The 144,179-nt window shown below is 43.5% G+C and overlaps 1 protein-coding gene and 1 long non-coding RNA gene across 3 annotated transcripts; one reads left to right on the plus strand and one right to left on the minus strand.

Annotated features, from left to right (window-relative positions):
• Positions 1–5,909: 5,909 nt before the first annotated feature.
• On the minus strand, positions 5,910–72,896 carry LOC132532161 (uncharacterized). The gene is made up of 4 exons (XR_009544344.1): positions 72,356–72,896; positions 63,172–63,256; positions 49,953–50,098; positions 5,910–6,123 (listed from the first exon to the last, which is right to left on the minus strand). It is a non-coding gene; the product is annotated as an uncharacterized LOC132532161 (long non-coding RNA).
• Positions 72,652–94,621, plus strand: INO80C (INO80 complex subunit C). 2 transcript variants are annotated; one of them, XM_060170450.1, is made up of 6 exons: positions 72,772–72,896; positions 73,271–73,662; positions 87,346–87,456; positions 88,412–88,523; positions 89,275–89,342; positions 94,273–94,621. In XM_060170450.1, the coding sequence occupies exons 3-6, from the start codon at positions 87,355–87,357 to the stop codon at positions 94,402–94,404; spliced, it is 414 nt and encodes a 137-aa protein (XP_060026433.1). In that variant the 5' UTR covers positions 72,772–72,896; positions 73,271–73,662; positions 87,346–87,354; the 3' UTR covers positions 94,405–94,621. The 2 variants fall into 2 exon arrangements, with proteins under 2 accessions (XP_060026432.1, XP_060026433.1); XM_060170449.1 differs by lacking the exon at positions 73,271–73,662 and having other exon boundaries at positions 72,652–72,896.
• Positions 94,622–144,179: the final 49,558 nt, after the last annotated feature.

Here is a 144,179-nt window from a genome sequence, read left to right on the forward strand (position 1 = left end):
TACAGAAGTTGAAATTCTTTCTTTTCATTCTCTCTTTTTGGCTTCTCCTGCAACTTGATCACATTTACAATGAGCTTCTTGCTGGCTTGGTTTGTCTTCTTGAGACTACTGTTATACTTTCTTTTAGGATCATAGAACTCACATCCCCTAACCTAGGTATCTATGCCAGCAAAGAAAATAAAACCATGACCATTTTTGTCCTTTTCCTGTAGGTATACTCCTAGATCATTTAGACCACGAAGGCCAGATTCCTGCCATCACAGTGAGTAATGACATGATCTCCTTTTAAAGTTGATGAGAATAAATGAAATATGATTGGAAAAAAAGACCCAAGATGGTTTCACCAAAAAGTAAAGTGAGAGTACTACCTCCAAATGTCTTTATAATCTGTGTCACCAATTAAAAAAAAAAAAGACAATCAAGGAATATTTTAAAGAAATTGGTATTTAAAAGCATGGAAAAAGAGCTCACCTCTTTTATACTAAAATCTTGAGATACCTTAAATTCATGTTTCTCAATCTTTAGTATGATTCAGAATCCTCTAGAGATGCTTGTTAAAAATAGGATCCCACCTATTTTTAGGGTCCCAGGGTGGGACCCTATTCTCTGGGTCCCACCCTGGGAGTATCTTGGAGCAGGTAGAGCAGGCTCTATCCACTCCCAGCCCCAGACATCTTCCAGGAAATTTTTTGAGAATTTTTTGGATAGATCTCTATCTGGCAGTTTAAAACCTGAGGATCTGTATTGCAAAAGAACAGCTGAACGCTATTGCCAAACAGCTGCCACCCAGCCCACACCCTCAAAATGTGTTGTATGTTCTGAAGGCTTTGCAATGTTTATCTCTCTTTGCATATCTGTTAGTAACTCAGACAACTGACTGTTGTTGTCTGTTAGATAAGATAGGACATTAATAGTTTCCTCTGGGAGTTTTCTCAACCTCCCTTTCAGACAAATTGTTAGAAGACAAATCTTAAAGCAGAGGAAATTGAAGTCCTAACAATGGACATGTGTGTACACATACAGCCTAACACACACATAAATCACACTCTTACGTATACACATATGTGCCACAGACTTTATACTTTAGAGATGAAGGTTCATAATGAGACAGGAGTTTCAGAACTTCCTTCTAATATGTGGCTAATCAGAAAATCTTGTAGACATGAGAAAATGAAATAATTTGAAAGACAGCTGGAAAATGAGATAACATATTAGGATTTCAGGATACAGAGAAACTGTATGGTCATTAAATCCCAACCTTTCTGTGATGGTTTAATGTCCTCCCTAACACACTTACGAGTGGTCATCACCTCAGATTTGAATTTCTCAAAGTATGGAGAATTCAATGACTCCAGAGGTCACTCATTCCACTTTTCTTATAGGTCCCTTAGAAATTTCTTCCTTCCGTTGACAGGAAATCTGTGTCCTTTAGTTTCACTTTAACATCTACTTCGTCTGACATTGATACAGTTATACCACCTATTTTTGTGTTCTGGGTATTTTTTCTATCCTTTCATTTTTAACTTTCTGTGCCTTATGTTTAGGTATGTCTTTTGAAAATGGCATATAACTAGGTTTTAAAAGTCTCTGCAGTAAACATTGTCTTCAAGACTGAGTTTATTCTATTTAGAATTATATTTGAATCTATTCCTACTTTTATTTAATACTTTCCTATTTTTCTGGTTTTGTTTCTGGTGTCCTTTTTTGTCTTTTAAAAAAATTCATTCTGCTTTTCTCCTTTCACTTTATTTTTACCCATCTAGTAATTTGGAGATTGTATATAATATTTCTATTTCTTCTAGAAAGTCTAACAAGGTTTAGATTCACTAACTATGTTTCGATACTTTCACTGAAGTATCTCTCATTGAGAAAACTCTAGTCAAATCCTTTACCCAATTAAAAAAATGGGTTATTTCCCTTTTTATTATTTATTATAAGAGATTTTTATATACTCTAGATACAAGTCCCGTATAAGCTGTATGACTTATAAATATTTTCTTCCATTCTGTGGGTTGTCTTCTCACTTTCAGAATGGTGTCCACTGAAGCACATTTTTTTAAAAAGTTTTGCTGAAGTCCAATTTATCTGCTTTTTCTGTTGTCACATGTGCTTTACACATCATATCTAAGAAAACATTGCCTAATCCAAGGTCACAAAGACTTGCTCCTGTTTTCTTCTAAGAATTTTATATTTTCAACTTTTACATTTAGGTCTTAAATCCAAGAGTTAATTTTTTAATATGGCATAAGAGTCCAACTTCATTCTTTTGCCTTTGGATATCCAATTATCCCAGACCCATTTTCTGAAGAGATTATTCTTTCTCCTATTGGATTGTCTTGGTGCCTGTTATGAATTAAATATTTGTGTCTCCCCCAAATTCATATGTTGAAATCCTAACCTCCAATGTGATGATCAAGGGATGTCTTTCCAGTTATTTAGGTCTTCTTTAATTTCTTTTAGTAATATTTTGTAGTTCTTAGTGTCCAAGTCTTCTTTTGTTAAATTTATTTCTAAGTATTTTATTCTTTTTATTGTTATTGTAAATGTACTTTTTTCTTAAATTTATTTATGATTATTTATTGCTTATTTACAGAAATAGAGTTTTTGCATGGTGAAACTGTATCCTGAAATTTTGATGAATGCATTTATTAGTTTTAATATTTGTGTATGTGTATGTGTGAATGTCTCAGGATTTTCTATATGTAAGGTTATGTCATCTGTGAATAGAGAGAGTTTTACTTCTTCCTTTCCAATGTGGATGCCTTTTATTTCTTTTTCTTACTTAATTGCCCTGGCTAGAACCTCCAGTATAATGTTGAATAGCAGTGACTTGTTCCTGATTTTGGGGGAAAACATCATGTTTCACCATTGAAGATGTTGTTAGCTATGTAGTTTTCATAGATGGCCTTTAATAAATTGAGGACTTTCTCTTTTATCTCTAGTTTGTTTGATGGTTTCTCATGAAATGCTGTTAGATTTTGTCAAAAGCTTATCTACATCTCTTGAGATGATTGTGTGTTTTTTGTCCTTTATTCTATTAATACAGTGTTTTACGTTGATTGTTTTTCATATCTTAAGCCAAACTTGCAACACTATGAAAGATCCCAGTTGATCATGGTGTACAATCCTTTTTATATGCTGCTGAATTCAGTTTGCTAGTATTTTGATGAGGATATTTGAGTCTATATTCACAAGGGATTTTGGTCTGTAGTTTTCTTGTGATATCTTTGCTTTATGTTAGTATCAAGGTAATACTGTCCTTGTAGAATGAGTTGAGATGTGTGCCATCTCTTCTAATTTTTGGAAGAGTTTGTTAAGAATTGGTGTTAATTCTTCCTTAAAAGTTGGTAGAATTCACTAGCGAAGTCATGTGAGACTCGGTTTTTCTTTGTGGAAAGTTTTTGTTTGGTTGGTTTTCTTTTTTGTTTTTGTTTTACTGATAATTCCATCTCTTTACTTCTTATAGTTCTATTCAGATTTTCTTTTAGAATCAGTTTTGGTAGTTTGTGTCTTTCTAGTAATTTGTTCATTTTATTTAGTTTATCTACTTTGTTTCCTTTAATTGTTTGTTTTTTTTTTGTTTTTTTTTTTTTTTTTTTTTTTGCGTTTTTTTTTTGTGTTACGCGGGCCTCTCACTGTTGTGGCCTCTCCCGTTGCAGAGCACAGGCTCCGGACGCACAGGCCCAGCGGCCATGGCTCACGGGCCCAGCCGCTCCGCGGCATGTGGGATCTTCCCAGACCGGGGCACGAACCCACGTCCCCTGCATCGGCAGGCGGACTCTTAACCACAGCGCCACCAGGGAAGCCCTGTTTTTTAATTTTATTGTTTTACTGAATGCCTGGACTTAAGTGATGGAACATACAACATTATATTCCCTTATAGGCCTGTTTTTTCTTCTGAAAGGTTATAAGTGATATCTCCACTTTCATTCCTGATTTTAGCAATTTGAATCTTCTCTTTTCTCCTTGTTAGTCTAGCTCAAGTTTTGTCAATTTTTTGACATTTCATATCAATAAAACTTTTGGTTTTGTTGATTTTCTCTTTATTTATTTTCTCTTTAGTCTCTATGATTTTGTTCCTTCTGCTTGTTTTGGGTTAAGTTTGCTCTTCTTTTTCTAATTTCTTACGGTAGAAGATTAGGCTCTTGATATGGGATTTTTTCTTTTTTCTTTTCTTTTTTTAAATATAGGCATTTGCAGGTATAAATTTCCCTCTACCCCTGCTTGTGTTTCATTTTCATTCATCTCTAAATGTTTTCTAATTTCTCTTGTGATTTCTTCTTTGACCCTTTGGTTATTTAGGAGTATATTTTTTTAATTTTAACATATTTGTAAATATCCTACATTTCTTCTGGTACTGTTTCTAATTTCATTCCACTGTGTTTGGTTAATATATTTTGTGTGATTTCAATATTGATTTCTATTATTGGGGCTATATCCACTTTTTTATTGATCTTTTGCCTTGTTCTTGAAACTTTATTATATTTTTCATTTCTAGAACTTCTTTTTGGTCTTTTAAAATTATGCATGGTTATTTTTAATTGCTCTTTTTCTCTAGTCATATTTCACTCCTCTTTTTTATTTCTATGTACAAATTAAGCAAATTTAATTTATATTTAGTATCTGATAATTCCAATTAATACAAGCTTTTATAGATTGAGTCTGCTGTCTGCTAACTCTCACTCAGGTTGCCTTGTTTTCCTGCATATTCTGTAATACTTGACAGTGAGCTCCTGTTCTTTGGAACTTTGTGGAAATTCTTTAAGGTCTGACTTTAAGCTATATTCTCTCATAAAAGATTTGGCTTGCTTCTTTAGGGACCTGAGATTACTTTAACTTTTCAGACTAAGGTTTTTTAGAACCTTGTAGATAGTTGAATACAAGCCAAAACTCATATGGGGCCTGCTGAGGATTACACCTTACCAGGACAGACTTTTCTCCCTCTACCCAATGCCAAAGTCAAGATAAATTTCCTTGTTGTCTTTTTCATTAGGGTGAATTTCTTTGTAATTTATCATTACATCAATGCTATGTTCCTCGGGGTTCTCAACTTTATGCAGGATATCCTTTTAGATTCTATACTTGGGCAGGCCGTGGATTTTAGCTTCTGTTTTTCTATCCTGAAGGGCTACCTAGTGAAAGCTCAGGGTCACCAGGGTTGGGCTGATGGTCTCAAGGTGAAAGCCAACCTCAGGGTTATCTTTCCTCTCTGGATTTAAATTTCGTTTCATTTTTGGCTTGTGAGGCCTTTTTCCTGCAAGCTCAGTGATGCATTTTTAAATACACATATTTTAAAATTTTATTCAGCAGTTTTAGTTGTTTCTTTGGGAGGGCTATTTAAGGTATGTAGTTCATCATACTGCCCCATATTCCCCATTAAGCCTCAGAAGCACAGCAATTTCTACAATTCAGAGAAAAGAGCATATTAAAAAGTTGCTACTGGGCTTCCCTGGTGGTGCAGTGGTTAAGAATCTGCTTGCCAATGCAGGGGACATGGGTTGGAGCCCTGGTCCGGGAAGATCCCACATGCCGCGGAGCAACTAAGCCCGTGCACCACAACTACTGAGCCTGTGCTCTAGAGCCCGTGAGCCACAACTACTGAGCCTACATGCCACAACTCCTGAAGCCCGCGTGCCTAGAGCCCGAGCTCTGCAACAAGAGAAGCCACTGCAATGAGAAGCCTGTGCACCGCAAGGAGGAGTAGACTCGGCTCACCGCAACTAGAGAAAAGCCCGCACACAGCAACGAAGACCCAACACAGCCAAAAATAAATAAATAAATTTATTTAAAGAAAAAAGGGTTGCTACTTTTGGGAATTCCCCGGCGGTCCCGGGGTTAGGACTCTGTGCCTTCACTGCTGAGGGCGCAGGTTCAATCCCTGGTTGCAGAACTAAGATCCCACAAGCCACGCGGCGAAGCCAAAAAAAAAAGTTGCTACTTTTGCCTACCTTCTTGATGCATCTCAATCTGAAAAGACACTGCTTGAAGAGGAAGTGCTTGGGGCGTGACCATTACCACTGCTCACACTTAGCTTCTCCACTCTTGTGTCCACCCAATCTCCTTGACATCAAGGGCTCAGGTCAGAAAGACAATGTTCCCAAAGCTGAGAGCAGCAGGATGAACCTGTATGTGAAGATAAGCAACAGGAATAGAGTGGCAAGCTGAAGGTCAGGAGCAGGTAGATAGTCAGACAAATGTGAGTGAAGTGTGAACGTCAGAGTGAGGGACCAGGGCCATGGCTGTGTAGAGTTAGAACTCCACAGGTTAGCCTGCCAGTATTTGAGATTAGTTTCATGTCTCCTCCACTCCTTCTCCAAGCTGTGCCTCTATATCTTTCAAATCGTGGCATGAGAACTGCCACTTTGAACATTGCTAGCAGAGCCATGCCCCGCATGGCAGACGCTGTCACCCTGTTAACAGAGTCAGCCAGGACTGCTGCAGCTTTGTCCTGTTGACTCATTTTGAGCCGTCACCTAAAATACTTAATATTAATTCATATCTCCCCCATTTCTTATCTTATTGGATGGTTTTTTTTCAATCTGAATGCATGAACACACATTTATCACTTCACTTTGTCAGTTTCATTCTGCCATTCTAGCCAGCAAGAGCTTTTAGTCCTGATTCTGTCTTCATTAGTATTTACTGTCTTGTCTTCTGCCAATAGGATGAATACTTCACTATCTAGTTATCCGAATCACTGATAAAATATTTAGCTAGATCAAAGCTTCCTCTTGAAATTTCCTTCCAAGCTGATGTTGATGCATACTCAATACCCTCTGGGTATGATTGTTCGACTGGTTTTTCATCCACCTAGTTGTTCTTATACCCAGAACAAGTCTGCATGAATGCCATGTGTGTTCTTGTCAGTAGCCTTATTACAAGCACACATCTTGCTGACCTACCAGTATAACAACCATCTCAAAAGAGTGAAACTAAGACAAGTTCAACAAGACTAATTCTTGGTGCAACCATGTTCGAGCATAGCAATCTCTGCTGCCTTCTTAAGTGACTCACAACATCCTTTTATTGATCCACTGTAGAAAAATCACCCAATATTGTCATCAAACTCACCAGTTTGGGGTTTGTTTATGCCTTCTTTTTGAAGATTGAAAACATTTATATCCATTGAAATCAGTTAGCCTACCTACTTTAGCTCTTGTATACTATATTATGTAGGCAGCTGTAAGGAGGTCTAGAATAAGGAGCTTAAACAAAATCGAAGTTTACTTCTCTCTTACGTAAAACCTGGGTAGGCACCTCTGGTTGTTATGGCAGTGTCGTAATAATCAGGGGCTCTGCGTCCTTCTCTCCTGTTGCTCTGGCCTTCTTAACCAGCAGCTTCTATCTCACAGATGAGGATGGGCGTGCCTGTTCCTGCTCTCACTTCTTCATTTGAGCCAGTGGGAAGACAGAAAGGAAGAAAGGGGAGGGCATGCTCTTCCCGTGAACACCCCAGAAAGTTGACATCACTTTTGCTTTTATTTCACCGGTCATAACTTAATTGCATGGCCACATCTAGCTGAAAGGGAGCCTGGGAAATAATCATCTTCATTTTGGATAGCCAAGGACCTCCCTAGGTTTACCTAAGTCTTTCTCCCTAGGTTTACCTAAGTATTTTCTAGGAAGTCCTGCATCCTAGGAATCTCCTCAGTCCTGGGCAAAAAGAGAGGCTGGTCACCCTATATCGAACTAAAACTTGGAGATTCTAAAGAAAGAAGGGGGAAATGATTATTGGTGGACCACTAGGTCTCTACTCTCCAATTCATTTTATGGATCTGCTATTTCTTCCTATATGCAGGCTGCCATTCCTCCTTTTAGGTTGAAGATTTTCCCCCTGAAATAGAAAACTAAAGCAAGGTAAGAGTCTGCCTTGTCCTTACTATCCAGCAACACTGCATCTATGGTCCACTCTCCCTTCCCTTGCCTCTGAACATTTGCATAAGTCCCTTTTGCTGATCTTGGCATTAAAAAAAAATCACTCAGACAATTCACAAAAGAATATATTAAAATGGCCAAGAAGGTCATGAATAGATGCTTCACATCACTAGTAATCAGGAAAATGCAATCTAAACCCCCAATGAGACCCCCACTATACATCCACTAGAAAAACTAAACTTTAAAAAGCCTGATAATAGCAAGTAGTGGTGAGAATGGGGCACAACTGGCCCTCTCATACATCACCTTGGAAGGCAGTTTGGCCGCAACTTGACACACCTACAATGTGACCCAGCCATTCCACTTCTAGGTATTTGCCCAAGAAAAATGAAAGCTTATAATTCTTCAAAGGCTTGATCCTGAATGTTTACAGCCACTTTATTTGTAATAATTATAAGCCTGGTGAATGGATAAACAAATTCCATTATAGCCATACAATAAGATACTACTCATCCATACAAAGGAACAAACCACTGACTTATGAAACGACATGGATGAATCTCAAAATCACTACATTGAGTAAAAGAAGGCAGACTTAAAAAAAAAAGGGGTGTATGATCCCATTTATTGTAGGATCCCATTTGTATAAAATTCTAATAAATGCAAACTCACATAGTGATAGAAACAGATCAGAGGTCACCTAGGGACAGGAGTAGCAGGTGGGATGGATTACGAAGAAACATAGGAAAATTTTAGGGATGATGGAAATAAATGTTCAGTACCTTGACTGGGTGGTGCTTAATTTCACACTTAAATATGTGCAGGTTTTACCTGAGCAAAGTAGTTTTAAGAAAGTGAACTACTTTTGGCAAAAGTAAGGTATAGTGTTAGAAGTCGAGATAGCAGTTAGCCGTAGCCAAGGGTGCGGGATGGGGTGTGTGATGATTAGAAGAAGCCATAAGGAGGTTTCTGGAGATGCTGGCTGTGCTCTGTTTTTTTGATCTGGATGCTGGTTACATGGATGTGTTCAATTTGTGAAAATGAACGACTGATATAATTGTGATTGCTGTGCTTTAGGGTATATATGGGGTCATTCAATAATGTTTACTTAGAAAAAAATCAAGGCCCATCTCCTGTTGGACTTTAATCTTCCTGATTCCATTTTTACATATCTGTCTAACCGTGTAAAGTCATCTTTGGTTCTTCACCCTTCTTTCCCTCTTCTGTGTGTGTGTTTTCAAAAAAGACTGATCACATCTCAAATCCTTCAGAGAATTAACACAGCTTTCTTGCAGGTGTGTCCTTATTTACTGACTAGAACAATTTGGGGTTATATATACCTGGCTGAATTCGAAAAGCAACTTGTGATCATAGACTATAAGCTCCTTGAGAGCAGGTATTGGATTCCAATATCTAGAAAAATTCCTGGCAGATTACATGTGCTTGATAAATACATTGACTTAATGAAGGTTGCTGCACATATTCATGGTATGCTGCCTAATATATATTTCTTTGGAATAAAGAAAGCTCTTACATCATATTCTACTTTTGAATTTCAAAATACCAGTCTTAGTTAATTAAAACTGTGAATTTACCTTATTGGCCATTCTCTGCACATCAGGGAAACTGAGGTCATCATAATCATCTTGTTTCTCAACCACTTTCTTCATGAGAATCATTGGGAATCTCTTGCCCACTTATTGCTCACCATGTCATACTTGGTTTTTCTCCCCCTCCATCCTCACCCATATTTTGTATAAAAACCTCTCAGGTACTATTTGAACTTTTCTCACAAGTGCACGGGTTATTTTATCTATTTGTTGTTTAATGTTAAGATTTATTCTGCACAGTAGACTTCCGAATCATTTTTGTTTTCATCTTTGTACATCTCTTTATTTAAAAAAAAATGAATACACTTTACTTTAGAATCCTCCTGAGCATGTCAGCTAGTCTCTGAGCAAGCCTGTTCTTTCCTATCTTTGTGGGATCCACTTCCCCTCTAGTTAGAAATACCTGATTCTAGCCCTTTATGTGAAAGTCCAGAATGCCAAATGCCCTCATACCATCCGGTAGAAAACCATTCCTGCCCTCAATTTCTCTCCCAAAGTCCCACAGATGGCTTGCAAGAAGTAGCAACAATACCATGCATATTCCTTAGGCCTTCAGTCTCCTGCCTAATAATTTACAAATATTAAAAATTCTTTCTGGGGACTTCCCTGGCAGTCTAGTGGTTAAGAATCCGTGTCTCCACTGCAGGGTGCATAGGTTCGATCCCTGGTTGGGGAACTAGGATCCTGCATGCTGCATGGTGCGGCCAAAAAATAAAATAAAATAGACTAAACTAAACTAAAATAAAAATTCTTTCTGGTCTCTTTTAAGCTGGGCCACTTGTCTTTCTGTAAGTCAGCAGGGGTGGACATCTGTGAGTGGGTCTGAGATAATATTCACTCAACTCTATGCCATCTAGGAAGCCACCTTGGTCATGCCTGGATCCATATCTATCTATCTATCTACCTATCGGGTATCCTGTGTTTGTTTCCCAGGAGGTCTTTTAGATTCTCACTCAGTTGTGCTTTTCACATACTACCTTGGTTCTTCACTTTCTTTCTTCTCTGCTACCTTTTTGTTCTAGTAAACCATATTTTGACTCTAGTTTTTTTTTCCATTCACTTCCTCAGAACCTTACATTTCCTGGTTTCTTTTCTTTCTGGAGTGTATATTATTTCTTCCAATGATCTAGGAATTTTACCTCTTCTCTCAAGTGGCATCAGAATAATATTAAATTGCTCTTGTGTTAGGGAAAATATGAAGTTAGAAATGTGAGTATCCCTTTTAAGAAGGGGATCGACTTTTGATGAAGGGGAAATGAAGACGCAACCTCATGAACCTTTGTTTATTCAGGTGCAGTACAGAAAATCGGCTCTGCTCCAGAATTTTTCCAATGCTCATGAGTTATGCAGCTCACTTCAAAGCCAGCCCGAGTGGACTAAGAGAAAAAGTCCATGCAGATGGTGTTCTGCTGTACTCTGATTTTCCCCGTCATTCACTTTTTGCTTATTGTCACTCAAGGTCCAAGGAGATAAGAACGCTCTCAGATGTGTTACAGAGTCACCCTTTATCTTTTAAAATGAAACCCTAGCCCCCATGCATGCATGCGCTTCTAGGTCTGTTAATGCTATAGATAACTTCACAAAGCCATAAGTACAGCCGTGTAGAAGATAGTAGAGCGGCTGCCCGGCTCGAATCCTGAAGCTCTAGTGGCCGTGGCCCCTGTTGTACATACCAGAGTGAGAGAATGAGTCACACACAGGCAGAAGCCGAGATATGAATGCAGAGAGAATGAGTTGCTGTTGTCTCTGAGGCCTGCTCCAACCTGTCTCATCATGGATTATTTACTTTAGCCAAAACTTTCTTCATTTACCTTATAATATCTGGGTTTCTGCCACTAGTAACCAAAAGAGCCTTGGCCAGCACACGTGCCCCTCATACCAGTGGGATCCCAGTCACTGACAACCTTTGTCAGTAACTGAACTTCTGGGAAGCTGGGGTCAGATCTGGACCCTCCAGACCTGCAGACCTGAACCAGAAGCCCAAACGGAAGTGGGGAGAGGGAAGAGGGTGGTTCCACAAACAGTTCAGATGAGAAAGTAGTGGCTTGTTCTTCCACATTCTGGGCCAAGGTCAACCTGGTAAACCAAGTGTTGGGCTGCATCCTGCAGACCTGCAAGGACTGTACTTGCCCAGCTTCAAGATGGAAGAAAGAGCCCAGAGTCAGCAAAGGAGACATCAGTAGATTAATGGAAGGGGGAAGGAAGGTTCTGGAGAGACACCCCACCGTGTGTGGCAGAAGATGGGCAGAACATGGCAGCAGTCTTCGCTCCCAGGGGGGAAGGGGAGATTGCCAGTTACAGGGGAATTGACCTCAGGTTGGCTCATCAGTTACCAGAGAGACTAGCAGGGGGGCATGCCCCTCACCACCCCTCTGATAAGAACAATCACCAGCTGGGGCCTGGGGCAAGTATGCAGGAAGGTCAGTCAGGTGAGGAGGGTGTAGGTGAAGCAGGCACTGGTCGGGCAGGGGATGTACAGAGAGCAAGAGAACAGCCACCTTGAGTGGCCTGACCATACATCAAGTGATCAAAATCTACAAAAAGCAAAATGAGAAGTGTTCCCAAGCTGTCAGCAGACCCTCAGTCCTCTTTTCAAAGCCCACTGACTGTTCCCGTTTCTGGGGGAAGTACCCCACAGAGGTGTTGTTTGCTCCAGTCATGGGAGACTCACCTTCCCCTCTTCATCTCAATAAGAAACTTTTCTGGGTTTTCAGATACTAACTCATAATGTTGTATTAACAAGCAGGACCCTGTGGGACTCCAGGGCATGGAAGTCTTTCTGTCCCCTGTTTCTTGTGTGTAGGGGACAGACTCCAGCCTCCATGACCTTCCCTGAGTTCCAAAGGGCAGATTTGAAGAGTTGCTAATCAAGGGAGGAGCAGGCAAGAAACCACCTGAGGCCAGATTAAAGGAACCAGAGAAACTCATCAAGATTCAGGAGAGCCTGCACACACCCTAATCTTATCAGCAAGTCCACCCTTGAACTGTTCCTATAAGACTCCTCATGAAATCCTCCCAGGTTGGGGGCACACAATTTTGAGAGGCACGAGCCTGCTACGTCCGCCTTTGCCTGGCAAAGCAATAAAGCTATTCTTTTCTACTTCACCTAAAACTGTCTCCGAGACTTGATTCAGCACCCGTGCACAAAGGCCAAGCTTTCCGCATCAGTAGTACTATTATAATAGCCCTGTTGCATCGGTAAGAAAACTAAGGCATAACGGAAGCAGTAACATGCGCAGGTCATGCGGCAGCTGACTGGAGAGCTGGGATAGGAGCCCCGCAGCCTGGCTCCAGAGCTGGCGCGGCAGAGAGATTCAACACATCACCAAAAGCCCCTTAGGAGCTTGCTGTTGTCCCCTCTTGGTGGATTGCTCTTCAAGGCCCTAAGTGGCAGACCAGTCTCAGGCACTGAACTCCGCTCCCCCTAAAATCCCACTAAATTATAGTAAATAAATGAGGAATACGTTCACCCATGAGGACAGAGAACATTAAAGACAACAATGGATGAGAAATTTGAATCCATTTTTTAAAAAAGATGAACAGAAAGAGGAAGGAGAGAGAATTGATTTAAGGAAGTTCAGAGAGAGGCTGCTGAGAGGAGAGAGGGCTCGCCCAGAACCCAGCAGGCACCTCTTAGGTGGCCTCAAAACCAAGGGCGAGGGGATGGGGGAACTGCCTCCGGGCCAGAGGGACCACCAGGTTGATTCCCCTCTTAAATACCTCCATCCTACACCACCTCCCTCAAACGGGCAAGGGGAGGTTATTCTTTTGAGAAATTGAACCGCAAGGGTCTGCTTCATGTTCCTGCAGCTTGTGGATGAATGCTCTGCTCTTCCTATGTTGAAATTCTTTTCTTTTCTTTTTTTTATGTTGAGTAAATCCCCTCATTCAATGGATTCGAAGAAAATGTTCACTCACTGTGTTAAGTCCAGACATAAATACTTTATCCCTTGCCTGGACATTTTAAATACTTTTTAAAGCCTGGCCTTTTGGTGACTATGTTTCTTGCCAGCAGGAATTTGGATATAAAGGTTTAAAGATCAGATTTGATGTTATTACCACATCAACCTTTATATGATTTGGTTCATTATTCCCACCACAGTTACTTTTTTTTCAGCTTTGTCAAGATATAATTGACATACAACACTGCGTACGTTTAAGGCGTACAATATGATGACTTGATACACATATATATACATTATATATTACAAAATGCTTACCACAGGAAGGTTAGTTTACACACCCTTCACCTCACATAATTGCCATTTTCTTGTTGTTGTTACGGTGAGAACATTAAAGCTCTACTCTCACAGCAACTCTCAAGTGTATAATTCAATATTGTTAACTACAGTCACCAGGCTGTACCTTAGATCTCAGCAACATAGTCATCTTATAACTGAATGTCTGTACCCTTTGATCAACATCTCCCCATTTCCCCCACGGAATTCTGAATACATTTTGAACAAGGGGCTCTGCATTTTCATTTTGCACTGGGCCCCATAAATTACATGGTTGGTCCTGTGAACCTCTGAGGCCCACATGTAGGGGTGCAGGGTGCAGGGGTAGCTGGAGGTCACCCGCAGGCCTGGCAACAGGTGAAATCAAGTGAACAGCAAACACTGAACTGTAAGAACCGTCACCCTCTCCGCTGCCCTGGCTCCCCAACACAAGAAACCACACATTTAACACACCTCTTACCCTAATTTTTCTCCTAACTTTTCCCACCTTTTATTACCTTATTTGGGTTGAAGGAATTCCCAGCCCTCACCATTTACATCACCATGTTCTTTGATTCCAGTAATCCCTTGACTGCCCATTTTCCCCATTCCTTTCATCCATTTCTTGGTTGGGTTCATCAACACAGCTCATCCTTCATTGATGGAGTCTCTTCTGGGGAGTCTGAATGATCCAAAGAAAAGGCTTCTAGAATCTTCCAGAAACCTTTGAGAGTAACCCCCAGAAAACCCCCATCACTCTATAATAAAGCCCATGTTCTCTGAAGTTTTAGTTAGTTCTTAAATATAAGTAACCCCTTCAAGTCAAGATCACCAGATACTTAAAGAATTCCTACAAATAAATAAGAAAATGGCAGGCAAACAAATAGAATAATAGCCAAATATCTGAACAGGCAATTCACAAAAGAGATATCCAAATTGAAAAGGTGCTCAACACCCTTAGTTACCAGGAAAATGTAAATTAAAACCACAGTGAGAAACAACTATACACCCAGGAGAATGACCAACATTTAAAAGCCTGTCAATACCAAGTGCTGGTGAGAATGGGAATAACTGGAACTCTCATACGATGCTGGTGGGAGGGTGAATCGGTATTACTGCTTTACCAAATGGTGGGCAACATCTGCCAAAGCTAAAACATACATTTATCATAAGATGTAGCAATTCTACTGGATGTGTACCCAAGAGAGATAGGTGCCTATGTCCAGAAATAGACAGGCACAAGAATGGTCATAGCAGCTTTACTCATAATAACCCTAAACTGGAAAAAACACAGATGTCCATCCGTAAAAAAATGAATAAGTAACTGTTGACATTTTCAAACAATGGGATTCTGTACAGCAGTTAGAAAAAAAAGAATAAACTACTGGAATACTCAGAAACACGGATAAATCTCATAGAGCTAACATTTAGTGAAAGAAACTACATAAGAGTACTTGAGACACGGCTCCACTTATATCAAGATCAAGAATAGTCAAGGGAATTCCCTGGCGGTCCAGTAGTTAAGACTCTGTGCTTCCACTGCAGGGGGCACGGGTCAGGGAACTAAGGTCCCCCAAGCCATGTGTCACAGCCAAAAAATAAATAAATAAAATATTAAAAAAAGAATAGGCAAAATTGAATCTGAAGAAGAACATAAATATATATTTTATATATATACATATATATATAACTGAATCTCTTTGCTGTATACCTGAAACTAACACAACACTGTAAATCAAGAAATCTTCAATTAAAAAAAAAAGAATAGGCACAATTGGAGGGGGCAAAAAGGAGCTTTGAAGTGTTGGAAATATTTTATAGAGAGATCTGGAATGATGGTTATGTGGGTCTATACATATGTCAAAGTTCATCAATCTGTACACCTACGATTTGTGTACTTGTTGAATACAAGAAATACCTCAATAAAGAAGTAAAGAGAAAAAAATGATATTTACAAGAATTCTAATGGCATGGGGAAAAGACTTGGCATAATGCCAAACTGGGATGAAAATATGACATAGAGAATAAATGTTTAAATGAACAACTGGAAGAAAATACTGAAAGTTTAAGCATAGGTCTCTCTGAGGTTGGGATTAAATGTTTTCTTCAAGCTTTTCTGTGTCTTCAAAATTTTCTTCAGTGAACATGAAGAATTTATAATTGGGAAAAAATTATCTTAAAGAATTGAGGTGCCTTTTTTAAAATTTGCAAGCCAGAGATGAAAAGGAAAGGAAAGAAATAGCTGGCAAGACAGCGTTTATCCGAAATGCTTTAATATTGCTGTAACTGCCTGATTTTGAGGTTTTGAACATAATTTTAAAGTAGGTCATACATTCAATAACTTTGAATTAGTTAATTATCTCTTATTCTTTTACATCATAGGCAAAAATCAAAGGAATAAATGGATCAATAGTTAAGTAGTTAAATGTATTTGAGACTGAAAGGACTATATTGTACCTTTTTATTGCAGATATGTTCTTGTTTCATTTTGGCTATTAACGTGCACAGCTGAATTAAAGAGACCTTATTGGCTTTTAAACACTTCAGTGGAACTCCCATCTGTTAACTATGATAGCCTGTGTCTCCCCATCACCTTTGAGGGCACGGGCTCTGAGTACTCATTCATTTGAGGTTAAGCGGGCAATAATGATTGGAGAAAGCACCAAGTCTGGGGAATGCAGGCAATTGTCAGGCCCCGTTGGACCTTGCCTGGGGTGATGTACTCAGTCTTGTCTGACTGTCTTGCTACTAAAACCATGTTCACAATAAATCGCCTACGATGGAGCTTCGCAGAACTGCGGTGGCGGTAATCCAACCCTGTGCTGATCTGCCTTGCATTGTTTTCCTGCTAACTATGCCCTGACAGCAACAAACTCAGGCCCCCAGACTAGATGGAAAGGACCCCCGTCATTAAAACTACAGCAAGAAGACATTGCAGAAAGGGGAGAATTCAGGCAGCAGGGTCTTGCCGCCCAGCTGCCATCTTCTAACATCACTGATTCATTTGAAAAAAAGTTATTAGAGCCCCTCTATTTTCCAGGCACCGTGCAAGGTGGGGTTAGTTCAGTGTTATGGGCTGAATTGTGTCAACCGCCCCCCCATTCATATATCGAAGTTCTAACTCTCAGTGCCTCAGAATGTGACTGTGTTTAGAGTCAAAATTACTTTACAGAGATAATTAAGTTAAAAGAGGTCATTAGGGTGGGCCCCCACCCCATGTGACTGGTGTGCTTACAAGAAAAGGAAGATTTGGATACAGACATTAACACCAAGGGAAGATGATGTGAAGACACTGGGAGAAGATAACCATCGATGAACCAAGGAGAGGCCTGGAACAGATCTTCCCCTCATGGCCCTTAGAAGGAACCAAACCTGCTGACCCCTTGATGTTGGACTTTCAGCCTCCAGAACAGGGAGAAAATACATTTCTATTGTTTAAACTCCCAGTTTGTGGTCCTTTGTTACGGCACCTCTAGAGAAACTAGTACAGAAGGAGGAAGAGGCAAGGTCCTATCCTCTTGGAACTCACTTAAGAAAAATACAGAAAATAAAACCCTGGGAATTCCCTGGCGGTCCAGCGGTTAGGACTTGGCACTTTCACTGCCAAGGGCCCGGGTTCAATCCTTGGTCAGGGAACTAGGATCCTGCAAGCCATGTGGCTTGGCCAAAGAAAAGAAAGAAAGAAAGAAAACAAAACCCTTTCTATTATGGACATCTTCATCCTACACAAAAGTAGAGAGAATAGTATAATGGACCCCAAAGTACACATGGCCCGGCTTCAACAGTTATCAGCACATGGCCATTCTTCTTTCTTCTCTACTTCCCCATTCCCTCTGGATCTCCATCCATTATTTTAAAGCAAATCGCAATTATCATATCAGTTCATCTGTAAATATTTCCAAATGTTTGCCTAAGAGAGAAAAACTCTATTTTAAAAACAGAACAATACCATTATCATACCTTTAACATTAATTCATTAATATCATCTAATATTCAGTGTTCATATTTCTCTGATAGTCCACAAATAGTTTTTTCTTCTCAGTTGATATATTGAAACCAGGATCTAAACAAATTCTATCTACACAAATTGGTTGGTTGCTAGGTCTTTCTTTTTAACAAATTTATTTATCTGTTTATTTTTGGCTGCGTTGGGTCTTCGTTGCTGCGTGCAGGCTTTCTCTAGTTGCGGCGAGCAGGGGCTACTCTTCATGGCAGTGCGCCGTCTTCTTGCGGTGGCTTTTCTTGTTGCAGAGCACAGGCTCTAGGTGCACGGGCTTCAGTAGTTGTGGCACACAGGCTTACTTGCTCCAAGGCACGTGGGATCTTCCTGGACCAGGGATCGAACCCGGGTCCCCGGCGTTGGCAGGCAGCTTCTTAACCGCTGTGCCACCAGAGAAGTGCCGGTTGCTACCTCTTTTACGGCATTTTAAATTTCTAAATCTCTCCTCTCCTGCCCCCTTTTTTCTTGCTATTTACTTATTGTAGAAACCACATCACTTATCCTGTAGAATTTCCCAGGTTCTGGATTTGGCTGATGGCATCCCTGTGGCATTGTCTAACATGTTCTTCTGTTCCTAATCTCTTATAAACTGGTAGCTGGTTCTAGAGGCTTGATTAGATGCAGGTCGATTATTTGACAAGAATACTTCAAAGGAGGTACTGTGAATTTTCTATTATATCACATATAGTATAATGTCTGGTTATCTAGGTTTTTGGTGATATAAGTAATCAGTGGTTTAGATGGTATTATCTTGATCCATTATTCTAAAATTTTTATGACACTGTAGAGGAAAATATGTTTCTGCACAGTTGGGGATTTCTGAACAAATTTCACTGAAATTTGTTTCGTTACCTGACATCCAACTTCGAAGTCAATTTTTGACTGACCAGATAGTGAGGCCCAGGGCCTTGGAAACATCTCTGACTTGTAAAACTGAACACACTGGCTTACCTTTTCCCTCAGAGATTTATTTTCATACCAAAGGGTTAGGGTAAGGATCTCTTCCATCTGATTTCCAAGGACACTTTCAGAAGGTGATGGGAGGAAAGTGGTGTCTTTATCCTTCCCAAACAGAGGAAACCCATATTTTTCTGTATCTCACCTACAGAGTGAACCCACCAATGGTATACAGCATTTTCTCTCCTCTGGCTCTCACATGACCCTCTGTGTGTGTGTGGGTGGGGGAGTGCTGAGCATGAGGAAACAATGTTGCAATGTTCTCTGGCTGCTGAGCTTGCTGTGAGTATAAAAAGAAACCTGACTCTGAACTAAAAACCTCATATGTGGGCTTCCCTGGTGGCGCAGTGGTTAAGAATCTGCCTGACAATGCAGGGGACGCAGGTTTGATCCCTGGTCTGAGAACATCCCACATGCTGCAGAGCAACTAAGCCCATGTGCCACAACTACTGAGCCCGAATGCCACAACTGCTGAAGCCTGCGCACCTAGAGCCGGTGCTCTGCAGCAAGAGAAGCCACGGCAATGAGAAGCCTGCGCGCTGCAGCAGAGTAGCCCCCGCTCGCCACAACTAGAGAAAGCCTGTACGCAGCAACAAAAACCCAACACAACCAAAAATAAATAAATTAAATAAATAATTTTTTTTTAAAAAACCTCATATGTTACTCTCTCACTTTGTCCCAGCTTACCCTTCCCCCTCCCATGTCCTCAAGGATAGGGAGGGGGGGATGGAGATGCAAGAGGGAGGGGATATGGGGATATATGTATGCATATAGCTGATTCACTTTGTTATACAGCAGAAACTAACACAACATTGTAAAGCAATTATACTCCAATAAAGATGTTAAAAAATAATAAAAACAAATTAAAAAAAGCCTCATATGTACAACCAGGGAAAAATTAGTAAAGATGAATATTAAAAACCTAAGAGTTCCCACTGGCCTTTTACCTAGTGGCTTGTAGCAGCTGTTAGTAATCATTGCCTAGGTGCATTATTTCATCAAAGCTTGCAAAATGGTAATATTCTAATTGTACCATTTATTTTACATTTAATGTCTTGAATTATTTTATAAAGGAGAAATTTCTCTCCTTAACTATCTGGTTACCTTGAAATACATTTCATACAGGAAAAGCTGATTTTTTCCATTTATTTACCAATTTTTAGAATGAGTTAATGCCCTAGCATCCTCCAAAGGTGATCAATGGGGTTTGCAAAAAGTATGATTATAAGCATGTGGATTTTAATATTTTTATATATCACAATGTACTGCAGGCATTATTCTTTTTGAAGTGTAAATTGCCCATCTTTGGCCAGTGAAATCCTTTGAGCTGTCTACTGAGTCCTTTCACAGGACCCAGCAGCTCTTGTTTTCTGTTATGAAAGATCTTTTGGGTTCATCTTGTACATGTCACATCTCATATCTGAAATCAGCCATTTCTCCATGGAGACCTAGTTCCCTTTAATGAGAAATGGTCTTTAGAGACTCCAGTCCGAGTGTTAGAAATGTTCATTACTACTGAGTTGCTTATTGCTTTTACACTTTTTGGTGGACAGAACTGGGAAATATTTTTAAGAGTAAAATGATTTCATATTGATATTTCCAAATTTAAGATCACAGAAATTGTATTCAACTTCTTTGATTTTGTTTGTCTCTTTTTGTGTGTGTGTGCTAAAAATCTTTGTTCTTACCAACATTAACGTATTTACCTATTTGTTTTTATCTTACTATATGTACATAACAGTTTACAAATGACACTATCATTACTAAAAGTATGATTATTGAATACTGTGCAGTTTTGTGTGTGGGCATGCAATTCTTTGACGTTACAATCTACCTCACCAGGCAGATACAAACTACTGTGAGGTTTTTGGTATGTTTGTTTTTAAGGCTTGGGACAGTTTTATTTTTATTTTTTCCATTTAATTTGATTTTTATATTGGAGTATAGTTGATTTACAATGTTGTGTTAATTTCAGATGTACAGCAAAGTTATATGTATACAGGGGCTTCCCTGGTGGTGCAGTGGTTGAGAGTCCGCCTGCCGATGCAGGGGACACGGGTTCGTGCCCTGGTCGGGGAAGATCCCACATGCCGCGGAGCGGCTGGGTCTGTGAGCCATGGCCGCTGAGCCTGCGCGTGCGGAGCCTGTGCTCCACAACGGGAGAGGCCACAACAGTGAGAGGCCTGCGTACTGCACAAAAAAAAAAAAAAAAAAAAGTTATATGTATACATATATCCATTCTTTTTCAGATTCTTTTCCCATACAGGTTATTACAGAATATAGATTAGAGTTCCCTGTACTATACAGTAAGTCCTTGTTGATTATCTATGTTTTGAAATTACAGTATTACCTGTTAGATTATATGGTTAAACCATCAGTAAGATATATAGTTAGATTTACTTGTTCTATTTTGGTTTTTTAATTTTTATTGACTTTTTTCATTTTGTTTTATAGTTACACAAAACATTTATATTGTTCCAAATTCAAAAGCCATAAAACAAGATACATTCAGGCATATCTAGTTTCCATTCCTATCTCTCTATTTCCTCCCTCTCTTATAAGTAATAATTTTCAAGAGATTTTAATTTATCATTTTTTTTAAAGTTTAAGCAAAAATGAACATATATATATAACCTGTGAATATTATCTTATATGGCAAAAGGAACACTGCAAATGTGATTAAGTTAAGGATTTTGAGATGGGAAGAGGATTCTGAATTATCACCTGGGTGGGCCCTAAATATAATCACAAGTATCCTTATAACAAAGAGACAGAGAAATTTGATACACAGAAAAGAAGGTGATCTGCTGATGAAAGCAGAGATTGAAATGATGCACTTTGAAGATGGAGGAAGGGGTCACAAGGCAAGGAATACAGCAGCCACTAAAATCTGAAAAAGGCAAGGAAATGGATTTTCCCCTCAGAGCCTCCAGAAGGAACCGGCCCTGCCAGCACCTTGATTTTAGCCCCACAAGGCTCCTTTCAGAATTCTTGCCTCTAGACTCATAAGAGAATAAATGTATCTAGTTTTAAGCCACTAAATTTGTGGCAATTTACTACAGCAGTAATAGGAAACTCAATGTGTGTGCCTAGCAAATTACAAGCATGTGTATATGCATAGACATATATATCCTTACCATTTTTAAAGTAAATAATAAATTAAAATCTGTTGAAATTATTAGTTATTATCAAGGGAGAAAACAGGACATAGAGAGACAGGGATGGAAATTAGACTTGACTGAAGGTGTCTTGTCTTATGGTTTTGACTTTGGAACATGCACACACATACACAAACACTGTTTTGTTCACTTAACGATATATCCTGGTGATCACTCTAGAACATTTTATAAAGATCCTCCTCATTCCTTTTTATAGCTCCACAGTGTTTCACTGCATGGATGTACAATATTTTATTCATTCTAGTTCACTTGATAGAAAATTGGGCTGTTTTATTTATTACAAACAGAGCCATAGTTAATAGCTTTATGCATATGATATTTCATATTTTTGTCACTATATCTATGTGAAAGATTCTTAGAAGAGAGAGTGCTGTCTCAAAGGGTAATTGTGTATGTACTTTTGTTAGATATTCCAAACTCCCAACCCCTTGCATGGGGTTATACCTTTCTTTCCATTCCAGCCAGCAATGTATGAATGTGTAAGTTCTGTCATTGCCTCGTCAACAGAATATCTTTTCCATTATTTGGACTTTTTGACAGAAAGAAATCTGACAGGGAGAAAAGTTATCATGTTTTTAATTGGTAATTCTGTTATGTAAGACTGAACATCTTTTCAAATATTTAAAGACGTTAAGCACTGAAAAGCATTTTTCTTTCTGTGAATTGCCTTCATATCTCAGGCCAATCTTTTCTACAAGGTTATTGGTCTTTTTTCCCTTAATATTTTAGCGTGAACTTACCTTTGAGAGAGAAAATAAACAAATAAACAGAATAGATAAATCAGATAAATTTGACTCATGATAAATTCTAAGAAGGGAATGAATAGGCTGAGGTGACAGAGTGAGGGTGGGGCAGGCCCCTTTATCTGGAGATGTCAAGGGAAGCCCACCGGAAGAGGTGACTTTTAAGAGGAGATTAAGAGAAGCAGGTATGTGAAGAGTAGATGAGTCTGGAGGTGGACTTGTGAATGATCCAGGCAGGGAGAACATCATGTGCCAAAGTCCTGAATTAAGAAGAATTTTAAATGTGCAAGGAATAAACAGAAAACCAGATGGGTTAGCTTTAGGATAGCTCCACCCTTGGGAAAAGTAAATGGAAGGAGGATGAAGGGAGATTCTGAGGTTCTGGGATTTTTGATTTTGTGGGGCGGTGCTGGTTACATGTCTGTGTTTACTTTGTGAGAATTCATCAAGCTATACACTTATGGTATATGCTTGTTCTGTGTGTATGTTATAAATCGGTTAAAAAAAAGATTACCAGGGCTTCCCTGGTGGCGCAGTGGTTGAGAGTCCACCTGCCGATGCAGGGGACACGAGTTCGTGCCCCGGTCCGGGAAGATCCCACATGCCGCGGAGCGGCTAGGCCCGTGAGCCATGGCCGCTGGGCCTGAGAGTCCGGAGCCTGTGCAAGATTACCAAAGAAGAGGCTGAGAGGGACAGAAAGAGGACCCAGTGAAGCAAAAGCCCACTGAATGAAGGGAAGAGGGGAGAATGGAGATAGAAGCAGAGGGAAGGGCTCAGTAGATGCAGGGCTTTGGAAATCAGGGGAGGAGTTTAGTTTTCTTTTCAAGGGGGATGAAAGGTCATCGATAGGTTTCAAACAATAGAATGGCATGTGGATAGTAACACAGAACTGAAAAATAGGGACACCAATTCTACTTAAACATTCTGTTTTCAAACGGCAGCCTTTGGTCCCTTGCTGTGATCATGGCCCCCACAACCTCCCCCCTCATCTGGAGATATGACACCTGAATAAAATAGTGAGAAGGGATCCTTGAATGTTTCATGAAAATAAATTTCTCCACTGTTCAGGATGTGCAGCTTTACCTGTGCTGTGAGATCCCCTGACTGTAGGACAAATGACACTAAATCCTGGGTTGTGAGGCACTGGACCAGTGGCATGCTCCATACGGAAGGAGATGAGAAATGGTGTTAAAACTGCATCCCCATAATGAGAAAAGAGGGAAATTAATTTTGATAACATTTTAAAATGGGAAAATTTCTTTTTGAAAAGAAGACTTTCATCCTTCTATATTTAAATTTATATTCAGTAAAATTGACATGTGTGTGTAGAGTTCTGAGTTTTAACACATCTGTAGGTTCACGTAATTACCAAAATAACCAGGATATAAACAATTCATTACACCTGAAAACTTGCTCTGTTGCTCATTTGTAGCCAAACCATTTCCCTACCCCTCACTTCTTGCAACCACTTTTCTCTTCCTGTAGTTGACTTAATTCTAAAAAGGCCTCCATGACCTTCAGCCCCGGGGGTTATACCCTATATCATCTCCCTGATCTTGGGTGTGGACATGACCTGTGACTTACTTCTAGCCAGTAGAATATGGCCAAGATGACAGGATCTTGGTCACTTTCTTGGTTAGATTGTTATGTGGCAAAGGTCACTCCCATGATTACACTATGTTATATAAGAGTCTCTTAGCAGACTGGAGCAAGAGACACTCTTTGGCTGGCCTTAAAGAAGCAAACTATCATGCGTGACTGCCTGGGAAGGAGGGCCACGTGGCAGGAAACCCCAGGACCTGAGGATAGCCTCCAGCCAACAGCCAGTAAGAAGCCACTGCCCTCAGTCACAGAAGTGCAAAATGAATTCTGCCAACAACCTGAATGAGCCCGGAAGTGAATGCTTCCCTAGTTGAGCCTTCACATGAGAACACAGCCTGAAGATCCATTTATTTCAGCCTTGTGAGACCCTGAGTATAAGACCCAGCTAACCTGAGCTCTGACTCCTGACCCACAGAAACTGGGGTAATAATAATTATGCATTGTTTTAAGCCACTAAGTTTGTGGACACTTGTTAGGAAGCAATAGAAAACCAATTCATTTCCCTATAAGTGTTGCCTTTTCCCAATGACGTATAAATGAAATCATACGGTATGTAAATTTTTGAGACCAACTTTTTTCACTCAGCATAATACCTTTGTGATCATTCTTTTTATTGCTAAATGGCATTCTATTACATACAGACACCACTGTGTCTTTATCATTTACTTGTTGAGGATATTTGAGTTAGTTCTAATTTTTGGCAATTATGAATAGAGTTGATACACACATTAGTGTACTGGTGTTTGTGTGAACATAATTTTTTATTTATTTGGGGTAAATATGATTGCTTGATCATAAAGTAAGTGTATGTTTAACTTTATAAGAAACTTCCAAACTGTTTTCCAAACTGTTTCCAACTGTTTACCATTTTGCATTTCCACTAGCAAAGAATGAGAGTTCCAGGTAATCCTTATTACCACTAGCACTTGGTATTGTCTTTCTTTTTTAAAAAAGATGTCCAAATAAGTGTGCAGTGGTTTCTTATTGTAGTTTTAATTTGCATTTTCTTAATGGTTAGTGATGTTAAACATCTTTATATGTGCTTATTTTCCATCCTTACATCCTCTTTGGTAAAGTGTCTGTTCGAATCTTTTGTTCATTTTTTATTGGGTTGTTCAAGTCAAGTCTTTCACCATTGTTAATATATTGGCTATGGGTTTTTTTGTTTGTTTGCTTTTATAGATGCCTTTTATCAGTTTAAATAATTTGCCTTCTATTCTTACTTTGTTCAGCGTTTTTTTCATGAAAGGATATTGAGCTAGTTTCAAATAAATTTTCTGCATTAACTGATATAATTGTGTGTGGTCTTTCTTCTTCGGTCTGTTAATATGGCAGATTATGTTAATTGATTTTCAAATTTAAACCATTCTTGCAGTCTCGGAAACAACCCCACATAGTTGTGGCTAATTATTCTCTTTATTTATTACTGGAATCAATTTGCTAATATTTTGTTGAAGATAGTTATATCTATATTAATGATGAATGATGGTCTCTAATTGTCTTTTTTTCATTGGTTCAAGAATGAACCAAGGTGTACATATTCAACTTTATGGCACTGCTTTCTTAAATTTCCTCTTCACCATGATCTCTGTGACGTTTTCTGGCCCCCAGGGACCTCTTCTGGTCTTCTGATTGGAAAGCTGGAGTTTGAGATTCCCCACTCTATGGCATATTTCTGACTCTGTCTACCTCCAAAGCCAAGTAGTAGGAGGATAGATAGAGGTGAAAATCAATGCAAATTCTTCCTATGCTCTTTGAACCAGAGTCCCTTTGGTCAAAAAGACAAATTCCCTTCCCTCAGAGTTTTAGGTGCCTGTTCATTGTTCAGGTGCCACTGCTGTCACTACCACCATCATAGGGTTGCCTGGAGGGTTAGGTGTAGATGATGCAAATGACTAAAAATATGGGGGATTCCCCCCATTCTCTCTGAGCTTTTATGGGTCCCCTGTTCCTTCTCAAACAAGAAAGAGAGAGTTTTTCTTAGAGCTCTTTCTCGTCACCCCTAGTACACAATTCTGGGTTTCATTGCTTTTGATTACAGATAAAGGGACATCAGAGTAAGAAAAGATACAGGAAAACCACCCATGAATCTATCTTATTTGGAGTTTTGGTTTTCTTCTGCAATTCTCCTACTATGATTTTTTTTTCCTCCAAAGTCCTTGATAGCTCCTCCACATATTTTTTCTGTCATTTTTAGCTGCATTCAATGGAAGTAACAGAGCAAAGTGTGCTTATGTCATTTTAACCAAACCAGAATGGAAAATGGCTTTTGATACATAGTAATTTATTCACAGAGTGATTGAATCTGCTGTGATCCTTCCATTAATTGAAACACATCCATCTGGGGAATTCTTTCTTTAAGAGATTCTAATAACCTTCAGAATTCTTATTTGTGACAATATTTGCACCCTGGGAGATTTGTATATTCTGCTCCACCAAAGGAAAGTTTAGCCCATGTTCTTGTTCTTTAGAAGTGAGAGTGGGGTTTTCAAAATCTCCAAAAATTCCTGAAATTCAACATGAAACAAGGGCTGAACATATGAGGAGTCCTAGAGTATTCTAGATTCAGGATCTTCTCTGCATGGATCCTAAGCTATCTGGGTTGGAATTGGAAAGCCATAAGTGGGGTAAAGAAAGAGACCTAGGGGTGATCCCCAGAGGTAGGCTCTAGGCAGAAGTTCTTGGAAACAAAAGCCCTGTGAGGGGGAAAGGTGGGGGAAGGGATAGTTAGGGAGTTAGGGATTGACATGTACATACTGCTATATTTAAAATGGATAACCAACAAGGACCTACTGTATAGCACAGGGAATTCTGCTCAACCTAAATAGGAGAAGAATTTGAAAAAGAATAGATACATGTATATGTGTAACTGAATCACTTGGCTGTACACCTGAAACTATCACAACATTGTTAATCAACTATACTCCATTATAAAATAAAAGATTTTTTTTAAAAAAAGGTAAAAAAAGCATCCTGTGAGAGGACCCCAAACACCAAATCTTACCCCTTTGTCTTCTAAGGATATATTTATGCTGTATTTGAGACTGGAACCATGAACTAGGTATATGTTTCCAAATGTGCATGATACTCCCATGACCAAGTTCTAGAATCCACCAAAGTCAGCATCTTCTGGGTCTGTCAGTCTTGGGGCTATATGCAGTTCAACACTTAGACAAATCAAAAAGGCATCTTTCATTCCTTGAGCTGGACTGGGGATAGATTAAATTTATACAGTAGCTTCTCTCTCACACACATATACCAACTACCTTCTAGCAAACTATCAAATCATCATTTTTCCCACTCTCAGGTGAAATTTCAGACGGATCCGTAACTTTTTCCAGTCAGATTTAAGTATTAAAAAGTCTAGTCCAGGGACTTCCCTGGGGGCACAGTGGTTAAGAATCCGTCTACCAATGCAGGGGGCATGGGCTCCATCCTTGGTCCGGGAAGATCCCACATGCTGCGGAGCAACTAAGTCCATGCGCCACAACTACTGAGCCTGTGCTCTAGAGCCCACGCACCACCACTACTGAGCCCGCGCACCACAACTACTGAAGTCCATGTGCCTAGAGCCCGTGCTCCGCAACAAGAGAAGCCACCTCAATGAGAAGCTCATGCACTGCCACGAAGAGTAGCCCCTGCTCACCACAGCTAGAGAAATCCCACACGCAGTAATGAAGATCCAATGCAGCCAAAAAAAACTTTAAAGAAGTCTAGTCCAGTCTAATATCAAAATATGTTTATATCAATGGAAAAATCATGCAGACAGAAAATCAATAAGGAAACACTGGCCTTATATGAAACATTAAACCAGAAGGACTTGATAGATATATAAAGAATATTCCATCCAAAAGCAACAGAATACATATTCTTTTCAAATGCACATGAAGCATTCTCCAGCATAGATCATGTGCTAGGGCACAAAACAAGTCTCAATAAATTTAAGAAGACTGAAATCATATCAAGCATCTTTTCCAACCACAAGTATGAGGCTAAAAATCAGCTATAGGGAAAAAACTGCAAAGAACACAAACAATATGCTACTACACAACTAATGGGTCACTGAAGAAATCAAAGAAGGGAAACACAATAATCCAAAATCTACGGAATGCAGCAAAAGTAGTTCTAAAAGTGAAGTTTATAGTGATGCAAGCCTACCTCGGAAAAGAAGAAAACCCTCAAATATACAACCTAACCTTCCACCTAAAGAAACTAGAAAAAGTAGAATAAACAAAACTCAAAGTTAGTAGAGGGAATGAAATAATAAAGATCAGAGAATAAATAAATGAAATAGGACTGAAAAATGATAGAAAAGATCAATGAAACTAAGAGCTAGTTCTTTGTAAAAATAAACAAAATTGATAAACTGTTAGTCAGATTCATTAAGGAAAAAAAAAGGAGGAACCAAATAAATAAAATCAGAAATGAAAGGGAATTCCTTGGCAGTCCAGTGGTTAGGGGACTCGGCACTTTCACTACCGAGGGCCAGCATTCAACCCCTGGTCAGGGAGCTAAGATCCCACAAGCCCGTGGCATGGCCAAAAAAAATTAAGAAATGGAAAAGGAGAAATTATAACTGGCCACAGAAATACAAAGGATCATAGGAGATTACTGCAAACAATTATAAGCCAATAAAATAGACAACCTAGAATAAATTGATAAATCCCTAGAAATGTACAATCTCCCAAGACTGAATCAGGAAGAAACAGGAAATAGGAACAGACAAATTCAGTGAAACTGAATCAGTAATAATAATAATAAAACCTCCCAAACAAAACACCAGGACCAGACAGCTTCACAGGTGAGTTCTACCAAATATTTTAAAAAGAGTTAACTCCTATCCTTCTCAAACTATTCAAAAAACTTAAGAGGAAGGAATGCTTCTGAACTCATTCTATGAGACCAGCATCACCATGACATCAAAATCAGACAATATCATAGTCCAATACCCCAATGAACATAGATGCAAAAATCCCCAATGAAATACTAGCAAACCAAATTCAACAACACATTTAAAGGATCATACATGTGATCAAGTGAGATCTGTTCCAGGAATTCAAGGATGGTTCAATATTCGCAAACCAATCAACGTGCTACACTACATCAACAATTTGAAAAATAAAAATCTTATGAACATCTCAATGGATGCAAAAAAGCTTTTGACAAAATTCAACATCCATTTATGATAAAAATTCTCAGCAAACTGGGTATCGAAGGAGCATGCCTCAACACATGAAGAGCCATATATGACAAACCCATAGTTAACACCATACGCAACAATAAAAAGCTGAAAACATTTTCTGTAAAATCAGGAACATGGGGTGGGGAGAACCTTCAAGATAGCAGAGGAGTAAGACATGGAGATAACCTTCCTCCCCACAAATACATCAAAAATACATCTACATGTGGAACAACTCCTACAGAACACCTACTGAATGCTGGCAGAAGACCTCAGACTTCCCAAAAGGCAAGAAACTCCCCACGTACGTGGGTAGGGCAAAAGAGAAAAGAATAAACAGAGACAAAAGGATAGGGAAGGGACCTGCACCAGTGGGAGAGAGCTGTGAAGGAGGAAAGGTTTCCACACACTAGGGAGCCCCTTCGCAGGCGGAGACTGCGGGTGGCGGAGGGGGGAACATTTGGAGCCGCGGAGGAGAGCACAGCAACAGGGGTGCGGAGGGCAAAGGGGAGAGATTCCCGTACAGAGGATCAGTGACAACCAGCACTCACCACCCTGAGACACTTGTCTGCTCACCTGCTGGGGCGGGTGGGGACTGGGAGCTGAAGCTTGGCCTTCGGAGGTCAGACCCCAGGGAGAGGACTGGCGGCGTGAACACAGCCTGCAGGGGGTTAGTGCACCACAGCTAGCCGGGAGGGAGTCCAGGAAAAAGTCTGGACCTGCCGAAGAGGCAAGAGACCATTGTTTTGGGGTGAGCAACGAGAGAGGATTCCTTCCCAGTGTGCCCATAGAAGGCAGAGCACTTCCTAAGTAAGCTCCAGAGACGGGCGTGAGCTACAGCTATCAGCTCAGACCCCAGAGATGGGCATGAACTGTTAATGCTGTGGCTGCTGCCACCAAGAATCCTGTGTGCAAACACAGGTCACTATCCACACCCCCACCGGGAACCTGTACAGCCCGCCACTGCCAGGGTTCCGTGATCCAGGGACACCTTCCCCAGGAGAATACACTGTGTGCCTCAGGCTGTTGCAATATCACGCTGGCCTCCGCGGTGGCAGACTCGCCCTGCATTCCAATTATGACTGCCATACTCCTCCCTCCCCTCCAGCCTGAGTGAGCAAAAGAGCCCTAATCAGCCACTGCTTTAACCTCCTCCTGTCTGGGCGGAGAACAGATGCATAAGGGCGACCTATACACAGAGGAAGGGCCAAAACCAAAGCTGAACCACAGGATCTGTGTGAACAAAGAAGAGGAAGGGAAATTTCTCCGTGCAGCCTCAGGAACAGCAGATTAAATCCCCACAATCAACTTGATGAACACTGAATCTGTGGAACACCTGAACAGACAATGAATGTTCCCAAAATTGCGGTGGTGGATTTTGGGAGCAACTGTAGACTTGGGGATTTCTGTCTGTGACTGATTTGTTTCTTTTTTTTTTTAATTTTTGGATTTTATTTATTTTTTTATACAGCAGGTTCTTATTAGTCATCAATTTTATACACATCAGTGTATACATGCCAATCCCAATCGCCCAATTCATCACACCACCACCCCCAACCCCTGCGGCTTTCCCCCTTGGTGTCCATACGTTTGTTCTCTACATCTGTGTCTCAACTTCCGCCCTGCAAACTGGTACCATTTTTCTAGGTTCCACATACATGCATTAATATATGATACTTGTTTTTCTCTCTCTGACTTACTTCACTCTGTATGACAGTCTCTAGATCCATCCACGTCTCAACAAATGACCCAATTTCGTTCCTTTTTATGGCTGAGTAATATTCCATTGTATATATGTACCACATCTTCTTTATCCATTTGTCTGTTGATGGGCATTTAGGTTGCTTCTATGACTTGGTTATTGTAAATAGTGCTGCAATGAACATTGGGGGGTGTGTGTCTTTTTTTTTTTCTTTTTTAACATCTTTATTGGAGTATAATTGCTTTACAATGGTGTGTTAGTTTCTGCTTTATAACAAAGTGAATCAGTTTTACATATACATAAGTCCCCATATCTCTTCCCTCTTGCATCTCCCTCCCTCCCACCCTCCTTATCCTACCCCTCTAGGTGGTCACAAAGCACCGGACTGATCTCCCTGTGCTATGCAGCTGCTTCTCACTAGCTATTTTACGTTTGGTAGTGTATATATGTCCATGCCACTCTCTCACTTTGTCACAGCTTACCCTTCCCCCTCCACATATCCTCAAGTCCATTCTCTAGTAGGTCTGCGTCTTTTTTCCTGTCTTGCCCCTAGGTTCTTCATGATCTTTTTTTTTTCTTAGATTCCATATATATGTGTTAGCATACGGTATTTGTTTTTCTCTTTCTGACTTACTTCACTCTGTATGACAGACTCTAGGTCCATCCACCTCACTACAAATAACTCAGTTTCGTTTCTTTCTATGACTGAGTAATATTCCATTGTATATATGTGCCACATCTTCTTCATCCATTCATCTATTGATGGACACTTAGGTTGCTTCCATGTCCTGGCTATTGTAAATAGGGATGCAATGAACATTTTGATACATGACTCTTTTTGGATTATGGTTTTCTCTGGGTATATGCCAAGTAGTGGGCTTGCTGGATCATATGGTAATTCTACTTTTAGTTTTTTAAGGAACCTCCATACTGTTCTCCACATTGGCTGTACCAATTTACATTCCCACCAACAGGGCAAGAGGGTTCCCTTTTCTCCACACCCTCTCCAGCATTTGTTGTTTGTAGATTTTCTGATGATTTCCATCTTAATTGGTGTGAGGTGATACCTCATTGTAGTTTTGATTTGCATTTCTCTAATAATTAGTGATGTTGAGCAGCTTTTCATGTGCTTCTTGGCCATCTGCATGTCTTCTTCAGAGAAACGTTTATTTAGGTCTTCTGTGCATTTTTGGATTGGGTTGTTTGTTTTCTTAATATTGAGCTGCATGGGCTGTTTATATATTTTGGAGATTAATCCTTCGTCCGTTGATTCCTTTGCAAATATTTTCTACCATTCTGAGAGTTGTCTTTTCGTCTTGCTTATGGTTTCCTTTGCTGTGCAAAAGCTTTGAAGTTTCATTAGTTCCCATTTGTTTATTTTAGTTTTTATTTCCATTACTCTAGAAGGTGGATCAAAAAAGATCTTGCTGTGATTTATGTCAAAGAGTGTTCTTCCTATGTTTTCCTCTAAGAGTTTTATAGTGTCCGGACTTACATTTAGGTCTCGAACCCATTTTGAGTTTATTTTTGTGTATGGTGTTAGGGAGTGTTCTAATTTCATTCTTTTACATGTAGCTGTCCAGTTTCCCCAGCAACATTTATTGAAGAGACTGTCTTTTCTCCATTGTATACCCTTTCCTCCTTTGTCATAGATTAGTTGACCATAGGTGTGTGGGTTTGTCTCTGGGCTTTCTATCTTGTTCCATTGATCTACGTTTATGTTTTTGTGCCAGTACCATACTGTCTTGATTACTGTAGCTTTGTAGTACAGTCTGAAGTCAGGGAGTCTGATGCCTCCTGCTCCGTTTTTTTCCCTCAAGACTGCTTTGGTTATTCGGGGTCTTTTGTGTCTCCACACAACTTTTAAGATTTATTGTTCTAGTTCTGTACAAAATGCCATTGGTAATTTGATAGGGATTGCATTGAATCTGTAGATTGCTTTGGGTAATATAGTGATTTTCACAATATTGATTCTTCCAATCCAAGAACATGGTATATCTCTCCATCTGTTGGTATCATCTTTAATTTCTTTCATCAGTGTCTTATAGTTTTCTGCATACAGGTCTTTTGTCTCCCTAGGTAGGTTTATTCCTAGGTATTTTATTCTTTTTGTTGCAATGGTAAATGGGAGTATTTCCTTAAATTCTCTTTCAGATTTTTCATCATTAGTGTATAGGAATGCAAGGGATTTCTGTGCATTAATTTTGTATCCTACAACTTTACCAAATTCATTGATTAGCTCTAGTAGTGTTCTGGTGGCATCTTTAGGATTCTCTATGTATAGTATCATGTCATCTACAAACAGTGATAGTTTTACTTCTTCTTTTCCCACTTGGATTCCTTTTATTTCTTTTTCTTCTCTGATTGCCGTGGCTAGGACTTCCAAAACTATGTTGAATAATAGTGGTGAGAATGGACATCCTTGTCTTGTTCCTGATCTTAGAGGAAATGCTTTCAGTTTTTCACCATTGAGAATGATGTTTGCTGTCCGTTTTTCATATATGGCCTTTATTATGTTGAGGTAGGTTCCCTCTGTGCCCACTTTCTGGAGAGTTTTTATCATAAATGTGTGTTGAATTTTGTTAAAAGCTTTTTCTGCATTGAGATGATCATATGGCTTTAATTCTTCAGTTTGTTAATATGGTGTATCACATTGATTGATTTGCGTATATTGGAGAATTCTTGCATCCCTGGGATAAATCCCAGTTGATCATGGTGTATGATCCTTTTAATGTGTTGTTGGATTCTGTTTCCTAGTATTTTGTTGAGGATTTTTGCATCTATATTCATCGGTGATATTGGTCTGTAATTTCCTTTTTTTGTAGTATCTTTGTCTGTTTTTGGAATCAGGGTGATGGTGGCCTCATAGAATGAGTTCCTGAGGTGTTCCTGCTTCTGAAAATTTTTGGAAGAGTTTGAGAAGGATGGGTGTTAGCTCTTCTCGAAATGTTTGATAGAATTCACCTGTGAAGCCATCTGGTCCTGGACTTTTGTTTGTTGGAAGATTTTTAATCACAGTTTCAATTTCATTACTTATAATTCATCTGATCATATTTTCTATTTCTTCGTGGTTCAGTCCTGGAAGGTTATACCTTTGTAAGAATTTGTCCATTTCTTCCAGGTGGTCCATTTTATTGGCATAGAGTTGCTTGTAGTAGTCTCTTAGGATGCTTTGTATTTCTGCGGTGTCTGTTGTAACTTCTCCTTTTTCATTTCTAATTTTATTGATTTGAGTCCTCTCCATCTTTTTCTTGATGAGACTGGCTAATGGTTTATCAATTTTGTTTATCTTCTTAAAGAACCACCTTTTAGTTTTATTGATCCTTGCTATTGTTTTCTTTGTTTCTATTTCATTTGTTTCTGCTGTGATTTTTATGATATTTTTCCTTCTGCTAACTTTGGGTTTTGTATATTCTTCTTTCTCTACTTCCTTTAGGTGTAAGGTTAGATTGTTTACTTGAGATTTTTCTTGTTTCTTGAGGTAGGCTTGTATAGCTATAAGCTTCCCTCTTAGAACTGCTTTTGCTGCATTCCATAGGTTTTGGATTGTCGTGTTTTCATTGTCATTTGTCTCTAGGTATTTTTTGGATTTCCCGTTAGATTTCTTCAGTGATCTCTTGGTTATTTAGTAACGTATTGTTTAGCCTCCATGTCTTTGTGTTTTTTACATTTTTTTCCCCTGTAATTCATTTCTAATCACATAGCATTGTGGTTTGAAAAGATGCTTGATATGATTACAATTTTCTTAAATTTACTGAGGCTTGATTTGTGACCCAAGATGTGATCTATCCTGGAGAATGTTCCATGCGTACTTGAGAAGAAAGTATAATCTGCTGTTTTTGGATGGAATGTCCTATAAATATCAATTAAAGGTATCTGGTCTATTGTGTCATTTAAAGCTTCTGCTTCCTTATTTATTTTCATTTTGGATGATCTGTCCCTTGGTGTAAGTGAGGTGTTAAAGTCCCCCACTATTATTGTGTTACTGTCGATTTCCTCTTTTACAGCTCTTAGCAGTTGCCTTATGTATTGAGGTGCTTCTATGTTGGGTGCATATATATTTATAATTGTTATATCTTCTTCTTGGATTGATCCCCTGATCATTATGTAGTGTCCTTCCTTGTCTCTTGTAACATTCTTTATTTTAAAGTCTATTTTATCTGATATGAGTATTGCTACTCCAGCTTTCTTTTGGTTTCCACTTGCATGGAATATCTCTTTCCATCCCCTCATTTTCAGTCTGTATGTGTCCCTAAGTCTGAAGTGGGTCTCTTGTAGACAGCATATATGTGGGTCTTGCTGTATCCATTCAGCAAGCCTGTGTCTTTTGGTTGGAGCATTTAATCCATTCACGTTTAAGGTAATTATCGATACGTAAGTTCCTGTGACCACTTTCTTAATTGTTTTGGGTTTGTTTTTGTAGGTCCTTTTCTTCTCTTGTGTTTCCCACTTAGAGAAGTTCTTTTAGCATTTGCTGTAGAGCTGGTTTGGTGGTGAATTCTCTAACTTTTGATTGTCTGTAAAGCTTTTGATTTCTCCATCGAATCTGAATGAGATCCTTGCCGGGTAGAGTTATCTTGGTTGTAGGTTCTTCCCTTTCATTACTTTCAGTATATCATTCCACTCCCTTCTGGCTTGTAGAGCTTCTGCTGAGAAATCAGCTGTGAACGTTATGGGAGTTCTCTTGTATGTTATTTGTCATTTTTCCTTTGCTGCTTTCAATAATTTTTCTTTGTCTTTCATTTTTGCCAATTTGATTACTATGTGTCTCGGCATGTTTCTCCTTGGATTTATCCTGTATGGGACTCTGTGCTTCCTGGACTTGGGTGGCTATTTCCTTTCACATGTTAGGGAAGTTTTCGACTATAATCTCTTCAAATATTTTCTGAGGTCCTTTCTCTCTCTCTTCTCCTTCTGGGACCCCTATAATGCGAATGTTGTTGTGTTTAACATTGTTCCAGAGGTTTCTTAGGCTGTCTTCGTTTCTTTTCATTCTGTTTTCTTTATTCTGTTCCATGGCAGTGAATTCCACCATTCTGTCTTCCAAGTCACTTATCCGTTCTTTTGCCTCAGTTATTCTGCTATTGATTCCTTCTAGTGTAGTTTTCATTTCAGTTATTGTATTGTTCATCTCTGTTTGTTTGTTCTTTAATTCTCCTAGGTCTTTGTTAACCATTTCTTGCATCTTCTAGATCTTTGCCTCCATTCTTTTACTGAGGTCCTGGATCATCTTCACTATCATTATTCTGAATTCTTTTTCTGGAAGGTTGCCTATGTCCACTTCATTTAGTTGTTTTTCTGGGGTTTTATCTTGTTCCTTCATCTGATACATAGCCCTCTGCCTTTTCATCTTGTCTGTCTTTCTGTGAATGTGGTTTTTGTTCCACAGGCTGCAGGATTGTAGTTCTTCTTGCTTCTGCTGTCTGCCCTCTGGTGGATGAGGCTATCTAAGAGGCTTGTGCAAGTTTCCTGATGGAAGGGGCTGGTAGTAGGTAGGGCTGACTGTTGCTCTGGTGGGCAGAGCTCAGTAAAACTTTAATCTGCTTGACTGCTGATGGGTGGGGCTGGGTTCCCTTCCTGTTGGTTGTTTGGCCTGAGGCAACCGAACACTGGAGCCTACTTGGGCTCTTTTGTTGGACTAATTGCGGACTCTGGGAGGGCTCATGCCAAGGAGTACTTCCCAGAACTTCTGCTGCTGGTGTCCTTGTCCCCACGGTGAGCCACAGCCACCCCCGATTCTGAGGAGACCCTCCAACACTAGCAGGTAGGTCTGGTTCAGTCTCCCCTGGGGTCACTGCCCCTCCCCCTAGGTCCTGATGCACACACTACTTTGTGTGTGCCCTCCAAGAGTGGAGTCTCTGTTTCCCCCAGTCCTGTCAAAGTCCTGCAATCAATTCCCTCTAGTCTTCAAAGTTTGATTCTCTAGGAATTCCTCCTCCCATTGCCAGATCCCCAGGTTAGGAAGCCTGACATGGAGCTCAGAACCTTCACTCCAGTGGGTGGAGTTCTCTGGTATAATTATTCTCCAGTCTGTGAGTCACCCAGCCTGGAGTTATGGGACTTGATTTTAATGTGATTGCACCCATCCTACTGTCTCATTGTGGCTTCTCCTTTGTCTTTGGATGTGGGGTATCTTTTTTGGTGAGTTCCAGTGTCTTCCTGTCGATGATTGTCCAGCACCTGGTTGTGATTCCAGTGTTCTCACAAGAGTGAGTGAGAGCACGTCCTTCTACTCCGCCATCTGGGTTCAGGGCCCTGACCAATTTGTTTCTGATTTTTATGTTTATCTTAGTCTAGTTTTTAGTCCTTGTTAACATTGCTGGATTTGTTTATTGGTTTGGTTGCTCTCTTCTTTTCTTTTTATTTTATTATTATTAATATTTTTTTCTTCCTTTTCTTCAGAGCCTTGTGGCTGACAGGTTCTTGGTGCTCTGGCTGTGTGTCAGGCCTGAGCCACTGAGATGGGAGAGTCAAGTCCAGGATATTGGATCACCAGAGACCTCCTGGCCCCACGTAATATCAATCGGCGAGAACTCTCCAAGAGATTTCTGTCGCAACACTAAGACTGAGCTCCACGCAACGTCCAGCAAGCTCCATTGCTGGACACCCCATGTCAAACAACTAGCAAGACAGGAACACAACCCCATCCATTAGCAGAGAGGCTGCCTAAAATCATACTAAGTTCACAGACACCTCAATACCCACCGCCAGATGTGGCCCTTTCCAGCAGAAAGTCAAGATCCAGTCCCACCCACCAGAACACAGGCATCAGTCCCCTCCACCTGGAAGACTATACAAGCCACTGAACCAACCGCGCCCACTGAGGGCAGACACCAAAAAGAACAGGAACTAGAAACCTGCAGGCTGTGAAAAGGAGACCCCAAACACAGTAAGTTAAATAAAATGAGAAGACAGAGAAATATGCAACAGATGGAGGACCAAGATAAAAACCCACCAGACCAAACAAATGAAGAGGAAATAGGCAGTCTACCTGAAAAAGAATTCAGAATAATGATAGTAAAACTGATCCAAAATCTTGGAAATAGAATGGAGAAAATACAAGAAACATTTAACAAGGAGCTAAAGAATTAAAGAGCAAACAGACACTGATGAACAACACAATAAATGAAGTTAAAAATTCTCTAGAAGTAATCAATAGAAAAATAACTGAGGCAGAAGAATGGATAAGTGACCTGGAAGATAAAATAGTGGAAATAACTCCTGCAGAGCAGAATAAAGAAGAAAGAATGAAAAGAACTAAGGACAGTCTCAGAGACCTCTGGGACAACATTAAATGCACCAACATTCGAATTATAGGGGTCCCAGAAGAAGAAGAGAAAAAGAAAGGGCCTGATAAAATATTTGAAGAGATTATAGCTGAAAACTTCCCTAACATGGGAATGGAAAGAACCAGGAATCAAGTCCAAGAAGCACAGAGAATCCCATACAGGATAAATCAAGGAGAAACACGCCAAGACACATATTAATCAAACTATCAAAAATTAAATACAAAGAAAAAATATTAAAAGCAGCAAGGGAAAAGCAACAAATAGCATACAAAGGAATCCCATAAGGTTAACAGCTGATCTTTCAGCAGAAACTCTGCAAGCCAGAAGGGAGTGGCAGGACATATTTAAAGTGATGAAAGGGAAACACCTACAACCAAGATTACTCTCCCCAGCCAGGATCTCATTCAGATTTGACAGAGAAATTGAAACCTTTACAGAGAAGCAGAAGTTGAGAATTCAGCACCACCAAACCAGCTGTATACCAAATGCTAAAGGAACTTCTCTGAGCAGGAAACACAAAAGAAGGAAGAGACCCACAAAAACAAACCCAAAACAATTAAGAAAATAGTAATAAGGACATACATATCGATAATTACCTTAAATATAAATGGATTAAATGCTCCAACCAAAATACACAGACTGGCTGAATGGATATAAAAACAAGACCCATATATATGCTGTCTACAAGAGACCCACTTCAGACCTAGGGTCACACACAGACTGCAAATGAGGGGATAGAAAAATATATTCCATGCAAATGGACACCAAAAGAAGCTGGAGTAGCAATTCTCATATCAGAAAAAATAGACTTTAAAATAAAGACTATTACAAGAGACTAAGAAGAACACTACATAATGATCAAGGGATCAATCCAAGAAGAAGATGTAACAATTGTAAATATTTATGCACCCAACAAAGGAGCACCTCAATACATAAGGCAAGTGCTAACAGCCATAAAAGGGTAAACCAACAGTAACACGGTAATAGTAGGGGACTTTAACGCCCCACTTTCACCAATGGACAGATCATCCACAATGAAAATAAATAAGGAAACAGAAGCTTTAAATGACACATCAGACAAGATGGACTTAATTGATATTTATAGGACATTCCATCCAGAAACAACAGAATACACTGTGCTCATGGAACACTGTGCTCATGGAAGTGCTCATGGAACATTCTCCAGGATAGTTCATATCATGGGTCACAAAGCAAGCCTCGGTAAAGTTAAGACAATTGAAATTGTATCGAGTACTTTTTCTGACCACAATGCTATGAGGCTAGATATCAATTACAGGAACAATCTGTAAAAAATACAAACACATTAGAGGCTAAACAATACGCTACTAAATAACCAAGAGAGCACTGAAGAAATCAATGAGGAAATCAAAAAATACCTAGAAACAAAAGACAATGAAAACATGAAAATCCAAAAGCTATGGGATGCAGCAAAAGCAGTCCTAAGAGGGAAGTTTATAGCAATACAATCCTACATCAAGAAACAAGAAACATCTCAAATAAACAACCTAACCTTACACCTAAGACAATTAGAGATAGAAGAACAAAAAAACCCTCCAAAGTCAGCCAAAGGAAAGAAATCATAAAGATCAGATTGGAAATAAATGAAAAAGAAATGAAGGAAACAGTAGCAAAGATCAATAAAACTAAAAGCTGGTTCTTTGAGAAGATAAACAAAATTGATAAACCATTAGCCAGACTCAACAAGAAAAAAAGGGAGAAGACTCAAAGCACAGAATTAGAAATGAAAAAGGAGGAGTAACAACTGACCCTGTAGAAATACAAAGGATCATGAAAAGTTACTACAAGCAACTACATATCAATAAAATGGACATCCTTGAAGAAATGGACAAATTCTTAGAAAAGCACAAACTTCTGAGATTGAACCAGGAAGAAACAGAAAATATAAACAGACCAATCCCAAGCACTGATATTGAAACTGTGATTAAAAATCTTCCAACAAACAAAAGCCCAGGACCAGATGGCTTCACAGGCAAGTTTTATCAAACATTTAGAGAAGAGTTAACACCTATCCTTCTCAAACTCTTCCAAAATATAGCAGAGGGAGGAACACTCTCAAACTCATTGTATGAGACTACCATCACCCTGATACTAAAACCAGACAAAGATGTCACACAAAAAGGAAAATTACAGGCCAATATCACTTATAAACATAGATGCAAAAATCCTCAACAAAATACTAGCAAACAGAATCCAACAGCACATTAAAAGGATCATACACCAAGATCAAGTGGGGTTTATCCCAGGCATGCAAGGATTCTTCAATATGCGCAAATCAATCAATGTGATACACCATATTAACAAATTGAAGGATAAAAACCGTATGATAATCTCAATAGGTTCAGAAAAATCTTTTGACAAAATTCAACACACATTTATGATAAAAAAAAAAAACCTCTCCAGAAAGTAGGCATAGAGGGAACCTACCTCAACATAATAAAGGGCATATATGACAAACCCACAGCCAACATCTTTCTCAATGGTGAAAAACTGAAACCATTTCCTCTAAGATCAGGAACAAGACAAGGTTGCTCACTCTCAGCACTATTATTCAACATAATTTTGGAAGCAATCAGAGAAGAAAAGGAAATAAAAGGAATCCAAGTGGGAAAAGAAGAAGTAAAACTGTCACTGTTTGCAGATGATATGATACTATACATAGAGAATCCTAAAGATGCTACCAGAAAACTACTAGAGGTAATCAATGAATTTGGTAGAGTAGCAGGACACAAAGTTAATGCACAGAAATCTCTTGCATTCCTATACAATAATGATGAAAAATCTGAAAGAGAAATTAAGGAAACACTCCCATTTACCACTGCAACAAAAAGAATAAAATACCTAGGAATAAACCTACTTAAGTAGACAAAAGACTTGTATGCAGAAAACTACAAGACATTGATGAAAGGAATTAAAGACGATGCAAACAGATGGAGAGATATACCATGTTTTTGGATTGGAAGAATCAACATTGTGAAAATGACTATACTATCCGAAGCAATCTACAGATTCAATGCAAACCCTATCAAACTACCAATGGAACTTTTTACAGAACCAGAACAAAAAATTTCACAATTTCTATGGAAACACAAAAGATCCCAAATAGCCAAAGCAATCTTGAGAAAGAAAAATGGAGCTGGACGAATCAGGCTCCCTGACTTCAGACTATACTACAAAGCTACAATAATCAAGACAGTATGGCACTGGCACAAAAACAGAAATATAGATCAATGAAACAGGTTAGAAAGCCCAAAGATAAACCCATGCACATATGGTCACCTTATCTTTGATAAAGGAGGAAAGAATATAAAATGGAGAAAAGTCAGCTTGTTCAATAAGTGGTGCTGGGAAAACTGGACAGCTACATGTAAAAGAATGAAATCAGAACACTTCCTACCACCATACACAAAAATAAACTCAAAATGGATTCAAGACCTAAATATAAGGCCAGACACTACAAAACTCTTAGAGGAAATCATAGGCAGAACACTGTATGACATAAATCACAGCAAGATCCTTTTTGACCCACCTCCTAGAGAAACGGAAATAAAAACAAAAATAAACAAATGGGACCTAATGAAAGTTAAAAGTTTTGCACAGCAAAGGAAAACATAAAGAAGATGAAAAGAAAACCCCCAGAATGGGAGAAAATATTTGCAAACGAAGCAATGGACAAAGGACTAATCTCCAAAATATACAAGCAGCTCATGCAGCTCAATATCAAAAAAACAAACAACCCAATCCAAGAATGGGCAGAAGACCTTAATAGACATTTCTCCAAAGAAAATGTTCAGATATCCAACAAACACATTAAAGGATGCTCAACATCACTAACCATTAGAGAAATGCAAATCAAAACCAGAATGAGGTATCACCACACACTGGTCAGAGTGGCCAGCATCAAAAAATCTACAAACAATAAATGCTGGGGCTTCCCTGGTGGTGCAGTGGTTGAGAGTCCGCCTGCCAATGCAGGGGACACGAGTTCGTGCCCCGGTCTGGGAAGATCCCACATGCTGCGGAGCGGCTGAGCCCGTGAGCCATGGCCGCTGAGCCTGCGCGTCCGGAGCACAGGCTCCACAACGGGAGAGGCCACAACAGTGAGAGGCCTGTGTACCACAAAAATAAAATAAAATAAAATAAAATAAAAATAAATGCTGGAGAGGGTGTGGAGAAAAGGGAACCCTCTTGCCCTGTTGGTGGGAATGTAAATTGATACAGCCACTATGGAGAACAGTATGGAGGTTCCTTAAAAACTACAAATAGAACTACCATATGACCCAGCAACCCCACTACTGGGAATATACCCTGAGAAAACCATAATTCAAAAAGAGTCATGTACCAAAATGTTCATTGCAGCTCTATTTACAATAGCCAGGAGACAGAAGCAACCTAAGTGTCCATCATCAGATGAATGGATAAAAAAGAAGTGGCACTTATATACAATGGAATATTACTCAGCCATAAAAAGAAACAAAATTGAGTTATTTGTAGTGAGGTGGATGGACCTAGAGTCTGTCATACAGAGTGAAGTAAGTCAGAAGGAGAAAAAGAGATACCGTGTGCTAACACATATATATGGAATCCAAAAAAAAAAAATGGTTCTGAAGAACCTAGGGGCAGGACAGGAATAAAGACGCAGACATAGAGAATGGACTTGAGGACACAGGAAGGGGAAGGGTAAGTTGTGAAGGAGAGAGTACCACTGACATATATACTCTACCAAATGTAAAATAGACAACGAGTGGGAAGCAGTTGCATTACACAGGGAGATCAGCTCGGTGCTTTGTGACCACTTAGAGGGGTGGGATAGGGAGGATGGAAGGGAGACATAAGAGGTAGGGATATGGGGATATATGTATACATATAGTTGATTTACTTTGTTGTAAAGCAGAAACTAACACAGCATTTTAAAGCAATTATACTCCAATAAAGATGTTAAAAAAAAAATCAGGGGCATGATAAGGATGCCAACTCTTGCCACTTTTATTCAACACAATATTGGAAGTCCTAACCACAGCAATCAGACAAGAAAAAGAAATAAAGGAATCCAGATTGGAAAGGAAGAAGTAAAACTTTCAGTGTTTGTAGATGACATGATACTATGTATGGAAAAACTGAAAGTACCAAAAAACTATAAATTCAATAAAGTTGCAGGATACAATATTAATATACATAAATTTTTTGTGTCTCTATACATTAGCAATGAACACTATCAGAAGGACAAATTAAGAAAATCCCATTTACAATTATATCAAAAAGAATAAAATACCTAGGAATAAATATAACCAAGGAGGTAAAATATCTGTACTTGGAAAACTATAAGATGTTGATGAAAGAAGTTGAAGATGACAGAAATGGAAAGATATACCATGCTCATGGATAAGAAGAATTAATATTGTTAAAATGACCATACTACCCAAAGCAATCTACGGATTCAATGCAATCCCTATCAAAATACCACTGGCATTTTTTTCACAGAACTAGAACAAATAATTCTAAAACTGTATAGAAACACGAACGAGCCCAACTAGCTCAAATACATTGAGAAAGAAGAACAAAGATGGAGGTATGATGCTCCCTGATTTGAAATTATACTACAAAGCTACAGTCCTAAAAACAATATGGTACTGGCAAAAGCAGACACAGAGATCAATGCAACAGAATAGAGAGCCCAGAAATGAACCTACACTTACATGGGCAATTAATCTATGATGAAGGAGGCAAGAATAATTGATGGGGAAAGACAATCTCTTCAATAATTGGTGCTGGGAAAGCTGAACAGCTGCAGGCAAAAGAACCAAGTTGGACTACTTTCTCACTCTATATACAAAAAGAAACTCAAAATGGATTAAAGGCTAAATGTAAGACTTGAAACCATAAAACTCTTAGAAGAAAACAGGCAGAACACTCTTTAACATCGGTCTTAGCAATATCTTTTTGGATATGTCTCCTCAGGCAAGGGAAACAGAAACAAAAATACACCAGTGGGACTACATCAGACTAAAAGGCTTTTGCACAGGGAAGGAAACTATCAGCAAAATGAAAATGTTGCTTCCTGAATGGGAGAAGATATTTGCAAATGATATATCTGATAAGGAGCTATTATCCAAAATATACTGAGAACTCATACAGCCCAACATCAAAAAAAAATAACTCGATTAAAAAATGGGCAGAGGAGTCCAGACAGGAGTGGGTCAGAGGTACAGTCTGAGCCCGTCATGGAGCAGCTCAGGAAGGCGGTGATGGTGATGGAGTTTGGCCCTTTTGGGGAACACACTGTGAACACCAGCTGGATTGCAGTGCAGCAGAACAGAGGGATGGGATCCCCGGGACTCTGCAGATGGGAGCGTGTCTGAGGCCCTGCTCATTGCACCTGCTCCCTGGAGCCCCAGACAAAAAGGAAACAGCGTATTTCTGAAGACATGTGTGTCTGACTTTATGCGAGTTTCAGACAGGATTCTTCACGGGGCTGAGTGGACCCAAAGCCGTGTGTCTGAATTCCTGGGCCCCAGACACTATGATCTGCATGTAAATAAGAGAAAAATCAATTAAACAGTCTTTGGAAATCTCTCCGAGCTTTGGGACTTGGATGGTGGAAGATGGCAACTTTTTATCCTCCTGCTGGCAAGGAAATGCCCCTTATATTTCAGTCGCCCATCTCTCCAGACATCACCTCTAGAAGACTTTCAGTTTTCTTCCTCAACTTTATCAGACAAGAAGAGAGAATTCTCCACCATTCCCTAGCTAAAAAGATGCCAACCTTCCCAGATCCAATTGTTTCCCTTAAAAGAAACAACAAAAAACTGGAGTTGCACATACACACCCTGAGTGTGCACAGCAGTGTCAGTCCATGAAATTTTACACATGTGCACCTCCACAGCACCTGAGTCCAGATCAAGACCTAGAACATTCTCAGCCCCTTCTCTGTTCTTCCCCATTGCAGAAGCCCCTTGTGTCCTTTCCCAGCTACTCCCACCGCATCCCCCCACCCCCACTCCCAGGTGTAAACCTGCTGACTTTATGGCTGCCATAGGTGTGTTTTACCTGTTCTAGAACTTGGTGTCAATGGAATTGCACTTGGGTCCCGTGCCTTCTGTGCAGCAGAGCATCTGCAGGATCCGCCCATTGGGTGGCTAGGAGCTGCTGCTGGTGGTGCTTTTCAGTTACTCTGGATAAAACAGATTTGCCCATGGGAAAAAAAAAAAATGGGCAGAGGACCTGAATAAACATTTTCCCAGGGAAGACATACAGATGGCCAACAGGCACGTGAGAAGATGCTCAACATCACTAATAATTAGGGAAATGCAAACCAAAACTACAATGAGATATCACCTCACATCTATTGGAATGGACATCATCAAAAAGACCACAAATGACAACAGATGGTGAGATATGGAGAAAATGGGACCCTCATGCACTGTTGGTGGGAGGGTAAATTGGTGTAGCTACTATGGAAAACTGTATGAAGTTTCCCCCCAAAATTAAAAATAGAACTACCATATGATCCAGCAATTCCACTTTTGGGTATTTTTTCAAAGAAAACAAAAACACTAATTCTAAAAGATTCATGCACTCATATGCTCATTGCAGCACTAGCCAAGATATGGAAGCAACTTAAGTGTTCATTGATAAATGAATGGATAAAGAAGATTAGATAGATAGATAGATAGATAGATAGGAGATAGATATACAATAGAATATAACACAGCTTTTCAGCCCTAAAAAAGAATGAAATCTTGCCTTTTGTAGCAACATGGATGGACCTAAAGGGTCTTATGGTAAGTGAGGTAAGTCAGACAAAGAAAGAGAAAGACCATATGCCTTCACTTATATATGGAAGCTAAAAAACAAAAGAAATGAACAAACATAACAAAACAGAAATAGACTCATGGATACAGAGAACAAAAGGTGATTGCCAGAGGGGATGGGGGGTAGGGGGATGAAAAGAAAAGAAAAGAAAAGAAAAGAAAACCCCAAAATGGTAACTGTGTGAGGTAATGCTAATTAGCTTGATTGTGGTGATCACTTCACAATGTGTATTTACATGAAACCATCACGTTGTATCCCTTAAATGCATACAATTTTTGTCAATTATACCTCAGTAAAGCTGAGAAAAGAAAAAAAAAATGTATCCTTCACCTGGAGTAAGCTCCTCTCCTGGTTAAGACCATACTTGGCTAGGAAACATGCAGTGGCTGAGGGTAGGTTTGGAGACCAGTTTTTTCTTCCTTATCTCCCCATCTTGTTGCCCTCTATTGCCCCATCCTGCCTCTAGCTTCTCCGTGGTTGGCTCAAGGAGAGAGGAAGATAAGCGGAAGAGAAAAGTTCTTACTAGATCTGTGCTACTGTCACCTGGTTTGGTGCCTTCTGTGAGTGACTCATGTTCAGATGCTAATTTTCCCCCTCATAGATCTCTTCTGTGGGTTTGCCAGGATCCCTCTAACCACAGTTTTCTGTCCTGGACTATGCTTCTTCCAGCTGGCTACTTATGACTCCTTCCTGGCTCCTAAGTCCGCCCCACACAGACCCTCTGTTGTGTTATCTCACTCCTCCGGGAGGGCCTCTGGGCAGAGTCCTGTTCAAGACTATGCAGTTGACTCCCTCTCAGGGAGCTCATGGCTGACCCGTGGTGAGACCTGTGTTCCTTTGCTTCTAAAAGTGCAGTTGGCTTCTCTTCTTCCTCCACCCTCAGGAGAAGCTTAATTATAATGTCTCACCTTTAGATTTTTCTCAAACAGCAGCCCACCACCTTCGAGCAGACATGGGCCAAATTCTCTGCCCCACTCCCTGCTACCTCTGCCTGGGAAACAACTTCCAAAGAAGGGGCCCCCAGTAGTTTGACTTGATCTTCTCTTATATATCCTAGAAGGGGGTCTTGAGCTAGTGGTTGCTTTCGTAGGTATAGTCTCTTAGTATGTACAGCGCTGCTGATGTGGCCCCTGCTGCTGTGGATGCCAGGAAATGTCTCATTTACTGTCCTGTTATGCACTACATTTCAGAATACCTGCATGACATATTTTTCAAGTTGAAGGTTCAAGGCTTGGAACCAACCCCACACTCACGGGTCCTGCTGAACTAGCTCAGGTCAAGTCCCCATCTGTGTGTGCTCAACCTTCTTTTCTGGGCCCCAGTAGGGACCTGGCTTTCTCTCCCTACACTGTCCTGCTCCCAGCTCTTGGCTTGCCTAACACACATTCCAGCACATCTCCAGCAGGCCATGGAGAGGCGAGAGGACCCTGAAAGCAGCCAGTGCACGGTTCCTTTGCTGGGTCAGTTTCTACCTGATGATGCTACGATGTTGCTCCTGTAACAGCGTCTGATGAGACTTGGTGTCTTAGTGTCTCATTACTGCTTATATCCTGAACTTTGGAGTGTGGAGACCATGGCTTCTTGTTTGGTTACCAGCTGTGCAGCCCGATTGTTTGGTGACCGTGGTGTCTGCTTCTCGTGCTCAGCTTGAATCTTGATGCTGTGCCTCACAGAACTTCGCTCATGACAGTAACTGGAATACGGTAGTTACTCTTTCGCGAGTGTGTGCCAAGAACTACTTTAGGCCCTTTTACGTGCATTCGTCCATTTATTTCTCCCAATAACTTTGAAAGATACACTACTGAGATTCAGAGAGGGTAAGGAACCTGCCCAAGCACAGCTAGCTCATTAACAGCATTGAGGATAACACTCAATGCTGCCTAATTTCAGAGGGCATATTCTTTCCTTTGCACCAGATTTAGGATTTTTTGCTCAGGGCTTGGAGAGGATGCTGAGTTCTGGGTGTTTTGTGCCTATTTTCACAAGCTCTCACTGACACTTGTGGGCAGGGCAATTTCCTTGGGGCAGGTTTCTGGTTTGCTCCCACCTTCCCTGTGGGGCACCAACAGTCCCACCTGAGCCACTTCCCTACTCAGTATTCACAATTCAGCTCCTGTCAACGCCCCTGCATAAATACAAATGCAACTTGTCCACCCCTCACTAAGTAAGCCAGGTACGCTCCATGGAGAAAATTGTACTGATGTATTCGGAATTAACTAAGTTGATGACATTATATCTTAAATTATTCAAGATACATCAACATAGTTGAGATAAAAGAGATATGGCTGTTTAAAAACATTTAAAGATGTTGGAGAGCCTGGGGCTAGAGTTTCGCTCAAACACGGCAAGTGGGGAGGAGCAAGATGTAGAATGCAGATTTCTATGGAAAATGTAGGGGAGAAGTGACTTTGCTGAAAAGCCTTGGTAGCCACGGGTTGCCATGGTAACGCCGGAAAACCGGATCTGAATTAGGAGGAAATTCCTATAGGCTGGACTTTAGGAAAGGGAGAGGAGATCTTGTGTGCGAAGGGGGATGGGAGAGGAGGAGGAAAGGAAGGGCTGGGCTGAGAGGAGAGGGAGGGAGGGAAGTAGCTCAGGACAGAGAGCAGGAAAGGAAGGGAGGGGCTGGGGACCACATCCAGGTAGGGAGCCATCTCTCCAGGGTTTTCTCTTCTTCTTTTTACAAAATGTCTATAACTGAAAGTAGAAAAGACTGGTCCTGGCCTGGCAGGTGAGGTCGTTTCCTGCCTCTAGGACCCAGTGACTCCCTCACTCAGCCAGCCCTGTCTGCAGGCCTGTTGCTCAGCACTGGGACAGGAGCGCCGGAGCCTCCCAGAGCCTCCCCAAGTCACCTGCAGCCTGGAGCTGGGCTGGTGTCAGCTAAGCGCTGGCTGACAGTTCTGGAAGGCTCTCATTCAGAAGCTGCCTGGAGGGAACAGTTCAGGCTCTCTTATTTGTTTTGAGCTAAAGCTCAAAGATAAACCAAACTGGAAGTAAAGTGCTGTGTTAGAAGCACTTCCAATCCTCTAAGAGCAAAAACAGCAGAAGGCAATTTACCACCTATAAATAAGTGCCGGGCTGCAGGGACACTGAAGTTCTAGAGTGGGAGGAAAGGAAAGGAGTCCAGAGAGTCTCCCAACGGTGCTATTAACAGGCCAGGTCTAAAGTGGTGCAAGCTTTACGAAAGATAAAAACGAAAACACTGAAGTCAAGCCCTAGCTCTGCTATGTATTAGCTGTGTGACCTTGGATGAGTTACTTAACTTCTTAGTGCTTCGGTTTTCTCATCTGCAAAAAGACATCATAGTAGTTCCTATCTCACGGGGTTGCTGAGAGAATTGAAAAGAATAGAGTGTTTAATACTGTTAGCACTTAAATAATAAGCACTCAATACCCAGTAATCCATGATTGGGTGTGTGATTACTATAACCCATCCGAGGAGCCACGGTCAGGCCCTTGGCCATCAGGCAGGGTGTCACAGAACCTTTGGAGGACACCAGGCATCACTGCCTTTCATTCTTCCACCACGGTCTGAGGTCTTGATACTGAGAATGTGGCACCCAGGACTCAGCTGCACAGTTTCGTTACATCTGGAGTTAGATGATTATACCATTAAGGACAATTAATTTTTACTTGTTTTCTTAAGAAAAGTTCAGTTTGGTTAAGAAAATATAAACTTAAAGACTTGGGAAATTGTCTATAAATTTGTTCAGGAAAATGAGCCCTAGAACAGGAGCTCTCTAACTCACCTCTCTTCTTGTTGAACTTGAGCCAGATGGTCAGACGTGTTCTGACGCTTCAGACTAGAGCCCCTTGAGGACTTGGTGGGATCAGGCTTGTTCATTTCCTTAGTCCCCAGCCCACCACCAGGCACATGGTGGGTGTTCAGTAAACACTAGATAAATGGAAGGAATGATAAAATGTGAGAGCTCACCTCCAGAGGCTGCATCTCTCTTCCCAAAGGTAACCTCTTCCTGCTACTCCATCAGCTGAATCCAGCATGTGATGGCCAAGTTAGTGCATAGCTAAGTTGTCCTGTGAGAAAAGGGAATTTCATGATAGAAACTCCACAGAGTTAAGGTAGGCTAACATGAACTCTGATATCACCCAGTTGGCTCAGTCCAGGTTTTAAGCATGAAACAACTTTCCCAGGCACCGCCAGATCTCCATCCTCTCTGAAGGCTAGGCCTGGCCTCCTTCAAACTCCAGCTCTCAATATTCTTTTTTTTTTTTTTACTTTATTTATTTATTTTTTTTGGCTATGCCTTGCAGCTTGTGGGATCTTAGTTCCCCAATCAGGGATTGAACCTGGGCCCTCGGCAGTGAAAGCATGGAGTCCTAACCACTGGACTTCTAGGGAATTCCTCAACATTCTTTATTTAAGTTGTTATCATCAAAAACAAACATTTATTGAAGACTGACTGTCATGTGCAAGGCTGAATTCCAAGAATTCAGGCAAGGTGGGTCATGGCGCAGCACCTGATGGAGTTTATAATGTTGTATTTGTTAGCTTTTGCTGCATAACAAACCATCTCAAAATGTCCTGGCATGTAAAAACAAACATCTATTGTTTGTTCACAATTCCTTGGGTTGGCTTGAATGCTTTTCTGTCCAGGATGGCTTAACTGGGGTTGGATGATTTAGGACGGCCTCATTCACACATCTGGCAGGCTGCTTGGTCTAGATAGCTTGGCTTTGGTTGACCAGCTGGGAAGATCTATCTCTGCTCCTTGTGTTTTCTAATCCTTTGCTGGCTAGCCCAGGCTCCTCACACGGTGGCGAGGATTATCTAACGTTCCAATGGCAAGTCATGTTTACATTCAGACTCAGACTCAAAAGAGTGAAGACAAAGACTCTGCCTCTTGAAGGTAGAAGTGGCCAGGGCAAGTCATGCTGCAAAAGGACACACATCTAGGCAGGGGAGAAACTACTGTGGTTGTTTTGCAAACTATCTACCATAGGTCTTATTGGGACAACAAGGGTGATACATAAAAACATAAATAAGAATATAAAATAGCACAGGATACCTGCCAGGAAAACTGCACAGAGGAACACAGATCTGAGTTGGGAAGGAGAGATGGAACTGACATTGGATGGAGGTCGGGGGATATTCCAGCTGGAGGGAGTAGCATGGACGTGGAAATGCATTTGACATGTTCAGGGGGCAGTGAATGTATGGCTGTGGGCATAGCAGGAAGCTCACTTAGGGGAAAGGGAAAACTAAGGACACCGGCATAGTCAAGACAGGGTCTCAAATCTGGCCTGGGTCTCGATGTAAGGCATTTGGGCTTCATTCTTTAGGCAGCAGGGAGCAGTGCAGGGTTTTGGTCCAGGGCAAAATGATACTTTACTCTGAAAATAGTGTGCAGATGGAAAGGAAGTTCTCTGATTTTGTCTATGTCATCCTGCATAGATGCACATAGTGCCACGTGATCAAGCACAAGAGGGACTTATACGTGGTGGGTGGAGTAGTTCTTTGTTGTCAGGGTTTGCTTTGTTGTTGTCATTGTTTTTTACTCTATGTGTACCTGGGTTACCCACCATCAAAATGAAAACAATACTATACTTACCTTCTAGGGTTGTTTTAAGGGTGGAATTCTTGAATATATGTAAAGTGTTCAGCACAGTGCTTGGGTTTTGGTAATAACACAGAGTACAAAGATTTTAGAAAGGGAGTCACAATAAGCAGGAAAGAAGCTTGTGTGTATTGCGGCTACTCCCCTCAGAAGGTCCCAGAGACCCTCTGTCTGCATAGGGGAAACCCAGCCATCTGCCTCTCTGGATAAGCTTTCAGCTCTTTTCTGGGTGGAGGGGCAGGCTGGGGCAAGGGAGGGGAGAACTGGGGGAGCAGAAGTGACTGAGAACATGGGGTAGCGGGACACAAATAATCTCACAGAACACCAACATCAGAAAAGGCCACTCTGAGACCATGACAAAGTGAGACAACACAGGGCCACTTCGTACCTTTGTCCAAGCCAGGGCAAACCAAACTCACCGTGCCACCACAAACTTCCAAACAACACTCCCGTCAGCTGAAATGAGTGACTGCGGCGTCTTTACCAAGCATAGCTTTATCCCTGCTCTAGTTAGCCCTCCCCAGAGAGAAGGTATTTGTTGAGATAAACATAGAATTGTCTCACTTTCTGTCCTTACTTTTTGTGCAATCCATTGCTTTCTTGGATCCTTCCCAATCACCCCCAAAGCCCAAATTCTATAATAGGTTCTTGCTATTCTTACAGAGATGCTCCACAGTTCCCCACAGTGAATGTTCTCCCTCAGTGTGATGCTGGTTACCCACAGGTGTGTTCCTGGGGGCCGTTGGTTGAAGGGCACTGACATCCTGTTCATCGTTATGGGCACTTTCAATCCTAACTGCACTTTTTTTGGATAGACGGGGTGCATTAGTTACAGTTCTCCAGAGAAACAGAACCAATAGGAGATTATATATATATATGTGTGTGTGTGTGTGTGTGTGTAAAAATATAAATACATATAAAACAAAGGCTTTTTTAAGATTGATACATAGGTAGGTAGGTAGGTAGATAGACAGATAGTAGAAATTTATTATAAGGAATTAGCTCATGAGATTATGGAGGCTGAGTCCCACAGTCTGCAGTCAATAGCTGGAGACCCAGGAGAGCTGGTGGTGGAAGCTCTAGTCCCCAAGCAAGCAGTTTCCATACCCAAGAAGAGCCAACATTTCAGTTTGAGTCCAAAGGCGGGAGACCGATGTCCCAGCTCAAGGGAATCAGGCAGGGTGTGTTTTTTCCCTTAGTCTTGAGAGGGTCAGCCTTTTTGTTCTATTCAGGCCTTCGACTGATTGGACGATGCCCACCCAATCTGCTTCACTTAGCCTGCTGATTCCAATGTGAATCTCATCCAAAAACACCCTCACAGACACACTCAGAATAATGTTTGACCAAATATCTGGGCATCCCGTGGCCCAGTCAAGTTGACACATAAAATTAACCATCACAATGGGGCTTAATATTGGCTAAAAACCTAAAGAAAGGCCTGGGTGCAGCCAGCGTGCTGAAGTGTAGACCAGTGAACAAGTAGATGCTGAAACAGGAAGAACCCCGTGTGACCCCTGCAGCCATGTCCGTTGCCTTTGTCCCGGGGTGCTGTGTTCCTATTTTTGAAAGTTTGTCATAGAGGAAGTTTTGTGGAGGCACAGTGTGAGATGGAAAGTGTGTGCTGGTTTAGAGACTGTCTGCTTAGCCAAATAGTTGTAGGACCCTGGAGACAGAGGGCGTCTCTGAGGCCAGGACCCAGAGGTGCCTTTCTTAGGGGCCCTTGGCATGGTCCACACAATGGAGGGAGGCTAAACGAAGGCACCTGGGAAATATGGACAGGAAATGAGACATGACCCAGGAGGGTCAAGGCTGTCCAGCAGGTGGATGCCACGTTCAGGGCCGGCGTCATGAATGTGTGGCCTGTGCAGTAACACAGTAGGGTCGCTCCATGCTTGATTTAATGCTCTGTTCCTCTGGGTTAGAACCTGGCAACTGAGGACCTGCTACTTTCCTTTTTTGCAGTTAAAGTGTCTTAGTAAATTTAAAAGTAGAAATGTCAACCCCTCTGCCCCCTAAATCGTAACACCTTGTGTGTGGCCCTCATCTTTGCTAGAGGAAGATGGGGAGGCGTGTTAAGGGTGGGGTGGAGCCAGGAAGTGGTCGGTGGACACAGACGGTGGAGGAAGCCTAGCTCCGGGAAGTTCTAGAGGAGAAATGTGTGGGTTGCTCTGACTTGCTAGGAATTCCATCACAATTTTCCACCTCCCCTCCTTGTCTGCTTTATGCCCAGCACAAGGCTTCAGGATACAGGAAACAGCAGCATTCAAGCATATTAGTGGAGAATTTTAAAGTACCTGGATTTAAGCTAGTCAGTGTACCATTCCCTTGGTCAGTTTTAATAGAATATTTTTTCCATTTGGCTTCATTACCGCATTGTAACAGTATTGTTTTCTACTAGCTTGACTGCACATGAATCATAGATTTTGTTTTAGCACAGTTTTCATGTGAAACTGAATTCTGAGAGCCAACTAACCAACCTGCAAAGCTACTTTTGGAACACAACTTGTTTGTAAGCTGAGACTATGCATATTTAAAATTAGTTGAATACTGTATTGCAAAATCCCAAAGACAGTTACAAAGCAAGAATGCCCTAAATACATCCTTCGGAGAATTACAGAGGTAACCAGTCTCCATAAGGGCCTCAGTAATTGGCAATGGTGACAACAGGGGATATTTTGGGTTCAGGGTGGCTTCCTGCAGTTTTCAGAGTTCCTCCTTCATGTAAGGCCATGAAATTGTATTTGACTTCATGCTACTTGGTGAGGTCACTGGAACCAGCTTTTGGTGTCTATTTTGACAGTGGGGAAAACCGAGGTCCCTGAGAGAAAGATTCGCTGGCTGGTCCACAGGCCAAGGGCGTGCATGAGCTGAAGGAGCCATCAGATCCCCGCCCCTTAAGGATTTCAGGAAGCCAAGGGTGCCTCCTTGCTCGAGCAGCCCTCGCCCTGATCTCTGAGTATTTTTTGCTTTTGACCGGTGCATCTGGGCTAAGGTTTTTTTTTTGAGTAATCTCTACACATTTTTTGCTTCCTATATTTTCCCTCTTCCCAGCTTCTCGTCTGAGCTGGGGCTGGCCCTGTCCTCATTCCCTTTGGGAAGGATGCAGTGGGCAGGCGAGTACAGTAACCTCTAAGTCAGACTAGCTCTGTCTTCCAAAGATCTATGTTCTCAGGTCAGACCCAGATCGTCTAGAATAAATACAAAATGAGAAGGCTTTTCCCCAGGGTAGACAGTGTCTCCTGGGGCTGGAGGAAGTTGATCTATTTAGTAGCTGAACCTACTAGGACATAAACAGGAAATGGCTTTACTTTACCTTCTTTCTCTTTCTTTAAACATATTTAGTTGAATTTCCATTCCTGACATCTTGACATCTCAAGATTACTTTTACTTGGCGGGTGATAAACATCTAAGGCCACTTAATTTAAGATGCCAACCCCTCTCCCCCATCTAATCCTTAATCTCTCTGCTCAGGGCCGACATCCCAGCATCATAGGGAGAAAGGAGAGTGGGCCGTCTTCACTCTCCCTCCTCCACCTCTCAGTCACTGACAATTCTCCTCCTTCAATAGACTCTCCCATTTGAATGTCTGTCCTTCTCTTTCATCTGGACGTGGGGCTGAAGGTGTATGGCCAGTTTACCTCTCTAGGTGGTTCTAGGGGGATGCCCTTGAGGATGTGAATGTGTGGAAGGGAAGGCAGGACAGATGCACACACAGCACTCTGTGGAGGCCTGAAACTAGAGGGAGCTGTGCTGAAATGCTTGGCGTCCTCTGGAGATGAGGGTGTGCCCTAAATATATCCTTAGGAGAATTACAGAGGGAACTAGTCTGTGTAAGGCTTGAATCTTTCCTCCAGAGAAAAAGCTGGCAACTGGGGGCCACAAGGCAGACTTAGTTTTAGATAGAGATGTCTTGTTTAGCACGGTGCTGTGAACAACTTGAATGTCTTTCCAGTTTGTCCTCAACCCCGAGCTCTTTAGAGTTTGGCCCAGTGGGCCTGGCTCACGTCCACTCACAGCCTGGATCCTGGAGGCCTAGAGCAGGTGACCCCGCTTGGGAAACAGGACCACAGGCTGCCACGGCCCAGATGCCCACTCCCTGAGGCACCCCGGAACAGATGCTGCAAAGGAACCCAGGTCCTGAAGAGGCCATTTGGGGACAGAGGACAAGAACTGGTTCTCCCCCACTACACATGCCCTGCTGCTGTGTAACGTGGGACAAGGACATTTAACATGGATAGCTCATGTTCTCCACCAGCCAGGAAGCTCTGGGACCAGGAGCCAGCAACTAATTTATCCCTAAAAAAATCAAATGACTTTTCTTTGCAGACTTGAGTTAGTGAGAGAAAAAAATTAGAAGGTAACAATTTATCAGGTTATCTTATTCCTCATGCCATCCCTCACCCATCCTTTCAAACATCTAGTTTTTGTGGTCATCTTCACCATTAATCACAGTCATTGCTTTTAATGAATGGATTTGTTGATCCATTCGTTCTTTCATCCATTCATTAAAACCAGGCACCCACCACCTGCCTGTGATAAGGACTTAGGATAAAAACAAGCGAACCATCAAAAAATAAAAATAAAAAAGTCAGAAAGCATTCCTGCCCTGGATGAGTCAGTCCACAGCTAGAAAGAGGAGAAGGTATGATCCTCAGAAACGCGCTCGCCTCGGTCACAAGCAGACACATCCTAAATCGTGGCCATTCTGCTTCTTAATCTAAAAGTTACTTATTTAATAGCACCTCAGTGTGATGGGGATGAACTGGTCCAATGGCCACTATCCCCTACCCCCAACTTCCCATCAAAGGGAGGTGGTGGGTGGAAAGGATTGAACCAGAACTGGTGCCACTCTGCCTGGGCAACAGAGAGCCACTGTTAACGGTTGGTTGCGTAGTTTGTGAGAGTGTATATATATATATGTGTGTGTGTGTGTGTGTGTGATGTATGTGTACGTGTGTAAGATGGAATATGTGCACGTTCTGTGTACACGTGTGCATAAGTGTGCATGAACCTGTAAGTATTATGTGTATAGAGGTGTATATGTATTTTGTGCATGTATGCGTGTGTGTGTGTAAGATACGATGCCAAACCTTGGGATGAGGTGGGTCATGGAGCGTTAAATGCTTCTCAGTGCACAGAAATGCAACCTGGGGCGGGGCTGCAGGGTCGGGTGAGGGTTAGGAAGGGCTGGGGTTGGCCAAGACTGGAGCTGCCAATAGGAGCAACTTTTTCCCTCCCCCTGTAGGGTCAGCCCAGTGGCCTCTGAGAGCACGACTACTTCTCTCTGTGCAGCTCGTGTCTCTGATGCTCCGAGGCCCGGCTTGCAGCTCTCCTGGAGGCCTAGTGCTCTGCACTCCAGAGGGCGCTGTTGGGAACCTGGGGTGGGCACCCTGGCTGAGGGGGGCTGCCTGTTCCAGAGGCGACAGAGGTGCTCCTGTGCGTGGGGTCACGAACCCAGGGCAGGAAGTGGTCAGAGGGCAGGGCAGGCCTCGAAAGGCAGCCTCCTGATGCGGCTGCTGGAACCTCCAACTTCCCTCTTCCTTCACTGGGACAGCGAAGTAAATAACACTCACACAAAAACACGTGCCATAATGCGACGGGGGGGAAGGGGCTCTCCAAAATTCAGGGCTGTGAAACGCAGGGTGAAGTTAACAGAAAATAACCAGGGAATCGGGGTGGCCTGTGAAGCCACCTGACATGGGTTGACCTGGCTCAGGTCTGCAGGTGCAGTCCTGGGCTGGGGAGGGGCCAGGCAGGGGCTGGGGCTGGGGACAGGGTGGCCCGTGAGGGGCAGAGGGCTCAGCTCTGCACAGCGGCTCCTGTGGCATTGCCATGATGACAGTTGGGGGGTGATGGGGGGTGCCTGGAGGCACCCCAATGCCTCTGTGTAGGAGAGACAGCAAGATCCTACTTCCTGTTTGCTCCCTGAACTATAAAGTCACCCTGTGAGCAGTGAGAAAGAGGAACACTCATCTCTCCAGACACCATTTTCCCTCCATGAGACTCAACAGACGGGGCACTGTGCCTCTGAGAGGCCTATCACATCCTGGCAGGGAGCGAGTCGCCGGGTATCGTGGGGCAATCCTAGGCTCATAACTTGGTCACCTTGGCAGGTGAGGTAGCCCGTGGGAAGGCCCGCGTGAGTGATTAGTGGCATCTCCTGCATGTCCCCTTCCAAGTGAGGGGCTGTCTGCTGGCCTTGACAGCCTGCGGGGACACCATGGAACCGGGGAGCCCAAAGCATAGCAGGTCTGGGGGCAGGTGAAGGAGAAAGACCAGCAGCCCCATCACAGGACTGAGCTGAGGATGGATGGGACCCTGCACGTGACACGCTGGGTGCAGGGCCTGGCATGCGGGAGGTCCTCAGGACACACAACACCTGGGGACTTGCAGGTTAGGTTCTCAGGCTGAACCCCCATCTTCCCTAAATTTCACCAACTGGCTGAGCAGAGGGGAATGGAGTTGCTTATACTGGTGGCATAAAACCACAACCTGACTTCTCCCTACACAGAGAAGCAGGGAAGAGTTTAAGATTGCCATGGTTCCAAATCCCAGGGGTGATTTAAAACACGTTTCGAAACAACTTTTATGGTATTTACTCATTTCCCAGTAATTCTGCAATCAAAGCCATTAATCAGTCCCAACACAGGATTTGCAGTAATAGAACACTGAGTTTTATGGTCATTACAGGACGGTTGCATTAAAGAAATGCTGTATATGAGATGCAACTGCCTTGAGTGAAATCAAGGGGTTTCTCACCCAGGCTCCCATTTGAGTCAGTCGCTCTCCTTTGTTATGAGATGTCTAGGTGTCTGCACCCAAATGTGGTTTGACATTGTCAACGTGTCACTACCTCTGAATGAGGATTTCAAACACTTTTTGAAATCTATCAGCAGGAAATCAATGGCACAGAGTTAGGAAAACTCATGAAGGATTCAATAAAGGAAGAATTTAAAGAGGTGCGGTTGGGTGTCAGGAAACCAGAAGGGAGAGTGCAGCTCCGGGGGTTGCTACAGAAGGAGAAAGCTTCACAGAGAAGTCTTCCTTGAGAGGACCTGGGTCCTCCAGTTGAGAGCTGTGACCTTGCCCTGAGGGAGCTAGGGGAATAAATACCCTACGTCCCTCTCCGCCACCCATCTCCTGCTCTGGTTCCCAGGTGGCTAAACCCACCTGGGCAGCAGAGGGCTAGAGAGCCCTTGATCTGCCCTTGATCTGGGTCAGCCGCCCAGGGAAGAAAGCAGGAGGAAGGAGAGCAGAAGAGGGGCCTGGAAGATCATCTGTCAGAGGAAGGTGTGTTTTTCAATTTTAGATACACATATGTGGGATGTAACATATAAAGGGGTTAACACATAAAGAAAAACTAAAAAATAACCTGAGTGGCTGGTAAGCTGAAGAGTTGCAAAAGTGCAACATGGAACTTTAAAGGCTAAAGTGTTATTTTAACTCAAACTAAACTTCAATCTAATGGGAACAAAAATATAATCACATAAAATTCGCATGAACATAATGTCAGTTAATCAACACTGTGATCTGGTACCCACTGGGCCTGGGTGTGTGTGCGAGCTAAGTGGCTCTGACACTCAGGATCCAGGGGTCCAAGGCACCTGCTGTGTGTTACTCAGTCTTAGGCTGACAGCTGGTCTCCAGGGATTAGGTAGGAAGGGAATAACTACGCAGACACGTTGCTGTGCTGGATTTCTCTGAGGCAAGAAGTGAAGATGTGGTGCCTATCACAACACCCTCACTAGGGCTGGGCTCTGTGGCTAGGAAAGTTTCTGAGAGTCACTGTCATTCTTGACTCCTGATTGCCAAGACCTGCTGTGACCTAATGTCCAGCCAGCCCAAGTTATGACAACAATAAAAGAATGAGGAAGGCAACAAAGGCAAGAAAAGGGAAGAGTAAACAAATAGCCAGGAGCCCTGGGCCAAGGCAGAGCCATAAGCAGATACAAAGAGACACTTGAGACTATAGCCAGGGAGAAACAAGGGTCAGAAGAATGGGGAACTGGAAAACAGTGAGACAAGACAGCACATAGAGACTTCCTGGTTTTGGTAGTAGACGTGTTTATTTTAACAGTTGCTAATAGCTTGGGTTTGGACCTTCAGAATCAATGCTCACTGCCCTTGGAAATACTGACAAACTCTCCAATGATGGAAATGACTATCAACCTATTTATTTTTGAAATGAAGGCATATTTTATCAATGAGTTTGATTAACGAGTTCTACAGATTTTAAAAAATAGAATGTGATGAAGCAGATAAAAAGGCGGGTTTTTAGAAATTTACACTTGACTAATTAATTCTGCTTGGGGGTGGGAGTGGATAGTATTCACTTGAGGATATGTTTGAATTAGACCCCGGTGGATTTCCAGGCCAAGTGCACAACGCGAGGCCTGGGGCACCGAACAGCACATGGGTGTGGGGCTCAGGGAGTGAGTGGCAAGGCCAAGTTCAGAGGAGGCAGGACAGGGCCAGGGCTGGAAAGACAGGCCTCTTAAAATATGAGCATGAGACTTGCTCTTTCCACCTCATGGGAGAGTGTAATGAAATGTAGGCAGAAACGCTTCCGATATTGAGACACTAACTTGTCATCCATGCTTCTAGGGTTTTCATGAAGAGAAAAAACTCAGGCCCGCCATTTTGCCGATAGGAAAACCGAGTAATGTTTAGGAGATATGCAGAACTGACATAGAACATATGCAGTCATTTATGAGACAAAGTTGTATATGAAAAGATGTTCTGCCTCGTATTTGTTTCCTAGCAGAACCACTGCTGAATGAGCAGACATCGTGAAGTTAGAAATTCATATGCCATATGCTAGGATGACTAGCCCTAAATCAGTCAACCTTCCATCAGATGTTTGAGGCAATAGAAGACAAGTAACTTATAATCTAGTTACAGAGAAACATATAGAAGAATCAACAAGAAAATAACACAAGGCAGAATTTCACAAAGAGCTTAACTGGGTAGTTCTGGCTGTCAGGGTGACAGGAATTCAAAGACAGGCCCGGGTGGGGTGTTGGCAGATTCTCAGGGACGTCAAAAGAGATGCCAGCTAAGCCCGGAAGGATGGAAAGAATCTGAACAGTGCAAAAGAGGTCAGGGTCTGGAAGAGTTAGTACTAATTCTCAGAAGCCATTGGTTTCTGAAATGTTTGGGTCGAATGAGAAAGAAGCTCTTGGTGACTTCAGCCCCATAAAGTACCACTAGAGCATCATTCAGATGCCAGCTTCATTCCTCCTGGGAGTTGTCAGGGTTGATAAACAATAATGATGCCGTCTGTTGCTGGTGAGGATGCTGATGCCAACAATAGCCATTGGGATTTCCTGATGTTGACATTTTCTGGATTATGTTTTTTTTTAAATCACAACCAAAAAGTATCAAAACAGCCACAGATAACTCAACAAAACATTTATAGAATAAATAATACACAAAGTCTTCTAGAAAATTGAAGAGAAGGGAATACCTCTAAACCCAATCTATGAGGCCAGTGTTACCCTAATACCAAAACCAAACAAAGAAATGACAAGAAAAGAAACTATAGACAAATTATGAACACAGAGGCAAAAATTCTTAACAAAATTTTAGCAAATCAAATCCAACGATATACTAAAAGGATAACACATCCTAACCAAGTGGGATTTAACCCAGGAATTCAAGATTGGTTTAACGTTCAACAAGTACTCAATCTAATTCCTCATATCGACAGCTTAAAAAGAAAAACTATATGATGACCTCAGTAGATGCAGAACAAGCATTTAACAAAATCCTACTTCTGTTCCTGATTAAAAACTCTCAGCGAACTAGGAATGGAAGACCACTTCCTCAACTGATAAATGGCAGCTATGAAAACCCCACAGCTAACATCAAACCTAATGATCAAAGATGAACACTTTCCCCCTGTGATCAGAAAAAAGACAAGGGCGTCTGTTCTCATTCCTTCTGTTCAACATTGCACTGGAGATTCTGGCCAGTGCAATAAGCAAGAAAGAAGGATCAAAGCTTTGAGTGGCTCAGACCTGACACTGGAAGAGGGACCGGGTCCTCCAGGAATGCCTCTGATGTCCTCCAGCACCCGACCAGACATCTGGTAAGTTGTTGACTCAAACCAGCTTGGCCACTATGTAGCTGTGAGACCTTAAAACATCCCCTCCCTCCCCTCCCTCTGCCTTTGGATATTATTTCATTTTATTTTTAATTCTCTTAGAGCTTCAGGTTCCTAAGTGATGGGGTGGGCATAACAGCCACCCACTGCAGATTTGTTGTGAAGACTAAATGGAATAAGCATATGCATAAACTGCAAAGGGCCACTCCAGCATCTGGTTTTGCTACATTCATGCTGAGTAGCAACGGGAACTATGTGATCTGCTAAGAATGCAGGCTGGTAGGTGTGAGGGTTTGGGACTTGAGGAGCAAAGTGTAGAGTAGGAAGGGCTGGGGCTAGAGGTGTGGGCCCAGACAGGAGCGGGCTCTGGGGCAGCCAGCTGGAGCTGTGCCTCTTCTTCTCCTGGGAGGTGGGGGTGGGGTGGGGCATGGCGGCCAGTGGGAGGAAGGGATGGGGACTCCGGAGCCGTGGATCAGATCTGTTAGCAGGTCTCCTCCTTACTCCTCGGCTCCCTTTGCTGACCTTTAGAAGCTCCCTCCACCCCTAGAGACTCCTCCTAATTCAGAGGAAAGTGATCTGATGAAAATAACCCACAGTAGGACACCAAGGGTGATGATTCAACATTTGACCTCTTCTGGGAGCATCTGCTTTTTAAAAGAGCCCCAGGACGAAGGCAGTGCCTAAAGTGACTCACCAGGAGCGTGGAGAGGGCGAGGGCTGGGCTCCTGCCCATGATATATTTTAGGTCGTATTCTTCTGCACCGAGTCCCCTCCCCTCAGACTGAGTTGACTGCCTGCCTGCCCTGTAGCAGGAGCCAGGGGAGAAGACCTCAGGAGAGGATGAGGCAACTTAGCCAGAGGAAGCAGCATGAAGGGCAAAGGTCAGGATGCGGAGAGGAAGATGTGTCTGTTTCACCGTCCATAACTGGTCGGGTGAGGGGGACTCAGTGATACAAAGGCCAGCCGGGCTGCCCAGCCACAGGGGAGTGGCCAGGAGGGCCGGGGGCTAAGGAGGGTGACACTGGCGTGTTTACGGTATGTGTGCCTTTGTCAGTGCGCAGCTGCGCATCTGGGCAGGTGGGAGGAAGCAGATTTCCATCGCTCTTAGAATGAGCTCCCGATCAGGTCTTTGTGTGAAGGAGACAAACCTTTAATCGAGGAATCATGAACCATTGTGCTCCAGATCTGGGAACAAACACTTGCCCTGTTAGACAGCTGCTTCCAACAGTGGGGAGCTGCAGGGCCTTGATCTGTCCACCACTCAGCTCGGCCAGTCCTCCTGCATACCTTGCGTGGTTTTGAGAAGCTGTGTCACTTCTGAACGTGTGACAGTTGTGGCGTGGATCTAAGGTGTGGATCCTGGGAGCTTTAACTGTAGAAAACAATGAGGAATAAAAGAGTGTTTTAATCCTCTTTGGCTATGATCTTTTTTAAAAACTCCAGGAAGGATGACAACTGATAATTGCTTCAGCTCTTGTTATCATCAGTAACCATAGTTCTAGTGGTCCAATATCCAAACCCCTTCCTGAGCTTGGGGGCCCCTACCCTCTTCAGAAACTGAAAATGCCAGGTCCTCATTCTCCAAGTCTCTTGTGCAGCTCAGGCCTGAGTACAGCCACAGGCTCCATCCACCCAAAGACAGAGCTCAGACTTTGATGCAGTGGAGCGTCAAAGGCAGGAGGCTGACCGAGGTGACAGCAGCCACCTGCCTTGCGTGGGCATAGAGGAGGTTGGTGTGCGTTGCCAAGCAGAGAGGTGACTCGCCCACAGTGGCCCCAGCATTGCCTCGTCCTTGGCTCATTTTGGACTCAGACCGTTTGTTCTGGTAGCTCAGCCGTGCTGCCTGGAACCAAATAACACCACTCTGGGCCCAAGAACTCTTCTTGCAAATGTCTCTTGCTCATTTGCCACCCGCCCTTCCTAAACCCTTCAGCGGTCAGCGTCCTTGCTCCAGTTTAACCTGTGCACGTGAAGCGGGGCATCGATGGCCCACGTGTATACATCTGTTGTTTAGCGTCCACCCAGAGCTGGTCCTGGGCCTGGCACAGGGAGACACCAGAAAGTACATGACGAATGAAGCACTTCTTACGAGAATCACAAAATGAGCCAACAGTGTTAAAGGTGAAAGTGGTCTTAGAGGTCAGCTCTGCTTCAGAAATGAGGACTTCATGGTCCAGAATGATTTCACGCTTCACCTGAGGTTTCCCTTTAGCATGATTTCTGCCACACTCCACTGCTTCCTACTAGGGGCATTTATTTGGCAAACACAGTAATTCATTATAAAGTTCAATGAAAAGTTCCTTGATCATTTGGAGTAATTGGAACTCTTATTTGCTGCTGGTGGGAAGGTAAATTGGTACAATCACATGCCACAACTATTGGCAGGATTTATTAAGCCATAGCCTATGATCCAGCAATTCCATTCTTGGGATTAACGACAGAAATGTGTACATGAGTGCATCAAAAGTTATGTACAATGTTCATAGCAGTGTAATCCAACAGAACCCCCAAATCCTGGAAACCACTTAAATGTCCAGCAGAGGAATGGATACATTGTAGTGTGTTCTCACACTGGAAAACTATACAGCAATGAAAATGAAGCATGGCTACATGACTCAAAGATGAATCTTTGAGTAGTGGGGAGTAGAGAGGATTGGCAATGGGCATAGAACAGGCGGCTTTAGAGGCACTGATGATGTTCTATTTCTTGAAGGATTACCAGGTGTTTACTCTGTAAAAATTCATCTCACTGTACACTTACGATTTGTGTACTTTTTTATGTGAGTTATGCTTTAATAAAAATGTTTATTTTCTAAAAATCTCTGAAAACCCAGGTAAACAAGATTGGTTAACCCATTTTAGAGATGAAGCCAAAAGAATTTATAAGATTAAAAAAAAGAAAAAAGGTGTTTGATTCACCAAACTAAATCAAAGTCCATACACTGAAGCACATGGCCCTGGTCCCTGAATGCTCACGCAAGGCCTCACTCACGGGCATCTGTGATGATTTTAGACATACTTCTAACACCTTTGGGGATCTGTCACTTTAGTCCACGGCATATTGAAAACAGAAAATCTGCTAAGTGTATGGCTGTGCTAGGAGAGAAGTCTAAAGCCAACACTTTAATGGCAGAAATGAACATCAGGAGGCAAGAACTCCAAGTGCATATTGGTCAGGGCCATTTAGTACAGGGCAAATGCCTTATACACCAGCTACAATTCATGAGAAGTTCCTTGTCTTAGAGAAGAGTACAAATGTTCAGATGTTCAATTCATACTGACGATTCCCAATCCTTACAAAAAGTTCAGATCCTTAGTGTAGTAGGTGGAGAACCAAATAGATCATTTCAGAAATTGCTCCACAACAGGATCAGAGAATTGCAGAGGTGAACACGGGCTAAGGCAAGAGGCCAGGAGCCATTCTGCACTCAGGTCCAGGGATGGGCTCAGAGCAGCCATGGCAGAGCTGGGGGGTGTGGGGTGAGGGCGTCCAGGAGCCCTGAGAGAAGCGAGATGGAGGCCAGGGCAGCTGGACTTGGTCAGGATCCATTCAACATTCAAGGGTGCCCCAGTAAGAGTTAAAAACAAAAGATAACGAGACCGGTCATAGGGCATCATAGGTAGTTTGAGATTTTATAGAATGTATAGTTTTCTAAAAAATTGTGAGCGCCATCACACATTCCATTTCTTGCTCTTCTAAACGATGGCAGGTGGAGGCCTCATCAGCTGGCCAGGCTTCCTTGGACAAGGCTGGGGTGGAGGCTTCTGTGCCCTACAGGCCTCTGGGCCTCCCCAGTGTTCCACCGATGAGGAAGGTGGCCGATGCTATTCCTTTGCCTGGAATGGGTTTCCCTCCCTCCGCAGCCCATGCGCTTTTCTGGCCCTGCCCCTGTCCCCAGAGCTAGGTACACTCTGGGACCTGGGCTGGCTGGTTCACCTGCCTTGGGGCAGGAGCAGCAATGACTCGTGAAGACGTGGAACAAAAGGCACCTGAGAGGAGGCCTCAGCTCCTCAGTCTTTTGAGGATTTCTTTGCAAGCTTAGAAAATGAACATCCCCGAGTCTCCACATCATCACTGTTTTATTCCACAACCAACTGTCCCCGAAGCTTTTGGACTGTCTCCACTACTATCTCAAAGTACAAGTACAGCTGACAGAAAAGAAAATGTCATGTGTGAATGAAAGCAAACAAAACTCAACAACGTGGCAGAAATAGGAACAATGACACGAGGGGAAGAATTGAAGCAGGCTGCCAGTTTAAGAAGGGAGGTGTTGTCACAGCCTGGGGATTAGCAAATTTGAGGTTTGCAGAGAGCAAAATAGGGAGGCAACCTCAGAGATGGCAGAATTATAGTAATTACAATTGTTTTCTTTCTCTATAATATGCACAAAGAGTAAATGCTAAAATAATAATTCATTTTAAGTAATGGGTGGGGCCTTGAGAGACAAGAGAAGGACCAGTGCTCAGAGGGGGTTTACAGGGGCAACAAGGATGAGGAAAACACCATCCCGGGAGCATGATCCTGGCTCTCAGAATTAAAGGGAAGTACTCCACTATTCGGGGAGAACTTTGTCAGCGTTTGGGGGCCACATTTGTAATGTTAAATTAGTGCTTATAGAATAGGCATGGCTTTACGGAGTAATTCCAGTAAGCATGGGGGCCCTTAAAACTATGTTCTCTCATTCAGACTCTGCAAAGCAATATTAACAGTTGAGGTCAAAATTCAGAGAGGAGATTGCGTGAGCCTGGAGCTGCCAGGTGTGACTGTGCGGGAGGTGCAATGCCTGACTCAGTGCCCGACTCGAGGGGTCGCCATCACATTGTCGTCGATGTAGAAGGTGCATCTGGAGTTGAGCTGTGCACACCCTGCCCACGGATACCTGGCAGCCACAGCAGGCCCGTGGCGTGGCCAGTTTCTTCTGAAAGTTTCCTTATCTGTCCTTTCTCATGATACTATTGAACGTAGCCTTTTCCAAACTTTCCTATGACCCTTCTCCGAGCCTCCGGCCCCCACCCGCCACCGAGCAGAAGATGTCACCTCCCCCTTCCCGGGGAAACCCTGGCTAAAGGATGGAAATCATGTTAACTTCCTGCCACCTCATCTGAATACGGCTCTCCACCTGGACCCACCTCTGCCTGTCGTTCCCCCCACCCCCCTAGCTTCAGGGGCAGCAGCCGCCTGCCCCTCACTCATGTTCCTCATAGAGGCCTTCTCAGGACTCAGACCACAGTAGCAGGCGAGTCCCTGGCCTGCACAAGAGGGCCCTCTCCTGGCCATGCCCTTCTGCTCCCAGTGGAGGGAGGGACACACGTCCACCCTGGTTCTCGCCACCCCCCTTCCTGAACGTGCTCTGGATACCAGAGACCCCAGGACCTCCTGCCCAAATGGCCCCAGATGGCCTCTGTGGGCCTCGTCCCTGGGCTCCACGTGTACACCCCCAGGCCCAGGTGTGGTAAAGAGGAGGCTGTTTGTGAGGGTCGGGGAGAAGGTGGGCAGGTTTCCAAACATGTGCACACGTGTGGCCTCATGATGCCCAGTGCAGCAAGGGGTGAAAGGGAGGGGGCCCGGCGCTGGCATGGCTGTCCCCATGCCACCACGTCTGCAGCAGAACTCCACGGAATCTGAGAATTCTAGATTGAGCTCTGGTCCTCTGAGTTGTGAAGGTGTGTTTGCTGAGGTAGAAGGTATTTTATCTTACAGTTCATCAGCTTGACTTGTGCATGTAAATAGCAAGACACGTGCTAAGTAGGCCTCCATTTGTACTCTTGCCCTGGACGCTGCAAATGTTAGCGTCAGGCCTATTTTCAATTTCTCTCTCTTTCCTGCCTTTAAATATTTCCATGCATCTGTCAGGTGAAAAATTAGCAAACAACTATGTGAACCAGGGCCCCTGCCCACCCCTCTCTGGCCTGAGCTCTCTCCTAGATAAGGTTCGTTTAAACAATAAGGCCCTCCGCAATCATCACTAGGGACTGCAAGTCTCAGGAAAACAGTGATGGACCAGAAACTGCCTCTGCCCAAGTGAGCTTGTAATCCGCGTGACATAATGTGTCCTGTGATAGAGGAAACAGGCCCCTGGGAGCGCCTCCTTGAGGGACATCGCACTCGGTTTAAAGGTGGGAACGGAGATCAGAGAAGGTCCCTGAGAGGTGATGTCCACAGAACAAATCCAGACAAGACTGTGATCATCTCTGAGGGGCTCTGTCAGCTTCTGGTTGTAGTGGGGCTAATTCGGCCTGCACATCCCTATGAACAGGCACTGCACGCTCTGCTCCTGCTCCTCTCGTGGCGGCTGTGGGTTGGGGATTTTGAGGGTCTCGACTGCAGCTTCAAGGTTACTTCGCATCATCAAGGAGTCCCATACCAACTGGAGCAGCCATCGTTCATACAGTGAGCAACGCCCATTGTACTCCACACAAGTTATCAAGAGAAGGCGGCAGCGTGTCTTCCATCCAATGATGGAAGATGATCCCAATACCCACTACTTTTCCTGAAATTGATGAGACAGTTGAGTAGATGCTTTACATCTCAGGTGAGATGGGGTAGCTTAACAAGCACATTAGAACAACATGGGGGTTGGGGGCCCACCCACGTAAAACTGAAAATCTGCGTATAACTTTACAGTCAGCCCTCCAGATGCACGGTTCCACATTCGTTGATTCAACCAGCCGAGGACTGTATAGTACTGTAGTATGTATTTATTGAAAAAACTCCTTGTGTAAGTGGACCCACGCTGTTAATTTATCTCCAGCAATAGATATGGAAGCATGTGAGCTACACCTGAGGCAGCACGTGTGGACTCCCTGCCTGTGTCACGGTGTGCAGTGATGGTACCACCAAGGTGGACGTGGAACATGTTTCTCCCCAGCCCAAAGCTTCTCCTCCTTGAGTGGATGTGCTCCCGCATTTCTCTCACCCTCTTCATTGCTAATCATCTGTCACTGCTCTGCCACTCAATCCTTGATGACTCCGGCAACTGCCCACAGGGAGTTTCTGTCCAGTGGAAAAGAAAAATCTATTGTCTCTCTTCCCCTGCTAGACAGGGGGCTTCCTGAGAGCAGGGACTATTCTGTTTTGTTTGTCCTTGTCTCTATCCCCGGAGCTGGGCATACTACAACTGCTTAATTGACAGCAGATGACTAAGAGTGATGGGAGCACGGAACAGGAGTTTTAACCAAACCAGAGGGATGGGGAAGGCTAAAATAATAGCATGTCAGCCAAGACAGGAAAAGTGGGTGGAAATAAATGAGACCCCAGGAGGGTGGTTTGGGGAGAAAAGCAGCTTCCAGGCAGAAGCAGTAGCAACATGGGTAAAGGCCCTGAGGGAGGAGGGAACACAGCTGGTTGGTGGAACTGACAAAAGTGAAAACTGGACTGGAGTCCAGAGAGCTGGGTGAGAGGCAAGGTTGGAGACGTGGGCAGCTCTCTGAAGGCCTGTAAATCCATGTTGTGGACATTGGACTTCATTCTAGGGAACATGGGAAGCCACTGAAGGGTTTCAAGTAGAGGGCACAATCTAAACATTGCACATCTGTATTGTTGAAGAGGTCATATGGAATTGTATGTGGGAACTGGGTTGGAGGGACCAGAGGTGAAACAGAAAGATAAAAAGGCAACGTAGGAGTCCTCAAGGGAGATGATGGTGGCTGGAGTGGGGTTATAGTGCAGAGGTGACCGAAGGGGAGGAGTCAAGGATGCCACCCAGGTTTCTAGTTTGAACAACTGGTGAATAATGGTGGCATTTGCTGAGATAGGAAGTGCTGAAGGAGGAGTGTGTTTGGAGGAGCAAGGAGGAGGATGAATTCTGCCTTTGCCAAGCTGAGTGTGAGATGCTGAGTGTGATAAGCATCTGAATTTATATCTAGGCAGGGAATTTTATATCTGGCTATGCATCTTTGGAGAAAGATCTAGATAAGGGATGCAAATCTGAAAGTGATCTGCATTTATATATATATTTTTAAAATTTTTGGCTGCCTCGGGTCTTCGTTGCTGTGCACAGGCTTTCTCTAGTTGTGGCGAGCGGGAGCTACTCTTCGTTGCAGTGCGCAGGCTTCTCATTGCAGTGGCTTCTCTTGTTGCACAGCGTGGGCTCTTGGCACGCGGGCTTCAGAAATTGCAGCAGGTGGGCTCAGTAGTTGCGGCACGCAGGCCCTAGAGCGCACGGGCTTAGTAGTTGTGGCTCGTGGGCTCCAGAGCACAGGCTCAGTAGTTGTGGTGTGTGGGCTTAGTTGCTCCATGGCATGTGGGATCTTCCTGGACCAGGGGTTGAACCTGTGTCCCCTGCATTGGCAGGTGTATTCTTAACCACTGCGCCACCAGGGAAGGCCCTGATCTGCATTTAGATGGTACCTGAGGCCCCATGAGTTAGTAAAATGTCTGGGGAAAGTATAAACTGAGGAGGGCAGAGGGCCTTTGACCAAGCAACAAGGAACCCTCGATATGTAAGGACTGAGAAGGAAGAGCTGGTTCTAAGCCTGGCTGATCATTAGAATCACCTGGGAAACTTAAAAAATGTATATCTGCTGGGCAGGATGTGTCTACATAACCTATATATATATTTTTAATTTTATTCATTATTTTTTAAAAATATTTATTTGGTTGTGCTGGGTCTTCATTGCGGCATGCAAACTCTTAATTGCAGCATGCATGTGGGATCTAGTTCCCTGACCAGGCATTGAACCCAAGCCCCCTGCATTGGGAGCATGGAGTCTTAACCTCTGTGCCACCAGGGAAGTCCCACATAACCAATATTTTGAAAAAACTATAGTATGATTAGAAACCATTTGGTAGAAGAAAAAAACTGTCAAAGAAAGGATCAGTGGTTAGGAAAGAGGAAAATAAAAGAATGGTGATGTTCCAGATCCCAAGGGAAGGAGTTCGGGAAGAAAGGGATTAGGCAAAATCAGGACTGAAGTTTGCACTGGGAAGCCAGATGGTGAGACACCCACTTGTCAGATTCCTCCGTAGTAGCGGATTGGTGTTTGAACTCAGAAAAATTTACTAAGGGATTATGGAAAGGTGCCCAGCAGAACACCCTGGGTTCAATGCCCTCATACACGCATGCACAGGGTGGGTGCAGGGGAAGGGGAGGGAAAGGAAGGTGCATCAGGTGGCAGGGAGCTTTTCATTGGAAGTAGCATCTGAACTGCAGCATTCCTAGGAGAGGAAATAATGGGAAAAAAACTATGATGAGTTAAGAGAATGATGTACACTCTAGGCAAGAGGTAGTCCCTGGCTGCAGGGACTTAAGTGTTGGGAATGGAGCAAGAAAAGGGGGCAGAGCCCAGTTATTAAGGATCTTATATGCCAAGGTAAAAGAGCCCTGAAGAACGTAAGAAAGTAAGTGGCACGATTAGATTTGTGATTTAGTTAGCCCATTCTGGCAGCCAATGTGAAGAATGGCCTGGGGTCAGGGAGGATTAGGAAAAGATGGAGGCTCAAACTTCCATCAAGAGGCTGTGACACAATATTGTAAATCAACTATACTCCAATATAAAATAAAAATTAAAGTAAAAAAAAGAAATGAAACAAAACGAGGCTGCAAGAGGTGTCTTGCAAGGACCCAGATGAGGGGTGATGGATTCACCAGGATAGGAAGAGAAGTGAGTGCGGAGCTGACTGGAATGAGAAGAGAGTAGACCCAAGAAGCCAGGATCAACACCTAGTTTCTGGCTAGGTGAGTAGTTGGTGGGAGATGTCAGTCTGAGATAAGGAACAAGGAAGACTAGATTTAGGGGAAGATAGGGGTGGAGACTGGAGTACAGGAGGGAACATTTCAACACTGGTAGCTTACTCCTTTCTCCAAAGGAGAAAAGATGTCAGTAACATTATTACTGGCTTCCTATTCTCTTTATCTCACCTGTAAGTCATTCTGCAGCCTATTTCCTTCAAGTACCCAGATTCATAAATACTACTTCCCTGTATCAGAACACAGAAGCTTCAACCAATTAATGCAAGGGGTTTTCATTTTTTAATTACTTCATTTAAAAAATACTTATAATGTACCAACGACTTGCAAGGTACTCGTGAACCTGGAAAAGAAAAGTAAGCAAAACATAACTGGCCTTCCCCTTTTAGAGCTTACTTCTAGCAGAAACCAAATGAGAAAGGAACCAACCAATTATAAACCATGTAATTTATGTCATGAAGATTTGAAGAAGTACAGAGTATCATGTGGCAAATAACAAGAGGGAGGGGTGTTCCACTGAAGGTCATAAATAGGTTTTAGCAGATTTGTGAACTGCTGAAATCTGTATGTAAGATTTTGTCTGTGCCTGTATAATTTTGGGGGGGGCAGAAAGGGGAGCTGAGATGCTCAAAGGGGTCCGTGACCCCTTCAAGGTTAAGAACCACTCTACCGTTCAAATCCATCTGGGCACCAGGGTACACAAACTTGTGCGCGACAAGGCCGCGACTAAGGGGAATGCTGGCAGTCTGGCGGTCTGTCTAGTCCACAGAGAATGACCTTACCTTTACACTTAGAGACATCAAAAGCGATCAATCTTCTGACTTAACGTGAGAAGAGACAACGTGGTGATTAACTTTTTAAAAATCCAGTTGTTTTAAAAAGATCACGGGATGTTCTAATCCTCAATCCCTGGGGGACGTCCAAGCACGTGCCCGGGTCCGAGCTCGTGAACAGCAGCACTCCGCCCGCCAGACACCCTCCCGCCCGGAAGGAAGAGACAGCTCCGAGCTCCGCCTTTTAGATTTGGCCGAGAGAAGTCAACGAAAGCTTTCGGAGTCCAGGCCGGGTTTTCAAAAGCATTAAGACGGAAGTAACGGCGGGCCGGAAGTTCCAGGGCCTGCACTGGGACCAAGTGGGGAGGGGGTAGGAGGAAGACTCGGGGTAGGAATGGCGGCTCAAATTCCAATTGTGGCCACCACTTCCACTCCGGGGATAGCCCGGAACAGCAAGAAGAGGCCGGCAAGTCCTTTCCACAACGGCAGCAGCGCCGGGGGCTATACCGCCAGTAAGAAGAAAAAAGTGTCCGCCTCTGGCTTTGCGCAGGTACGCTGTCACTCCCCTAGTCTGCGCGTTGCCGGGGCGGAGAGCGCGTGCGCCGGGCTGCGGGGCGGGGCAGTGGGAGGCGGGGCGCCTCGCGTGGGCGGGGCCCTGCAGTCGTACCTCTTGGGTAAACGCAGGTGTCTGGTGCAAATGAAACATTTTTTCCCCTTAGTTTGCATACGTGGAGTTTGGTTAAAGAATGACCCGCGTTGCATTGTCCATGAGGAGAACTGGGGAGGTGGGGAGGTTGTCATTGCCTTACTAGTAGGGACGCCCCTTCCCGTCGGGGTCGCGATTAGAGCGAGGCTCGGGACTTTTCTTTATGTGAGTTTCAGTCAACCAGAAGTTCTCCTGTCTCACCTTCGTCCATTCTGCAGACATTTACCGAGTGCCTGTGAGGTGCAGAGCGCCCTAATGAACGGTGTGGAGGAACACAAAGATGTATTGATACAGATGATTTCCCTCATCCTCAGAAAAGTGCTTTTTTGACCCTAGTTTCCCTGTCCCAAAGTGGATTTGGTCTTATCTCATGCGGTTGTTATGAGGATTCAATGAGATCATGGTCCTAAGCTCTGAGCACAGCGCCTGGCACAGACTTCACAGCATCTGGGAGATCGGGGCTCTGCAATTGCTTCATTTTATTTAAAGCAATGAGAAAGCAAAGATGGAGTGTGTTATTTTGTGCTCTCCAACACATGGCGTGGCATCCTAAACCCAGAACGACATTCTAGAGATATTAACTGTCTATGGCTTCCTCCGTCGATAATTGGTAGTGCATTTTTTCCTTTTAAAATACTTTATTGATGTATGATTTGCATACAGTACAATGCCCAAATCTTAAGAATACTGATCAATGACTTTACATATGTATCCACCGATGTGGCCACCATCCAGATTAAGATAGAGAGCATTTCCAAGGGCCCCAGAATATTCCCTGGTGACCCTTTCCGGTTAGTACTCTCTTCCCTCCCTGCCAGAGGTAACCAGTACTCTGACATCTCTCACCATAGATTGACTTTGCGTTTTTGAGCAGAATATAAATGAAATCATACAAAGCATATTCTCTTGTGTCTGTTTGGATTTCTCTGTGAAAAAAATGTTTGTGAGAGTTATTCATTCATTCATGTTGTTACCTGTATCAGTACATAGAGTATATTGTGTAAATATACCACAACTGATGGACATTTGAGTTGTTTACAGTTTTTGCTCTTATGCGTAAGCTGTTCTGAACATTCCTAAAAATCTGGGTAGATACATGCTTTCATTTCTCTTGGGTCAACGGATAGTAGTGGAATTGCTGGATCAGAGGTAGACACACATTGAACTTAGAAATTGTTAAACAGTATTTCCCAAGGTAGTTGCACTATTGTGCATTCTCAGCAGCAGAGTATGAGAGTTCCAGTTGCTCTACATCCTCAACAATACATGGCATCGAGTCTTTAATTTTAGCCATTCTGATGGTTGTGTCATGGTATTTCTTTGTCTGAATTTTTGTGTCTCAGATTACTAATGATGTCATCACTATTTAATTTGCTTTTGACCATTCCGATACCTTCTGTGAGGTGCCTGATTTTTTTCTCATTGTGTTGTTGTTTTTTTTAATTGTTAATGTATAGGAGTTCTTTATATATTATTGGTTGGGGTCCTTTGCCAGATATATGCATTGCGAGTACTTTCTCCCAGTGTGTGCACGGTGCATGTTGATATCCAGCTGTGCTGAGACCAAGGAATGTAGTCAGTACATATTGGGAGGAATGATTGTTTTGACCCTAAAGGTAGCATTGATCATCAGCTCCTCCACAGCAGGCTTCAGAGAGTGGACGAATGCCTTCAAGATGCTGGGAATTCCCAGTAACCCAGCTTGGTGGAAATCACAACTCTGGTGGCCTTAGAGCTCTCAGTGAGGGGACGGGCTGCCTAGGTACTCCCTGTGGGTCTTCTCCATCTCATCAGCCTCAGCGAGTCCTCAGGCTAGAAAGAGAAGGGCATTCCCTGGAAAGGTGAATTCTTTTCTTTGTTCTCCTCTTCCCAGCTGGCATTTAACTAATGAGGTATACAGTTACCTGACTCCCACCCTCAGCATCTCATGAAGAAGGAAAAAAACTTGACCTCTATCTCCAGAAAGGAGTCTTAGCTGTTTTTTTTTTTTCCTGCTCTAACATAGCATTCCATCCTAGTTCCCTTGTCCACAGCAAATGCAGGCATTTGCGCAATGCTGCCCTGAGGGCTGTCTGGAATATTCCTGAATTGACCCTTATCTGTGTTCCCTCCTCAGCCTTTCTGTCCCATTTCAATTGAGCTCAGTCAGCAAGAATTTATTTCTGTTATGTCTCCAGCAGTATGCTTAAGACATTTCAAGGGATTATAGCTTGTCCCTGCCATCCCAAAATCCTTCCAGGAGGAGAGAATGACCTACACATATTGTATTAGTTTTCTATTGCCGTCGTAACAAATGACCACAAATTTAGTAGCTTAAGTAACACCTATGAGTTCCTGGTTCTGTAGGTCAGAAGTCCTGGCACAACAGGAGTGGTTTGGTTCCCTGCTCAGGGTGTCACCAAGCTGAAATCAAAGAGTTGGCTGGGCTAGTTTGTTGCCTGGATGCTCTGGGGGAAAATCTTTTTTTGAAGCTCACTCAGGTTGTTGGCAGAATTCAGTTCTTTGCAGTGGTAGGGCTGAGGTCCCTGTCTCCTTGCTGTCGATTTGTCACTGTCCACATTCCTAGCCACATGGCCTCCTCCATCTTTATTTATTTATGTATTCATTATTATTGGGGTATAGTTGCTTTACAATGTTGTGTTAGTTTCTGCTGTACAATGAAGTGAATCAGCTATATGTATACCTATATCCCCTCCCTCTTGGACCTCCCTCCCACCCTCTCCCCTTCCCACCCATCTAGGTCACCACAGAGCACCCGGCTGAGCTCCCTGAGCTATACAGTAGGTTCCCACTAGCTATCTATTTTACATATGATAGTGTATATATGTCAATCCCAGTCTCCCAACTCATCCCACCCCACTTCCCCCCACCCCGTGTCCACACTTCCATTTTCTACGTCTGCATCTCTATTCCTGCCCCACAAATAGGCTCCTCTGTACCCTTTTTCTAGATTCCACATATATGCCTTAATATACGATATTTGTTTTTCTCTTTATGACTTACTTCACTCTGTATGACAGACTCTGGGTCCATCCACGTCGCTACAAATGACCCAGTCTCGTTCCTTTTTATGGCTGAGTAATATTCCATTGTATATATGTACCACATCTTCTTTATCTGTGAAGCCAGCTGTGGAGAATCTCTTTTGTGTCTAATCTCTCTCACACCTCAAATGTCTCTGACTTCTCTTGTCTCTGACTCTTTAGAGAGCTTGTGTGATTAGGGCAGGCCCACCAGGATAGTCTCTTGTTTAAGATCAGCTGACTTGAGACCTTAATTATATGTCAAATATAAGATATATATTGCAAATCCCTTAAATATATCTCAGATCCCTTCACAGTGGTACGTACATTAGTGGTGCATTTGCTTAAAAATGGGGAGAAGGTGTGTGTACACCAGAGGCCGGGAATCTTAAGGGCCATCTCTGAATTCTACCTATCACATATCTGAAACAGTTAGGAAAATCTCGTCATTTCTAACCATGTCCCAAAGCCGATTATAGGTCTTCTCTGGTATTGGTGCCTTAGTGGTGGGACACAGGAAGATGAGGATTCAGCATAGGTGATGTTCATCAGAGAAGGAGAGGTGGGGAGGGAGAAGCGGGACTAGAGGTGGCCTTTGAGGGGTGGTGGGTTTGGATGGGGAAGGCCTTCCAGAGTCGGCGCCGTGTACATGTATGAGTTTGCTCAAGGTTTCGTCAGTGGGAAATAAGTGGGTTTTTTAATATAAATGATTGTAGTTCTTGAGTTAAAAGGGACTTTAGAGATCTTTCAGTATCGAAATTTCAGTAGTTTCCGCTATTTTGTGTCTTACAAAAAAGCAGTGTCTCTAAAACTTTCATGGGGTTTAAAACTTTATAAAGGACATTTACATAGACATTAGAGTGCTTTTTGAAATTGGTGAAAATAACTCGATGGATTCTTAAGGTGGGTTTTACTTTCCAGAATGTGCATGCTATTTCTAAAGTAAAATTGAGTGACTAGATGAAATTTAGAGGGCTTTCTGCTTGGAAGTCCTCAGGGGTTGAAGGGAATATTTTTGATCTAAAAGTATTCTGAGCAAAGCATTTATAGACATCTCCTTTATGTCAGCCCTAGAAAATGGTATTAAATAGTTTAATAGGACTAAAACAATATTGTTTTATTATTCCATCAAGATGAATCTTTAGTTCAACAGAAATTATTGGTGTTTATGCTTGCTAAGTTGTACACATTGTCACAGAATTACAATTCTGTGTTTGGATTTATATTTTCAGTATAAGTAATATAGTTATTGATTAATTACATCATAATCTGGAAAGTGCCATCTCCCATCCATTCTGGTCACGATATTTTGAAAATGGTTAGTGTTAACTTGGGTTGGAGAACAGATACACTGTGCTGTGCTAAAGTGAAAGAAGTCATGATAAATAATAATAATATTTAGTGGGCATTTAGTGTGTACCAAATGTTGTTCTAGGCACCTTCTAAGTACTATCTCATTTAATTCTCTGTGAATTGTTATTCTGCAGGTAAAAAGACAGGAGCATAGAGAGGTTAAGTAACTTTTCCATGGTCACACAGCTAACAGGTTCGTAGGGTCAGTATTGGGACCCAGACAGACCGTCCAGAGTCCACATTTTTTTTTCTTGACTGCCTCTCTTAATATCACTCTTACCAGTCTCTACCTTAGAAGATGTAATTGGATCTCTAATGTAACCAAATCCAAGGTGCAGAGAAGAGCTTTGTGCGGGAATTTTATTAGCTCAATACAGGGCATTTTAGACTTTGCAAGTGCCTATTCAAGTTAAAATCTACAGAGAAACCTAATTGACCTATAGACTGAGTGTTACCTAACAGGCTGATTTGTGATGGTGAAGCAGTTAGCAAAGCATCTAAATAAGTTGAGAGGCAGCAGTTGCTTCTTTAGAAGGTTAGTGCAGAGTGCAGGTGATGGTACAATCTTCTGTAATTGGAGGCATCCAGAGAACACTGGACTGATTTGATGTATTCATCTAAAAAATAATCATTCTACCCCACCTTTAAAAAAAATCATGATAATGTTAGTTTTCTTTTTTTTATTTTTAAAGTGGACACAAAACGTCAGCCAGTCTTCTTCCCCCACAATTATTATAATTTGTGTTTTCTACGTGTTGATATAGTTTTTCAGAAACTGTATTTGGTGTATAACATTGCATGCCCTGCTTTTCACTTAGCACTGTTTTCTTTTTGTTTGTTTGTTTGTTTTTGGTTGCACCACACAACATATGGGATGTGGGATCTTAGTTCCATGACCAGGGATCGAACCTGTGCCCCCTACCCTGGAAGTGCAGAGTCTTAACCACTGGAACGCCAGGGAAGTCCCACTTAGCACTGTTTCTTGACCCTTTCTCTATGTTGATAGTCTTCTCAAGGAATTAAGTGCTTTTAATTGACTTGATCGAATGTTAGGTTGCATCTCACTCTTTTGGTGTTTCAAGTAACCCTACAGTAACCCTGCAGTTTTAGACTAGGGTCAGGTATTTGAATCTAGACTACTATTAGATAGATGTAACGGGGCATTGGATTCATGAATGATAAGACAGAGGACATTTGTCTCCCTTCTGTGTAACCACAGACAGAAGGCCCCCTTTCAGTCTGAGTCAGGGCCGTGCAGGCTGCCAAGGAGACACGAAGTGGTGCATTTGGGCCTGGTCGGGCGAGCTGAGGCCTTGCTGACTCTGGAGCAGTCCTTTGATGGCAGGCCGGGTTCCTCTTCCTTGGGGCTTAATCAGCTCTTTTCGTGCTGCAAAGAGGGGACAGCCCTTAGGGCCGGGCCTCATTCCTTTCCTCTGATCTCAGGGCTTTTGTGTCTTGGGGCGGGACAGTTCAGCTCCTAAAGTCTCTTAGTGTGAATAATGGTTTAGTAACATGGAAACTATACATCATTTCAGATTGTACTTCACTGCAGCCCAGCCTCACAGACTTGAACCTCCCCTTGACAGTACGTCTCTCCCTCTCATCCCATCACTAACAGACCCGAGCGTCCAGCTTGGCTGAAGCCCAGGGGAGGGGAAGAACGAGGGCGCAGTACCATGGAGGGTGGGTTTAAAGAGGAAAGAAAAGCAGAACACCCCGCTCAGGGCCCAGAGTCGGGTGTTCTTTTGCATCTGGTCAGAGAGGGAAGCAAGCCTTCACTGTTGCAGAGGCAGCAAGCGGCCCCAGGTTGACGTGGCCTAGCTGGTGTCAGGATGGCGTCCTTTCCTGTCCCATCCTCAGCGTGACTCCTCAATGGGGGTTTGGCCTGCTGATGAGGGAGGAGATAAGGATGGGGTGACCAGACGAACAGGAGGGTTCGGTTGTGGAAGTCAGCGCTTGAGCGCATCACCCTCACCCACTTCTTGCTGCTGGAGCGGCTGATGCAGACTCCCGACCCTCTCTTCCCATTGCCTCCCGTCCTCTGTCCTCTGTCCGCTGGCATGTCCTCTCCTGGGGGCAGGCGCCCAGACCTGCCAACCCATGTGGGCTGCAAGGCACCTGCTTTCCTCCGCTGCCTCTGGGGCCGCACCCCTGCCCAAGTCCAGCGAGGTGTTCCTGTTGCCTCCCCCTGGGTCTCCCGGGACCTGGGAGCAAACAGCCGACCTCAAAGGATGCCCTTGTTCCCTCCCGGTATTTCACTGTGCACCCGGCGCCTTTAAGCCCCCCACTAGGAGTCAGGGAAGAAGCAGACGGAGAGAGGGAGGAACGCAGGCTGTTCTGGCCCACGAGAAAAAGCCGACGTCCCTGCTGAGGACGGTGGCCTGCAACCCAGGCGTGTTCCATGGGTAGTTCTGGAATCACCATAGGAGGCCTTGGGGCCTGGTTCTTCCTTTCCCTCTAGTATCTCCTCTTTGCTTCTGAACACTTCCGTTTGTTTATTTTCTCCCAGATGGAAACAACATTATGTAAGCAGTCATTTTCTTTATGAAAAACTCAAATGAAGTTGCAACTTACAGTGGATCTGGCCCTGGGAAACCTCTTTCACATTCCACCTGTTTTTCCTGAGTTGGCCCTGTCTGGCTTGGCTTTTCTGCTCTGATGTGATGCTCACCGCATAGTTAGCAGGGTTGATTTTCCCTCTCTCCCTTAACTTAGGCTGCCCTGGAGGCCCAGCCTCCTGGCAGCCCCCACCCACCGGACTGCTCCTCGCCGGTGTCTTGCTGTGCCCTTGTGAATTGTCGGATTCTTGGGGAAAGCAGCCCCTATCCTTCTGACACTGGCAGGTGCCACCACCTCTTTTTTTTTTTTTTGCGGTACGCGGGCCTCTCACTGTTGTGGCCTCTCCCGTTGCGGAGCACAGGCTCCGGGCGCGCAGGCTCAGCGGCCATGGCTCACGGGCCCAGCCGCTCCGCGGCACGTGGGATCTTCCCGGACCAGGGCACGAACCCGCGTCCCCTGCATCAGCAGGCGGACTCTCAACCACTGCGCCACCAGGGAAGCCCGCCACCACCTCTTGACAGAGCAGGTCCCTGTCACTCTTCTCCATCTGCATGCCAGCCATTGCTTCCTCCCCAGGGCCCGTGGCTCATTCGCTGTTAGGTTGGCAGCTGGCTGTGTGCAGGGGAGGGTCTCACATGGCCACTGTATTTTTTTAATCCTCTAAATATTTTAGTGTGGATTTCCTAAAACCAAAGGCATTCTCATACATATATAACAGCAGTACAGTGGTCAAATTTAGGGAATGAACGTTGAAGCGACACTGATACCTCATATACAGACCTTATTCTCGTCCTTTGTCTGGTCCAGGATCCAGCCTAGGCTCACACTTTGCACTTGGTTGTCATGTCTTTTTAGCCTCCTGTCATGTGGAACAGTCTTTATCTTTCATGACCATGACACTCCTGAAGAGCACCGCTCATTGTTTCATAGACTCTTCCTCAGTTCGGGCTTGTCTGATATTTCCTCGTGATTAGATTTGGGTGATACACTTTGGCAGGAGCAGAGAAGGATGCTGTTCCCTTCTCCGCGCTTCATGTCGTGGAACTTGATGTCGATCCATCCCATTGCGGGTGATGTGTCTGTGAGCACTTAGTAAGTCAGTGTCTGCCAGTTTTCTCCACTATGAGGTTATTGTGTTCCTGTTTGTATTAAAGTATCAGTGTCTTGAGACTGTGTATATCCTGTTTCTCTTCACACTTTTGCCAACCACTTTTAGTGTCTGTTGATGGTTCCTGCCTGCAACAGTTATTATAGTGCTAGTTGCCAAACGGTGATTTTCTAATTCCTTCTTTCCTTCTACAGTTATTAGAATCCTGCTGTGAGTGCAAGAGCTTTCTCTTCTCTCCCATTTCCTTTGCATTCTTACAATCAGTGTTTGTATTCGTCCATTCTCATTTTGTTCTCTGGGTCACAATCCATTACTAGCCTTCTTCATTCAGTCTTTCATACATTTATTGGTTTGTTTATTTGTAACAGCTCTATTGAGATATAATTTGTATACCGTAAAATTCACGCCTTTAGAATGTACAGTTCAGTGGTTTATAATAAATTTACTGAGTTGTGCTACCATCACTACTATCTTATTGTCGAATATTTCCATGACTGCCCAAAGCAACCCCCTCCCCATTACCAGTCACTCCCCATTCCCCTGTCCTGCCAGCTCCTGATAAACCCCTCATCTACGTTCTACCTCTATGAATTTGACTACTTTAGGTACCTCAGATAAGTGGAATCATACAATATGTGGCTTTTTGTGTCTGGCTTCTTTCAGTTAGCATAATATATTCAAGGTTTATCCATGTTGTAGCATGTGTCAGTACTTCATTCCTTCTTACAGTTGAATACTCCATTGTATGGGTCAGCCACAGTTCGTTTATGCATTCATTAGTTGATGGACATTTAGGTTGTTTATGCTTTTGAGCTATTATGAATAATGCTTCTATGACTATTTATATATGGATTTTTGCATAGACATATGTTTTCAGTTCTCTTGGGTATATACCTAGGAGTTGAATTTGGGGGTCATATGATAATTCTATGTTTAACATTTTGAGGACCCAGCAGACTGTTGTTTTTTTTATTACATCTTTATTGGAGTATAATTGCTCTACAATGTTGTGTTAGTTTCTGCTTTATAACAAAGTGAATCAGCTATATGTATACATATATCCCCATATTCCCTCCCTCTTGCGTCTCCCTCCCACCTTCCCTATCCCACCCCTCTAGGTGGTCACAAAGCACCGAGCTGATCTCCCTGTGCTATGCAGCTGCTTCCCACTAGCTATCTATTTTACGTTTGGTAGTGTATATATGTCCATGCCACTCTCTCACTTCATCCCAGCTTACCCTCTACCCGCCTGCCCCCCCACCCCGTGTCCTCAAGTCCATTCTCTACGTCTGTGTCTTTATTTCTGTCCTGCCCCTAGTTTCATCAGAACCAATTTTTTTTAGATTCCATATATATGTGTTAGCACACAGTTTCTGTTTTTCTCTTTCTGACTTACGTCACTCTGTATGACAGACTCTAGGTCCATCCACCTCACTACAAATAACTCAATTTCATATCTTTTTATGGCTGAGTAATATTCCATTGTATATATGTGCCACATCTTCTTTATCCATTCATCTCTCGATGGACACTTAGGTTGCTTCCATGCCCTGGCTATTGTAAATAGTGCCAGGAGACTGTTTTTCAAAGTGATTGCACCCTTTTACATTCTCACAAGCAATGTATGAGGGTTCTAGTTTCTCCACATCCTCACCAACACATTATTATGTCCTTGAGTGTAGCCATCCTAGTGGGTGTGAAGTGATATCTCATTGTGGTTTTGATTTCTATTTCCCTACTGACTCATGATGTTGAGCAAATTGTCCAGATTTGGCCAGTGGGAACCTCTTCAAACTGACACCTATGTCCTTTAATTTACGCCCATCACTTTTCGAGTGCTGTAATGGACTTGAACTGTGTCCCTTCAAGGTTCATATGTTAAAGTCCTAACCCCCAGTATGCCTCAGAATGTTACTGTATTTAGAAATAATGCCGTTAAGGAGGTAATTAGGGTTAAATGAGGTCATAAGGGTGGAGCCCTAATTCAGTATGACTGGTGTCCTTATAAGAAGAGGGAAAGGGATGGGGTGGGGAGGGCGTGTATACAGAGAAAAGACCATGTGAGGACACAGTGAGAAGATGGCCATCCACAAGCCAAAGAGATAGATCTCATAGAGAACAGACTTGTGGTTGCCAGGGGACGGGGTGGGGGGAGGATGGGTTGGGAGTTTGGGGTTAGCAGGTGCAAACTATTATATATAGAATGGATAAACAACAAGGTCCTACTGTATAGCACAGAGAACTATACTCAATATCCTGTGATAAACTGTAGTGGAAAAGAATATGAAAAAGAATGTATATATATGTATAATTGAGTCACTTTGCTGTACTGCAGAAATTAATACAACATTGTAAATCAACTATACTTCAATAAGATAAAATTTTAAAAAACAATTTTAAAAAAAGAGAGAGAGAGACAGGTCTCAGGAAAACCCAACCCTGCTGACACCTTGATCTTGAACTTCTAGTCTCCAGAACTGTAAGAAAATAAGTTTCTGTTATTTAAACCACCCAGTCTGTGGTATTTTGTTAGGCAGCTCTAGCAAACTGATACAAGCGTTTTCTTACTTTCTGGCGCCACAAGGCTCATCTTGTACTTCCCTGCCCCAGCCCTGGAATCAGCCATTTCTTCAAAGATTACTAGTTCTTGGAGAACAATATTTAGAAACCAGGATCTATACCTGGTGTCCCTATTGTTTATTGTTCCCAGCCATCTCCATGGAAGAGCTAGGAAATGTAGGGGTGTGTGTGTGTGTGTGTGTAAGCACCCCCCATGCTTTGACATCATATAGAATTTAAGAAACTCATGAGGCTAATGATAGTCTATTATATTTACCCCAGTTTTTTTCACTCATTCCATTGTTCCCCTTTTCTTTCTGAAGTTCCCAGTCTTCTGTTATTGTTTTTTTATGTTTTCATAACAGTAGGTGATATCTGGACTTTCCAGTGCCATTGGATATGAGTTTCAGGAAACACTGAGCCTGGATCACTTAATGCCTCTGTATCCATTTCTGTGTTTATCTGTCTGTATATATGTTAGAAACCATGAATTCCTATTGCTGACCTGTGATTTCCATCCAATAGCACAAGGTTCATTATAGCCGCCCCTCATTCCTTATTTGCCTCATCTTAGAAGATGTGTAGTTTCAGAATTATTAACCGGTACCCTTGTGAGAAACAAACCTACCAATTGTTCCTGGTTCTTTTTGCCTCTAACCTTAGGTTATATGGTAAGAATACTATGTTCACATCACTAACGTTATTTCTCCCTTCCTCCCCTTCAGTGTGGTTGAGTTATTCATTCAAACCTCAGTTAAATTGGTTTTTGTTTGTATTCCATTTTCTCTATCTGCTGCCCGATCCTTGCTGGTTGGTTTTATTTATTTATTTGTTTGTATGTGAAACTTTAACATGGTTCAAAAGGTCAAAACTTTACAAATAACTATACTTGGAGAAGTTTACTCCTCTCTCATCCTTTCCCATCTCCCCTTCCTCCCACCCTGTTCCCTTGTGCCCTATAGGTAACCAAGCCCAGTCGTTTCTGAATTATCCTTCCTGTGTTTCTTTGGGTTTGACCACTGCATCCCATCCAGAGACGATTCCTTACAGTGAACTCCGGAGCATACACATCTCAAATACTGATGCTGGCATGGAGTGACGCTGCGTTGTCTTATTCCTTAACTCCAGTCAGTTAATCAGTCAGTGATTATTTGGGGCTTACTCTGTGCCAGGCACTGGGTTAGATGCAGGGCACGGAAGCCTGGGCCAGATGGTGAAGCAGGTTGTTCTGACCCCCTGTGCCTTCTCACCCTTGGAATCTGTCCCTTCCCTCATCTGCTCACCTCTCTCCTTTGTCTCTCCTTCTTCTGGTCTGTTGTTCCCTGCCTGTTTCACAAAGCTGTTGTTATTTCAGTGACTAACCAAGACTTAAATACTAACTATCAGTCATGTATCCAATTTATGATATTACTCTTACAAATAGTCAACACTAAATAACATTGACAACTGGCCAGAACTACTCAAGCTAACGTTGGTTACTGATTAAATGTGATGGGAAAAATCAAATCTTCCTCATCAGATTGGGTCTCTCAGGACACATGTATGTGCAGAAATACTATGACCATGAAGGAAAAATCCCAAGGGCAATAAAAAGTTGGTTATGTACAAAATGCTAAATCTAATCTTTGTTGCAAAAGTAAAACTGGCATGGACTAATCCCAATGGAAATTTTAGTGGAGCATAAATAAAAATGGAAAAAAATGGAAACTCTTTATGCTTACAGAAAATGACTCCATGGATTCTGGACCAGAAAATACAAAATACAGGAGGGAGGGGTGCAAGAGGGGAGGCTGGAGAGGAGGCCAGGGGGCCAGACTTGTGCCTAATTCCCAGGGCAGTGGGAAGCACTGATGAGCTGTAAATAGGGGAGTTACGTCAAGTTTACATTTAGAAGTGTGTCGCTGAGTGTGCTGTAGAAAACGGAGAGGGCAAGATGTGTGCTTCTGAGGCCCTCCCCTGAACCCCAGAGCTGAGGAAGGGCCAGATAAAGGCGAAGGACTGGGGAGGGAGGGGAGGATAGGAAAAGAAAGAGAGAGGGAACTGTAGCTATAGATGGTGGGAAAAGGTTGCGAAATTGGAGGCGTCTTAGTTCTTAGAGAGCTAGGCCTTGGAGGGGAGAAAAGTTAGGAAAGACCGTGAATAGGGGGAGGATAAGGTGAGGGGCAGTCCAGATAGAAGAAGGGTTGTGGGCAGAGGAGAGGGAGCACAGACCCACAGGAGAGACCCTGGAGAGGAGTCTCGGAAGGTGTGTGAGAAGAAACTGTTCGGGGAACTATTGCAGCAGGGTGGGTGGTCCCTGTCTCCCCCACCCCCCAGAACTCTCATACACTCCTGCTGGGAGTGTCAAAGAGTGCAGCCGTTTAGGGAAATGATCTGTCAGTTTCTCATAAAGTTTATTCACCCTATAACCCTTTCCACTAGTAGGTATTTACCCAGGAGAAGTAAAGACACATGTCCACATAAAGACTTGTACAGAATGTTCACAGCAGCTTTGTTTATAATAGCTGAAGACTGAAAATGACCCACATTTCATCAACAAGAAAATGGACAGACACATTGTGGTACATCCATACAGCGGAATACCGCTCTGCTGAATGGTATACAAATTCTGTGAGACAATCTACCAATCTATGCAGCGACATGGACAAACCTCAGAAACTTTATGCTGAGCTAAAGAAGCCAAACACAGCAAACAGTACATGCTGTCGGATTCCACTCATATAAATTTCTAGAACAGGCCAAAGTAACGTGGTGGAAATAGAACAGTGGCTGCCTGACGTTGGAAGGTATTGACTAGGAAGGGGCGTGAGGGCACTTTCTGAGATGATGGAAATATTCTGCCTCGTTAGGGACCTGGATTACACAAGTGGAAGCATTTGGCAAAACTCATGAAACGTACACTTAAGATCTGCACATTTCACTGTATATAAATTATATATCAATTATAAAACAGTCTATTGCGGTCTGGGAAGATTGGAAGTAGCATTACAAATCAGAAGTGATGTCTTCCTTTGGCTTGTATTTTCTTCCTGATTCTTGGCTTCAAAGGTTTTTTGTTTTAAAGTGCACTAGCCTGCTTGTCAGGGCGCTCTCTGCCGCAGCCAGGTGACCGTGGCCCCCAGCCTGCTCTCCCTTTATTCTCCGTGCTCAGAATGCCCACAACCTGTTGTGCCCTTACGCGTACCAGCTCCATCCTGGGTTCTCCAGCCAGTGAGACCCTTAAAGGGGCTGGACCTTTTTTGTCTTAATGTTTCAAGACACAATTTGACAAGATGGGCAGGAATAGGGGCCATGTGGTGTCACGGAGATGGTGGGGCCTTTTGGAATTGCCTCCACCTGGGTTTGAATCCAGAGGTAATCCCTGTGTGGCCTTGAACCCGTATACCTGAGCCTCAGTTTTCTTCTGTGTAAACTGGGGATAATAGCACCGATCTTGTAGTAGGGAGACACCTGTGCTTGGCACTCAGGGGACAGGAAGCCTGGCGGCTGGGGTCCTGGCTGCCTCTGCTGTGGCTTCTGCACAGCGGGTGCTGCTTCCAGGCTCTCCCCCGGTGCAGGCCGCCCGCTGGGGCTCTGGGCGCACCGTCTCCCCTCGCGTGTCCGGTACTGTCATCTTACGTCTTGTTGAGAGCTGAGTTAGGAAGCTCAGCTAAAGGACGCTGACCTCGTACTATTCTTATTATGTTTTAAGGGTATCAGCATGGAAGGCGTGAGTGAGAATAAAATGGTGCCCTCCGATTTTAGCACAGGACCTCTTGAAAAAGCGGCCAAACCTTTGCCATTTAAGGATCCCAACTTTGTGGTAAGCATCTAAGGTGTTTTAGAAATAAAAACCCCAACAACTGTACCTCGGCCCCTGATCTTGCTGGGCCTGCAGCCCAGGCAGCACTGGTGCCCCGTCTCCATCAGCCCAAGTCACCGCCTCCTGCACTGTGGGCTGTTGTAGGAGCGGTAGGGGCGGGAGGAGAAGGCCCTTCCTGTTGACCTCCCAGTGTGCCGGCTCCCAAGGATTTGGGTGTCCTTTGTGGAACTCATTAACGGACACCATCTTGAGAGTGGGTCACTTCCACGATGATTGCTCACCTTCCTTCTTCATAAGATTTAGGTGAGGCTTGAAATAATTAACTGAAAGAGGAGTGCTTGAGGGGTAGGATAAATTACATGATTCAGATTAGACCACTGAAGTTTATTTTTCATTAATTAGCTTTGAAAATACAGCGTTAACCGCTGTAACAGATTTTTGTATTCCTTCCATTTTATGTTGTCATCGTCATAAGACAACAAAGAAAAAAAAAATTCCAGAAGGCTTGCTGTGCCATGACTGAGGCTTCCTTGGGTTTTCCTGGAGCACCAGTAATTTACAAGGTGGAGACTGGCCCTCAGAAAGGAGTTTGGAGATGTGGTCATGAGTTTAAATCTAACCCTGTAGTAAATTTAAAGTAGTGGGAAATTCATGAGTGAACTCCATAAAGTAAGACCCAATAAAGGATGTGATTTTCTATGTGCATATAAAAAAATAACCTTTTGTTTCTACTCCGTCACCAACTAACTCATATGTTTTGACAATCCAAAAGCTGTGTTTTTTTATAAGTAAGATTAAAGTGTACGGTGTAATACTTTTTTAAAAAGCCTTAGGGTACACTGACTGCTGATGGAATGAGGGGTTTATTACAGTTATGAATATGCATAAATGTCAGATACTGAAGTGATCATCTCCCCTGATTTCTGTTTCTTCCAATCCGTGTTTTCGCCTCGAGCACTCTGGCCACGGTGGCGCAGCGGCTGGCAAGAAGAATAGAACCTGGAAGAACCTGAAACAGATTCTGGCTTCTGAAAGGGCACTGCCATGGCAACTGAATGATCCTAACTGTGAGCTGACTAGAACCTCCGATGTGTTTATGATGTCAGACTAGGAACTTTCTTATAACAAACCCACATTATTGTGTTTGCCTTCGTGTAGAAACAGTTTTTAGCTTGGGAATTTTACAGTGGCATCCACATAGGGAGATTGTGTGTGTATTTCCTCATAGCTATATTCTGTGTTGAACCTGTGTGTTTGCGTTGTCATGGATGTGTGGTTTTTAGTGTCACTGTTAACATTTCGATCTGCAGCAGTAGTATGCTGCAGTATTTCCAAATCTGTGTTAACATGTTCTGCTCAACTTCCACGGAAAGTACAGGTTCGAACTTCCTTCCATCTCTTGCCCCACTGCACGTCTTTCATGGGGGTGACTCAGACGGGTGACAAGTGAACTAGTCAGTTGCCTGGGTGCGGACATTCTGGTGTCTGGATGCTCAGATCCAATTAGTGGGTTGTTTGGCATCTCATCACATCAGTCCATGTCACTGGAGACAGTGAAAGTAGCTTGTGGGCAGATGAGCTTTCCCGTGGTTCTGCTGGAGGGGAGGGTCCCTGGGGACAGGGCAGAGCTGGGTCTGGAGCCTGCACTTGGTCTATGACATCCTGCATTATTTCCCCAGAGAATTCTCTGAGTACTGAATCGCAAAGTAAAAAGTTCAGGAATGTTATCAAGCAGTATTTTAGGGGGAAAAAAAAAAGGGAAAGGGTCTGAACTTTTTAAAGCTAGTTTAGTTATTTTCTTTTTTTTTTTTTCTCCAGACTTCAGTATTGATGCTCCTCCATCCTTTAAACCGGCTAAGAAGTATTCTGACGTTTCAGGTCTTCTTGTGAGTATAATTACATCTCTGTGTCTTACAACATTGAACTGAAAAGGAGATTTCACGGTACTGTCTATTTAGAAAGTGTTGGATATTGACACTGGTCCTGCCGGAGCCCGTGTACTCTGAACAGGTGATGGGTTTGTGCGGAAGCATTCACTCAGTTATTTAAGAGTGGCTGCAACCTGGGGCATCCAGGCGGGCAGCCTGGAGCGAGGGTTGCGCCCGAAAGCAGGAGACCTGAGTGTTAGTTTCCCTTCCTCTGCTTGTTAACTATATGAGAGAACATGAAAGAAACAACAATTTCCCATTTTTATTGCTGAAGTTTAAAACAAAATCCTGCAATTTAGAGATGATTGTATTGGGTTGGCCAAAAAGTTCGTTTGGGTTTTTCCGTAAGATCTTATGGACAAACCTGAACAAATTTTTTGGCCAACTCAATACTTAAAAAAAAAAAATTAAACTTCTTTAAAGAGGCACTGTGGTAGAGATAGTGATTTTCAAATTTATTTTTAAGCATCAGAATCCCTTTTCCAAATGAAATCTTTTACAGAATCCCCTGGAGCCCACCTGCCCACTGTGACCCCGTGTGGATCTGGTCCTCTGCCCTTCCCCCCACTCCCCACCCCAGGGACCCCTACGGTGCTTCTAGGGAAAACAGTTTGAAAACCAGCAGTGCAGTTGGACAAGTGGGACTTGGGTAAGTCCCCGAACCTCAGCGACCCCAGAGAACCTCGTTTCCTTGTTTGCAGAATGTGGATGAAGTGTGGAATTTTCTGCTCGCTTTCTTCATCCTTTTTCATTATTATTAAATTTGGAAGATGGGCTTCTTTTCATAACTGTAGAAATAATGAGACACCTCACTTTTTGAAGCTCATAGACATCATTTAAATGCTTTACCTTTTTATGAAAATGTGTGCCTCCAACTTCTGTAGCACACTAAATTAATGATATTGGGAAAGATTTTTTATTATATTTTTGAAAATAATGTTAGCTTTCCTCTCTGAGTTAGTCATATGTTTTAGCTTTTCCTCCAAAGAGCACACACTCTTCAGAGTACTACAGGCTTGTTAACATAGACCTTAAATATAATGATCCTAAAAAATAGGGAGAGTAGAAGCACTATAAAGTGATGTCTGTGTGTGTATGTGTGTGTCTGTGTCTGTGTGTCTGTGTTGGGTTCTTCTTTCTGCGTCCATTCATGGGCATGTATCTTTTTCGAAAGGTCCCCTGAGGGGACTTCCATTTGAGAAAAATATTGTAGTCTTATGCTATCTCTTGTCTACTGCCTGAAAATAGTTGCCTCATATATTTGACCCATTTTAATAGTTGTTTATGGAAGGAGGGCTCATCTGGCACAAGTTATTCTGTTATGGCCCAAAGTGGAAATTTCTCCCTGTACCATTTTGTGCTGAGCTTGTAGAAGCCATGGTTTATGGCCAGACTTGGAGGGTGGCCCCTTAGAATGTAGCTTTATCCTCACCACTATCAGGCAGCTCATCTGCCAGTGGAGTGGTTTTCACACATTAGGAGGCATGAAAATCATTTTGAGAAGCATTGTTCCAGGCCCATTTATGCCATTGGCCAAGGACTTGTCATGTTATACATAACTAACCTATTGCCCCACTGTGTGTAAGAATTAAGACATTCTGAATAAACAAAGAACTCTACCAAATCATTGAAAGACAATCCCTTAGAAGAATCAGCTACAAGAATATGAATAGACAATTACAAGGAGGAAATACAGATGACCAATGAGCAGATGTTCAATGATAATTAGGAAAAAGACTCATCAGGTAGGAAAGAAATGAAGACATTTGGTTATATGCCTTGTCCCCAACATAGACAATGGACATCCTCCTACATGGCTGTCTTGAGGTGGGAGCCACACTGGTACACATTCTCGGGAAAACGATTGGCACTACCTATCGAGACAAAAAGGTAGTGGCCTACGACCTAGCAATTTGCCTTCCAGCCAGCTCCCTAGAGGAATATTGTGTACGAGGAGCTTCATGCAGAAGTGCTTATGAGAAAATGTGTTAGCAAAATATTGGAAACAATGTAAAGTTCAACCAGTGGGGCAGGGCTGGGGGGTTCATACTATTCTGTGAGTTTGATGTATAGGTAACAACATGGGTACACTTCCAAGATGTGGTGCAAAGCAGGATAAGTAGCACGATACCACTTCAGTAAAACTCAATACACAGTCACAAAAAATACTGGGCACTTCTCTGGTGTGTTTGTATGTGTGTGTGAGGGTATATTTATAAACAAGGCCTGGAAGGGTGCCCACCTAGCAGCACTTTCCTCAGGGGAAGACAAAGGACTTCTGGATGGTAGATGGTAGTAAAAGGAGACTTTAGTCTTATTTGCAGTGTTTTCTTCTTTTAGAGGAGAATATGTTCACCTGTTACTTGTGTAAATTAAACTTACGTAATTAAAAAGTAAAGCCGGGGGCTTCCCTGGTAGCGCAGTGGTTGAGAGTCCGCCTGCCGATGCAGGGGACACGCGTTCGCGCCCCGGTCTGGGAAGATCCCACGTGCCGCGGAGCGGCTGGGCCCGTGAGCCATGGCCGCTGAGCCTGTGCGTCCGGAGCCTGTGCTCCGCAACGGGAGAGGCCACAACAGTGAGAGGCCCGCGTACTGCAAAAAAATAAAATAAAGCCGGGCTCATGTTTACACTGACCCATCTGTTCCAGCCAGTGGCCATTTCCCGTGTTGGGGCCTGGCTGGAAGGGATGCAGGGTCACACCTGTGTTTAGCCCTTGTTACCAGGCTCTGGGTGAGATGGGGGAGCAGCATATACTGCCTGTCCCCCTGTAACAAGGGAGGCATGAAAAGCCGTGTGCTGCCTGCCCTCTGGGCAGGGGGCCTTTGCTTCATTCAGGCTGGAGGGACGGAGCCCAGAGGAGGGCAGACCGCAGGAGTCCAGTTCTTTACTTGTTCATCTCTGAGGTGTCACCCAGCCTCCTTCCCTCTGTTCAGAATACTAGGTCAGGTCTGGTCCGTGCAAGTTTTTGTTTGACCTCTTTGTTGGTGCAACAGTTCTCTGTATTCCGCATTATTTGTTCAGCAGCCTTCTTGGCAGTGAGGCCTGAACTTGGGCTGGCGGGCTTGGCACAGTTTGGTGGTGGGAGTGAGGCAGCCACAGAGATGGAACCGGGCCAGGGCTGGTTCATCCATGGAGGCCAGATAATCAAAGCCAGATGCACATGCCTGCACCCCTGCTCGGAACTGCAGGGCAGCTCCCCTGCCAGATAGTACATCTAACTGCCTCATGGCCAGGAGCCCTCAGAAGGGACCTGCTGCTGTTTTTCCAGTTAAGCCTTCCTTTATATGAGTGGCATGAAAGGAAATGTGGTACAGAAACGCAATATCTAGATTAAGCCAAAGGATCAAAGTTCTGTTTTAGATAGAACTTTAATTAATCTTAGCTTTTTAGGAATATTCTCATTTTCCTAACACACAGACCTCAGATACCTTAGGGAGATCTCCAGTGATGGAACTGAAGACTTTTCAGAGCATGAGAAACCCATGACTAAGTTCTCTTCAGCTTGTTGCTTCTTCACCAAGCCTCCCTCCCTCCTTAGATCCCAGCGCGTCTGGGTCCACCCAGAGACGACCAGCACTGGCGCAGACAGTCCACACCTGAGTAATTGGCTGTTACCTGTCTAGACGTTAATGGCATCTTTTATAATTTTTTAAAGGAGCTCCAAATGGCTCACCCTCATGTTTTCTGTTTCAAAATCTGTAGGAGCCATGTGCCTTGAGGTAGATAGTAAGTGAATATTTTCTCCACTCTGCACGTGGGGAGAACAGACCAAAAGAGAATTTTGATATATCAGTGGGAAACAAGTTCTCTTTTCTGTGACTCTCCCCATCGTTCATTGGTTTGTTCATTCGCTCATCCCTCATTCATGGTAGCTGAAGGCCCACTGTGCGCTCTGCATCGCACTAGGAGACAGTACAGCCAGGATCCAGTGATAAGCAAGCCACGGGGTTCTTGCCTCGTGGAGACTCACAGCCTAGACTTCAGGCAGAGTCCCACAGATGATAAACGTAAGAGCAGCAGAGGTAAGCATTCCACCGGAGATAGGGGTACTGAGGTGAACGTGAGGATAGGGTCCTGACTGCCTGTGGGGCAGATAAAGCTTCCCCGATGATGCGACTTCGGGATGAGCAGGCGGTCGCTGGGCAAGGAAAGGGCAGATGGGCAGGACGGGAGGGAGGTGCTTAGAGCCGGGGTGGTTGGAACCGGACGGTGGGGACACGTGGCTGAGGCAGAGGCTCGGAAGGGGGCGCCCAGGCAGGGCCTGAGGAGCTGTGCTGCGGACTTGGGCCCTTGAAAGGTTTCACGAGGAAAGACATGATCGGAGCTGCAGGTTGTAAAGATGCCCCTGGCTGCAGGTGTCAGATGGCAGCCCTTTCCAGTGGAGGAGGGTGGGTGGCCATTCCGGCACTGCAGGGTAGCCCAGGGAGCCATGGAAGTGACCTGGGGGTGGTGAGGGGGAGCAAGAGGGCAGCGCACTGGGAGTAGGTGGTGTGGGGACGGGGTGCCCCCCTCCCCCGGCCTTGGGTGACAGATCCAGAGCATTTGTTTGAAGCAGGTGGCATCTGAAGGCGGGGATCAGGGAGGGATGATCAGCATGAATTCGGTTTGGACCTGTTGCTGGTAGCCCTGAGGCGCCAACCACAAGAGTCCCGGTGTCTGATGTGGTTATTCGCCCTTCCTCCTGTCCATACCCTGAAGCCTTTCTCAGTTCTGGGAAGACTAATGTGTCTTTGCCAAACTGAGCGATTTAGCATTCTTGGTGACAGAGTCAGACGTGATGAAGACACTTTTCAGTTTCAGTAAAACAGAAAAGTAATGTTTATCTTGATCTGAAATCTCAACTCCGACAACAACTTTCTGCCCTTCTCTGTGCCTGTTTCCCACCCAGGCCAGCTACACGGACCCCCAGAGCAAGCTGCGCTTCAGCACCATCGAGGAGTTTTCCTACATTCGGCGGCTGCCGTCCGACGTGGTCACGGGCTACCTGGCCCTGAGGAAGGCCACGAGCATCGTTCCCTGAGCCCGGAGAAACGGAGCATGAAGTGGAAAACTGTTTCAAAGGCAGACTTTGGACTCAAGATTTTGTTTTATGGAAACAAACTCATTCTGTCAATCTGGAAATGTCAGTGTTGGGCCTTGGAAAGAATGTTTGGCTTTAATTTAAGGAGGTTTTTTTGTTTTCCCTCCAAGTGTGATATATCCTGTTGAATTAAATTATACTTCAGTTGTTGCCCCAAGTGAAGTTGTTTGACAAGAAAATATAAAATTGTGCTTTTAATTTAACCCAAGTAAGTCCTCGAACTTTTGCTTCAAAGCTGTGGACTCCTGTCACATGTTTAAAGACTCGACAGTGAGTGCTGACAATGAGGCTGAATTATTCCTGATCCCGGGGACTCCCTCTCTGAGCATGTTCAAATTTGTCCCTGATCGGAATGCTTGAAAGAGGTCCAGAATTGGGGCTGGAGAAGAGAGAACTGAGGAGCTCACCCTGTCACACTGGGTCAGTCCTCGTTCTAGGCCTTGGCCTCTGAATCAGCCTCTCTTCCCTTCCCGGCCTCCAGAACCGAGAGAGATACATCTGTTAGTTAAGCCACTGAGTGGTCTGTGGCATTTACAGCAGCCTGAGCTGACTAAACCGGCAGCCCCGGCCCCTTTCTGGAGGTGTGGGGTACGACCATCGTCACCCCTTCCAAGCAGGATGTTTGTCCTGGTGCAGGATGCTGTCTGCTCCAGAACAGGGCCTGCCTCTGAGAAGAGGAGGCACTCATGGGCCAGGAGAAGGAGACGGTACTCCAAGCTTCCCTGAGCCTCATTCCCAAAGGTCTCTGGGGGGCGCCAGCGGAACCAGACCCTGGGGCTTCTGGGCCAGAGCTGCCTGTGCTTTGGGTGGCTTAGGCCCCCAGGTGCCTTCGCTTTCTGAGGGAAAGCACCTCCTGCACCCCTCTGGGCACAGAGAAAGGAAAAGCAAAGCCGAGAGTCAGCTGGGGGCAGCCTGCTGGGCGGGGGGCAGCTGCCGGGAACTGGGCTTTTCCTTTCCTCCGGGTGGGCGCAGCAGCCCCTGTGTCATTCAGCCCCTTCCCAGCTGGTGGGGAGAGTGTGAGGGGTGTGGTGTGGCTTCTCCCTCCCCCACAGAAAGGGACTGAGGTGATGGCCAGGAGAGCGAGGACCTTCTCTAAGCCCGTGAGCACTGAAGCACTGGAGCCTGCGGCGCGGGGTCCTCAAGCCTCAGCACTAACAGAACCACCTGAGGCCCCGCTGTAACGCAGACAGGGGCCCATCCCCCAAGGGTCTGATCCAGAGATTGGGGGTGGGGCCTGAGAATTTGCATTTCTAACAAATGATTCTGATGTTGCTGGCCCCAGAAACCGTACTTTGAAACCCACTGCTGACACGGAAGTTCTCTGCAGGACCAGAGGCTGCTTCCTGGGTTCTCGCTCCTGCGTCCCCTGCCTGCACTCAGCCTAGGAAACCCCCATGGGGCGAGTACATCAAGGGCCCTTCTTGCCTTGCTTCCACCTTCTATGACACAAAGAACACGTGGGGCAGGTGCACCTCTCTTCCGTGAAGACCCCCCATTTGGACCATGCCCCACGATCCTGACCATTTCTAGAAATGGAAATTCTAATCATTTCTAACACTGCTTGCTGGCCGCTACCTCAGTCCTGATTTCAGATTCCCCTGGGCCAGGGCCAGGAGGACAAAGGATCCCTGCCTGGCACACGGCCACCAGGGGTTCCCACAGACCCCTGCAGGCCTCTCAGGGTTTGAGGGGGGTGGGTGTGCACCAGAGCCCTCTGTCAGAGTCACCTGGGACCTGTTAAAATGCAGATTACTGGGCCACACCCTACACCTTCTAATCAATGCAGGGAGTGGGGCCCAGGCATCTGCATTTGACAAGTATCCCAGCGTGCCTGTGACGCACAGGAGGTTGAGACCACTGCCTTCCGCAGGCAGAGGGGAAGCACGTGTGCTGGACACCTGGCTCCCTTCTTTCCTTTTCCCCTGCCAGACCTTCCTTGCCAGCCCTTATTTTGGCCAGAGAGCTGAGTTCTGAAGGTCAGGTCACTTCTCTCACCCCAAGCAACAGGGATCCAGGCTGAGCCAAGCTAAGCTTCGAGCTGTGAGCAGCTCCAAGGAGTCCTCCCACAGGTTCTGAACAGGCAGGTAATTTGGTGCTGAAACAGCCCTCGCTGTGCATGCCTGGTCCAGTGGTTCTCAGCCCCGCTGTATGTCAGCATCACCTCTGCAGGGAGACAGAGGGGTGTAGAGGGAGGTGTCAAAATACACAGGGATTCGGACTCAACTGGCCTGAGCTGGGAGGGGGCGGGGGTGTGCTGCCGGGCATGGTGTTTCTTAAACTCCCCAGATGATGGTGATGTGCAGCCAGTGTTGAGACCCTTGTTGCAACTACAAAGAGAATATTTCCCGTGGGGTATGGGGTATGTTTTCTTTTTTGCGGTACGCGGGCCTCTCACTGTTGTGGCCTCACCTGTTGCAGAGCACAGGCTCCGGACGCGCAGGCTCAGCGGCCATGGCTCACGGGCCCAGCCGCTCCGCGGCATGTGGGATCTTCCCGGACCGGGGCACGAACCTGTGTCCCCTGCATCGGCAGGCGGACTCTCAACCACTGCGCCACCAGGGAAGCCCAGGGGGGTATGTTTTCTAATTCACAGGTCAGCTGGCTCTGTACACCCAGGCTCATGGGCAGTTTGGAAGGGGGTTCTTCTGTGTGTGTGTGTGTGTGTGTGTGTGTGTGTGTGTGTGTGCAGGCCTGTGTGTGTGTCTATTTAGGATTCCTTTTTACACAGCTCCCCAGCACTGGAGTCAGAAACACAAATTTCACTGAAGATTCCTCCCTGCTCCATATTCATCCCTCATGTTCAATCCGACCTAAGCCCCCTTTTTCTCACACTGATACTTTCTCTTCTTTCAGCTCTGTTCCTGCCTGACCTCACTTCCTGTCTGGATGTTTTCAGTGTCCTCTTAGGTGCTCTTTCCAACAGTCTGACCCCCACCCCTCTGCTTTCCCCTCTGCTGTCCACAACTTTGGATGAACTTGACTTTGCCCATCACGGCACATCCACTGGTGATTTGTCTGAGATACCTTGTCATTTCTGGCACTGACCTGTAGTATCCAAAGGATGAACTTGGTCCTTTAGAAGGGAAAACATTTGAAAAACCAGATTGTTTTCTTAAGACGAAACTGAGGTCCAATCTGCTCTGAGTGGAGTTTGGCTCTTTCCCAATATCTGATACTTGTCTTTAATAGGAAGAAAGCAATCTACTATTGGGAACAGTTTAGAACTAACTACCTGTAATGTTGGACAAATGCTTTCGAGAGCTGAGGGCAGTCTGTGTGGATGAGAAGGACCCATTTTGTCCCCATCTCCCAAGTTAAAGCACGCATCCATCTGGATTTTGAATGTGTTTTGTAATTGCGCTAAAAGTATTTTCAATGAGAAATGTCTCACTTCTGAATCCATGGCCATCATAAAGCAATACCAGATACTTGGTGCTGTTTCCAGCGACCTATAACTGTGAGTTGGGAATGCTTAACTTAGCAAAAACAAAAGGTAAGGAAAGAAACTGCTTGAGTACAGAGTAAAGAAACCAGAGCAAAGAGGACAGATACCTTGGGAAGAGACTGAAAATGATGTCCTCTTGCAAATGCATGAAATGATTAGTGATATTTAAAATAATGTTCTATCTGGTAGGAATGTGCAAGCCTTATTTGGATCCTGATTCAAACAAAAAGAAATTAAAACATTTTTGAAACAATTGGAAATTTGATATTTGATGATATTTAGGAACTCTTATGAATACTTTTAGTTGTGATAATGGTCTTGTCATGTTAAAAGAAAGGATTCATATCTTTTAGAAACACATACGGAAATATTTATGGATGGAATGATGTGTTATCTGGGATTTGCTTCAGGATAATATGGGAAAGAGGAAGTTGGTGTGAGTAGTGCTGAAACAAGATTGGCCAGTAACTGTTGAAGCTGAGTGATGGGTACACAGAGGTTCATTACACTATTCTACTTTCATAGGTGTTTGAATTTCTTCATAATAAAAAGGTTTTTTTAGAGTATGATGTTTTTATTACTAAAAATTGTGATGAATTTTTACCTAAAATTGGTGGTCTGCATGAGCGTAAAGGGGTTTATGGAAGCTGAAAGTTTGAGAAATGCTGCTGAATGGTACATGGTCTTAAGTAGAGGGAATACCCAATTCCCAAAGCATTTCACAAAGAACAGGTTGGAAGAAAAGAACAACACGTCAGGTGAAGTTGTCCTCAAGACATTGGTTAATAGAGGTCTTCGTTGTGAGTTCCATTGTCCTGGAGGCTATAAGAGTATTTCCCATGTAGGGGTAGGCATGGGAGTAGAGAGACTAAAGACATCAGCTTCTAGTTCCTTCTGAGGAATAAATAAAACGTACTAGAGTGGGTTTGGGATGCATTAAAATGACTGTGGTTTGAGAAAATACCTGTTGATCTACTTCCTGATAGAATCTGCAATGTTTATACATCTATACAGAGAAGAAAATTAGATCTTCAAAGAACTAAGCACCTGGACAAGCTGTTTTAGTTGAAGGAAGTGCTTTCGCAGAATTTTAACTACATTTATGCTTCTGTGCCTATATTTAGGAATTGTATTGAAAGAAGTGAGGAGACACAGTCCTACAGAAATCCCTGTTGCATCTGTTGCAGAAATAGCCCTGAGGGCCCCCCACTGCCCTGCAAGGTTAGCCTCCTAGCTTGGCACCCAGACATGGAGCCTGATAGCCTAGGTTTGAATCTCATTTCTACAACTGACTAACTCTCTGGTCTTGGGCAAACTACTAACTTACTCTCAAATTCTCAGTTTCCTTATCTGTAAAATGAGTGTCATAATAGTATCCACCTGACATGATTGCCAGGATCAAATGAGAAAATGTCAGAAGAGCCTTTAACGCAGTCCCTGGCCCACATGCAAACTGTGAACTGTGATTCCTCACCTCTCCCTGGTCTCTACATTAAAAAGGCAGATCTTCTTCTGACTTGCCGATATGCACCTTCTGCCTGATTATTCTGGCTCTTTTCTTTGGCTTCTAGGACTCTTAGGCCCAAATTTGCAGCCCACTTGTAGTAACTGAACAGCATCGTCTGACAGACATTCCCGTGTGCTCATCGTATTGCTGCTCTGTCAGCTGTTTTCCTTGTCTTCTTCCTTACTTATCGTGGTCATTTAGTCCATCCTTTATTCTGTGTATTTTTATAAGCTGTCTCAACATTTTTATGGAGCAAGGGAAGGGGTAAATTACTAGCTAAGTAAATAAGTGATCCATGGCTGAGGCCAGGGGAAGAGAGGAGTCGTGGCGGGGTTGGGGAGGACTCTGATGAACGAGCTCCTCCAGATGAGGAGGGGGCGATAGAAACCACTCACTGGACCTCTTCCAAACCATTCTTGCTTTATGCCTTCCTTGGTATCCACCATGTCTGCTACCACTTTTTGTTGTAATAATGGGCCGGGAAACCCTCAAGAACAAAAGTAGGCCAAGTTGCCTACTTGTTTTGGTGACAGGATTCGGTGGGAAAATGGGGGCATCTCTCTTCCCACTACAAACACGGAGCCCCTGGATTCAACCTGGTTTTCTTCCATGACTCCGTGGCCTCTGTCCACGGGTGCTTGTGTTCCAACTGCAGACAAAGGCTTTCCCGGGAAGGGGCAGCGTTTTCCTGGCCAACAGGATGCTGAGTGCTGACAGGCTCACAGTACGCACCAAACACGCCGCTCTCCTCTGCTGGGGTCAGGAAGATGAGTCACCTCCACCAGCCGCGGGGACTCAGAGCCTCGGATCTTCCCAGCAATGTCCTGGGCTTTTGCAATGTGGAATACTGCAAGGGCTTTTTTCAGGGATCCAGCTGAGGTCTCAGTGACCGATTTCTCCCCTAATAACAACGGGGGAGGAAACTGCTAACTAGAGATAAAGATAAGAGAGTTTCTGGTCTTTTCAGTACCAGACCTTGAAAGTGAGGTGTCCCCAAAGCACACACTAGCACAATTCCCCCAAACTCCATGCTTGCCTGCCTGGAAGGTTTTGTTAAAGAAACAATACCCTAAGTGTGCCCACTCATTACCATTCTCTCTGAAATTCGACGCCGCTATTTCTTTGCTTATGGAGTGGCGGAGGGCCAACCTGTGGCTCAGCCTCAGAGGCACACAGGCTACAGGGGCAGAAGGCAAGGCAGAACTCCAGGGAGGGAAGGCGTCAGTGGGTCTGGGGGCAAAGGCAGCCCTCGCGGTAGCACTGCCTGGCCAGGGCCCTCCGCAGAGAACACTGTGGGCGCTCTCTCAGAAAGCTGATGTCCTAGGTCTACAGTGAGGTTCAACTTTTAATTTGTAAGAAGCCTTTTTACTTACCTTTTTTTTCTTCTTTACCTTTTTTCTCTAATTTAGTGAATAGGGAAAAAAAAATCCAGTATACATAAAGTCAGATATAGACACGAAAAAGCACATATGGTATATTGCTAAGTGAAGTTTAAAAATCACAAAACCATAGACAAACCCCATTTTTTGTAGTGACAAAAGAAATCAGTGAGAAGGGGTGTGAAATGATTCATGCCAAGGAGTTAACAGTTGCCTCCTTTGGAGAAGGGTGTGGATTTGGGGAAGGAGTGATGAAGGAGGGGAAGTTTTTACCCTGAAATTTTGGAATTTTTGGAAAGAACATATAGTAATTTTAAAAGAGCAAAAAGCTCAATTTAGGAGCTCTGGGTTGGGAGTATTTCCCGCAGGCAGAGCTCAGGCTCGTCCTTGAGGGTGGACGCTCCTCCCCATGTTGCCTCGGTCCATGAGGGAAGTCCCCACCTCCCCACCCCACCCATCAGCATGAGGGACCCTCTCTGCCCCGCTCCAAGTCAGGAATGCTGGCTCCTCCTGACAGCGCAATGACTGCACTTAACGGAATGCAAACGGTATTTCCATTTAATGCTCACGTCGCTCCTGTGAGGCGGGTAGAGTGGCATGTCCACTTTACGCCCACGGAACCTGAAGTCCAAGAGGAGAAACGGCATGGCTACCAGCAGGCAGCGAGGGCAGTGAGCCAGGGCCCTCCATCCAGGCCCAGGGCTCCTTTCAGCCCCTGCTTCCTCTGGCAGAAGGCTGGCCTGGAGCTACCTGAGGAGGGTGAGAAGGAGCACAGGGTCTCTGCCTGGATGTACCACGAGAACGCCGAAATGACCATGCCAGGACTGTTCCGTGGCGGTTAACTCTGTGTGCAACCTGGTGGCCACAGTGCCCAGATATATCTAGTCAAACAGCAGTCTAGAAGTCACTGTGAGAGTATTTTTTAGATGAGATTAACATTTAAACCAGTGAACTTTGAGTAAAGCACTTTACTCTCCATAATATGTGTGGGATTCATCCAGTCAGTTGAAGGCCTTCAGAGAAAAAGATGGAGGGACCTGGAAGAGAAATTCTGCCTTCAGGCTGCCTTTGGACTCAAGCTGCAACCTCAGCTCTTCCCTGGATCTCCAGCCTGCTGGCCTGCCCTTCACAGTGCAGTCTTGCCAGCCCCACAATCACGTGAGCCAATTCCCTAAAATAAATCTCTCTCTTTCTACATCTACATGTATACACACATCCAACTGGTTCTGTGTCTCTGGAGAACCCTGAGCAATACACTTTCTCTAAAGGAGAAGACTGGGTGGACACATTTCTTCTAAACCACCTTTCACTGCCATCACCACACCCAGCAGTGAGGCTTGCGCGACTTACACGCTTCACAAGTAATTGAGTGAGAACCAACAACTAGGCGGAAAATGCTTCATGGCTTTGCCAGATATGATATTTATTTAAACTACTGCTTTGTTCCCGTCTAAGTCATTGGATCTAATGGAAAAGAACAGAAATTGACTGGACTGAATCAAGGGTGGGAGTGATGAGTGGTGAGGTACCTTCCATTTCTGAAGAGTCTGTGACCCAGGATCATTCCAGAAACTATAGCTTCTGTTTTGTCTTTTAAATCAGAGTAAATGGGGACTGGCGGGGCCAGAAGCAAAGCTCTAAGCCAGGCACTGCTTCCTCTCCCTCCCACCCCATGTGCAGGTCCCTCTGGAAGGAAGGGCCCAACCCCATTCTGTCTACACACACCCTCACCATGGGCAAACACTTCCTGTTACCTATACACAATGCTGAGACCAGCACGAACTCATTTAGGTGCCTAGCAGTATCTGTATTTTACAAGAGCTGGGCCAAGAACTCAGAGAAACAGCTCCTAACTGGGGAGCATCACTGCTCCAAGTTTAACCATGAAGGAGACTGAGGCCCAGGGATATTGGGCTGTCTGCCCAGGGCTGCACAGGAGTCATGGTCCAAGCTGGTCATGAGGCTGCCGGGAAGGAGAAAGGTGTCTGGGAGGATGTGCCCTGGCTTCTCTGGAATCCTCATTCACCAAGCCTCACCACTTCTCGAGGAGCAGATCCTGACGAAGGGATGGAGACTTGGCATCCTGGCTTTACCGCAGAGCTATGTCCTGGATATGGAAGACTGCTTCTTAATTCCCATTTAAATTTCTGGCCTAATGTCTCCTTTCAAATAAGTTGTGTCCAACACAACATTTCATTTCCCACAACGTGGCGAGCTCGTTCCTTGTCTGCTACAGCTTGGAGAGTTCCCTTATCCCTCAGCACTCAGCTTAGCAGTTACCTCCTCCAGAAAGCTTCCCTGTCCCTTCCCTGTCACACACACACACACACACACACACCCCGCTAGCTCTGGTGGTCCACAGGCTCCATTCTAGATGCCTTGCATGGTCGCCAGCCGGAGCCCTTTAAGGGCAGGGAGGCTGGCACTGAGAGCATCTGGCACATGGTAGAGCTTGGTAAACATTTGATGACTAAACCATGGAGAGAGGAGAAGTGAGTACACTAGGGAATATTTCCTCTTTTAGGGAAAAATGACTAGAAATTACTAATCATCTTGCGTGATACATACTGGGCATTCAATGTTTAGAGAATAATTCTTAAAAGTAAGAGGGTTGTGCTCAGAATAAATACCCCCTGACTTAAGTTATGCTGCGGGGATACTAGGCAGTCTCACTGTAATTTCTGGGTAAAAATGTCAATGGCCATGAAGAGAATGTTTTCAATTTTAAGTTTTCCTTCCATACCTTTTCCAAAACCACCATAATGTCTTGTTGCTTATCTAGAATCAAGTAATTAGCACAAAATTTAGCCCCAAATTATGTATCAGAGGTATTTTAAACTTGAAATTGAATATGACAGGATTCCAGGGGCCTGCCAATTATCTAGGATAAGTAAGATCCACCTGGTGTCAAACTTTCCAGTTAATTCAACAAATTCAAAATCACTTGGTTTAGACATTAGGCAACATTGTGTTTGTTCCCTTTCATTCATTCATCCATTCATGTGGGGAATGGAAGCCTTCTGCCATAGGAGGGTTAGTAAGGTGCTCTAGGGGATAAGACATCAACAAGCAAGAAGGTGGAGGTCAGAAGTCCACCAGTGGGTGGATGGGCGTGCACGGGCTAAACCTAAAAACATAGCTTAGACTTTGATCAAATGGTGTTATAACCATCAAGGAAACCTAAGTTAAAAAATATACAGATAATGCTGTGATTAGGAGTAGGGCCCAGTAGGGATGAGATAGGCTAGATCTTGATGAGAAGGATGCTGAAAAGGAAAGGGAAGAACTTAACGTATGGAAAATTTTCTTTGGCTAATAGCTGCCATTCCATACAGGCGATAAAAATAAATCTGTAGCATTCTTGACGAATAAAGGGACAAGCAACGAGATGGGCTGCACCGGGGCTGGCCCCTAGGCCAAGCTGGAGGAAAGGCAGCCTGGGGCCTGGGGCAATGACTCAGGCAGGAGGAATGTGGCTCAGGCCGCCTGCAGCTGTGATAAGGAGGACAGGATGGGGCACAGCAGAGGACATCCTGGAGCAGCCCAGCGACTTTCCACATAGGAGCTCATGTAGAAACCCCGGGCCTGAAAGAATTCCAGCCCCCATGCCAGGCGGAGTCCTGGAATGCGAACAAGGGGAAACGAGTAGAGATGTAACCTCCATCCCCAAGGCCTGGTGGAGAGAGGGAGCGGAGCACAGCTGAGGTCCAGTGTGCTGTGCAGACAGCCTCGTTACAGACCCAGCTGGCTCCTGCCTTCCAGCCTTGCAGCCCTGAGCCGTGCTGAACACTTTTCAGCCTAGCCTGGGATGTCCCCATGCTCTGCGCCTTCTAACACTTGGATTCAAACCTCAGGCGTGTTTCTCCTACCAGCTGGTTTTGTGCCATATCTGTATAATGCTTGTGCCTTAATTTACTTAGGATGCTCCCTTCAGGGGGCTTACATTTTATACATAGCCTCTGCCCGCTAAGCAAATATCCTTGTTCATAAATTACTCTCACCTGAACCCCCATACCCCTTCCACCCCCCCAGACACAGAGGGTCCCTGGGCTTCCTTGCAGCACTGTCAAAACCCTTCCTGAGCATCGAAGGGCATCCACTCACCAGGCCCCCGATGGGACCAGGCACAGGGCACGCTTTCCCGCTTTGGAAGCAATCTCATTACTAGGCAGTGTAAACCACCGGGATTTCCCAAGAGGAACAGGTCCCTGCTTCGTCAGGTTTCTGTGCTCTGGAGCTCAGGCCCCTCCCCCTACAACCTCTCCTACACATGCTTGGGGACTGGGGTTCTGGCCCATCCTTCAGCGAGCTCCCTGCTTCCCCAGTAAAGTAAAACATCATCCTATTAACATCCTGGTGGTAAGTCATGTTGCTCGCATGTACCTTGATAGGATGTGATGAGAATTACACTTCACCTCTGTGGTCTTCCTTCCAAAACCCAACAGGCCCACTCTAATTATGAGAAAAACCTCAGACAAATCCCACCTGAACAACACTCTACAAAATAACTTACCAGTACTCCTCGAAACTGTCACGGTCATCAAAAACAAGGAAAGTCTGAGAAATCATCATAATCAGGAGGAACTTAAGGAGACATAATGATGAAATGTAATGTGATGTCCTAAATGGGATCCTGCAGCAGAAAATGACATCAAGCAAAAACTAAGGAAATCTGAAATAAGGTATGGAGTTAATTAATAACAATGTATCAATATTGGTTCATTAATTCCAGCAAATGTATATAAATGTAACATAAAAAGTTAATTATCAGGGAAACTGGGTGTGGGCTATGTGGGAACTCTGTACTATCTTTGCACCTTTTCTGTAAATCTAAAACTGTTCTAAGAGAAGAAGTTGGCTTTAAAAAAAACGGCTTTTTTTGAAAAGTCATTCTACAACCCCCAATAGAGCAGCAACTGCTGAATCCCATATCACTGAAGAAAATCTTACTTGTGGATCCTAAATGCTGCCTTTCAAACTATAGACATGATAAAGTATCATTAGTTACCAAGTGAAAACTCACCCACTTTAACCTTCTTTACTGCTATTTTAAATATCTATTATATATTCAAGATATAATAATTAAGAACCACTATTACTATGTCCTTTAAAAATTCTGGTTTGGGGACTTCCCTGGTGGCACAGAGGTTAAGAATCTGCCTGCCAAGGCAGGGGACACGGGTTTGAGCCCCAGTCCGGGAAGATCCCACATGCCACAGAGCAACTAAGCCCGTGTGCCACAACTACTGAGCCTGTGCTCTAGAGCCTGTGAGCCACAACTACTGAGCCTGCTCACCTAGAGCCCGTGCTCTGCAATAAGAGAAGCCACCGCAATGAGAAGCCCACGCGCCACAACGAAGAGTAGCCTCCGCTTGCCGCAACTAGAGAAAGCCCGCGCACAGCAACAAAGACCCAACGCAGCCAAAAATAAATAATTGATTTTTTTTTAAACTCTGGTTTGACTTATTTCTGATTCAGAAAGTAATATGTTACATGGTATGACTTGAAAAGAAGACATTGTTGCCAAAATTATTTCTCCCATAAGAAATAGTATTATTTGCAAACTTCCCATAAAAGCATTTTTGCTGACTCCACCACATTCTACCTTGTAGGAATTGTGATAACGAAGCAGTAATTTCCGGTAGTAGCGAGGTGCCGTACACCCCAAGCAAGAAGATTCCATATATTATTGTGCGTATGTGAAGTCTGGTCCATTCTTTCTTGGAGTAATTTGTGAAGTTATAAATACTTGTTACTCTGATTTCATCCCTCATTTATTTCTTGTGCTGTTGTTGTTTTATGGGGAATGGGAGGATTTGAGAAGGGGAGAGATGTTATCCGGGGGAAATTTGGGGAGAAGCTTTTCTTGTTCTCAGAAGAAATATCTCAAACATAATGCTAGTGCCTTGGCTTGCCTATGTGTGGCACAGAACACATTATGACACCATCATGGAATCAACTTATGGCAGACTCGGTTGAATGGAAAATCAACGGGCTGGCAAGTGCCTTTGAAAGACTGAAATACGCACCATGAACCCTGTCGCACAGTCCTGCCCCGCCGCTAAAATCCGAACCCCTCCCTATTTTGTTTTACCTGCCATCTAGTCTCTTGGGCTTCCTCACACCTCAGTCCTGGCACCCATTTCCCCCCCTTTGCCAGCTGCTCCCTGGTTTCTACCCTTCCACTCTGTGTGGGTTGGGACAGAAAACTTGGCCCAAAAGGGTTAGGGCAGGGGGCTGCTGGCACAACTTCCACTGAGTCCCCTATGTGCCCAGTCCTCTGTCAAGTGATCCTCCCCGTCTGTTTCGTTTTGTTAGCAAGGGCTTTGGCATTTCAAAACGAATCAACGATTAGAAAGCTCACAATACAATCAGCCAATCAAAAAGCTGCAGAGCAACTGAGTGACTTCAACATCTTAAAGCTCGTTTCTGAGCACTGCCCACACCCAGAGCCTGCTGAGTTGGTCTCTTTAGGCAGTTTGCTCACTTCCCTTCCACTGGTAACTGGTGCTCAAAGGATCCCCAGTTTAAACAAAATCTGACTGGTCTGCTCATACTTGGAGGTCCTAGCGCCGCTTACTTTCATGAAACAAAACCTTCAGTTGCCCAGAGCCTTCGGCGGTTCCACGTTGGCTACTCACAGGGCACAAGCTCATGTTGAGACAGGCACATTGTCTGGTTGGTTCCATCACCATTCTGTAAATTCTGCCAAATGTTGTTTGCACACAGATTCACCCCCATGCTGATGAAGGAGAGTTAGTGACTGACAAGGAGAGTTAGTGACTGAGACTATGTCTACCATGTCCCAGGGCCAGGCCTGACAAGGAGGTGAGAAGTCTGGATTTGGAGACCGAGGATCTGGGTTTGCACTCCACACCTCTGCTTACTAGATAGGTAAAGGATAGGTTAACAGGAATGCTCAGAAATCTTAACGTGCTCATCTGAAAATGAAGGTAATAATCCCTGTGTGTTGTGGAGCTTATGTGAAATTTCATGTCAATGTGCTTTGCGAGGTGCTACAGATAAGAAGTGCTTTAGTATTCACGGTATAAAGTTTACAGAGATGCTTCCGAGCAGGCTGAGGTAATATGCAGGCAGTTTCAGAACTGTCAATTTCATTACGATGTTAAAAATGTGACTTTTAAGGCCTTCCGTGCCACTTGGCTACCAATTGAATAGTAAAAAGGAAGTTGAGAAAACCATGGCCGATTGGTATTTGCAGAAATGTTAGTAGAGGTGTAGGCTTTTTTGTTAGACAAAAAAGCTCTTGAATTGGTCAGGGCCAAATGCAACCTTCACAACCTGTCAATCTATCAATCTAAGCGCGAGAAAAGATGGGTAGGACTTGATAAGGACTTTGCAAAGCTCCAAGCCTTTGAAGCAGGTGAGTGGGAAGCCAACAACAGTGCTGAGGCCCTCTGCCGCTAATCAGGCTGTGATCATCATCAGTGCTCTTCAGCCTTTTCATTCTCTGAATGGTATCTTTTGATGAACTGAATTTTAATTTTGCTGCCCTTTTATTGATCACTGTATTTCTTGCACAGTTAATGGGTTTTTTTTGTGTGTTCTAAGAAATCTTTGCCTACCTCAAGGTCATGAGGATATTCTCCCATGCTCTCTGCTAAAAGCATTTTGGTTCCCTTTTCTATTTAAGTTTGTTATTCATCTTGAATTAATTATTTTGAGTATGATGTCAGGGTTTAGATACATGTATTATGACATGCATCCATCATTATGGTATCATACAGAGTATCTTCATGCCCTAAAAATCCTCTGTGCTCTGCCTATTCATCTCTCCCCTCCCCCCAACCCCTGGCAACTACTGGTCTTTTTACTGTCTCCATAGTTTTGCCTCTTCTAGAATGTCATATAGTTGGACTCATACACATGAGGTAGCCTTTCCAGACTGGCTTCTTTCACTTACTAATATGCATTTAATTTTCCTCCATGTCTTTGTATGGCTTACTAGCTCATATGACCTTAGCCCTGAATAATATTCCATTGCCTGAATGTGCCACAATTTATCTTCTTACCTACTGAAGGTCATCTTGGTTGCTTCCAAGTCTAGGCAATTATGGACAGAGCTGCTGTTATCATCCATACGCAGGTTTTTGTGTAGACGTAAGTTTTCAACTCCTTTGGGTAAATACCAAGGAGCGTGGTTTCTGGATCATATAGTAAGAGTATGCTTAGTTTTGTAAGAAATTGTCAAACTGTCTTCGGGAGTGGCCGTACCATTCTGCATTCTCCCCCGTGAATGAGAGTTCCTATTGCTCCTCATCCTTGTCAGCTTTTGGTGTTGTCAGTGCTCTGGATTTGGGCCATTCTAATAGGTGTATTGTGACAGTATTCACTTTTTGGTGTATAGTCCTATGTTGCATAGAATTTTTTTGACATATAATTTACATAGAGTAAAAACCTTTTTAATGTGTACAATTCAGTTGTTGTGCAACCATCACCACTATCTAATTTTAGAGCATTTTCATCATCCCCCAGAAGAAACCTGTGTCCATTAACAGTCTCCATTTCTACCTCTCCCAAGCCCCTGGCAACCACTGTCCTGCTTTCTGTCTCTACAGATTTACCTATTCTGGATATTGTATACAAATGGAATCATGTAATATGTGGTCTTTTGCATCTGGCTTCTTTCACTTAGCATGTTTTTGAGGTTCACCCATGTTGTAGCATGTATCAGTACTTCAATCCTTTTTATGGCTGATATATTCCATTGTGTGGATAAACCACATTTTATTTATCCATTCATCAGTTGGTGGACATTTGGGTTGTTTCACCTTATGGCTAGTGTGAATAGTGCTGCTATGAACACTCATGTACAAGTTTTTGTTAGAATAGTTTTCAGTTCTTTGGGGTATATATCTAGGAGTAGACTTGCTGCGTCATTTGGTAATTCTATGTTTAACTTTTTCAGGTACCATCAAAATGTTTTCCACAGTGGCTGTACAATTTATATTCCTACCAGCAATGTATGAGGGTTCCAATATTTCCATATTCTCCCCAACACTTGTTTATTTTCTGGTCTTTTTTTTTTTTTTTAGCCATCCTAGTGGGTGTGAAGTGATACCTCATTGTGGTTTTGGTTTGCGTTGCTCTAGTGACTAATGATGTTGAGCATCTTTTCATTGGCCATTTGTATATATTTGTTGGAAAATGTCTGTTCAAGTCCTTTGCCCATTTTTTAAATTAGGCTTTTGTCTTTTTGTTGTTGAGTTATAAAGTTCTTTAGATATTCTGATTGCTAGACCCTTATCAGCTATATGAATTGCAAATATTTTCTCCCATTCTGTAGGTGGTCTTTTTACTTACTCTCTTGATAGTGTTCTTTGGTGCACAGAACTTATAAAATTTTGATGAAGTCCAATTTATCTATTTTTTGTTGTTGTTGCCTGTGCTTTTGGTGTCATATCCAATAAATCACTGCCAAATCCAATATCATGAAACATTTCCTATATGTTTTCTTCTAAGAGTTTTATAGTTTTGGCTTTTACGTTTAGGTCTTTAATCCATTTTGAGTTAATTTTTGTATATGGTGTAAGGTAAAGGCCCAACTTCATTCCTTTGCATATGGATATACAGTTTTTCTATCACTAATTGTTAAAAAGCCTGTCGTTTCCACATTAAAGTGTCTTGACCCTTGTTGAAAATCAACTGACCATATATGTAAGGGTTTATTTCTGGGCTCTCTACTCCATTTCATTGGTGTTATATCTGTTCTCATGCCAGTACAACAATTTTGATTACCATAGGTTTTTAGTAAGTTTTGAAATCAGGAAGTGTGAGTCCAGCAACTTTGTTCTTTTCAAGATTATTTTAGTGATTTGGAATACCTTAAGATTCCATCTGAATATAAGGCTGCGTTTCTATTTCTGTAAAAAAAATGCCATCGGGATTTTGATAGGAATTGCATTGAATCTATATGTTGCTTTTGGGAAGTATTGCCATCTTAACAATATTAAGTCTTCCAATACATGAAAATGAGATGTCTTTCCACTTATTTAGGTCTTTAATTTCTTTCAACAATGTTTTGTAGTTTTCAGCCTGCAAGTCTTTTGCCTCCTTGGTTAAATTTATTCCTAAGTATGTTATTCTATTTTATGCTACTTATGCTACTGTAATGGAATTGCTTTCTTCATTTTATTTTCAGATCATTCATTACTACCATCATATGCATGATTCCAACACATCATAAACATAATTCCAACATCCCTCAATCTGACCCATTTTTTCAAATGGTATTTTTTAAATTTAATTTTTTAATTTTTGCTGCTAGTGTATAGAAATACAATTTATATTTGTATATTGACCTTGTATTCTGAGACCTTGCTGAATTCACTTATTAACTCTAGACAGTTTTAATTTTCTTTCCAATTTATATGCCTATTTTTTTTTGCCCTATTGTCCCAGTGAATAGTGAGCTCCAGTGCAATGTTGAAGAGAAGTGATGAGAGTGAACAGTGTTGCCTTGCTCTCCATATTAAGGTGAAAATTCCAATATTTCATCATTATATATGATGTTACATATAGGTTTTTTTTTAAATTACCTCTGTCAGGTTGAGAAAGTTTCCTTTTATTCCTAGCATGCTGAGAGTTTTTATTATGAATAGGTGCTGAATTTTGTAGACTGCTTTTCCTGTATCTACTGAGATGGTCATATGATTTTTCCATTTTATGTTGATAATATGATGAATTATGTTAATATTTTTAAATAAAACAACCTCACATTCCTGAGGAAAAAAACGCTAGTTTTTGGTCATAAAAAAAAATGCTAGGCTCAGTTTGCTAGCATTTTGTTAAGGATGTTTGTGTCTATGTTCAAAAGGGATATTGGTCTGTGGTTTTCTTTTCTTGTAATGTCTTTGTCTGGTTTTGGTCTTAGGGTTGGGGCTGGCCAAAAGTTTTAAAAATTGGGAAATGATTTTCTCCTCTATTCTCTGAAACACTTTGTGTATAGTTGGTATAATTTCTTCCTTGCAGGTTGGATAGAATTTACCAGTGAAACTATCTTTGACAGAAGTTTTCTTTGCAAAAGGTTTTTAATTGCACAGTCAATTTTTAAAATCAACATGAGGATCTTCAGATTCTCTATTTCTTCCTGTGTCAGTTTTGGTAAGTGTGTTTTTCAAGGAATTTGTCCTTTTTATCTAACTTAGTACTTTTTAGCATAAAATTGTTCAAAAACCCTTTATTCACCTTTATTAATCCTTTATCTCTGCAGAATTGCTAACAATAACCCCCTTTTAATCCTGATGTTTGAAATGTGTGTTTTCTTTCTTGTTAACTTACTCAATCTGATGTTATTTTCTATCAGCCTCAAGGAACTTGTTTAGCATTTCTCATAGTATGAATTTGCTAGAGATGACTCTCAGCTTTTGTTTATCAAAAAATGCCTTTATTTTGCCTTAATTTTTATAATATATTTTGGTAGTTTATAGATTCTAAGTTGCAGACATTTTTTTTTCTTTCAGCACTTAAAAATTGTCTCTGGCCTTATTGTTTCCGATGAGATGTCAGCTTAATTTTGTATGCATATAATATGTCTTTTTTCTTCTGGCTCCTTTTTAGATTTTTTTTTTTAACTTTGTTGTCAGCATTTTGATTACAAAGTGACTGGGTGTGATTTTCTTTATGTTCACTCTGCTTATGAGTTGCTCAGCTTCTTGGGTCTGGGGGTTTATATTTGTTTTCTTTTGTTCAACCATGTAAATCTTGGCTGCCTCCTGCCCACACTGTCTTCCTCTAGAGCAGGCCTGCTCTTCTATCTACCTATACCAGACTAGGTGGTTGCCTCAGCTGGGGCTTTTGGCTCAACCGTGGGGGGCTCATTCCTACCTGAAATTCAGTTAATCAGGGCTTCCTTGCATCTGCAACCTATTCACCAAATAGAAAAGTATGATTCTTCGTTCATGTAGATTTATTTTGTTGTTACCATGGTAGTGAAGGCCTTTTGCATTCTCCTTCATCCTAATCCTGAAGAAGAATTCAGGGTGTTTATTCTTATTCCCTTCATTCTAGATACATGAGAGATTGTACTTCCTGCCTCATAAAAGTTAGGTGTGGCCATGTGACTTGATTGACCAATGAAAAGTGAAGTGTGACTGTTTCTGGGTGGAATATTTAAGCCTGCGTGTGATTGGACACCATCACTTCCCTCTGTGTGGTAAGCTGAATAATGGCCCCCCCAAAGACGTCCTCTTAACCCCTGGAACCTGTGACTATGTTACCTCACAGGACAGAAAGGATCTCGCAAGTGTGATTAAGGATCTTGAGATAAGGAGATGATCCCGGCTTCTCCAGGTGGGCCCAGTGTAATCACAAGGACCCTCACAAGAGGGAGGCAGGAGAGGCAGAGTGGAAGAAGATGTGACGATGGAGCAGAGGCAACAGAGAGAATTGAAAATGTTCCACTTCTGGCTGTGAAGATGGAGGAAGGCACACAGGCAGCCTCCAGAAGCTGGAAAGGGAGGGAAACAGATTCTCCCCGAGAGCCTCCAGGAGGAAAACAGTCCTGCCGACACCTTGATCTTAGCCCAATGAGACCCATTTCAGACTGTGACCTTCATAACTGGAAGACAATAAATTTGCATTGTTTTCAGGCACTTAAGTTTGTGGTAACTGGTTACAGCAGCAATAGGAAACCAATACACTCTGTCCCAACAACGGCAATGCTCCAAGTTGGGGAGCCTGTCAGCCTGCGTTCCTGAGTGAGTGACACAGAGCAAAGCAGAGCCCCCAGCTGACCACGGCATACCTGGAGTATGAGCAAGAAGTAAAACTTTGTCCTTTTAAGCCACAGAGGTTCTGCAGGTATCTGCTTTTACAGGAAAGCTACGTGTCAGTACAAATCCCACACAAAGAATGTAACTCTATATAACTCTGCTGTGGGACTTGAACATGTTTTTCAGTGGGACCTGAGAGTTCAGGCCCCTAGAAGTGATGAAATGTTTGGGCTATTCTGACAGGAACATCAGGAATGGTTTAGAGTTAGTTCAGCTAGTCTGTTGAGGACCTGGTGTGTCATAGCTCCTCACTGCCACAGAGGACACACACAGAGATTCAGGATGTTTTGCTCTTTCACGAAAGGAGAGTAATTGGAAGGAGAATCTCTGCAGGCAGGAAGCCCAGAAGATAATACAAGGTGTGAATTCAAGTGTACTTCAGAGAGTTTTGGTAACAGTGAAGAAAAGTTACTATGGGGAAGAAAATTTGTTGAGAGAAAACAGCCTCTTTAAATCAGTAATGAGTTTTGCTAGATAATGCTGTTCAGAGCGACAGAGAACTGAGGTCTTCACTCTACTTTTGTGAGAACAAGTCAAATGACAAGAACAAAAACAGGAAAAACAAGCTGAACGCATAGGCTTCTGCAAGCAGGTATGTGTCGGGGTCTCTCCTGGGACCAGGACACATATAATCCTATAACCCCTTGGTCTGTCTGTAGAGAGGACAACAAATGTTCCCAAAGAGCGATTCTACACTATATAATGTAATTATGACTGCATTTTGAAGAAAGGATAAAATGTGTCTACTACATCAGTTTCTAAGGCAGTAAGGAGTACATTACACTTTTAGAGATTTCTCTTAGGATTGAGGAGTACTAGCCCATGATAAGATCTAATGAATCATCTAATCTAATGCCCTGTGAGGGCTGGATGGGTTTTTTTTTTTTCTTTTTTTTTTTCTTTTGCAGTACACGGACCTCTCACTATTGTGGCCTCTCCCATTGCGGAGCACAGGCTCCGGACGCGCAAACTCAGCGGCCATGGCTCACAGGCCCAGCCGATCCGCGGCACGTGGGATCTTCCCGGACCGGGACACGAACTCGTGTCCCCTGCATCGGCAGGCGGACTCTCAACCACTGCGCCACCAGGGAAGCCCGGCTGGATGGTTTTGACCCTGACTCTGGGTCCAGGAAGAACCCAGGGGTGGGAGTGTGTTTTCTAGGTTCTGAAGTGCAAGATTCTAGGACTGAGTCTGGAGACCTTTCCTAGGGTGGGGTTGAAGGCAGCCAAGCAGGGTGTAACTAGAGGAAGAGTGTGAACCATGATCCTCAACGGGAGAGAAGGGTAAAGCAGACACAAAGGAAGAGCACCACAGCGACAGAGACAGGAGGAGCCACTGAGAAGCAGAGTGCTCAGAACTGAAATTAAGGCGCTGGAATCCATTCCAGAGACTAAGTGGGATGTCCAGTGTGATAAAGCCTGACTTCATGAAGTGCTGGCCTCATGGCCTGGGGTAGACCTGGGGCTCGGAGAACCGGGAGGTGACGGGACTTCCTGAAGATGACATGGAGGAGGACCCTGATCCTCATGGGCATCTATCCGCTCTCCACTCTGCCTATGGGTCCACGAAAACTTTATCCATGAACTCTTGCTTATCTTTTCTACCTCAGGGCCTTTGCACTGGCTCTTCTTTCTGGCTGGAAGGCTCTTACCCCACATATCTACTTGACCCACCCTGCTCTTCTGTCTTTTCTCAATGTCACTTCCCCCATGACGCCTTCTCTGACTGCAGTTCTAACCTGCTCCACCCATCCTGTTACTGCCCATCCCTCTTTTTCTTTTTCTTTCTTTTTTTTCTTCTGTGACACCCATCTGACCTTTGGTACATAGTGCATTTTACTGATTTACTCTGTTACTGGCTCATGGTCTATTTCCTCCTGCTTAAGTGCAAGCTCCACAGGACAGGACTCTGGTTTGCTTACTGATGCATCTCTAGTGCTGTACTGGTCCAGCACAGCCGAGGAGTTCTATACAAACCTGTTACATGGGTGAAATGGACATTTCCACATATTATCCCATTGACAACAGCATATTCCATGACCGATTCAGGTAACTGAGGGCCTAGCTATACCTTCTATAACATAAATTAGGGCTGCCAGCACTATATGGGAGAATCTTGACACCTATTTGTGCCCTCCAGCTAAATAATATTTATCTTCTTTTAAAATACTGTGACCTGGGACTTCCCTGGTGGTGCAGTGGTTAAGAACCTGCCTGCCAAAGAAGGGGTCATGGGTTTGATCCCTGGTCCGCGAAGATCCCGCAAGCTGCGGAGCAACGAAGCCTGTTCGCCACAACTACCGAGCCTGCGCTCTAGAGCCCACCAGTCATAACTACTGAGCCCTCGTGCCACAACTACTGAAGCCCACCCGCCTAGAGCCTGTGCTCCGCAACAAGAGAAGCCACCGCAATGAGAAGCCCACATACTGCAATGAAGACTAGCCCCTGCTCGCTGCAACTAGAGAAAGCCCGTGCGCAGCAACGAAGACCCATTGCAGCCAAAAATAAAATATAAAACAATATATATAGCCTAGAGGGGAAGATGGCGGAAGAGTAAGACGCAGAGATCACCTTCCACCCCACAGTTACACCAGAAATACATCTACACGTGGAACAACTCCTACAGAACACCTACTGAACACTGGCAGAAGACCTCAGACCTCCCAAAAGGCAAGAAAGTCCCCACGTAGCTGGGTAGGGCAAAAGAAAAAAGAATAAATAGAGACAAAAGTATAGGGACGGGACCTGCACCAGTGGGAGGGAGCCGAGAAGGAGGAAAGGTTTCCACACACTAGGAAGCCCCTTCGCGGGCGTAGACTGCGGGTGGCGGAGGGGGAAAGCTTCAGAGCCACGGAGGAGAGCACAGCAACAGGGGTGCGGAGGGCAAAGCAGAGAGATTCCAGCACAGAGGATCGGTGCCGACCAGCACTCACCAGCCCGAGAGGCTTGTCTGCTCACCTGCCAGGGTGGGCGGGGCTGGGAGCTGAGGCTCGGGCTTTGGTCGGAGCACAGGGAGAGAACTGGGGTTGGCGGCCTGAACACAGCCTGCAGGGGGTTAGTGCACCACATCTAGCCGGGAGGGAGTCCAGGGAAAAGTCTGGACCTGCGGAAGAGGCAAGAGACTTTTTCTTCTCTCTTTGTTTCCTGGTGCGCGAGGAGAGGGGATTAAGAGCGCTGCTTGAAGGAGCTCGAGACCGGCGCGAACCGCGGCTAAAAGCGCGGACACCAGAGACGGGCATGAGACGCTAAGGCTGCTGCTGCCGCCACCAAGAAGCCTGTGTGCGAGCACAGGTCACTATCCACACCCCGCTTCCGGGGAGCCTGTGCAGCCCGCCACTGCCAGGGTCCCGTGATCCAGGGACAACTTCCCCAGGAGAACGCACGGCGCGCCTCAGGCTGGTGCGACGTCACACCGGCCTCTGCCGCCGCAGGCTCGCCCCGCACTCCGTGCCGCTCCCTCCCCCCAGCCTGAGTGAGCCAGAGCCCCCGAATCAGCGGCTCCTTTAACCCCGTCCTGTCTGAGCGAAGAACAGACGCCCTCCGGCGACCTACACGCAGAGGCGGGGCCAAATCCAAAGCTGAGCCCCTGGGAGCTGTGAGAACAAAGAAGAGAAAGGGAAATCTCTCCCAGCAGCCTCAGAAGCAGTGGATTAAAACTCCACAATCAACTTGATGTACCCAGCATCGGTGGAATACCTGAATAGACAAGGAATGATCCCAAATTGAGGAGGTGGACTTTGAGAGCAAGATTCATGATTTTTGCCCCTTTTCCTCTTTTTGAGAGTGTGTATGTGTATGCTTCTGTGTGACATTTTGTCTGTATAGCTTTGCTTTCACCATTTGTCCTAGGGTTCTATCCATCCGTTTTTTGTATTTTTTGTCTTTAAAATTTTTTTTTAATTTTTAATAATTATTTTTTATTTTAATAACTTTATTTTATTTTATCTTATTTTATTTTATCTTCTTTCTTTCTTTCCTTCCTTCCCTCCTTCCTCCCTCCCTCCCTCCCTCCCTCCCTTCCTCCTTCTTTCCTTCCTTCCTTTCTTTCTTTCTTCCTTTCTTTTTCTACTTTTTCTCCCTTTTATCCTGAGCCGTGTGGATGAAAGGCTCTTGGTACTGCAGCCAGGAGTCAGTGCTGTGCCTCTGAGGTGGGAGAGCCAACTTCAGGAAACTCGTCCACAAGAGACCTCTCAGCTCCACATAATATCAAACAGCGAAAATCTCCGAGAGATCTCCATCTCAACACCAGCAGCCAGTTTCACTCAACGACCAGTAAGCTACAATTCTGGACACCCTATGCCAAACAACTAGCAAGACAGGAACACAACCCCACCCATTAGCAGAGGCGGCCTAAAATCATAATAAGTCCACAGACACCCCCAAAACACACCACCAGACGTGGACCTGCCCACCAGAAAGACAAGATCCAGCCTCATCCACCAGAACACAGGCACTAGTCCCCTCCACCAGGAAGCCTACACAACCCACTGAACCAACTTTAGCCACTGGGGACAGACATCAAAAACAACGGGAACTACGAACCTGCAGGCTGCAAAAAGGAGACCCCAAACACAGGAAGATAAGCAAAATGAGAAGACAGAGAAACACACAGCAGATGAAGGAGCAAGATAAAAACCCAACAGACCTAACAAATGAAGAGGAAGTAGGCAGTCTACCTGAAAAAGAATTCAGAATAATGATAGTAAAGATGATCCAAAATCTTGGAAATAGAATAAACAAAATGCAAGAAACATTTAACAAGGACCTAGAAGAACTAAAGATGAAACAAACAACGATGAACAACACAATAAATGAAATTAAAAATACTCTAGAAGGGATCAATAGCAGAATAACTGAGGCAGAAGAACGGATAAGTGACCTGGAAGATAAAATAGTGGAAATAACTCCTGCAGAGCAGAATAAAGAAAAAAGAATGAAAAGAACTGAAGACAGTCTCAGAGACCACTGGGACAACATTAAATGCAACAACATTCGAATTATAGGGGTTCCAGAAGAAGAAGAGAAAACGAAAGGGACTGAGAAAATATTTGAAGAGATTATAGTTGAAAACTTCCCTAATATGGGAAAGAAATAGTTAATCAACTCCAGGAAGCACAGAGAGTCCCATACAGGAAAAATCCAAGGAGAAATATGCCAAGACACATATTAATCAAACTGTCAAAAGTTAAATACAAAGAAAACATATTAAAAGCAGCAAGGGAAAAACAACAAATAACACACAGGGGAATCCCCATAAGGTTAACAGCTGATCTTTCAGCAGAAACTCTGCAAGCCAGAAGGGACTGGCAGGACATATTTAAAGTGATGAAGGAGAAGAACCTGCAACCAAGATTACTCTACCCAGCAAGGATCTCATTCAGATTTGATGGAGAAATTAAAACATTTACAGACAAGCAAAAGCTGAGAGGGTTCAGTACCACCAAACCAGCTTTACAACAAATGCTAAAGGAACTTCTCTAGGCAAGAAACACAAGAGAAGGAAAAGACCTACAAGAACGAACCCAAAACAATTAACAAAATGGGAATAAGAACATACATATCGATAATTACTTTAAGTGTAAATGGACTAACTGTTCCCACCAAAGACACAGATTGGCTGAATGGATACAAAAACAAGACCCATATATATGCTGTTTACAAGAGACCCACTTCAGACCTAGAGACACATACAGACTGATAGTAAGGGGATGGAAAAAGATATTCCATGCAAATGGAAAACAAAAGAAAGCTGGAGTAGCAATTCTCATATCAGACAAAATACACTTTAAAATAAAGACTATTAGAAGAGACAAAGAAGGACATTACATAATGATCAAGGGATCGATCCAAGAAGAAGATATAACCATTGTAAATATTTATGTACTCAACATAGGAGCACCTCAATACATAAGGCAAATACTAACAGCCATAAAAGGGGAAATCGACAGTAACACATTCATATTAGGGGACTTTAACACCCCACTTTCACCAATGGACAGATCATCCAAAATGAAAATAAATAAGGAAACACAAGCTTTAAATGACACATTAAACAAGATGGACTTAATTGATATTTATAGGACATTCCATCCAAAAACAACAGAATACACATTTCTCTCAAGTGCTCATGGAACATTCTCCAGGATAGATCATATCTTGGGTCACAAATCAAGCCTTGGTAAATTTAAGAAAATTGAAATTGTATCAAGTATCTTTTCCGACCACAACCCTATGAGACTAGATATCAATTACAGGAAAAGATGTGTAAAAAATACAAACACATGGAGGCTAAACAATACACTACTTAATAACGAAGTGATCACTGAAGAAATCAAAACGGAAATTAAAAAATACCTAGAAACAAATGACAATGGAGACACGATGACCCAAAACCTATGGGATGCAGCAAAAGCAATTCTAAGAGGGAAGTTTATAGCAATACAACCCTACCTTAAGAAACAGGAAACATCTCAAATAAACAACCTAACCTTCCACCTAAAGCAGTTAGAGAAAGAAGACCAAAAAAAGCCCAAAGTTAGCGGAAGGAAAGAAATCATAAAGATCAGATCAGAAATAAATGAAAAAGAAATGAAGGAAATGATAGCAAAGATCAATAAAACTAAAAGCTGGTTCTTTGAGAAGATAAAATTGATAAACCATTAGCCAGACTCATCAAGAGAAAAAGGGAGAAGACTCAAATCAATAGAATTAGAAATGAAAAAAGAGAAGTAACAACTGACACTGCAGAAATACAAAAGATCATGAGAGATTACTACAAGCAACTCTATGCCAATAAAATGGACAACCTGGAAGAAATGGACAAATTCTTAGAAATGCACAATGTGCCAAGACTGAATCAGGAAGAAATAATGAACAGATGAATCACAAACACTGAAATTGAAACTGTGATTAAAAATCTTCCAACAAACAAAAGCCCAGGACCAGATGGCTTCACAGGCGAATTCTATCAAACATTTAGAGAAGAGCTAACACCTATCCTTCTCAAACTCTTCCAAAATATGGCAGAGGGAGGAACACTCCCAAACTCATTCTATGAGGCCACCATCACCTTGATACCAAAACCAGACAAGGATGTCACAAAGAAAGAAAACTACAGGCCAATATCACTGATGAAAATAGATGCAAAAATCCTCAACGAAATACTAGCAAACAGAATCCAACAGCACTTTAAAAGGATCATACACCATGATCAAGTGCGGTTTATTCCAGGAACGCAAGGATTCTTCAATATACGCAAATCAAGCAACGTGATACACCATATTAACAAAGTGAAGGAGAAAAACCATATGAACATCTCAATAGATGCAGAGAAAGCATTTGACAAAATTCAACACCCATTTATGATAAAAACCCTGCAGAAAGTAGGCATAGAGGGAACTTTCCTCAACATAATAAAGGCCATATATGACAAACCCACAGGCAAAATCATCCTCAATGGTGAAAAACTGAAAGCATTTCCACTAAGATCAGGAACAAGACAAGGTTGCCCACTCTCACCACTCTTACTCAACATAGTTTTAGAAGTTTTAGCCACAGCAATCGAAAAGAAAAGGAAATAAAAGGAATCCAAATCGGAAAAGAAGTAAAGCTGTCACTGTTTGCAGATGACATGATCCTATACATAGAGAATCCTAAAGATGCTACCAGAAAACTACTAGAGCTAATCAATGAATTTGGTAAAGTAGCAGGATACAAAATTAATGCACAGAAATCTCTGGCATTCCTATACACTAATGATGAAAAATCTGAAAGTGAATTCAAGAAAACACTCCCATTTACCATTGCAACAAAAAGAATAAAATGTCTAGGAATAAACCTACCTGAGGAGACAAAAGACCTGTATGCAGAAAATTATAAGACACTGATGAAAGAAATTAAAGATGATATAAATAGATGGAGAGATATACCATGTTCTTGGATTGGAAGAATCAATATTGTGAAAATGACTGTACTACCGAAAGCAATCTACAGATTCAATGCAATCCCTATCAAACTATCACTGGCATTTTTCACAGAACTAGAACAAAAAATTTCACAATTTGCATGGAAACACAAATGACCCCGAATAGCCAAAGCAATCTTGAGAACGAAAAACGGAGCTGGAGGAATCAGGCTCCCTGACTTCAGACTATACTACAAAGCTACAGTAATCAAGACAGTATGGTACTGGCACAAAAACAGAAATATAGAACAATGGAACAGGATAGAAAGCCCAGAGATAAACCCACGCACATATGGTCACCCTATCTTTGATAAAGGAGGCAGCAATGTACAGTGGAGAAAGGACAGCCTCTTCAATCAGTGGTGCTGGGAAAACTGGACAGGTACATGTAAAAGTATGAGATTAGATCACTCTCTAACACCATACACAAAAATAAGCTCAAAATGGATTAAAGACCTAAATGTAAGGCCAGAAACTATCAAATTCTTAGAGGAAAACATAGGCAGAACACTCTATGACATAAATCACAGCAAGATCCTTTTTGACCCACCTCCTAGAGAAATGGAAATAAAAACAAAAATAAACAAATGGGACCTAATGAAACTTCAAAGCTTTTGCACAGCAAAGGAAACCATAAACAAGACCAAAAGACAACCCTCAGAATGGGAGAAAATATTTGCAAATGAAGTAACTGACAAAGGATTAATCTCCAACATTTACAAGCAGCTCATACAGCTCAATAACAAAAAAACAAACAACCCAATCCAAAAATGGGCAGAAGACCTAAATAGACATTTCTCCAAAGAAGATACACAGACTGCCAACAAACACATGAAAGAATGATCAACATCATTAATCATTAGAGAAATGCAAATCAAAACTACCATGAGATATCATCTCACACCAGTCAGAATGGCCATCATCAAAAAAATCTAGAAACAGTAAATGCTGGAGAGGGTGTGGAGAAAAGGGAACACTCTTTCACTGCTGGTGGGAATGTGAATTTGTATAGCCACTATGAAGAACAGTATGGAGGTTCCTTAAAAAACTACAAATAGAACTACCATATGACCCAGCAATCCCACTACTGGGCATATACCCTGAGAAAACCATAATTCAAAAATAGTCATGTACCAAAATGTTCATTGCAGCTCTATTTACAATAGCCCGGAGATGGAAACAACCTAAGTGTCCATCATCAGATGAATGGATAAAGAAGATGTGGCACATATATACAATGGAATATTACTCAGCCATAAAAAGAAACGAAGTTGAGCTGTTTGTAATGAGGTGGATAGACCTAGAGTGTGTCATACAGAGTGAAGTAAGTCAGTAAGAGAAAGACGAATACCATATGCTAACACATATATATGGAATTTAAGGGAAAAAAATGTCGTGAAGAACCTAGGGGTAAGACAGGAATAAAGACACAGACCTACTAGAGAATGAACTTGAGGAAATGGGGAGTGGGAAGGGTAAGCTGTGACAAAGCAAGAGAGAGGCATGGACATATATACAGTACCAAGGTAAAATAGATAGCTAGTGGGAAGCAGCCACATAGCACAGGGAGATCAGCTCGGTGCTTTGTGACCACCTAGAGGGGTGGGATAGGGAGGGTGGGAGGGAGGGAGACGTAAGAGGGAAGAGATATGGGAACATATATATATGTATAACTGATTCACTTTGTTATAAAGCAGAAACTAACACACCATTGTAAAGCAATTATACTCCAATAAAGATGTAATATATATATATATATAGTGATCTTTTCCAAGAGCATGAGTTCTCTTGCCCTTGTCCTGCCAGGGGTGGAAGCAGAGGTCCACTCCGAAGTCTGGGAGAGCTGTCTGCAGAGAAGCCGGGCTGCCATCCCCACCCCACGTGAGTGAGGGTCACAAGTCTCTGTTTCAGCTTCTTCTTGGGTTATCCCTTCCCAGGAGGACAGGAGAGAAAGGAGATCAGTGTTACAGCACCAAGCAAACCCTCCTTCTGCCCCACCCTAACATGCACACTCCTATGTGTGTGTACTTCCATGGAGGGCCTTGGTCTCTGGTGACATGCTGCTCAGACACTGCTGCAGTGCATGTCACCCCCACATGGCTCCCCCAGTCTCTTAGGGGCCTTGCTCTAGACCAGGACTACAGGCTTTGGGGATAGTAGGACCCAACATGCTGGATCACAGATTCAGCTTGGGCCATGTTTCCAGCCCCTTCAGAATCATAGCCAATTGCTAGAAGAACTCATGGCCATGACCCTTATCTCCAGTGGGTGTGCGCAGACAAACACACACACACACACACACATACACACACAAACACGTGTGTGCACACTTCACACTCTTTTTTGAGGCAGATGGCTCTCCCTCTGGTCCATGACAGCTGTGAGGTTCACCAAGCTGCCTTGCACTTTCAGGCCACATTCTGGTTTGCTCTTCAACAGCAGCAAGGGCAGAAGGCCTCTAATGTTTGTCACAAGACACATGGTGGCTCTCTCAGAGCCTAGTTTAGAGACAGATACCAGGGAAGCATAGTACCAGAGAGGGAGATGGCACTTGGGGCGGCCAACCCAGGGGCCGGCTTCCCATGGCTCCACGAAAAGGTGAGGAGGTCAGTCTCCTCCTGCATCTGCCTCCTGAGATCTCCCCTCTCCACTTCTCAGGGCTCCACCCACGTGAGCGTGTGCAAACACCACACAACCCTGTGGGTGCGCAGCATTCACCACGTATCCTCACTGCACAGGTGAGGGAAGTGGGGAGGGGATGCCTGGCTTCTCACATGCAGGCCAGTGGGCTGTCTGTGATGTACCATGGCCTACCCCTCTTCCTGTCCAGCTCTTGAGACTGAGCGCCAGCACATAGCTCCTGAGTTTGCACTTTAGCTTAATTTGGAAGGAACTCATATGTCATAATGTTCTCCATTGTCAGCTGAGCTTCTGCCAGGACAGGGGCACTCAGGGCACGCTGATCCCTTTAGGGTCCCAGCCCCCACCCAGAGCAGTAGACATCCTTCATGAGCAAACCTGAACCAAACTGATGCTGGGGAATCCTGGCCTTCTTCCAGTTAGGGAAGTGGGACACCCGTTCCTAGGGAGCTGCTATGGACTGAACTGTGTCCCCCTAAATTCATATGTTGAAGCCCTAACCCACCATGTGACTGTATTGAGAAATGGGGCCTATCAGAAGGTAATTAAGGTTACATGAGGTCAGAGGGTGGGGCCCCGATCCCATAGGATTAATGTCCCATTACGAAGACACACTAGAGAGTGCTCTCTGTGTGTATGCACCAAGGAAGGGCCATGTGAGGACACAGCAAGAAAGAGGTTGTCTGCAAGCCAGGAAGAGAGGCCCCCCAGAAACTGGCCCTGTTGGACTTTGATCTTGGACATCTGGCCTCCAGAATTGTGAGAAAATAAATTTCTTTTTTTAAAGCCATCCAGACTATGGGCGTCTGTTATGGCAGCCTGAGCAGATTAATACAGGAGCCACCATGAGATCGGCCAGTGTGGCCTGGTCCAGGGATCCAGGCTCTGGGGCCTCTGATTCTGAGGACAGTGGTCCCTACTGTGGTTCCTTGACCTAGAGCTGCAGGCCTGGGCAGGCACCTGCCTGTTCTCCCATCCATGGCTTGCAGTGCTCACTGAGCATTTATGGTTTAGCCTTTGAAGGCTCCCTGGAAATGGGTTTTGCTTTTCTCCCACAAGTTGCTAATCTTCCCTAGAGATCATGTTGAAGCCTGCAATAAAGCCTCCTTCCTCAGAACCCTCTCTTCACCCCAGGACGCTGTTAGGAGACCACAGTGGTTGTCTCCTGTGGTTCCCATGGTCCCTCTGGGGCCCTGAGGAAGCCCAGGGTGGCCAGGTGGAACTTGCATGGAGTGGGCTTGGGCAGAGGCAGACTGGTCTGCTTGGAGGGGAACACTGAGGACTGCCCCCTGGCCCAAGCCATGCCCTGGGCCTCTACACCTCCTTCCAGTTGCCCAGGGCAACTGGGAAGTTGCAGTTCCCAGGTGAGGATGGCAGTTTACCTGCAGCTGTATTTCTATTATAGACACGGATGCTTCAGGGCTGAGGCCTAGTTGAGTTAGTGGGTTAACTGAGTTGGTTGAGCCTAGGGTTGGGGGGAGGAAAGGGAAGAAGAGGAAGGATAAAGTGGAGGAGAACAAAGGGTCAGGAAGAACAGTGGGGAGTAGAAGTCACAGGATCGAAGCACAGAGACGTCAGATCCCACAGAGCCAGGCTGAGAGGGGACACAGGCAGCACTGATCCACAGTGACACCTGAGTCACCTGTCCAGGTGACACTTCGGATGACGAGACATATGAGTTCCCAACACTCAGAGCCACAGTGCTCCCAACAGCCTCCCAGGCCAAATCGCACAGGAGGGTATTTACGGAGGAAAAGTCTTTGAGAGCCTTGACTCATTTTGGATAGTTTGTGAGGGTTTTTTCAGCCCTGTGTGTTTTTGAGAAAGCAGCACAATAGTCAGGCTGACATCATCTGGTGTTAATGAGAACACTACAAACATTTCCACGTCGAGTCAGGCCAAAGCATTATTTTACGATATTATTTAATCATTTCTTCCGGCATTCACCTAATCAGTACAAATGTCAAGCAAATGTTCAAAATGAAAGACACCAATGTATTAAGAATAAATGAATTTATGGTAATGATAATAATAACAACAACCCCCCCAGTCAGGCTAAGTACACAAGGTTCTGGATTTCGTCCAGGGGCTTCCACAGGGCAGAGGAATGTTTTTGCTGTTCACTTACACAGCTGAGCTGGCCAGCTGCCATCACAGGCAGCTTTGTTTATTTGGTTTTCACTTTTCAGCATGAAATACAGTCCTGTCTTGCTTCTCCTCCCTCTGGGGCTCTCTGAATGTTTCTAACTAGAATCCTTTCTGCTAATTTGCAAAAAAGACTCCCTCCCCTGGAACTGGTGATGCCGAGAAACACTGCTGGGGGTGTGAGGGTCTGTGTGGACTGCCGCTCTGCTTGGTCAGGTCATAAATCAAGAGAGTTTCTAAGTTCAAACTTTCCTGCTCAGTAAGTTTTACGTCGGGATAGCGCTAATTTGTTTTTTGAGCTCAGTGTGATTTGCTTGTAAACCTAGCGGACTGCTTTAGCTGGGGACTTCGTGCACAGTCTGCCTCGTCATCACAGCCACATTAGGAGGTTCGTGGGCACATTGGCGTTTCTGTGCACTCAAGGTGTCAGCAAGCTTTCCCCTGTGCAGGGCGCCGGTCAGAGGGCCGACTCCAGGCCTGTGACTGCACAGGGGCTCCTTATGCCCACCCTGGCCCAGCACGACCCTGGGGGGGATGGGGAAGACAGATCAAATGCAATACACCTAATAAATGAATCAGCCCATTATAGACTACATTAGAAAGTGAACTGCTGAGGAAAAGATAAAAGTAAAGCAGGGATAAAAGGTGTTGGATGTGTTTGGGTGTGGGGAGGGACTTTATAGATCAGGATAGAACGGCCAGAGTTTCTTTAAAAGTTAAACATGCAACCAGTATGCAACCCAGCAATTGTACTCTTAGGCATTTCTCTTAGAGAAATGAAAACTTGTGTCCACACAAAAACCTATACGTGAATTTCCACAGCAGCTCTTCTTGTAATAGTCCCAAGCTGGAAATAACCCAGCTGTCCTTCGTCGGGTGAATGATCAAATGAACTGGCACCTTCCCACCGTGGAACTACTACTCAGCAAAGAAAAGGAACAACCCATTGATATCCCCAACGACCTGCAGGAGTCTCCAGAGAATTATTCCGGGTGAAAAAGTCAATCCCGAAAGGTTACATACTATATGATTCCGTTTAAAGAACATTATTGAAATGACAAAGTTATAGAAATGGAGCACAGATGAGTGGTTGCCGGGGATCTGGAGGGGATGGGACTGGAGGGGAGTGTGTGTGGCTATGAAAGCGACAGTAGGAGGGTCCTTGTGGGGATGGAAATGTTCTGTATCTTGACTGTGTCGATGTCTGCGTCCTGGTTGTGCTATTGTGTTGTAGGTTTTAAGAAGTCACCATTGCAGGTAAACAGTGTAAAGGACACGGGACATCTTTCTGTATTATTTCTTGTACCTATGTGTGAATCTACAGTTGTCTCACAATAAAAAGTTTAAGTTAAAAAATAGGGTGGTCCAGGTGGGCCCACTGAGAAGTTGACATTTGAGCTAGGACTTGACTGGAGAGATGCATTTATCTGGGTGGACACTGTCGCCAGCAGAGGCCCTACTGTAGAAGAGCACGCAGCATGCTCAAGGGGGGCCGCACCAAGGGACAGGGTGAGCGTGCAGGAGGGCACAGGAGGTGAGTCCGAGGGGGAGCTGGGGCCTGCTGGGCACGGTGAGGTCCCGGGCTTTCGCTCTTGGTGGTCAGGGGAGGTACAGATGGTTCTGAGCAGCAGAGCGATACGGGCCAACTTCCCTTGCAACAGACCTCTCTGGCTGCTGAGTGGAGCCAGACTGTAGGGGCCTAGGCAGGAGCAAGGAGGTGGTGAGGGGGCTGCTTCAGGCACCCCAGATGACCCCTGGTGTCTCCCCAACCCTGGCAGGCCCTGTCTGTGACTCTCCTGGGTATGTGTGCACGCAGATCTTTGGTAACGTGCGCAAGAGCTTCTTAGTCCCCCAAACCCCCAGTCTACAATGGGGACCCACAGAGAGCACATCACACAGCTGAGGATGAGGGTCACGAAGGTAAAGATGAGGGGCTGCCTAAGGACAGGAACCTTACTCATTGAGCCTCGGGGCCTGCGGGAGGCAGCTCTGGAGCCTAGTGGTTTAGAACAGTCAAAACAAAAACGCCCTTGGTGGTGTCCAGTTGTCTGCATGTATGTCACTATTGCTTCCAAGTAGGAATGCATTCCACAGGAGGTTTTGAGCACCTAATATGTGCTGGGGACCGGTGCCCAGTACCAGGGGTGCAGTGGGGGATAAAGCTGGCATAGCTCTTATACTCACCATGGCAAAAAACAAGTGAGCAGACGAATAAGTAAGATAGTGACAAATCATAATGAAGGTTATGAAGCAAGAAAAGAATGTGGGAGGATGTGTATTGTATGGGGAGGGGGACAATAGTGCCCCCTTAGGTAAGAAGGTGACACTTGGGTTGAGACATACAGTAGGATTAGGAGCCCAGTTAGATTCCCCAGCAGAGGGAGCAGCCTGTGTGAAGGCCCTGAACCAGGGAGGTGGGACAGGGTCCAGAGATGCAGTCATGCCCCAGCATCACAACATTCAGCCCAGTCCCTGCTTGGCCTCCCCCAAGGACAGCACTCTGTATCCCGGACACCAGCCTCACACTCCTGCCATTTCTCTACGCAGGCTGTCAACTAGGCCTGGCTTCAATAGTGCCCAAGAAACAGCTGTGATTTCACAGTGAGCATGAAGATACTCTCCTCTATAACATACCAGATGCTGGTAAGTGTGAGAAATTGTGGGAATGATAAAAAGACAGTCTTTTTAAAAATCCAAGTCTATAAAATGAGCCTGCTTCCCAAAGCCACTGACCCACACATGGCATGACCATGTGGCCCAGAAGAGGACCTGGCAGCTGGGCTGGTGTCCCAGGCTGGGAACAGAGGTGGGAACTGTGAAGACAGAGAGAAGCAAATTTGACAAAGTACACATACAATGCTTATCAGTGTCCTAGGGCTGCTGTAACGAAGTACCCAAACTGGGTGGCTTAAAACAACAGAACGTCCTTTTCTCACAGTTCTAGAGGTTAGAAGTCTGGAATCAAGTTGTCAGCATGGGCCTGTTCTCTCTGAAGTCTCTAGGGGTGGATCTCCCCTTGCTTCTCCCAGATTCTCATAGCCCCAAGCGTTCCTTGGCTCACGGTAGCTTCACTCTGCCTCCATCTTCACGTGGCTGTCTTCCCTCTGTGTGTCTGTGTGTCCTGTGCCTTCACATGGTGTTCTCCCTGTGTGTCTGTCTTCACATCGTCTTCCAGTCATATTTGGATTAGGGCCCACCTTAATGACCTCATCCTAACTAATTACTTCCACAATGACTCTACTTCCAAATAAGGTCACATTCTGAGGTACTTGGAGTTAGGACTTTAACATAACTTTGGGGGGCACACATTTAACCCACAATGCAATGCTATGCCAGGAAAGGAAGAGAGCTTAGAAAGGACTGGGCAGCCATAGAACTGAGTCACAGATCTTGCACCATAGATGCCGTTCTGAGCTCACGTCCACACCCTGGATCTGCTGACTCTGAATCACTCCCACTAATATCCTTAAAAATACGCTTTACTCTGAGTGCTTCTGTTGCATGATTTCAAGTGAAAAGAATTTTTATGCTCCTAAGGCTAGGGCATTTTTGTTAGTGGTGCAGTCATGGTCATGCAGGCCTGAATGACTGGTCTTCTCCCTGTCCCTCACCCCATGGCAATCACACTGGCCAACTGGGCAGTCAGTGGGGTAGATAAGGCCAGGCCAGGTCATGGAAGACCCAGGACCTGGACTAGCTTGGGTAGGCAGTAGGGAGCCATCCAGCCCTGAGCAGATGTCCCCTTACCCTCCTCATGGATGACTCTTTGCCCTGCTTCCAGGATCCTGGAATGTCTCAGTCCCCTCTGGGGACCATGTGGCCTCTGAGACCAGGGCTGGATGTCCTCCAGATCCTGCAGCCCCTCTTCCCATGTCCCCATCCAGAGCAGGGGCAAGAGGAATGGGCTGAAAAGGAGGAGAGCTAGAAGGTGGTCTGGCGGAGCACCTGAAATGGCCACAATCCTGGTCTACAGGCAGACTTCTACGTTCTCCTGATGCCATAGACATTGTAGCTGAATCCATTTAAAAGAGGGTGGCAAGTATGTAAATCGTGACCGCCCTGCCCCCACAAGACACCAGGAAAATATTTATATTATGCCTCAACCAAGACAGGAATACACTTGGAATTCTTCAATTTAGACTCCAGTTCATTCATATGCTAGTTGCTAAATTAAAAGTTTGAAATAATTTCCTCCTGTAAAAATATGAGACTCTTGCTATTCAGATAGAATTTTTAATCCAAGACTTGAAAACTTAGGAATTATTTCAAAATGCCTTTTGAAAAGTTTTTCTGTTCCTGATCATAAAATGTCAAAGTCACATTATTGTGAACTACAATTTTTCTACATTTGATCTTAGCCAAAAGGCTGAGAAATGATTCCATTGTTCTAAATTTAGCTTTACGTATTAGTACTCATTTATAGCTAAAATGATAATATAACATGCTTAAAATAATAAAATGCATTTCTTTAAAAATATATTGTATGTGGCTGGACTTGCAGCTATAAAGGCGTAGAGATCAACAAATCCTCCCCACTAAAATCAACCATAAAACTAGACATAGTTGCAAAAAAAACAATCATTTCAGGGCTCTGGAAATTGACCACAGGCAAACAACAAATTGAGAAACATGTAATCATGAAAAACTGTGGGGATACAGGTAAAAATAGTGGGGATATGTGGCTTTCTTGGCTGGGACTGACTCCATCCTCCATCTCAGCCCAGTCAACCTGTTCATCCAGGATAGGACTGGCCTTCACTTGATCTAGAGTGAAGAGTGGAAACCCACAGCCAGCAGCAAATGGGAAAAGTCTGCAGATCTCCTAGCCTGAAGTTGCAATCCTGGTTGGGATGAGCAGTATAAGACTGGCCAGAAATTGAATAGGGGGATCCTGGAAATGAGATAGCCACTGAGATCTTGATAAACATTTGACATAACCCTGGCTGTCTGGGAGCCTGTGCGCATGCACAGTGGAGACCCGAGAGGGCCTGGTGTTAAAGTAACAGCTAGGGCAGAGTTGAAAACTGCCAAATTTGAATACATCCCCCAATTCAAACACAGATCCACCAACAGAGGGTGGTGTTTAAGCACAACTTCTGACCGATCACTGAGTGACTTAAGCTATGCAAACACAGAGATGACCGCAAAGAAGCCAGGCCCCCACAGAAAAAATACAAATAAGAATTGAAAAAGAAAAAAAAAAAACTGAGCAGCAGATGCATGCTTCAGGGTGACTGATTCTGCAGATCAAGTCCAGGCAAGTTACAAACAAACAAAAATCAGTAACAGCTAAGAATTTCAGAAGATAAAAGGAAAACAGAATCTAGATTTGTTATATTATCTATAATATCCAATATTGAACAAAAATTTACATGTCATGCAAAATAACAAGAAAGTGTGACATACTTGGGGTCAGGAAGAATGTCAATGGAAACTGTCTTTGAGTGGCACAGATGTTGGATTTAACAGACAAACACTTCAAAGCTATTTGAAATATTTCAAAAAACTAAAGGAAACCATGTTTTAGAAATTTCAGGAAAATATTATTAAAATGACTCAACAAGTAGGAATATCAACAAAAAATAGATTTTTTTTTAAAAAAAAGGGCCAAAACGGAAATGCTAGAGTTGAAAAATACAATAACAAAATGAAAACTTTATTATATGGGATCAGCAGTAGATTCGAAACATCAGAAGAAACCAGTGAATTTGAAGACAGATCAATAGAATGTTATCCAATCTGAAAAACAAAGAGAAAAAAGACTGAAGAAAAGAGAACAATCTCAGAGACCTGTGGGACAACATCAAGCATACCAACTGCAAAATGGGAGTCCTGGAATAAGAGGAGAAAGAAAAAGAGCAGAAAAAAAAAATTGAAGAAATAAAGAAATAAAGAAAACCTCTCAAATTTGAGGAAAGCATTAATTCATAGATCCCAAAATACCAATGAACCCCAAGTAGGAAAAACACAAAGAGATCTTCACTTAGTCATATCAAACTCTTCAAAGCAAAACACAAAGAGGAAATCTTGAAAATAGCAAAAGAAAAACTAATTATATGTAAGGGAACAACAATACAAATAATGGCTAAATCTCATCAGAAACAATGCAGGCCAGAAAGCAGTGGAATGACATATTCAAAGCGCTGAAAGAAAAAACTGTTAGCCAAGAATTCCATATCCAGCAAAACTACCCTTCAAAAGTGAAAGTGAAATAAAGATATTCTTAGGTATGCAAAGACTGCTATAAAGTGCTGCTAACAGACATACCTCACAAAAAATACTAAAAGTCCTTCGAGAGGAAAGAAACTTACTTCAGTTGGTAACTTGAATCCACAAGAAGAAATGGAGAATAGAAATGGTAAAAATATGGGTAATTATAAAAGACTTAATGAATATATATTTTTCTCCTATTATTTCTTTAAATGGTGTAAGATTATATAAAGCAAGTGTATTTTGGAATTTATAACATATATAATTGTAGTAATATACATGACACTAACAGCACAAAAGTGACATAGGAATAAAATGAAACTATATTGAAACAAAGTTGCTATATTTTACTAGATTAAAATATGAGATACGTTGTAATATGTTAAAATGCACATTGTGTTTCCTAGAGCAAACACTAAGACAATAACTCAAAAGTATACTTTAAAAAATCAACCAAGGAATTAAAATACTATACAAAATTATTTGTTTAACACAAAAGAAGGGAGTAAGAAGGAATAAAAAAGACATGAGGCATATAGAAAACAAATAGCAAAATAACACATATAAATCCAACCATATTAATAATTACATTAAAAATAAATATTCCTGTCAAAAGTCAGAGATAGTTAGACTGAATAAAAAAATGAAATCCAACCATATGTTGTCTACAACAGAGTTTCCCAACCCCTGGGCCATGGACCGTACGGGTCCGTGGCCGGTTAGGAACCGGGCCACACAGCAGGAGGTGAGGGGCGGGTGAGTGAGTGAAGCTTCATCTGTATTTGCAGCTGCTCCCCATCGCTCGCATTACTGCCTGAGCTCCACCTCCTGTCAGATCAGCGGCAGCATTAGATTCTCATAGGAGCGCGAACCCTACTGTGAACTGCGCATGCCAGGGATCTAGGTTGCATGCTCCTTATGAGAATCTAATGCCTGGTGATCTGAGGTGGAGCTGAGGCGGTGATGCTAGCGCTGGGGAGCGGCTGCAAATACAGATTATCATTAGCAGAGAGGTTTGACTGCACAGAGACCATAATAAATCAACTGCTTGCAGACTCATATCAAAACCCTATCAGTGAGTGGCAAGTGACAATTAAGCTGCATCTTACGGAGAAGACTGGACATAAGCAACACACTTAGGGTATCACTGTCTCCCATCACCCCCACATGGAACCATCTAGTTGCAGGAAAACAAGCTCAGGGCTCCCACTGATTCTGCATTATGGTGAGTTGTATAATTACTTCATTATATATTACAATGTAATAATAATAGAAATAAAGTGCACAATAAAGGTAATGCGCTTGACTCATCCCAAAACCATCCCCCCGGCCCCAGTCCATCGAAAAACTGTCTTCCACAAAACGGTCCCTGGTGCCAAAAAGGTTGGGGACCACTGGTCTACAAGACACACGCTTTCAATTCAAAGACACAAATAGATTGAAAGCAAAAGGATATCTGTTCTCACCTATTCAGCATAATACTGAAGGTTCTAGCCAGTACAACGAAACAAGAAAGATCAACCAAATGTATTATATGCAAATTGGAAAAGAAAAACTGTTTTTATCCACAGACAGCACAACCCAGCATGTAGAAAATCTCAGGGTAAAAGATTGATATAAAATATATCAATTTTTCCTACAAACTCACAATGAAAAGTCCAAAAACACAGTTAAGAAAATCCCATTCACAATAGCATCCAAAAGAATAAAATATTTAGGAGTAAATTTAACTCGAGAAGTGCAAGACTTGTAAACTAAAAAGAGAATTTTAAGAGAATACAGGACAATTTAAAGATATAAATAGAGATATATTCCATCTTCATGGATTGAAAGAAACAGTATTATTAAGATGGCAGTTCTCCCCAGATTGGCCAACAGAATCATTATCTAAATCTCAGCAGAATTTCTTATAGCAACTGACAAGCCAATCAGTTGGCTTGTATATGAGAATGCAAAGGACATAGAATAGTCAAAACTATTTTTTAAAAGGAGAACAAACTTGAAGGATTCACACTACCTGATTTCAAAACTTACTACAGGGCTTCCCTGGTGGCGCAGTGGTTGAGAGTCCGCCTGCCGATGCAGGAGACGCGGGTTCGTGCCCCGGTCCGGGAAGATCCCACATGCCGCGGAGCGGCTGGGCCCGTGAGCCATGGCCGCTGAGCCTGTGCGTCCGGAGCCTGTGCTCCGCAACAGGAGAGGCCACAACAGTGAGAGGCCCGCGTACCGCAAAAAAACCAAACAAAAACAAAACAAAAAACTTACTACAAAACCACAGTAATCAAGAAAATGTGGTATTGGCATAAAGATAGATATATAGATAATTGGAATAGAACAGAGAGTTCAGAAATTAACGCTTATATTTATAGTCAGTTGATTTTCAACAAAGGTGCCACAGCAGTTCTGTTGAGAAACAATGTTCTTCAACAAATGTTACTGAGACAACTGGATATCCATATGGAGAAACATGAACTTAGATCCTTACTTCATGACACATACAAAAATTAACTCCCCAAATTAATTACAGGCTTAAAGTAAAAGCAAAAACTATAAGACTTCTAGAAGAAAATGTTCTATGAAATCTTTGTGACCTTGGGTTAGGTAAAGAGTTCTTAGATGCTATTGTACAAAAAGCACAGTATGATACAAAAAGAAATAATTAATAAATTGGACTTCATCAAAATTTAAAACTTTTGCTCTTCAAAAGATACAATTCAGAAAATAAAAAGACAAACTACAGTCTGTGAGAAAGTATTTTCAATCTATGTCTAATAAAAGATTTTTATCTAGAATATATAAGGAACTCTTACAATTCAGTAAGTCAAAAAACTCAATTAAAAAATGAGCAATATAAAGCAGAAACTAACACACCATTGTAAAACAATTATACTCCAATAAAGATGTTAAAAATAAATACATAAAAATTAAAAATGGTCCAAAGATTTTAATAGATATTTCACCAAAGAAGATATTCACATAATTACTAAGTATGCAAAAACATATATCTACCCAAAGACTTGTACGTGGATGTCTATAACAGCTGGGCACCAGGACAGCTGACTCTGCCCCTGTTCTTGCTTCTAGAGCTTCCAGTTAGGAGAAGAGTGTTGGGACACCCTGTGGTGCCTGAATGGATCCGAGCTACACAGACCAAATCTGTCATGAGTCGCTGTAGTAACAATGATAAGAACAACACTGATATGTAATCTATTTATTGCTGGCAACCATGGCATTCTGTCCCAGTACAGGCTCTGCCATTTTCACGGCACTCTGATGACCACCATGTTATCTGAGCCTCACTCACCCATGGGTAAAATTCTCCCCAAGACTGGCCTACCCGGTCACCTAGTAAGCTCCTCCCCTCTCCTCCGTAACCAAGCCACTTTCTCACAGCCTGACAACAACCCAGGTGGCAACAGCCTGAGCTACCTAGTCTGTCATTCCTGAGAGAGTGCATCTTGGTTGGTTAAGACTAAGAGCTCCCGGGCTTCCCTGGTGGCGCAGTGGTTGAGAGTCCGCCTGCCGATGCAGGGGACGCAGGTTCGTGCCCTGGTCCGGGAAGATTCCACAAGCCGCGGAGCGGCTGGGCCCGTGAGCCATGGCCACTGGGCCTGCGCATCCGGAGCCTGTGCTCCGCAACGGAAGAGGCCACAACAGCGAGAGGCCCGCGTACTGAAAAAAAAAAAAAAAAAAAAAAGACTAAGAGCTCCTACTCTCCTGATCTCTGTCTTTGAAACAAAACGCTATGTCTTATCACCCTGACGTGTCTCATAGAGAGCAGAAAGGAAAAAGAAATGAAGCATTTACTATGACTGAAGCTCCATTGCTTGGACTTTTAAAAATCAGTGCAAAACCACAGTAGCCAAAGAGGAGGGAGAAATGTGGTTTACTGAGCTTTGCTGAAAAGAAGGAATTTCTCTCATGGGACAACTTGCTTGGAAATAGGAGCTGAAGCTTAGACATGTGATTCTCATTACCAGCTACATCCTTTCAGACAAGAGGCAGATATAATTGGATCCATTTCTATTTTAATTATAATTCTTTGGCTTTAAAGAAATTGCCAGTGGAAATCTGCAAGGCACCACAAACGCCGCCATTTCAAATTCCCTGGATTCTAATGTGGCCTGGACCGCCTTCTTTAGGGCTGAGGCCGCCCGCCACAATTGGTGTTTGTTGTTGTTACAGACCTAAAGTTCTTCCCAAACAAAAGATGAACTGATCCCTTCTCTCTCTTCCTCCCTCTCTCCCTCCCTTGTTCTATTTTTTCTTTTGAAGCAAAGAGAGAGATCTTTCAGATTTTGCCAACCCTTCCCCTTAGGCAAAACAGGAGACAGAAGGGAGCCTCTTGTGATGAATGACAGCAGAGGCGGAGCACAGGGCTTCCTTTTGTTCCTCTCCTGGCTGCAGGGGCTCTCCCTCCTCCCTAGAGTCCCAGATTCAGGAGTAGCCACAAGTACTCAAGTATTGAGCAGTGCTTGAAACTGGAGGACAGGCCCCTTCTAAAGTCAAACAGCACAACCAACACTGTGGGACTCCTGGAGTGAAAGCTCAGTTGAGCTTCTTCCCACTCACTTTCTTTCCATCAGCCTCTGCCTCAAAAACGTTCTTGGCAGAGTTGGAAGGGAAGCATGGCAAGATGGGTTCTGAGGGTAATAAGTGCTGAGGGCAGTGCTGAGGTGCCCATGCAGCCTCCAAGAGGGACCCTCCTCCCACATCCCTGAGAGAGGAGCCTGCGAGTGTCTGGGGTCCCTGTGTCTGTCTTCTGACACTGGCCCCAAGGAGGGTTGGTGGCTTGTTGAACATGGCCTGCGTGTGACAAAGGCGGGACTAGCCTTTCTTTTGAAGCTGAACAAATAAACAAAAGGAGCACGATCCACAACCGTGCTGGGAGCCACAGCTTTGTTTTACACTAAAATTCAGATAAAACACTTGTAAGTCTGCTCCAACGTTTTGCTTGCTCTAACTTGCCCTGCACTCAAATGTCTTACCCAACAAGCCTTTAAAAGTCACTTTAGTGTGGAAGTAGAACAGTATTTTTTGGTTTTTTTGGCTCATTGTTTCCTTTATGCCCATGCACAAGTAAAAGTGTGTGGTGTGTACAGACACACGCACACACACACACACACCAATACAAAGAACAAAGTGCTGCTAGTTTAATAAAACTAAATATGAGAGTTGCGCCATATTAATAATACAATTTTAGAAAACAGAAAATATGAGTGAGAAACACCAAAGTGATAGTATTTGGAAATGGTTTCCGAATTAAGCTCACAATCAAGAGGTTTTACAAATGAACAGTAAGCAGTAAGCAGCAGTGTTTATCAGTGTGAGTGTGCACGCGTCAGCAATTTCTGACGATCAGCTATTCCTGCAAGGAAGGTTTGCAGGTAAACCCTGGTTTACAAAAATGCAGTTCATGCCTAGAAACAATGCCCAAGAGACGGGTGTGGGCCAAACAACAAATTTTTGGTCTTGTTTTGTTTTTTAGTTTTTCCCTCTTCCATGCAACCTGTAATGAATCTGAACAAACTAAGCCTGACGTTTCTTAACGTTTTGAAAGAAGAGATAAGAGGAAGTCATAAATCACCTCATCCAACAATATTTTTTCTTGGGTTTGTGTTCTTGTTCAGACCAGTGTGATTCACACCCAAGTCAACGTGGCCTGTTTGGAAGCTGACTCCCAGAGGGGGATGCTGGGGTCCCTCCTCTCACCCTGACGCTGTTTTCTCTCCGGGACCCTGGGCCTTCCTGACAAAGGCACATCGGCAGCAAGTGGCAGCCACCTCACCAGTGGGCCAAAGGCTCATCATCATCATTGGTTTACATTCCTATCATTTTTAAAAGTTCTACAGTGAGTTTTCCTATCACAACTAAATCCCTGTGTAGAGAGAGAAAGGAAGGACCTTACAACCACCCTTCTTCTGCAAACACACACAGCCAGGGCTGGCAAATCATGCAAAGGAGTTTCTCAGTTTTCCTTGCATCTTTTGTATCTTTTTCTCATGATTAGGGATACCGGAAGCCTTTTCCCTGAAGCTTCCTGTGTAGAACTTGAATTTCTTCTCTCATGGTTTTCCAGATACTGTTATTATTTGCTTCTCCTGGCTGCTGTCCCCAACCATACACCTAATTGAGGAGGGAGCTTGTGGCAGGCCAAATAATGGTCCCCTAAAGATGTCCACATCCCAATCCCTGGAACCTGTGACTATGTTAGGTTAGATGGCAAAGCAGAATTAGGCTTGCAGATGAAACTAAGGTTAACAGTCAGCTGACCTTAAAATAGGGAGATTACCCTGGATTATCCTGGTGGGCCCAATGTAATCTATAGGTCCTTAAAAGTAGAAGAGAGAAGCAGAAGAGACAGACAGAGAGGAAGATGTAACCAACCAAATAAAAAATGGTCAGAGCCATGCAACATTTCTGACTTTGAAGATGGAGGAAAGGGGGCCATGAGCCAAGGAATGTGGGCAGCCTCTAGGAACTGGATAAGTCAGAGAAATAGATTCTCCCCCAGAGCCCCAGAAAGGAATGAAGGTTTACAAACACCTTTACTGTAGTCCACAGACACTGATTTTTGGACTTTTGACCTCCAAAACTGCAAGACAAGGTAATGAATTTGTATTAAGACACTAAAGTTTTAGTATTTGTTACAGCAGCAACAGGAAGCTAATACAGATTTGAACAGTTTACTCCTAGCCTTTCCCCTCTAATTCCACCTTATAGCTTCATGCTTAATGGTCCACCTCAAATGCTTATTAATTTTGTGAGGTGTAATAATGCCAAAGGAATAGTTTCTTTTAAAATTCCTTTAATATCCTCCTCTGGTGGTGAAATTACATGGTGGCTAGAATTTGCTTTAAAATACTCCCATGCAAAAACCAAGCTGTGAAGAAAGAGATGAAACTAGATTATTGTTGATGATGAATGGTTGATGGGTACATTGACGCTCATTATGTTAGTCTCTCTATTTTTTGTACATGTTTGAATATTTCCATAATATAAAGTTGAAAATATGTAGATGGGACAAAATTTAAAATGTCCACCTTCATAGGTAGATATTTTATTCTAAGTAAGCTGAGGGTTATTCAATTGTTTTCCCTTACAGTTTAATTCATGGGACTCTTTTATTATTAGCTTCACCTGCACTAGAGAGGCTGGCCATGGCTCTGGGCTCTTGATTTTGACCTTCTTCCTGAGCAAAAAGAGAAGAAGATATTGGGGCTTCCCTGGTGGCACAGTGGTTGAGAGTCTGCCTGCCGATGCAGGGGACACGGGTTCGTGCCCCGGTCCGGGAAGATCCCACAGGCCGCCAAGCAGCTGGGCCCGTGAGCCATGGCCGCTGAGCCTGTGCGTCCAGAGCCTGTGCTCCGCAACGGGAGAGGCCACAACAGTGAAAGGCCCGCGTACCGCAAAAAAAAAAAAAAAAGAGTAGATATTAAACCTAAGGCACACAACAGATGCAGTGTTACTCCCTGGCACCACATTTGTTTTCACATTTTAATATCCATAAAGGGTGCATTTTATAATTAATGGAATATATATATGTTCCTGCTCCCTGAGATCAGGATCTGGGAATGTAGTAATGCCCAAGGTTGCATACATCAAGGTCACCTTCCCACAGGATTTACAGTCATCTCAATTTGTTGACTGTTTTTTGACATTTGTGTAAGGCTCTGTGGTAGCCTTGTATTGCTGCTGTAACAAATTATCACAAACTTCATGGTGTAAAACAACACAAATACATTATCTTATGGTTCTGGAATTCAGAAGTCTGATATATGCATCATCTTCCTAGGCTAAAAATCAAGGAGTCAGCAGGTTGCATTCTTTTTTTGGAAGTGCTAGGGAAGAATCCACTTCCTGCTCATTTGGGTTGTTGGCAGAATTCTGCAGTTGTAGACCTGAGGCCCCTGTTTGCTTGCTGGCCGTAAGCTGAGGGTTGTTCTCGACTCCTATGGGCCACCACTTTCCTCCACCTGGGGGCCCCTTCTTCTATCTTCATCATCAGCAATGATAGGTTGAATTCTTCTCACACATTGAATCTCTCCTTTTTCTCCCCTCTCATCTCTCTGATCCAGCTGAAAGGATCTCTGCTTTTAAAGACTCATGTGATTAGGTTGGGTCCACCCAGATAATCCAGAATAATATCACTGTCTCAAGGCCTATATTTAATCACACCTGCAAAGTTCCTTTTGCCGCATAATGTAACATATTCATGGGCTCCAGGGATTAGAGCATGAACATCTTTGGTTGAGGGGGGAGGCATTATCCTGCCTACCACAGCCTTCCTTACACAACACCTTGCCTATTAGGACAATCAATCCCAATACCTTAACCAGGAGAGAGCTTCCCCACGGATGGGGAAAACTGAACTAAAACCATATGTATGCTCCATATTTTGAATAAACTTTGGCCAGCAGGACACACAAGTAGGTGTACTGGGGATGGCACAGGGTGGTGAATTTCCTGGGCGACCTCATGAAGAATGGAAATCCGTAGGTCCTACTGTACCTATCTGAGCTTGGTAAGAATAAGAATGAGCAAAATTCATCAAGTTTACTTCAAAGAGGGAAACCTTGACTGAACCATATCTTTTCATCTGAAGAATGTGTTTGTGTATACACACATACACACACACACGTACACTGTCCAGCATGGTGTTCTTCCATCGCTTCTTTCCCACAGACTCCTGCCAGCATCACTGTGTTCCATAGACAGTACAAGCACATTATCTCACTCCTGAGACCCATTCCTCCTGTCCCAAGCCAAACATCCCTTCAAGCAGTCTTGAGTGGAAGCCTTGGAGAGGGACGCAGTGGCAGGAATTCCATTCCAACTAAACAGATCCCAGATGTACCTGGAACCCAGAGTGGGCATGGCCCCATGCCCACCCCCCATTGGCCTTGCCACTGGGAATTTATACTTGATAATAAGTTCTCTGAGAGTAAACTGATAAAGGACTTTGAATTTTCCATGAGTCTGTGGTTGGCTGTTTCCCTTAGCTGCAGAATCGATTATGCAGGGTGGTCAGTGGCTGGCCTCACAGATCTTATGGTGGGAATTTCAGCCCCAGCTGCAGATAGGGTTTAATTACATGCAGTCATCACCCGTCTCTTGAGAGGTATCTGGCCTCCTGGTTTCATTAAGGATATTTGGAAAAGAAAAAAAGATGCACTCCATGTGAGACAGAGAATCCAAGGACAACCCAGAACCAGACAGACATCAAACTTGTCAACAGCAACTACTGATGTGAGGGGATCATGGAATGCTGATTTTTGAAAGTGTTACAGAAAAAGAGCTTTGAACTAGAATTTTATATCCAGCTATATTACTATTTATTTATTTTAAAAAAACCAAACTCACAGACTCACTTTATAGAAGCTTTTTTTTTCGGCCATGCTGCACAGTTTGTGGGCTATTAGCTCTCTCTGACCAGGGATTGAACCCAGGCCATGGCAGTGAAAGGGCCGAGTCCTAATCACTTGACCACTAAGGAATTCCCTATATTACTATTTAAATGTGAGGATGAAACAAAGATATCCTCAGGCACACAAAGTCTAGAGTTTTAGTAGACAAAAAAACAAAAACAAAAAACCTTCTTGAGAGAAATCTTGGAGGAAAAATTCTAGCAAAAAATAAATAAATAGGGCTTCCCTGGTGGCGCAGTGGTTGAGAGTCTGCCTGCCGACGCAGGGGACACGGGTTCGTGCCCCAGTCCGGGAAGATCCCACATGCCACGGAGGGGCTGGGCCCGTGAGCCATGGCCGCTGAGCCTGCGCGTCCAGAGCCTGTGCTCTGCCAAAGGAGAGGCCACAACAGTGAGAGGCCCATGAACCACAAAAGAAATAAATATAAATAAATAAATAAATAAATAAATAAATAAGAGAGGAAATTTGGAATAAGGGATATAAGGGTGAGTGCATAATTTGGTGAAGTTAACTGTGATGTAAATATAAAATTTACTACTGTGTAAGTAGGCAAGAGTTTCCACTTTTGTTTTAAATGAATATCCTCTTAAATATGAAAGACAAACCAGAAATCACCTGACAATTTAATTTGACAGTCACCTGACACAAAATCTGGAAATCAAATAAACAGATAAAAAAATAAAATTTGGAAACAAAGACAATGAAGAGAGCAGAAAAATATATTTCAGAAGGAAGGAACAGAGAAAACTGAGGGAAGAGAACTATCAAAGAAATAATTCAAGAATGTACAAGATATTTATGGAGACTATTTAAAATCTCAAATTAAGAAAATAAAGGAAGGAATATTTGCTTCCACTCAAGAAGGAGTAACAGGGACTAGATTCTATACTCCTGTCTCAAACCAACCAACCAAGACACAATGCATGAAACAACAGGTTTAAAGACTCCAGTTGGACATCAGACAACAAGAAACATTAACCTGCAAGACAAGAAACAAATGAGGTGAGCCCTGTGGCTGTCCAGCTTCCTGCCTTGAGAGAGTTTCCAGGCTGCAGTGCAGGGAGAGGGAACCCAGGCAGCGACTAGCAGTCTCCCTGAGTTGGGGAGCTGAGAGTCACAGGCAAATCAAGGTGGCTAAAGTGCTTAGGACAGAGAGGGAATCCCAGAGATCTGCAGAGAGTCACCCTTGGGTATTCAGGAGAGAAATGACCAGCACAGGACTCAGAAAACTACCTAAAGCTAGGGGAACAAACCTATCTGAAAGGATTGGAGAACAGCTTGTGGCACTAGCACCGAGCTGGGAACAGTGCCTATTCCCACCAGCCAGACTGGAAAAACTCATAATTCACAGGACATTGAATGGAATACTCAGGAAGGCCTTGCCTCAGTAAGGGGAAAAAGTTAGCCCTAAACTAAGCACTACTCTGGACCCAAAATATCGTAAAAGTAAGAATTTAAAAAATCAGACTTTTTCTAAGAAACGTAACTGTATCCCAGACAAACATGAAGAACATTCACAGGTGGATAAAGAAGATGTGGCACATATATACAATGGAATATTACTCGGCCATAAAAAGGAACGAAATTGAGTTATTTGTAGTGAGGTGGATGGACCTAGAGTCTGTCATACAGAGTGAGGCAAGTCAGAAAGAGAAAAACAAATACTGTATGCTAACACATATATATGGAATCTAAAAAAAAAAAAGTGGTTATGAAGAACCTAGGGTCAGGGCAGGAATAAAGATGCAGACGTTGAGAATGGACTTGAGGACATGGAGAGGGGGAAGGGTAAGGTGGGACAAAGTGAGAGAGTGGCATGGACATATATGAACTACCAAATGTAAAATAGCTAGTGGGAAGCAGTGGGAGATCAGCTCGGTGCTTTGTGACCACCTAGCGGGGTGGGATAGGGAGGGTGGGAGGGAGATGCAAGATGGAGGAGATATGGGGATATATGTATATGATAGCTGATTCACTTTGTTATAAAGCAGAAACTAACACACCATTGTAAAGCAATTATACTCCAATAAAGATGTTAAAAAAAAATTCACAGAACAACAAAAATAATATATCTAGCACCTGATAAGGTAAAATCCACAATGTCTCAGAAACAAAGGTCACCAGGTGATGAAAAGAAGCAGGAAACTATAATTCAAAATAAGGACAATAATCTATCAATTGAAACCAATCCAGAACTGACAGTT

The sequence above is a fragment of the Lagenorhynchus albirostris genome, chromosome 14 (assembly GCF_949774975.1).
Source record: "Lagenorhynchus albirostris chromosome 14, mLagAlb1.1, whole genome shotgun sequence".
NCBI lineage: Eukaryota > Metazoa > Chordata > Mammalia > Artiodactyla > Delphinidae > Lagenorhynchus > Lagenorhynchus albirostris.

Coding starts and splice junctions, on each gene's coding strand:
- INO80C (XM_060170449.1), top strand. CDS start 72,741: ATGGCGGCTCAAATTCCAATTGTGGCCACCACTTCCACTCCGGGGATA. Junction 87,457..88,411: donor TTAAGGATCCCAACTTTGTG/GTAAGCATCTAA, acceptor TTTCGCCTCGAG/CACTCTGGCCACGGTGGCGC. Junction 88,524..89,274: donor GCAACTGAATGATCCTAACT/GTGAGCTGACTA, acceptor TTTTTTCTCCAG/ACTTCAGTATTGATGCTCCT.